At 32.4% G+C, this 144179-nt stretch overlaps 13 protein-coding genes and 1 long non-coding RNA gene across 24 annotated transcripts in view; 7 read left to right on the top strand and 7 right to left on the bottom strand.

Moving 5' to 3' along the window:
* Positions 1–9623, bottom strand: part of LOC131846518 (CCR4-NOT transcription complex subunit 2) — a 10333-nt gene extending 710 nt beyond the window's left edge. Inside the window, exons 1-9 of one of the 3 annotated variants that reach the window (XM_059195843.1) lie at positions 9210–9623; positions 8525–8662; positions 6986–7261; positions 6085–6268; positions 4385–4711; positions 3410–3442; positions 2044–2248; positions 936–1100; positions 300–435 (exon numbers count right to left, since the gene is read on the bottom strand). In XM_059195843.1, coding sequence (XP_059051826.1) covers positions 300–435; positions 936–1100; positions 2044–2248; positions 3410–3442; positions 4385–4711; positions 6085–6268; positions 6986–7258 — 1323 coding nt within the window. In that variant the 5' untranslated portion in view covers positions 7259–7261; positions 8525–8662; positions 9210–9623. Of the gene's footprint in view, positions 1–299; positions 436–935; positions 1101–2043; positions 2249–3409; positions 3443–4384; positions 4712–6084; positions 6269–6985; positions 7262–7549; positions 7601–8524; positions 8663–9209 lie in introns of those variants that run through there. The other 2 variants (XM_059195842.1, XM_059195844.1) reach the window with 2 other exon arrangements.
* Positions 9624–11682: 2059 nt separating this feature from the next.
* Positions 11683–16483, top strand: LOC131846394 (V-type proton ATPase subunit E). The gene is made up of 5 exons (XM_059195672.1): positions 11683–11843; positions 12024–12199; positions 14320–14488; positions 14811–15005; positions 15451–16483. Exons 1-5 carry the CDS (start codon positions 11811–11813, stop codon positions 15556–15558), a joined length of 681 nt encoding a protein of 226 aa, XP_059051655.1. The 5' UTR covers positions 11683–11810; the 3' UTR covers positions 15559–16483.
* Positions 16484–16652: 169 nt separating this feature from the next.
* LOC131846631 (glutamate [NMDA] receptor subunit 1) lies at positions 16653–28099 on the bottom strand. Of its 2 annotated transcripts, none has more exons than XM_059195984.1 (16): positions 27920–28099; positions 27254–27376; positions 26537–26808; positions 25999–26151; positions 24937–25110; positions 24364–24625; positions 24004–24105; positions 23456–23570; positions 22844–23011; positions 22341–22465; positions 21846–22080; positions 21393–21541; positions 20677–20834; positions 19984–20156; positions 18523–18776; positions 16653–17749 (listed from the first exon to the last, which is right to left on the bottom strand). In XM_059195984.1, the coding sequence occupies exons 1-16, from the start codon at positions 28076–28078 to the stop codon at positions 17570–17572; spliced, it is 2802 nt and encodes a 933-aa protein (XP_059051967.1). In that variant the 5' UTR covers positions 28079–28099; the 3' UTR covers positions 16653–17569. The 2 variants fall into 2 exon arrangements, with proteins under 2 accessions (XP_059051967.1, XP_059051968.1); XM_059195985.1 differs by having other exon boundaries at positions 16653–17746.
* LOC131846632 (uncharacterized) lies at positions 22036–22933 on the top strand. Its single transcript, XR_009357681.1, has 3 exons — positions 22036–22157; positions 22353–22474; positions 22871–22933. It is a non-coding gene; the product is annotated as an uncharacterized LOC131846632 (long non-coding RNA).
* A 1402-nt stretch (positions 28100–29501) lies between the features above and the next one.
* Positions 29502–34073, bottom strand: LOC131846548 (uncharacterized abhydrolase domain-containing protein DDB_G0269086-like). Of its 2 annotated transcripts, none has more exons than XM_059195883.1 (6): positions 33909–34073; positions 32702–32862; positions 31971–32091; positions 31126–31303; positions 30286–30479; positions 29502–29861 (listed from the first exon to the last, which is right to left on the bottom strand). In XM_059195883.1, the coding sequence occupies exons 2-6, from the start codon at positions 32717–32719 to the stop codon at positions 29674–29676; spliced, it is 699 nt and encodes a 232-aa protein (XP_059051866.1). In that variant the 5' UTR covers positions 32720–32862; positions 33909–34073; the 3' UTR covers positions 29502–29673. The 2 variants fall into 2 exon arrangements, with proteins under 2 accessions (XP_059051866.1, XP_059051867.1); XM_059195884.1 differs by lacking the exon at positions 33909–34073 and adding an exon at positions 33035–33105.
* Positions 34074–34243: 170 nt separating this feature from the next.
* On the top strand, positions 34244–48300 carry LOC131846398 (mitochondrial glutamate carrier 1-like). Its single transcript, XM_059195677.1, has 8 exons — positions 34244–34404; positions 35070–35138; positions 37794–37928; positions 39490–39639; positions 41992–42125; positions 42477–42675; positions 43217–43357; positions 44290–48300. The coding sequence occupies exons 2-8, from the start codon at positions 35089–35091 to the stop codon at positions 44426–44428; spliced, it is 948 nt and encodes a 315-aa protein (XP_059051660.1). The 5' UTR covers positions 34244–34404; positions 35070–35088; the 3' UTR covers positions 44429–48300.
* A 1527-nt stretch (positions 48301–49827) lies between these two features.
* LOC131846499 (regucalcin-like) lies at positions 49828–57015 on the bottom strand. Of its 2 annotated transcripts, XM_059195821.1 has the most exons (7): positions 56780–57015; positions 55827–55907; positions 53565–53700; positions 51842–52045; positions 51043–51261; positions 50540–50652; positions 49828–50216 (listed from the first exon to the last, which is right to left on the bottom strand). In XM_059195821.1, exons 2-7 carry the CDS (start codon positions 55860–55862, stop codon positions 49968–49970), a joined length of 957 nt encoding a protein of 318 aa, XP_059051804.1. In that variant the 5' UTR covers positions 55863–55907; positions 56780–57015; the 3' UTR covers positions 49828–49967. The 2 variants fall into 2 exon arrangements, with proteins under 2 accessions (XP_059051804.1, XP_059051803.1); XM_059195820.1 differs by lacking the exons at positions 55827–55907; positions 56780–57015 and adding an exon at positions 54263–54446.
* Positions 57016–59045: 2030 nt separating this feature from the next.
* LOC131846470 (SWI/SNF complex subunit SMARCC2) lies at positions 59046–72359 on the top strand. The gene is made up of 20 exons (XM_059195785.1): positions 59046–59284; positions 59571–59690; positions 60617–60730; positions 62782–62947; positions 63214–63368; positions 63514–63657; positions 63771–63895; positions 64280–64386; positions 65101–65273; positions 65650–65831; positions 66264–66405; positions 67063–67171; positions 67604–67806; positions 68243–68432; positions 68864–69018; positions 69616–69733; positions 70276–70428; positions 70508–70717; positions 71103–71205; positions 71702–72359. The coding sequence occupies exons 1-20, from the start codon at positions 59168–59170 to the stop codon at positions 71820–71822; spliced, it is 2907 nt and encodes a 968-aa protein (XP_059051768.1). The 5' UTR covers positions 59046–59167; the 3' UTR covers positions 71823–72359.
* Positions 72360–75157: 2798 nt separating this feature from the next.
* Positions 75158–82411, top strand: LOC131846586 (regucalcin-like). The gene is made up of 8 exons (XM_059195923.1): positions 75158–75461; positions 76109–76224; positions 77330–77554; positions 80104–80278; positions 80694–80891; positions 81338–81553; positions 81714–81829; positions 82163–82411. The coding sequence occupies exons 1-8, from the start codon at positions 75158–75160 to the stop codon at positions 82409–82411; spliced, it is 1599 nt and encodes a 532-aa protein (XP_059051906.1).
* Positions 82412–87663: 5252 nt separating this feature from the next.
* On the bottom strand, positions 87664–103996 carry LOC131846411 (biotin--protein ligase). 2 transcript variants are annotated; one of them, XM_059195696.1, is made up of 15 exons: positions 103613–103996; positions 102835–103094; positions 102267–102420; positions 101125–101962; positions 100470–100665; positions 99676–99800; positions 98599–98731; positions 93403–93579; positions 90663–90851; positions 89991–90179; positions 89610–89716; positions 89325–89425; positions 88817–89033; positions 88265–88458; positions 87664–88181 (listed from the first exon to the last, which is right to left on the bottom strand). In XM_059195696.1, exons 1-14 carry the CDS (start codon positions 103746–103748, stop codon positions 88284–88286), a joined length of 2997 nt encoding a protein of 998 aa, XP_059051679.1. In that variant the 5' UTR covers positions 103749–103996; the 3' UTR covers positions 87664–88181; positions 88265–88283. The 2 variants fall into 2 exon arrangements, with proteins under 2 accessions (XP_059051679.1, XP_059051678.1); XM_059195695.1 differs by having other exon boundaries at positions 87664–88458.
* Positions 103997–105821: 1825 nt separating this feature from the next.
* LOC131846472 (uncharacterized) lies at positions 105822–117989 on the top strand. Its single transcript, XM_059195786.1, has 8 exons — positions 105822–106041; positions 107957–108012; positions 108133–108267; positions 108527–108665; positions 109557–109618; positions 109928–110062; positions 110836–110972; positions 116950–117989. Exons 1-7 carry the CDS (start codon positions 105957–105959, stop codon positions 110965–110967), a joined length of 744 nt encoding a protein of 247 aa, XP_059051769.1. The 5' UTR covers positions 105822–105956; the 3' UTR covers positions 110968–110972; positions 116950–117989.
* A 371-nt stretch (positions 117990–118360) lies between these two features.
* LOC131846617 (mediator of RNA polymerase II transcription subunit 29) lies at positions 118361–124614 on the bottom strand. Its single transcript, XM_059195958.1, has 5 exons — positions 124273–124614; positions 123509–123570; positions 123101–123185; positions 119716–119814; positions 118361–118561 (listed from the first exon to the last, which is right to left on the bottom strand). Exons 1-5 carry the CDS (start codon positions 124483–124485, stop codon positions 118445–118447), a joined length of 576 nt encoding a protein of 191 aa, XP_059051941.1. The 5' UTR covers positions 124486–124614; the 3' UTR covers positions 118361–118444.
* Positions 124615–124841: 227 nt separating this feature from the next.
* On the top strand, positions 124842–131078 carry LOC131846616 (DNA repair protein RAD51 homolog 3). Of its 2 annotated transcripts, none has more exons than XM_059195955.1 (7): positions 124842–125022; positions 125096–125226; positions 125918–126024; positions 126219–126385; positions 126780–126920; positions 129023–129211; positions 130660–131078. In XM_059195955.1, exons 1-7 carry the CDS (start codon positions 124978–124980, stop codon positions 130690–130692), a joined length of 813 nt encoding a protein of 270 aa, XP_059051938.1. In that variant the 5' UTR covers positions 124842–124977; the 3' UTR covers positions 130693–131078. The 2 variants fall into 2 exon arrangements, with proteins under 2 accessions (XP_059051938.1, XP_059051939.1); XM_059195956.1 differs by having other exon boundaries at positions 124848–125022; positions 126780–126908.
* LOC131846614 (annexin B9) lies at positions 130703–143735 on the bottom strand. 4 transcript variants are annotated; one of them, XM_059195951.1, is made up of 8 exons: positions 143628–143735; positions 143340–143379; positions 142333–142509; positions 137238–137442; positions 135739–135968; positions 134521–134617; positions 133006–133187; positions 130703–131907 (listed from the first exon to the last, which is right to left on the bottom strand). In XM_059195951.1, exons 2-8 carry the CDS (start codon positions 143367–143369, stop codon positions 131857–131859), a joined length of 972 nt encoding a protein of 323 aa, XP_059051934.1. In that variant the 5' UTR covers positions 143370–143379; positions 143628–143735; the 3' UTR covers positions 130703–131856. The 4 variants fall into 4 exon arrangements, with proteins under 4 accessions (XP_059051934.1, XP_059051935.1, XP_059051936.1 ...); XM_059195952.1 differs by having other exon boundaries at positions 130703–131493; XM_059195953.1 differs by having other exon boundaries at positions 130703–131127.
* Positions 143736–144179: the final 444 nt, after the last annotated feature.

Here is a 144179-nt window from a genome sequence, read left to right as displayed (position 1 = left end):
ACTTATATACATACTGACTCTAAAAAAATATCTAATATTATCTAATAATAAAGTAATCTGAGAAACTTGAATGGGAAATTTGAACAACAAATATTGCATTGATTTGTTTGTTAATTTTCTGTAGTTAATTTATTTTATTGGAAGACAGATGAAGACCAGCTGTGATCATTCGATCTATCACTGGTGACTCGCAAACATACACTGTTAGTGCAGGCGTAAGCATAAATCCGATTAATAATGTTTGACTGTCCAAACTGGTATAGCAGTGTGGAATGGATGTATATTAATTTTTGTATTACCTTGCGCCAATTATGCGCGTCAAAGAAGTAGTAGGTGCCGCGCTCGTAGGTGGACGTTTTCTCCACCATTGGCATACCGGGCGCTTGAGAGATCCACACCTTCTCCTCCATGTGATACCGCCACTCGCGGTTATATCTGAAACCAGAATTACATATTCCCTTAAATTGTTTACAACACTTATTTAGATACCATATCAAGATTGTTGATAAATATAGCATAGAAAGTTAGTTACTTTGAAGTACAAAACTGCCAATAGAATTAATGACTATATATAAATATTTTTGTTGATAATATTACAAGTATGCAATGTTTTTTATTATTTTTCCTTTCCTTGTATAGATGGAATGTGCTTGTTCCGTCAATCGGCCCTTACTATATTCTGCAGAAATGAATAGGAGTGGCAAAATACTCTGAATTCTACTATATTACCAAACTGATTAAAAAATATATACATATAAACTTTCCATCACCAGCTTAACTTTTTTTATTTACGTTTTTATTAGGTTGACATCCACTGGAACTTTGATATATTTATATAGAATATTATATCAAAAAAAATACAACAAGTGCATGCACCCCTGAGAGGCTAGGACGGATCGGTATCAATTGTGTATAGAATAAAACAGAATACTCACAATTCGGCTGCAGCAGCAATTTGTAATACGTCGCCCACAAAACAGTAGAACAAATAAAATAATAGATCTTCTTTATATCGATTTAGTCGTAGTGGTGCCAACTTTTCTCTAATAGAACCATTTATCAGGTACTCGGGAGGCACATGGTAGTCCAAGTCTTGTGGTCTGTTGTAACAAAAAGCAATATTGCAATACTATGTATACAATAACTTTATTGGTAGGACAGTTTTTCATTCAAACTCATTCATATATCTCGTATTTTTGTTGTGTATATAAATGAATGGTGCAACTGCCTGCGCTAACGGTACATGCTGGCAGGACATTAGTGAAGGATAAAACAGGTCAGTTAGCCCATATTAGCGAATTTTACAGAAATTAACCACAGTAGTTTTCAAGGGGACCACATGAAGGTTGTTATGACAAGATGTATCGCTAGCAATAAGGCCACTATTGCCTATTACTAACTACCCTTTGTATATAAAGATAATTTATTATTGTATTTTGTAACAGTATAATATTTTATTGTGATTTCAACATTCTTTAGTATTCATTTATTATTCCTATTATAGGTAAAATATAAGAGATTACCTAATCGGTCGAAATAAAGTAAACTAAAAACCCAGTGGATACAAATCATTAAATTAATTACTTTAGCCATTATTTTAATGTCATATCTAACAAAAACTAATATTAAATGTGCTGCCAGTTTTCTGGGTTGAACGGCGATATATGACAATAAAGTTCTATTATTGAGTTAGATATGACGTGAAGCTAATAGTTACATAAGTTTAACAACAACTACTACCTACCCTCAGGACCGTTGTTCCAGATGGGATAGTAACACATTCAGAATTCGACTCCTGACGTCCTACTTTGGTCGCCGAACAGCCAACACTAGGCCAAGCTACATCCGAACTTATTTAAAGTTCTATGATACATTGTTCAGAGGCAAAACACGTGTCACAATATGGGTATAGACTAAATAAAAGTCGAAATTTGATCACCAATAGGTCAGGTTTTCGCACTGAATATCTATGGTCTCACGCATGCTAAAGGTAGCAGAATTTCAGGAAATACGATAAATCAATGAAGTAATATAAATATTTACCTGCAGGGTGTATCCGCCCATGGTCCGGCGAACGTGAGATATAAATTATCCGGTGAATTTAAATTCAGTCCTAATGCCGTTAGATCCTGACCTAGCGCCAACGACACTAAACTGGGATCCGACTCGGCTGCCCGTATAAACGTCAACAGTCCTACAATACCAAACTGATTTGGTATCATCGTCTCTGGTATGTTCGTTACTGTACCTAAAAACAAGACAATATTACAATTGTTGTTTTTAAAACCCAATGTACTATTATGCTACTAATAATTAATTAATAAAAACTTATTTTTAATAATAATAATTATAACAACACAGTGCCATAAATCATAACATAGTACAAAGCAGGGCTTATGGTATGGGTAGTAGGTATAGTACACCTAAAAAATACTTTTCTTATATAAATGCATACATAATACACGTATAAAACACCCAGAGTATTACAAGTAATCATACTGAAGGATACAAATATGTATATTGTGCGAGAACTTTCGAAAGTATTTTAACGTATGGAAAGTCTTGCAAAGATTAACCACTCGGTGGAAGGAGGGCTATGAGTGGGTTTTTTACCGATTTAAAACCACACGGTATACCTCCGGTCTACCATTGGCGAAGACATGGGGTCACGTTAGCAATCTACCGCGTCTCAAGTGGAACAACAAGGCCCTAATAATGCGATGCTACTTGGTCACAGATTTCTAATGTCATCCAGATGCTTCAACATGTGTACAGTTTATTATGTACACAATTATAATGGACAATATATATATATATATATATCAACAACAAAGACCTCGTTGTCACAGGCAATAAAGCTTTATCAATGAGTGTACCTTATCATTAAAGGACATATAACTAAATGTAATTAGCATGTACGAAATAGTTCATACATAAAATATGAAATTACGCGTTTTTATGCTATATAGCTAATTAGGTTAAAAAATAAGACTGTGAGAAGTGAACTGGGATTTTCGTTTTGCGATTCAACTTTAGTCAGTAGTAATTACTTATTCAAAAGACAGAAATAGTATTTAATGAAAACGTGAATGCAATCCTCTAACAGAAGAATAAGGGTGCCATGTAACTATCAGAAGAGTAACAATAATGCAATAGGAATTCTAACTTCGTAAATAGGTCTGCATAGATCTTTTACACACAGCATATTTTATCCCATCGCTGAGTCACTAAACAAATTTCATTGAAATCCGCATAATATTGACGTAAAATGGTTGTTCTTTGTAATAAAATAAACTCATTGATTCATTCATAAATCTGAATGGCTTATTATTACGTAGTTACATCATAGAAACAAATTACTATTATAAAATTAAATATTATTAACAGTTTCTACATTTTCAATACACACCATATAATTCCGTATGTGCTCCTTGACTGACAACTTTTGGGGAGAAAAAGCAAAGATCAGATATACGTTTACATTAATGATAATTATGCATGCATTTAAATGCATACAGGTTCTGTTTTATGAAAACCAAAACATACTTTACATAAACACATTATATATTTAGCATAGGAATTTGCAATTACATATTACTTAATACATTAAAAAGATAAATTATTTTATTTTTCAAACCAAATTATTGAGAATAATATATGATATATTATCATTCATTGTTTTTATAGATATGTTCTGAAAAGATCTCATTGGACCGGATTGACCACTTTTTATTACCTCACAAATAAACATGTTTATAATGATTTAAGGCATTACACTGAATCAATTTTTTATGTAAACTACAACTATTAAATGACTAAACAGATATAAACAACTCGCAAATCGGTTGTTTACAATAATTTAAATCATTAAAAACAGGCACCCAATACACTACCATAACATCGTTTTAAGATTACGATAAATGTTAATAACTTCAAATATACTATTGACTATAGCTTCACCTATCTATACATATACAAAATTCTTGTATCACAGTGTTACTTGCCACTAACTACTGCTTGCTGCTTACTAGTGTACTTCTCCGAAACGGCTTAACCGATTTTGATAAAATTTTACATGTATACTCGGTAAGTTTGAAAATAAATTGTTATCTATTATTTATGTACCTAAGTGATAAGGGTAATGATTTATGTGCCTAATAAAATATTATTTTTATTTTTTGGACGTACAAAATATTTAGTCATATTTCTTTATAATGTGGTATGTAAAAATACATACGCTCCTATATTTTAACTGTTCTACAACCAACCCCTATATTTTATTAGCGATATTATAATAAAGTTTGCCATATCAACCAGTATAAAGTCGAGCATGGAAACTTTTTGAAATTTGTTTCTATAGTATATAATAAAAATCAATACTCACCATCAGGCGAGGTCTGTATCCCTTTTCTGGGTTTGTCCGTATTGTGGTTGGTGTAGTCTGCGGCGAGGGCGGCGTGTGAGGGGTGAGCGTGAGAGGCCGCGGGGGGCCCGGGCTGCGGCGCGGACACGCCCGCGGCCGCCACCGCCGCCGCCACCACCGAGCCCGCGCCCACGCCCGCCCCCGCCCCCGGCCCCGCGCCCGCGCCCGCGCCCGCTCCCGCGCCCGCCGCACTCGCGCCCGTCGTCGACGTGCCGGGTAGCGCCGGGAAGTCTTCTGACGACATCGTAAATTCCGACTGCTCGGATGTTGGCTGCTTCACCATACCCACTACAAAGAGCACACCAACATCGTCACTAATTGAATTTAGGCCAATTGCAAAGAGTATATTCAGCATTAGCTCCTGTTCCGAGATTCAATAGTCGCTACTTTATTCTACTATTGATTTATTCTTTCGTTTAAATTAATCAGTCAGTAGAGCGCGAACAGTATACACAATATAAGTGTTATATTTAGTTTTTAAGCAACCCCGGTTTCTATGTTAAAGTTGTCATTTCATTTAGTAGCCCTATACTTTCTAAATGAAATGGCAACTTCTTGTCGTATGCCTATACGACAATCAAACAACACAATTAACAATAGGGTTAATTTGGATTATGAATCACTAAAACAAATAATTATTAGGTAAAATGTATGCTATGTAGCATTATTTTCACCGAATAATTAACGACATAGTAACGTATTTATCTACAAATTTTACACAGAACTATCTAGACGCTATAAACAAAAACATATGCGTAATATATAAATTCGATAAATATCAGCTGATATCACAGATTAGTATGTGTATATAAATACACGCCCCTATGGCACAGACAGAGAATTTACTTACATTAAACATATTCGATATGATAATAAGATATGATATTGATTCCAGACTGTGTAAACAACATTAAATATGCATGCAAAATATTGATAATGATGTTAATTTTGTATCGTTATACAGACCAAATGAAAGGTTTGCATTTTTTTAGAAATTCAATCCCGAAAATATATGGACTGCCCGTATATATTTCATTAATATTACAGCATTTTTCAAATCGAAGTCATATTCTGAATAAATATAAAATATTTGTCAAATACTTCAAAGGACACTTAATACTGTTGTCGAATACACTAATCTCATCACCTTCATGTACATATACAACTTGAATTCTTCTCACAAGAGTGGTATGAACTCTGTTTTCCGCATTTAGCCTCACATTTGGTTTGTTGTGCGTATCACAAGAGTAGGAAGAATAATTTATTATTATTATGTACCCTGTGGTAACACTAATAAATAAAAGTCCTATCGACTCCAAAAAAATTTATCGAAATTTTTCAGTTTTGGCAAATATGAGAGTGAACGTAAATATAAAGTTTTGTAAATTATCCCGAATTGAGAATCATGTCCTATTGTGTAATTGGAAGATAAAAGAGCTAATAAAAACTACATTATTTGATTCACTACCTGGACATGCAAAGCGATCAAAATAAGAATGTACGTGTTTAAAATCAAGTCACTTGAGGCATTGTTTAGATTAAATTACAAGAAAAACTACTTAGGTGAAAGCACCTTTATAATTGGTTATATTTTTCTGAGAAGAAACCTTTCCTTATTTTAATTGCTTATATCAAATATTGTAATGTATGAATTTTGGTACCGTAAGGTTTAGAGCCAGGGGGAGGCGGCGCTGCGGCCGGCGCTTGGTCCCCGGCCCCGCGCGCCGTCAGCGATGGAAACTCGCTTAGATCTAATAGTGGTGGCGTTGATGTGTCCCCGCCTTCGCCGAACACAGAATGGTAATTGCTGCCGGCGTTAAACCGAGACAGGTTACCCATACTCGACTGTTGATTAAAAACATACATTTTATCATTATTAAATAATATTAATTTACTAAAAATGTGGACAATGCATGAAAAGTAGTCAACATGTATACTTTCTACAAATTTATCATCATAATTCAGTCAATAATAATGAACCTTACATGAAATTTCTATGCAGAAGGTACTCTTCGCATATTAATACAAAGATTATACAACTTTACTTAAAATAATTATTAATGATGAATGAATAGTTCTAAAAATTTATTCCAATAGTATTAGACCATGACATGTTACACACAATGCATTACAACAACAAAATTCAACAAAGGAAGTAGGTTACATATATATACTTGTTAGACAATTGCTAAATTCTAAGCTAGAATAATGACTGGCATATATTAATATAATTTTGAGGTTGAAAAATTAACACATCACAACATAATTGAAATTTTAAATACTTGAAGAATGGTAACATATCAGAACAGAATAAGTGCCATGCCATTACTGCAAAATATGAGCTTAATAGTTGTTAACTACAATGTTATCAAACTTTCATCCTGTTCTAAATTATTTTCTGCTATAAAACATAGTTTATGTCCATCCACATGATGCAATTTTTCTTCATATCCAATTTAATTAAGAAGGCGAGGATGTTTAGTAATGAAAAGGTAATAAACAGACAGACAGACATACTATCACTTTTGTAATACTAGTATGGAATAAAAGAACAGTCCTCACAATGGAATTAGAGTTGGGTTGCTGTGACAGTGTCGTCGGCATGGGTACCCTCCTGTCCGCGAACGCTCGCTGGCCGAAAAGGGTTGTTCTTGAGGCCATAGCAGCGGGGGCGCCACCTGGCATCGCCGTGGACCCCCGTCCAGGCGACAGGGCGCCCCCAAACGTCGGCGTCACATGTCCTGAGACTCCTCCGACTAGCCCAGAGCTTACGCGACCGCCCACCCCGCTGCTCGCTAGGCTTCTAGGCGCTTGCTGGAAATTCAAGTTTGCCATAACCTGGAAAATATATTATTTTACACTAAGTATTTATAAACACCAGAATGAAATATTGTTTTTATTGAGGTATTTGAACTATAACAATGTGTTTAGATCTATATCAATGTTCGATCAACATTTGAGTATTGTTAGGTGCTATGGTTTATATCTCTTCAGGATAATGTGTGTACTTTCCAAAGAAGATATTTTGTTTATGCATTAGTGGACTACAACTACATAGGATGCATAGTGGCATCAAATTTTATCAATTTGTTAATGAAATTAGTAGCATCATATTGTTTATTGTACCTGTTTTCATCACTCCACAATTCCTCTTAGACATTCAAAAGTTGCCTGAAAGTAATCCCTCTTTTGGAATAAGTCTGCCTTTGTATGCATATATTTTATAAATTAAAGGTGTTCTTTTATATAGTTTATATATAAGTATTACAAACAAACATTTTAATATACACATATTTATGGCAGTTTTATTAATGTATCTTATTTATTTATTTACTTTCTAATTCATTTGTTAACTCTAGTTCCAGTCATTTCATTACAATTTTGAATTTATAGTAATTGTAGAAATTACAAATTGTATTAATTACCATTTATATTAACAAAATTGGTTTATGTCATAATAAATGGTATTATGATAGACTAGAGATAAATGTCATATGAAAAATGCGATAAAGTATTGCAGTTTTATTAATAAATAGTAAATAGACAAATTAGTTTTTTTTTTTTAAAGTGAATAAATAATAAATATGTATTGAAAATGCCACAATTTGTCCTATGTCTGTTTCTACCTATATTCTCATAGTACTTGTCTAGTAATAATAATAATAATAATAAAACACCAGCAATGTTCAAACTTCAAAAATGTTCACTTTGGTAATGTAAATTTTAATCCATGTAGATTTATAGCAAAGCCATGATAATATTTTTTCTGCCTACCCACTGTTTGCAATATAATTATTTACTTGATTAGCATAGAAGTTCTACCTCTATTTATTTGTAATAATACTAATTATACACTAAATTATTACAGCTACAAACCTTTAACTACTTATAACTTGAATATTTATTATATCACATGATTGTAATTGTAACTACATATAAAATATTCATTGTATTTATTCTAGTAAAACTAGTAAAATAAAAATATTAATAACTTGAAACCTTTCAAATAATAATTTAATAGAATACCATCTAATCTAAATTACTTAAATTCCAAATAGGCATTATTTACAAATCTGGATAAGATGCTTTCCGAGTACTAACATTTCAAATAGCCAAACAATATATTTGTCCACTTTCACAACTTCAAATTTTATATTTAACAATTCTTCACTTTGTTGGTTGTACATGAGTATTTCACATTCAGTGCAGTAGGTCATGTACTCATACAATAAACAACTCCTGTTAGATAAATTTAAGGTCATATACATGTTACTGTTAAGGAAAAAAAACTATGTGTAAAGAATAATTACAGATATGAAAATACAGTAAGACTGTACTACACTACTGTTATATAGATATATGACTTTTAAATCAACACATCAAATAATAATAAGTTTAAAATTTCTTAACCTATAATAAGCACGTAACCTAAAGGTGAATCATTAAATCAATGAAAAAAACTTTATTACATTATAAAAACAACAGTGTAGCCTCATTTAGACACAATGAAAAGATTACAGAATAAAAGCTAGCATACGATATCAGTGAAACGTTCTAAAAGACAACTGTTTGTTGATAAAATCAGGTTACCGTGCATTCTAATATACACAATTAAACGAGTGTATAAACCACGTATTAATTAGGGGAATTAGATACTAATATAAACAAAATAAACAGATAAAGCAATAATAAAGATCATTATTTTGTGATGATTATTCGTTGGCTGTCAAACAATGGCGACTGCTTGTAAATTCACTAGCTTCTGAATAAAATACTCAACATTTACCTATTGTGTCGACGTCTATCCTTAATCCACTATTTCAAGACACGTATGGATGGTTCATAATAGAATATTATCTGAAGAAACAAACAAATTCACTGCAATGAAATAAACAAAAGTTTGTTGACTGTTCAATTTAGAAAACGATTATTAAGTGTCCAAAAATTTATACACGAAATAAAAATAAAGGTAAATCTGTCTCTGTCATTAAACACTGCTATAAAACATTGAAGACTTTATACATCTTTACGTCACATATAAATATTTTATTAATTTCACTCAGTTTTCTCGAACGCCACATTACCCTAAACAACTGGCGGCCATATTGTTAAAAACGGAAACATAGGTATCAAGATATATCAGTTATGATACTAATTATACCACTTGTCTTTATAAACATCAAAAGACAGATTATAAAGTCATATATTTTCTATGTTTATATTGTATTAAAATTGTAGATATTTGTTAATTTAATGAAGGAAAAACATTGTTCGGTTGCTCGATTGATTATAAATAATATTAAGTAATTAATGTCAAAAATAAATAAATTACCATTAACGAAAGTATTTTTTATTTTGTTTCTTTACCAAGGTTTATTCATTATTTGATAGATAAATTTTGAAGATATTTTGAGTATGACGACAACACTATCCAATAATAATTATTCATAGTTTAATCATATATAATATTTAAAAATATGTAAATTTTAGTCTGTCATATTTTAACCGAATACTTACCTTGCTTTGCGGTACCCGAATTTTGCAATTGAGAACTGAAAATAAATAGGGTACTGGCACCAGTAGTCAGCCTTTTAGTGGTAAGTCTGGGTTCAAACTTATATAAGAAAATATTAGAAAGAGTAAATTGAAAGTCTTTTGTATAATTTAACTTACTTATTTATTAAACTTTGTTACAAAATTAACAAAAATTACAAATTTATCCTTTAATAAAGTGAAAAATACTTTTTAACAAAATAAGGCACTTTTCAAGTATTACTCAGCCATATTGCCACCAGTGGTCAGCCTCTCTTAAGATCAATAGTTTCAAGCTTAAAGATTAAGAACATTAATAAATAATTAGTCCGGTCATAGAACCTAAAAGGACTTAACTGTGCCCTAACAATCACAACAATCAAATACCTATCTAACTTATATTTAAATCAGTCGGAAACTTCTTTAGTAACATCAGTATTTAAAAAGATTTCAAGTTTTCTAAAAGTCGCCGATTAACAATTTTTTTAGGAGCTTATCTTCCTTACAGAGGAGTTTCAGGATATAGAAGTATATTACTGAGAATTTTAATTTTATTTTGTTTTGATTTCCAATAAATCACTGCCTGTCTTTGTGCATTTTACGCTCAATATTAATTTTTCTTCTTTGTAGTCTCCTTCACTTTACTTTTGGTAGAATCTAGAGCTGCTTTTTTTCTTTTTTTGTATAAAAAACTATATAAAAAACAATTTAAATATGGACTTGAACACTGGGTCTACTCACCAGTACTCAGCCATGCAATAAACTAACTATTTAAGTGGCCGACTATTGGGTTTTTGACAAACAGCGTTAAAACCAGTAGTCAACCAGGGGTTTGAGTACTAGATAATGTATATAAAAATGGGACCCAGTAACTTCATTATTTAATAATTCTTAAGAAAAACATTTTTTCAAAAAACTATTAATTAATGTAAATTTTAATACAATGTGGCCTAAAATTAACAAAATAATGAAATAAATTACCGTTTCTGTGAACGCTTCTCACTAATAAAAAAATGGCGCGCACGCCGCATGTCGCCTCGTCAGCCGATGACGTCGAAATAGATTCATATTTAATGTACTTCGCAGCCACGTAGCTATTATGTTTGGATTTAATTATAGCAATGAGAAGTCATAGAAGCTATTTAAAATAATTTGATTAGGTATTTTCTATTATAGCGCTATTCCTATTGGTTTTAAACCGAAAAAGGCTGAGTACTGGTGCGGGGCCGACTACTAGTGCCAGTACCCTATACGCATGTAAGTATAAGTATAAGGTACTTAACTTCCATAACATAAGACAAATATTGAATCAATCAATATTAATATTTAAATATATAAAACTACAAGTACTTTTCTTGAATACTAACTAATGTTTTTAAAAGTATTTAAGAAATTTCAATATTGTGAGTTTACCATACATAACATATATACCTCAAAAGTTTTATGAAAATCTTTTCAAAATGAACGATGTAGGTAGTTCATACATTATATTGTATTTTATTTTAAGATTAAAAATTAATTCCTTGATAAACAATACGTACGAATTACAGCTATTATATACCTTCATATACAAATACGCATGTATATCCTATAGAAAATAAGGAAATAAAATTTTCTAGGACAAGTTTTGAACTAAAATTTGAACCTAGAATTTTTTGAAATTATAATAGACAATATCTCTATGGTTACTTTTGGAATCATAGAGTATAACTTTGGCAACACTGAAATCATATGATTGTTCAATGAAGGTGCACGTCTGATAGGCGTCGTCTTACTTCTTCAAGCCAGTTTTTAGTTTTCTGGCTCTATATCGGTTCTTTTACGTGTTAGTGGTGTTAAATTATAATTATCAGCCATGGCGCTAAGCGATGCAGATGTTCAAAAACAGGTATGTACGTTAATAAATCAATGGAATGTAGGAATCGCCACACTACATGATTTTGTCAGGATGATTGATCGAACTCCCTTTACACTTCATCTAGTTCCCAGTTTTCAATGTATAAATGTACGATGTTTTCCCAATATAGTAACTACTTTTTGCATAAAAATTGTATAATTTTTCCAACAGATCAAACACATGATGGCCTTCATCGAACAAGAGGCCAATGAGAAGGCTGAAGAAATCGATGCGAAGGCTGAGGAGGAGTTCAATATTGAGAAGGGCCGTCTGGTACAGCAGCAACGGCTTAAAATCATGGAGTATTATGAAAAGAAAGAGAAACAAGTTGAACTCCAGAAAAAGATGTAGGTCTCCTTTAGAAAGTACTTATACTGATAATCCTTCTAATATTATACAGTTTTACTATTTTATTCTTTATCTTAAATACAACAAAATCGTATTTACATCGTAAAAAAAACAACAAAATATTAGTCACATATCAAAATGATCTTGTGACTAACCTTGTCCAATCTTTCATGCTTGACATTCCATCTCATGATTTTACAGATTTTAGTACAAGTACTTATATTTTATACTTAGTGCAAATTACTATATACACATTTACATTGTACCAGTTTTTATATAATTTCATTCCATATAACACTTGTGTGCATTAGTGTTTGCACATTTTTTTAACAATATGCTTTTGTTTTTAGTACAGTCACAGAATTACTTAATCATTTTATTATATATTGCAGAATAATTAATCTTGAAATGAAAACATAATATTTAACTATGGCATTGGTGATAGATTGTAGTCACATGACAAAGTGTTAATTCTATGTACATATGTAATTCACACTATGTTATTGTTACTTTATCTTACAGATTATTTTAAAATTATCTTTTGCATTTTTGCTCATTTTAAAATAGGAATTATGTGGTAATAAATAGGTGGATATTAAAAACAGAGTAAGAACAGTGTGTGTAACATAATATTATATTATCTTACTCATACTGAATATAAATAACCCACAGTACAAAGCATATGCAACTGGAACCATACAGTTGTTCTCAATGAAATATCAAATATTTAATTTTATTACTGCCCTGTTTCTTGAATGACATGATAGGAGTGATTACATAATTGTTATCTTTAGATAACACTAAAGTTGTGCTTATCTTTAGTAAAAAATACTATGTTTTACACACTTTTTAAATATAATTTATATATCTTAAAATGTATTAAACAATATCTTTTGGATGATAATCTCCAATATATAATAGTCAGTTTCAGGTTGTTGTCAATTTGTTGATTCTTTCCATGAATATAACACTTAACTGCATGTTTTATTCAATACTTTAGCTGCCCTTATCAGTTTCTTACTGATCAAATAGGTGTCAGTCAAACACAATTAGGTCAGTCATAAAAATTTTGTACATAAAGTTTAACAACAACAGCAACTACAAAGAATGATATCTAAAACAATCTATTGTAGCATATGCAGACTGCATTCTATAATTATATGATGGTAATTAAATTACAGTCATGAAATTATACAAGTGTAGTATTCAGTCAATCAAGTCAATGTATATAATGCTGTTCATACTTATTCTGACTAGTCATTATCATGGTCTATGGATTCCCAAATATGTCATGATTGTAGACAATTGTATAGAATATATAAGTTAACTTAATAGTACCAAAATATCAGTTTCAACATTTATTTTCACTAATTTTCTCCTGAACTTTGAGATTTTTTTATAACTGTGGGAACATCGGTATACATAAACAGCACTATGGACAACACATCATCATGGTTACCCTTATGGTTATCCTTAATTTGTTGCTATTACTAAGTTGTAATACCTCGATACTCCATAAATAGAGTTTTGCTTGGGTTGTTTTCCATAAAGTCAGAGGAATGATTAAAAATTATTACATGCCAAAAGTGCGTTACATATGAATGTTGGTGGTAATAAGGGCAGAGAAAGGTGAAAAAGCGATGAATGGACTGAGTTAAAGATGATATGGTAAGAGTAAATAACGAAATGATTGCAAACAGGGATGAATGGAAGAGAATAACATATTACACCAATTCAAAATGAGATAAGAGAATGAAACAGATGATGATAACATTAAAATCGTGACTAAATTCCTTTAGCTATTAAGATTTATATTACACACTGACCATCACCAAATGCGAATAATGTTTGTTGGTGGTCAGTGGTACTATAAAACTTAATGTGTCTCTAAAACTGCATTTTTTTCATTGATAATGTGGGACAGTGTTATATTATCAACCTCTATGAGTCAATTCATTGTTATTAAAATAAAAACAATATTAAGCAAGTTTTAATAATTTCTATTTATTATTAATATAGCATCTCAGATTTTAACCCCATTACTATTCAGTAAATAATAATTTTTAAACTTCTAAAAACCTATCGTTCCATGTTCTAAATCAATAATTATTTCTAACAGTCAATCTTCGAACATGCTGAACCAAGCTCGTCTCAAGGTACTCAAAGTACGTGAAGATCACGTACGTAACGTGCTGGACGAGGCTCGCAAGCGCCTGGCTGAGGTGCCCAAGGACACCAAATTGTATTCAGATCTGCTGGTTACACTCATTGTACAAGCTCTGTTCCAGGTAATATTATTATTAGCTCTGTAAACTTGCATTAACTAAAAAAAGTTTTTGGAATTAAAGTTTTCGGACCATTAAAATAAAGCAGGCATTGTATTTTAATGTTTTCGGACAATTAAAATAAGGCATGGATTGTCCAAGCCAAAAGAAAATCATATTGTATTATTTCATTATAAAAAAAATGTACTTCCAAATTATCATTTCAATTCTATTGTTTTTGACTATCACGTGTAGACTAGGTCTTACAGGTCTTACATACTTCTTGAATAGAAGATTATCATAGCGGCAGACATAGTATGTATATATATAATATAATATTTTACAGTTGGTGGAACCTGCCGTGACAATCCGCGTGCGACAGGCGGACAAGTCTTTAGTAGAGTCGCTGCTTGGCCGTGCCCAGCAGGACTATAAGGCAAAGATCAAGAAGGATGTCCAGCTCAAAGTGGACTCCGAGGCATACCTGCCAGCGGACACCTGTGGCGGTGTTGAGCTCATTGCCGCCAGAGGACGTATAAAGGTAAGTTCAATAAAAATATTGTCATGCAGAATACAATTTGTTTCCTGTTGTTCGTTGATACGGATATAACTACTTCTGTACAATATTCAACCTATTTGAACTTGAAGGTCTGAACTAATTTTATTTGTGTATTTTAATCATTGTCACTTGTTAGTATTATTTCTAAAATAATGCTTTATTCCTCATGTGTTTTGAAAATCGATTGAAAAGTGATTCAATTCCAATAATTGAGTCTTAAATTATAAGATACAGTAAGTAATTAGCTGTCTAGATTATATGCGTATGAATAGTTTAGATAGACCTATTTAAAAAAAGCTCACCTTTTCTATATATCGGGTCTTAATGGCAGTAATATCTCAGAGAAATGTGTATATTTCTGTGGCGTTCAGTAGATTCGAAAATATTAGTACTGTTAGTATGATAATATTGTTCTGTTACATTCCAGATCAGCAACACCTTGGAGTCACGTCTGGACCTGATAGCCCAGCAGCTCCTGCCCGAAATACGTACAGCTCTGTTCGGTCGTAATCCTAACCGTAAATTCGCCGATTAAAGCGATAGCGGTGACTTTATATTCACACTTGTTATTACTAACAATTATTTAAATAAATCGTATAATCTATAGTTATAATAATAATATTATAATTAGTGTTTTCCTTTGCCTAATTAATTATATATTATAATAATGCGTACAATTTTATCGCTGTTTAGAATGTATACTACTGAATGGTCCCGCTAAGTCTCCAGAAAATGTATAATTAATTATGTGTGATCATGTTTCTGGTTTCTGGTTAATCAGTGTGAATATTAATGTGTTTTGTCCTACTCTAACTGTACGATAGTTTCGCCAACTATAACTTCCAACGTATTCGCAGATTAATGTTTTATTATTACAATTCATTCGTATAACACGCTGTTCTATGTATTTTAGAGGATGTAGTTTATAGGGTTTTGAAACGTTTAAAATAAGACAATGTTACCATTTTAATAGGTAATGAAATATATATTGGATAATTGATACTGTTAAGGGGTAAGACGTACTCCCAGCTTCGGTCGACTTGCAGTATTGTAACACAAACCACAACGGCACTATTTAATGGTTGGTTAATTTTATCTGTATGTAAAAATGTATAATGTACCTTCCTGTTATAAATGTTGTTATTTAATCTCGTTCGAGCATCATGTTATTCGCTACAAGGAAATTTTGGTGACCGTAAGATTCTGAGTTGATAGCAGCATCCCATGCTATGTTCACTTAAATCGATATGAAGATTTGACTGGTTGCAGTGTGGTATTAAGTTAGAATCTTTCAGTTGTCAAGATATTCCTACTTTGTTCCACCTTTTCTGGCAATTTAACGTTTAGATTTATGTTCTCAGGAGCACTATAGCTCTTAAATAGGATATTAATATAATTCGCATATGGCACTGTTCAAATTCTTATGTACATAAATATATAGATGTGTTGAAATTGGTCTTTCAATTATGTCACATTGTGTTATTAATATTAGGTAACCCACCTTGCAAGTATATTGTCATAAGACAATAACATTAAAACTACTACTATAAATAAAATAACTTTTTATTTTCTCAAACATAGAAACAAATATATTTCTGTTAAAAATTCAAATTGAATAACAATCGTAAACATCATAAATAGCTCCCTGCTTTATTTCTCTGTATTTTTATGACAATATCGATTCTTGTAATGCGTAATTATCTGAAGTTTCTTAAACACTTGCTGTAAATACAAGTAAATATAAAAATAATAGAATTAATTATTAAGGTAAGACAATAAATAAAGGAGTTAGAATAATATAATATAGTAAAAATAAAATAGTATAGTACAATTGCTGCATTATCCCACTAGGGGTTGTCACCCTTAGTGGGACCCTTTGAGCTGAGAAGACAAATTTAATAACTATTCCTATTTGTCTATCTAGTCAATTTAATTTTAATATAGTGCCTATACGATATAACGTATCGAATAAACTATTAATATTCTTAAATATATATCTGGTGTTCCATAACTTGGGGAATTCATTTTAATTGACGACTTTGAATATTAGCTCGTCAGAAACACATTACATGTTATTTTACAAACGTAATTATTCTGCAGTTGTGGTCAATACCACGCCAGCCACGTGGTAGAACACCAAAGCCAATACAGAATAATAAATATGATGTATTACTTCTTAAAGCCTTAGTGTAAGTTGGCCAAATTTATAGTGAACAATTTATTATATATCATGAGAGTGTATTATAAATTCTAGACTATAAACGACCTAAAAGTGTTTAGACAGATAAACGGACGGGCGCTGTCAGCGCAATATAAAATTATCCTTATTAATGTAATTCACAAAATAAACAACAGGAATAAACTACCGCCAAAATATACTATTCTCCATACACGTACAGAATAGAATGGAAACAATCGAATTCGATCTATTTTATATATCCTCCTATAGCGTTCTCTGAGTGTAAGTATATGGGTGGTACTTTGTTTTCTTTTAAAAACGCAGTAATGCATTTTCTATGTTTTTAGATGGTAACAAACAATATATATTAAACGACAAGGTGAGATACGTCAGGAGTATACGCTGGTAGATAGCGTGGTACCCTCGGCTCATCTCGACGCCTTGCGCCTCTGTCCACTGCCAGGCTGATGCTTCCTGCTTCCTTCACTCCGTTTGATTTAACGCGTCTCTGTGACGGCAACAAAGAAGCTCGCAACGATTTACGCTTCTGAAAAGAATAAGGTATTAGTATCCACCCTTTAAATGCGTTAATTGCATGAAACTAGATACATGCAGCTTGCTTGATGCAGGAGGGGAGCGAAGCGGTAATATATAAATAGGACGTTGCATGGCATTAAATCTTAATAAAAAAAATATTTTACTTCAAATATTATCTAAATTGAAATTAGTGTTTCGAGACGTAAGAAAATAGGTTGATTGTCTACTTTAGGTGAAATGCAGGTATTCTTTTATAGAAATCCGCTAAGCCTTTGGAATTCTGATTCTTCGAATCTTTATGTAAATATATGTGTTAATTCTACTTACTTTAATAATCTAGCTTCTAACTGTTCTTTATTTTTATACTATGCTGTTTAAAAGAAAGTAATAATGTTGTCACCTTTTACGTAAGTAGGTACTGTAGGATGACCGAAAGACTGTGCTGGGGGGACAAATTAGCAAAGCATTTCATTGGTTATGAGTGTAAAACATACTTATTATGTACAGTAGTTGTGAATACAACGTTTTACAACACAGAACTTGACACCGTCGAACAAAATCGACACTATATAGAAGCGGGGTGAAATTGTGATGAAAATTAACAATATACCTAATGAACATGAAAAGTGTTTATTTTTGATAAATATTTTGAATATAAAATATTGGTCTACAACAATACTTTCAGCCTACGATTATATGGGGACGAAGACAATTTTATATTTTGCTCTCTATCTGATGTTTGATGTTGGCGTAGTTATCCGCTATGGCCTCAGCTTTTTTTACCTCAACGCAGCCACGCCACCTATCGGCAGCGTGTCGTGCGATTTCCATCCTCTTCTGCTTCCGTATCTGGTGTCGTTTGTAGACCACCTCTATAACTATAAGCACTATCCCTCCGATAATGCCCGCCAATACGAGTATAAACACGCCCGCCATGTTTTTTAAACCTAAAGTGTTCGGCGTTTTCTCATTCTCCTCGCAATTCAGCATATTGTTTCTAAGAATCCACTTGTTATCCAGGCTCTCCATAACACCGCCTACAAATACATTTTACAGTTTTTACCATAACAGTATAGATACGAGCTACAAATACTCAATAGCGGTCACGTGCTCTTTAAAAAAAAGACACGTTGCATTTGTGTCATGCTAACTTGATGGTAAGTGGTAACCGTTACCTATATACTATGGACATCATGTTATACTGTGATACCAAGGATAAGTACCGATTACACGTTATTATTATAATTTCACTACCTTATTACACACCTTTCAACCGAGACACAGTTAACATTAACATATAAGCTGCTTGGCGACTGAAAAAGATGAGACTGCCTACAGTCTCATAAGATTTTGTCCTTTAATACGAGGACATTTTTAACCTTATACAAGTTTGTACGAGATGTGGTCTACAAAAATCTACAAGATATTCAGATTTCTGATTACGTGGTCAGTAAGTTTTAAGGTTGGTGGTAATTCTGGTGGTACCGTTGCTGTCTGTGAATCTATCTCAGTAAAATATACTATAGGTAATACTTATTCCACATGTTGTATATTATTTTTGTCCTGGAAACAACTTTTCATTCAAACATTTGTTTGTGTTGTTATTTAAAAAAAAAGATATCTAACAGTATGCTAACAATACGAACTGAATATTCGCTACACAATATATTGAATATATAAGTTCAGAAGCTAGTTAATAATAATAAATCAGTTAACTTTCTCATTCTGTTATATTCTCAGAAATACCCAAGATCATCAAACGCACAAATTAAATTATGTACTCTCAAATCAATTCTCTATCCAGAATAAATAAGTGTCTGTTTGTAATTTCAACTTAACGGCTTTTTACTAAATACATATGAAAGTGTACACGGTATTATCAAACAAAATATTTAAAAAAAAATCTGTCTGTCTGTTTGTTTCAGAGATTAACAATAATCTCTGAAACGGTTCTCGTAGATACCTAATGTGCTAATAAGTAATGTATATATGCCACATATCTATATTTTAGAAAAAATATTTATAATAAAAAGGAAAATCCTACGCGATAGAAGTCGCGGTTAAAGATAATCGTAGGTATAAGTATAATTTGTTGTAGTTAGCTGTATATAAGAACAGTTAGTTTGAAGACCGCTAGTAGTGAAATTGAAGCAAGTCCAATACAATATACATTGCAATATTGTATATTGTATTGCATTGTTGATGTTAGTGATCCTTAAAACTAAATAAATAAAGAATTCTTACTTTCATGGAAGTCCAGTATGGCTAAAGTGACCAAATCCGCCCACGGGGAGCCCTTTTGTAAGCCGACACCATAACCGGAACGACCGAATAATTCACCGGCTGTGACCAATTCACAATCTTGTGCAGCTTCGAATTCTAATCGCGATGAGTCCCAAATAAACGCCATTAGCTTGCTGGAACAATAATAACATCAGAAAAGACATTTAAAGTTTTATCAATTTACGTGTGTAATATGGCCTTAACATTTTACTGTACCTATTGGTAAATAAATTATGATACTACTGTATATATTGGTAAATAAATATTATTAAGATATGGGAAATAAATTAATGATGTTGAGGGACATTATTAATACACAGGAACCCAAAACAATGCTTTTTAAAATATTTGTCAGGGTATCTATGCGTTTGTGCAGGGTAATGTCAGAAACGGTTAGCCGAATTTTTTTCTAATGTTTTTTCTAGTAAGCTTTACATAAAATTTGGTATTGGATTTCTTGCAAAAGATAAAGGATAAATAAAAAAAGTACACGAAAATGTTGAAAATTGATATCACATATTTGTACGTATACCTACCGTAGTTATATATGTAGATATATATACATATATATAAATGAATAAGTATTAAAGAGAATAATCACTTTACTTTAACAAATAAACTCTCACTCTTTACACAGAGTACAGCAATATCTACCCGTTTTTCACATCTTCAATAGCTTGTTCGGCGTTATCGTAGTTATTAGCTTCCATTGTTCGATACATATTAGAAAGTTCCACTTGTCTTCGAAAATACATGTCTACTGCTGATCCTTTCACTGTGGCACAAGTGAGGTTCTCCATTGTATTACGTAACTGGAAACATACAACGCTGTTGTAATATAATAACAAGATATTTTTATAAATCAGGAAGTAGGCAAAGTACCCGCAAGATGTAGGTACTTATTTATGACTGTTTATTCTGTCCGATATTGTATGTATTTATAGTAAATAAACATAAGTAAAGTGTTTCCTATAAGTAAAGGGTTAACCAGGTCAGTTAACCCTTTTATTCTGCATGGACTTCCTCTCATCCACTAGTGCTACACCAGCTAAACCAACTTTTGGCAGGCGGGTGCAAATTAGCATATTTCATTAAATAAAATAAGTGAGCCTATATGATATAAGAGTCTGAACTTTATTATGTCTACAACAAAAAAAAATATTTTAAAAGCCTAACAACACCGAATGGATTTAAATGATATTTGGTTAACATGTATGTATATTTCTATTCTAATTCACGTATATACCTAGTTTTTACCTAGGTACTTAAGCTTAAGAAGTCTCTCCGGCTGCCCAAGATATGTAACAGCAACGCTTTAAGATCTTTAGATTTTATAAGAAGCCGTATTGGGTTATAGGAATAATACGTACTCTGGCATCGTTAATTCCTGTTAGTTTGGTTTTAGGCCGCTCCAGCACGAGGAAAGCAGCTAAATTGGCAGTATAAGAAGCTACGATAATCATCGCAAATCCTGCCCAAACCATTCCCAATACTCTTGCGGAAAAACTACGTGGTGTTCCTAAAAAAATTAAAAACAATATATTTAGGCGCCTATATAATCTCAAATTTTTAATTCAGGTATCTAATGTAATTCAAAGGAAGATAATCTCGTTGATTAATATTTTTAAAACACAGAAGGCAATCAAACATGGGCATTATTTGATCAAGTATAAGTATATAATATTATCATTATCCATAAGCAAAAAATATAGAAAACTGCACCCTGAAAACCTTTCACATCAGAGAGGGCTTGCATCATCCTTTTTAGATTACTTAAATACTCATTTAAAAAGTTAAACTAATAAATGTTAATAATCACTTACCTTCACCAATACCACTGTTTAAGAGCACGCCCCAGGCGAACCAAATTGCGCTGGAGAGATTCAAAGCGTCTTCTTCAGTGCCATCAATATTAGCAAGCTTAAACCTTCCGAAAGGTGAGAATCTGTCCAAAAGATATAACACCAGTGCTACCACGTGTACTGACACCATCACTAAAATCCAGAGCGTGTTCGAAAACGGTTGCAGAAAAGATACCAATGTAGATGAACGGGATGGCTGTTGAACAAGTTAATAGATTGGAATCGCTAAAATATTTTTAATTAAATAATTAGATATGCATCGAAACTATGAAGGTGAGAAAGCAATAACCTCTGATATTAATTTCATTATCAACTTCATCATTACCCTCTACAGCTCATTATACTACACGTATAAAACCCATAACAACCCTTCAACATATTCATAGATAATAATTATTGTCATGTAATTGTCATGGAGTTTTAGTTAAAACAAACAAAATTAAACAGAAGTAGTACCTTCTTTTCTAGAATGGTGATACCTTGATATTTAAATGGCTTACTAAACTCAATAAATTCTGCTCTCTCCGGATTTATTGTTAATGGAGCCACAATCATATCTGCGCGTTCGTAAACCAATTCCCCTGAAAACGGTAAATTTTTGTAATTATTATTTGTATAATTTAATTTGTAGTAATTATTTTTATTTGTGGATCTACAATGAGAGGCTATGATGGCGCACCAGATAAATAGGGATATAGAAAACTTTGTAAAAAGGATCTTATCACATTTCTAATCTGATAAAACTATAGATCTAATCATAAAGTTAAAAGAATCAGCCTGTACTTCCCGCTAATATGTTTAGGAACTTAATAGATCCATACATTTCAATACTGAACTTATTGTGATTTCATTCTACATCGCATTATAGGTTCGTCAATAATATGTGTTGGCTCCCAAGTTATTTTACTTAAAATAAAATATATATGTTTCAAGTATACAAATAAATTCAAAAGTCTTACCAATCAATCCCGTCCATTCTTTTTTAGCTCCTGGCATTGAGAAATTCCTTATTACGTAATTTCCAAACTGTCCATCCGGAGATAGAGCTAGTGAGTATGTAAAGTTTATCACTTTTGCTAAATTGTTTAACAGATCCATACAAAATCCTTTGCAGCAGTAAAGTTGGCCTACAAAATAACAATACTTTATAATGAAAACAATAATATGTTGCTCTAAAAGTCTGAAACTGAAAGTTAGGTGAAACAACGTACAATATATGTATGTTACGCAAAAGACTTTTTTTGTGAATTTGGGGCGACAGACAAGCTGACGGTACACCTGATGGTAAGCGGCTGCACATACATAAACGAGCCCACGGATATCACGTTATCATGTGGCGCCCGCGATTTCATTTGAGCTATATTCAGAAGACTAAGATATTATGCTTCCAAATAAAACATATACCTACAACAGTTATCCAAAAAACTTTGTACCAAAGAAGGGAAGGGGAAGGAATCATAAATTCTACATCTTTCCATAAAGCTTCTAGTTCTGGAAAATTTAGGTACAGGTAGGTACTACAAACAGACATTATGTGAATGTCAATGATAAATATAAAAATTTTAAAATACCCATGTCATCACTTGCGTTATAGTGAGGACAAAGAATTTCTTCTTCGGCAACACATTCAGTTTCAGACTCCACTCTTCGAGCGTACACAAACGGTTTCTCTTCGATCGTCAACACCTATAACAATTACAAGATCAAATGAAATGTGTAGGTATCTCTTTTCTCTTCTTCAATATTATTAAACAAGTTGTCAGCATTTCTGTTTTAACCACTCAACTGATTTTTATACTTATTTGTCATTGTAATTTAGATATCTATTGCAAAATTCTTTTCTACTATAAGTCAAGGAGATAAATATAATGAAAATACAGAATTGTGATGTTGTTGACACAAAAGTTAAACGTCTATCATCTTGCTACCGGAAAATATAACATTTTCTTAGATTATGGCATAATCTAAGAAAATATTAGATTTTCCGAAAATATTTAAACATATTTTACTATTTATAAGCTATCTTTACAATCTGTTGATTTCACAACCACGAAATTAATATTTTCAGAATTGGATACAATGATTGATAGTGTCTTGTTGATAACACTTATTAACGTACCTTCAAATGCGTGGGAATCATAAATCCTTCGGGTTTAGTTGGACTGCGACCCATCCATATAATCTCGTGTTCTTTTAGTTCTAGACGCATCTTTTTTGACTCCTGTATTTAAATCCAATAAAATTAAATAATACATAAAATAGGTACTACATTATTACATTTCTGCCATATTAACATTTTACACTACATGTTCTGTAATCTCGAATGCATACATATTTAATTTAGAAAATAAACAACTTCGTAAAGTACCTATATTAAGTGTATTTGAAATATTTGTTACTAAATTACAAAAATAATTTTCCTAATTGACATACCTACATAAAGCTTCACGCAGTTCATAAACTCACCAGATATACTCACCTTGGAGTAAAAATATTTCCCAACAGCTACGTGTTCCCCTTGTGCTCTCACATTGACCATATCATATTCAGCATGAACTCTGTCTCCGTGGTCATCAAAAGCCACGTGACCGGTGGCACCATTTTCCAAACTCTGCTTCCGTATGTAATCAAACAGAAGCCGTCCAGTCGTCCAAATAGATCCAGAGTTGTCGCAATCGGACGGTGGAGCACTGATTTCTTCGGTAGTATTCATATCTCTAATAGCAGATGCTAATACGTAACTGTTAGAATATAATAAAGTAAACTTAATGCTTATTGTACTATACATCCAGTTTATGCAAATTTCGCCGTAAATACCAGATATTCACAAAAATGGCATGTTATAAAACTTAGGAATTACTTGGTATAATAATGTGTACTGTAATATAATCTGAATTGATATTCACGATCTATTTGCTACACGCTTAACTTCTGAGATTATATACATCACACTTATTTTTACGGATTATTTCCCATTTTAATGTACCTACCTAGATAGACTGGTTAGTGCGGTCTTTTGAAATCAATTGATAATTTATACCAACAAACTTACATAGAGTCCTGAATATGAGCATGTTCGTTAGTAGCATTAACAAGACGCAATCCAAGAAGACCTTCAGGAGCATTAGCTGCATCCAAAGCCTGCTCGGTCACCATCCACACATAGCCAGCTGTTGTCATGTTTAAAAATGTTGCATCTCTAAATATTATTTCTGCGTCTGTTTTGCTGTTCAAAGTAGATAATAAATTAATATATAAGACACAATGTAAGTAACAGAGGTTTAATTTTAAAGTGATTAGGTATATTCAACGAAGTAAAGGCGGGCAGTGAATGGAGCTTGCAGTACAAGTTTAGAAGGTACATAAAGATTTGAAATATGTTGTATTATATGTATTTACATTAGTAAATTAATATGAAGATTTTAGAAAAGATCCAGAAAAGTGTGAGCGGCAGACAACTATGAGCTGGGAAAACGGATCTGAACTAGCTTCGTCTTCAAAATGCTTTTCATAAAATTTCAACTGTATGGAATTCTTAGACATAACGAACATCTCCCGTTGTTTTTTTTTGCCGTTATCTATTACATATTTGTTGTCATGTAATCAGTGTAATATCTAATGCCTTGGAGAGATTTTTACATGTACCTATACGTAATGTATTTCTTTCTAAGTATTCCACTGCTGAACATAGCCTTTTCCCATCGATTGCAACTTTCTGAGGGTACATGCATACGGGTCATCACTCTATCTTATAATAAACACTTTTTTATTTTATTTCAAGATAAACTTACGACCTTTAAATATTCTATAAGTTTCTATATAAAATTATTGTTATCACGGAAATAACTCCGATGATTTGAATTAAACTTTGCACTTTGCTAGTTTAGCTAGTTTTTAATATTGATACTGAACTTATGCTATTAGTTTAGGTATACAGTAATAGTCAATCTCAAACTTATTTATTTAACGGACCTTTTAGCCTCTTACGGAAGGCATACTTTTTTATCATTATCCCTACTGTACAGAGTAGGTTTTTTTTTAATATTTCTTAATAAAACATATTCAGGTATCTAAATATATCATTTCTATCATATTACTGCAGTACTTTTCTAACCTTGCATACATGAGAAATACTCTTGCTTGAGCTCCTTTGACGTCCATTAATTTATCACTGAAAGAATCCAACCCTGGTTCGAACTCGATGACCTGCTCTACCACTACTTTACGATCGACGTCATCGTGCATACTCTGCGATGTCGTTTGGAACCTACGAGAAAATTATATTTATTTATATTCATATTTACTTTATGTATTTATTATTATTTAAAAATATATTTTTTTAGTAGATGTATTATGATAATTCGTAAAAACGAAAAGAGCCGAAAATGTGGGCAGCTGTGCTGTGAGATTGTATCGCCTCAGTAGGAAGGGGATTGTTAGTAATGTGGATTAATAACCGTATTGCAGGTTATATACTATTTCAGATTAACCTCTACGCAGTTTTGCCTGCAAACTATCGCGATATATTCCTAATGAATGTTTCATGATAGACCAGAACTGACCAGACCTCATGCTCCAATAGTGCCAGCCAGCCAGCGTAAACCGTTAGCACAGGCTACCGCACCATTCCATTATTAACCACTAAAACTTACCGTCCCAAAATAGCGCGGCCATCAGTGTCTGAACTATGAATTACAATCACTTTCATATAATTAAAATGTTTCAGTACATCCACCCACACGTCAGCCTGGTGTGAGTAAGGTGGTACGGTACGCAAAAATGAAACGTGTATATTTTTGTCAGAAAATGCAGAATCTCTGGACGATATTCCTATAACGGGAATATGATAGAAGCCACTCGTATAAGATACTGCTGCCGGCGACAAATCACCAATAAGGGGATGAGATACGACCACGGCGTAAATCTGAAATATAAAAAAAAACAAATAAATACTATAAAATTTTAAAAACATCTGTGGTAGTAGAATCAAAATTGGGACTCTACCTACTTATATAAATAATTATGCATACATATGTATGCATAATTATTTATATAAATATAAACTTTTACGACTTTAATCTCAGATGGGATAGTCGGAGTCATTGTGGACTATCAATGTCATATTATCGAATTAGACACGCCTAAATTTCTCTGTGCGTATTTGAAGATAAGAGATTATACTGGAGCAAACTTACTGCTGTCATTCCGATTAATTTTATTTTGTTATCAGTATTGGAAACACCGATAACTCCAGATAAATAAGTCAGAAATAAATTACCACACGAAATTATTTAGTGTCGTCCAGATTCTCATTCATGACCTTTGTATTCCAAACAATGACTCGCAACGAAATAGATAACAAAACTTACACGATGTGCGATGAGGTCTTTGCAAACATTCAATGCTGTTTTTATAGGATTTGGATCCATTAGTATTGAATAATCGTGATAAGTAACTCCACGAGGCACATATTGATCTTTGAAGTTCAATTTCTGAAAGCATAAAAATATTTTTATTATAATAGACTATATAAGAATATACTATATACTTTATTAGAATAGTTGGTAATACCTATACATTTTATGATTAACTAATTCTGAAAGTATTCAGGCCTCTATGAAAAAGTCTCTGTTTGTTTCCGTTTTAAATGTTTCAATAAGACATACTGAAGATAATAAAACTTAACTAGGTATATGACTCAGTGAATGTGATCTATAGGATTTTATAAACAGATCCTCCGGGTTGGTACCAAAAGGAATATCATAAGGTCTATCTATCATTGACTTCATTTTATTTTTCACTCTCACAGTCTTTTTCTTGCCCGTTCTTTCCGGTTAAATATGCACACCGAATAACCGGTATAATAATAAATTGACTTATGGTGTACTGTATATATTTGAACATTTATCATCAAAGGTGCTTATACTAAATACATTTAAATAAAGATAATTTATATTATATTATTTCTTACGAACTAGTTTCATTGATTGAGCTGATCGACTAAGTAAACGGAAATTGTATCCGGATATACTTACAGAAATTGTATCTTTGAAGAAAGCGATTGATTCGTTGCTAGATAGAACTCCTCCTACATTGTAATATGTGGGGTTCGAAAATCTTCGTCTATCGATTTCAGCCAAAGTTAGTTGATTGCAACAGGAAATCACGAAGAGAATTATTGTATACGACAACATCTTGACTTCTGGCTTAATAATGTACCTGTTTGGTTAACATAAAAAAAATTAATGTACTTTAGAATATAATTTATTGTCTACAATACAAGAGATTTATACCGAGGTATATTTTATAAAATGTCGTCTACGTGGGTATATCTGTGTCATACATTCGTCTTAGCGGCAAAAATATGTGACAATGTGCATCGTTCTTATTAGGTCATGTGTGGCGTTAAAGGTGAGATATATCAGTGAAATTACACAATACTGTGATCTACAGCTTGGTCCTCAGGGTTGACAATGGCATGACGGCTAAAAAATAATTAGTTACCACATATGATCGAATAAGTAATATATTTTTTAAAACTTGTTTAGAAACATTAACGAAAATGTTGTAATGTATCAGATAAGTAATATGTATAAGGACAGATAATATATTATATAAAAATAAGGAGAGACATACTATTATTTGAACTAACACCGACTGTTTACAGTCTACCTTAAATTTTCATATAATCATTACTCTTAACAACTGAGTTCATACACGCGTTCAACTTTTGATTACAAATTAATATTTCAGTCACACCCTTGGACATTTCATTCTCATAAGGGCACGTTGGAAGCCATTTGGAACTGTCTCTAGAGTAATAAACTAATTGCGGTATCTTACCTTACGTTTTCAGCTTCATTTGGCTTACTAAATTGTTACTGTGACCATTGAAACGGATTTTTGTTAGAAATATAGATGTGCCATTTGAGAAACAGATGATTCGGGATGCTGTTGACCTGCGACAGATGGAGCCTTATCTCTTGGCAATGTAACCGCGCAGGCGTGAGTTACTAATCAATTGAAGCTAAAGCTTTCAGATATTCGTAAAATAAATTGTCTTATTTATTTTCAAGTTCCGAAATTAACTGTTATTATTTTATTATAATACTAAAGTAAAATAATAAATCTAATATTAATGTTAATAAAATTAAATAGATATGTAAAATGCAGATTATTTGTTACGTAATATATACTTAGATATTTATCTGATCTGTATTATCTTATACCCGTAGATAATATACCTACTTGACGTTGTAAGATAAGTCTTATTGGGTACCTCTACAAGTGTCAAGTTAATATTGAACCACGACGAATTGTAATTTCTGCTACCAATGTTGAACAAATATCATGTTAGTCTATCTCAAAAAAATTGTATGTGTGAAATAAAAATACTAAAATAATACTAAAATTGGCTACTTCCATTAAATAGTACATGTATTAACTAGGTACAAATAATTAGTAGCTAATTCTGTATTTCAGGATATCTAACTAGCTAGTCTAACATTTTTTAGGTAAAAACAATATCTGCTCAATTGTTAAAGAAAATACATTAGATCAGTATGTTCATATTTTATTCAAACATCAATAATTACATAGTTAATGTTGCAACAGGTACTTAGATCTACTAATTAAACAAAATGGTCAATTTATAATATCTAGATTAAAAACATATTCGAATTAAAATTACTATATTATATTACCTTCATAATAAAAACGAATTACTGTATGTAATAAGTAATATGGTAAAGTGAAAATATATAGAACAATAATGTTCGTTTGAAAGATTTTAAGGCCAATTCCAAGGTCCAGGGGATGGTGTCCATCCAGATGACCAGGGCTTGGGCCAAGTGGAGTCAGGAGTGAAGACCTGTGGACGGAGGGCGGCTGCGGCTGCTGTGGCTGCATGCTGAGCAGCGCCTGCGGCACCAGCAGCCCCTGAGCTCTGGATGACTGATAACTTCAGTGCTTCTATATCTGTATAATTGATAAATATAAGTACAAATGTCAAAATATATAAAAATGTCAATATATATTACGGTAGTCTAACTGTTTAGCACATCGCTTTCCGTTGCGTTCACCATGATGTCGAAATTGGATTATACCTCTGACTACCCAAACTGGGATTCTACTCGTGACCTAATATTCTATTACTTATTATTGTTATTCTAGACGTCCTCGATGGACTCGCAGTTTAATACACCGCATCAACATTCCTATAGTCGCGAGTTCTCTTTCTCGGACGATGCAAATATTCTTCATGAGTATGATTGTTTGTATCGGTCTGGGCGTTTTATATGTGTATTATGAGTGTATTTAAGTATTTGTATTTAAGCTCTGCTTACTTACTAAGGTGAAAACAAATATTAACTTATTATTGAATATGTATGTAATATATTACCAGCGTTCTGTAATCTCGCTGCTTGGTTATGAGCCGCACGTTGTATGGCCTTAGCAGCAGCTGCTTCACGCGCTGCAGCGATCTTTTGTGCGACTGCAGCCCGAGCCTTCGCTGCGGCCAACTGTGCCTGCGACTGTACTGCTGCCTGTGCTGCTTCGAGGGCATGAGCACGGGCCTGTCTCGCAGCTTCCTCACTGACAACATAATTATTTGTTTTTTTTTTAATTAATTGGAATGTCAATCAAGCTGCCGCTGATGGTAACCGGCAACCGTCGACTATATACATAAACAGCATGCATACTACGGACATCACTATCAGTATTATGTGACACCTGTGCGTGTAGCATTTACCACTCATGCGTTGTCATTCCAGAGGACTAAGATGTCACGCCGCTTGTCCCGTAAATTCACTGTCGAATCTGCATTCCGTTTTCAGGGTACAATCGGAACACTGGTTTCAAAACACGCTACTTGGCAGCTGAATTTGGTCGAAGAAGTTTGAAATTGTTTTACAATAAAAAGTTGATACTATCATATCGTCTGACAATACATTTTTTTGTAATGGATAAACTCAACAATATCTATATAGAAAGTTATATAAAGCAATAACATAATATCCACGCAGGCAGTGTTGTGGGATTCAACTAGCCTATACAAGTAAGATTTTATCTGGATTATGGATAGGGACATAATTTTTATAACACAATGGGAGCAAACGCCACGTTATGACAAACCGTTACCATAGCCTATAAAAATTGAAGTAAAATTTCTGATTTATTTCAGTTAAACTTTTGTGAAAACCCCCATATATATAGAAATCCTCTGCAAGTTCTGACATACCTCCTATGCGCCGCATGAGCAGCAGCGGCTTCCTTTGCGCTGGCGAATCCTTGCTGCTCTAAAGCTGCGTGTTTTGCTGCAGCCACCTCATGCTGTGCCGCCATGACAGCTGCAGCAGCCGCCTTCGCTGCCGCCACCGCACCAGCTACGTCCGAGTTGGTATCAGACGACCAGCCTCCTAAACAAAAACGGTTTTAGATTAGTCCTTTCAACCGTCTTCTAGATATTTTATGTGTGGTATTATGATATTTTTATACTATCTTTAATTTACTGCTCTCATATATGATTCTCATCATCATCTGCTTCTTCCTTATCCCATTTATTTGGGGTCGGCGTAATATGTTTTTCGCTTCCATTGTGATTCTCACATAGTTTCATATAAATTTCATTAAATTCTGTTATTTTTTTGTTATTCTTAATAATGCGATTATAGTTGGTTATTTCATTGGCCATTTAAAAATGAGCCGTATTCATATAGTGCGAGATTCTTAGCTTGCCATAACCATTATTTAAGTAGCACAGAAGGTAATGATTTTTAACTGTATACCCTTGAAATATAATATTTTGTTTTTATATAATTAATGTTTTTGTGGAGAAAATTATTATTTCATGGACTGAATACAGCATTATTTATATAATTGGAATGGCAGGTTTTTTAAATAAGAGTGTAACAACATATGTAATGTATGGTTAGGTACGTTAAATTTCAATGCGATAAAAAACAGACAAACATATTAAGCATTGATAATATCATGTATTATATTATATCTAAAGAGCATAGTAATAAAATCCTAATCGTGTTGATCATGATTTGGTTATATTACTAGTGAATATAATATACGCACCGTGTCCTTGCAGAGGCGGAACCCAGCCCACGGGTGGCCATGCAGGTGGTTCCCAACCTACACTTCTTTTCTCAGTTCGATTGCTAGCCGATATCGCCGCAACCAAGCTGATGATGACAACCTAAATAAAAAATAACACATATACGAAGTTAATAGGTTGGTATTATTTGTGGATAAGTTATTTAATGTCGAGAGTTACGTTATTTAATCTGAATGACGGCGCGGCGGTAGGCTCGCCTCTCCTCTGTATCTCTCGACATATGCATATAAGCCTCGCCTCTCCACGCGTCTCCTCTGCATATTGGATTCAAATCACAGATAAGGATTCAAAGGTCATAATAACGTCAACGATTGACAATCCCACAGACTACTCCATCTGATATGACAAGCGTGAAGATATATTATATTATTATAAACACATACCGTCACGACTATTGTCCCAGACGGAGTAGTCAGGGACTTCATATTTAACGTAAAACTGAACATGTCCACATTTCGTTGGATATATTTGAATCCAACGTGGCAGATGGCAAGCCAACCGCCGTCTTTCGAGATAATTATTGGTTTAATATCGGTGTTTCCTTTACCAGAGAGTCAGTCACAAATATGAATTGACACACAAAGTTTTATTTCGTGATTTTGATGGTACTCACGACCTTTTGAGCGTAATTCAGGATAGCCAACCACTATGCGACAAATAATATACATAATGTTATTAAAATAAAACTTACTGCGAGTTTAGTAGCCATTATTTTTCCGCTGATATTTGCACTTTACTGTTTGGTGCCAATAGAAATGTGATGATTTATAGAAGAAACCACTGCCATTTTATATACTTGAACACGGAAATTGTTATAGAAAGGGATTGCACTGATAGGCAGCATGTAGTTTTCTATGAACAAATGTTATTATCTTTATCTATCGCAAAAATATATGTACAGTACTAAATATATACCTACGAACTATCACTTTTGATCATTACATTATCTGTCCACAGTAGACACTTGCCATATACCAGCCATATTATTAGGGTTAGTAATGTTCATTGGTATACTTTGATTTACCTAGTACAGTATGGTGATCATATTCCACTGGTACCCCGTTAGCATTTATATAGATATATGCATCTATAAACCTAAAAAAATATATCAATAAATGTCATATATTAATATTTCATTATTTGTACGGAATACGGCTCGGGTATGGATTTCGATGATTGATACGGGTATTGATAATCACCTACCCAATTTATATCATATTTAATGTTCCAAATTTGTTGCTTTTTTAAGTAAATACATACATAGTACTTTAAAGTATGGTTGATATTTAATCGAATTATCTAGGTGTTATTTTGCGGAGAGTCCATTTCACTATTTGATGGATTCATATTATTTTGTATTTGATTGTTTTGTTTCTGATTACTTTTTTTTTTCGGATCTACAGATAATTTATACAAACCATTTCTAGACCGTGTGGAGGTCGACATCATATAGTAGATACATTGATAAATAATAAATCCACCAACAAAATGCTCTAACGGAATAGACTGTTGATGCCCAATGATGAATATTGATCATAGCAAATCTTGGCGAATTCACCAGGAATTAGCTAGTCAGTTTTTTTAGGCGGGACGAGGGTTTTTCAAATATGTTGTATTACGCAAAAATTTCAGAATAATTACAACGGGACTAGTGGCCTAATAGTTCTATGTATATCAAATTGAACTTCAGGAGCTGCCTTCTGGAAACGTTCATATTAATTTCTCGAGAATGCCCCATGATGGTCTAATTGACATGGATACATTAACATTTTATTATTTTCTACTGGTGCCTCGCTAACGTAGGTATATATACCCTTGGAGCTTACGACTGAACCATTGCATTTGCGCTGTATGAACAACCTACCCTCAGAACTCAATTTCGGAATAATAGTACCTACACTTAGTAGTTGTTGTGGCATGACCTTTGTTACACATGTTATTCTGAGTATTAAGAATAATTATTCAAAGATTTAATAAAATTCCATATACATATTCTTCTTCTTTATTTTAAATGGCCGCCACCAATTTTGATCGGTGATTTTGTTAAATAAGGAAATATAATTGGAAATGGTAAGTAATCGATCAAACTTCAACTGTCACCTGAACTGTCATCAAGCAATGTCACCCTAATGTCACCGGACAGCTTGACGTTACGTCATCCCCTCGCGCGTACTCACTCACTCAGAGTCACTCATTCATTTAATTTCATTTTCATTCTTTCAGTAGACGTCTTCTACAGCTGTGTGTTATCTATTATCATTATTGATCAGTTCATCGTACTGTAACCATCCCACTATATTCAATAGTTTTTAATTTCCTGCAACACTCAGTATGCCCAGTTTTTAAAATAGCACCAAATTTTTCCTTCAGTCACTACACTCTAACTTTAAAAATGTAAGTAAAAGCAATATTGTTACGTAAAGAAACCGCTTCTTATACTACAATTGCTGTATAGTAAATGCAATTAGACATTATTTTTATTTAGAAATACTTAAATATGTACAAACGTATGCAATTCATGATGTAGGTAGTAAAAATTATTCCAATACTTTATACTGTATTTGATTAAGGTAAAAAATGGTATTTTCGATTAACATAGGACTAATTCAATATTCCTGTTTAAGCTTCGTTTTTTGTCCTCTGTCTGTCATATGAGCTTTAATAACTGGTTCCTATTATTAGTGTTATGTTTGTTGGCAACTGAATTAATATATTATGTACCTAGCTGTCCAATTGGATGCCTTCCTGTATTAGTTTAATTGACATTGAACCCTTTTAAACTAAACTGAAGCTTTAACATCTATAGCTGTTTGTATCTATTTTATATATTACCTCATTATACTCCTCCTCAACTATTTTGTAACATTGCCAATTTTGCTAAAATAACATCTAAACAAAAATAGTGTCATAATTGTTTGTGGCAAATTTTATTTACAATGTTTCTGATGTTAAATTTTAATTATATGTCTTGATATGCTTTTAATAGAGATAACATTTATATAAAGAGTCATGGCAGCAATGTGTCAATATGATATTAATTTTTTAATTTTTACTCATAGCTCCGAATAAATCATTAACATGAGTTCATCAGGATCCAAGTCTCCTGCTCCACCTGCTCAACAATTTTCGTAAGTACATAATTATTCATACTATTTATATTTACATTATACTTTGAGTGAAATATATTTACCATTTACACTTGTTTCAAGAACATGTTATCTAGTTTTTAACATAGTATTAACAGCATAGCAATTTCATGATGAGGGTCACCAGTAATATGAATGATACCTATACATGAAATATATTTTTTGCCCAATATAAATAAAATAATATTACTAATAAGGAGAGTGAAAAAAAATTGGAACCGTTTAAGTACCACATAAATTCGGCTACTAAAAACTACTACATATTACATGCATTGTTCAAGTGACATCACACTAGTGACTAAATGAGTGGTATACTGAGGAAATTTATTTAATTAAGTTTCGATTATTTTACATTTAATTTACATTTAAATTACTTTTGATTAATATAGTAGTATTATAAAAATGAATATTATAATTGAATGACTATACAGACAACACTAAGCATTAAAGTCCAAATAAAACAAAAGGCTTGCAGTACAATATATTGTATCATAATGCTTGGAGTATAAAATTCCTGAGTTCTAGTGATTAGAATAAAATATAACTTTATTGACTTGTTTCACACAATAATGACATAAAAAATACATGCAATAACTTACACATTAAAAAACAGAGTTAATGTGGACCACAACTCAGCATAATGCTAGAAACATAGTTTCTGCTGATTTTCATTTATTGTTTCGCTCAATTAGCTTTCTATCCATACTAGACCCAGAAAACTAGCAAAATCTAGTAATTACATGATACTGTACACAATATATGCAGAGTGTGGGTTTGATGGTAGTCACAATTTTTCTGATGTAATACCTATATCTGTACCTATATCCTCATATAAACATGTTTTACCTTTTATGGCTAATTACAACATACACAGTACAGATCTAGGGTTTATGCCATACCAGTTATAAAACAAATTAAACAATGATTGTGTGAGCATAGGTGTGATGATATATAGATGAAATAAACAAAACTAGAACAATGTGCACTTTGATTAGCAATGTTAAATATGGTAACAATTCAGCACTGGAATTGTTCCAACTATGCTTGAAGCTTAGATGGATATTTAATAGTAGGTGTTACCAATCTTATTTTACTGCATATGCTTTTAAATGCCATTATTTTGGTAGAAATCCTATGTAAAGGAAGATGGACATACATTGAAGACACACCCACATCTACAAAATAATATCTATATAATGTAGAATATTTATTATTACCTACATATATAAATATAGATATACTGTCAATATATCAAGAATCATAAGTACATAATTAAATTCCATAACACACATTGACATAAATGAACTATTTAATCAGTACTTGGTTTCTTTGTTTTTTTATAATAATATTCATTATGACCTTCAGTCAAAATGTGCATATTATCATAAGTAGTGGATACTGATAAAGCATTGATTGACATAATCATACCACATTATTCTATCTCTATTGTTACGTAATCACATTTCCTTGAAATCTGTATAATGGAAATTAAAGTGTCATAATATGATTTAAAAATAGATGTTCTATTATTGTAATAATTTTCTATTTTTAGTTGCATTTTTTTTGGCGTCATTGTCTAATATTCTTGTACGAATTCCAGGAAATTTCTATTATTCTTTTTATTGATTGCCAACTTAATAAAAGAAATTCTATTCGAAATTCAAAACTTGTAGCTTTGGGTATCTTATTTAGACAGAGCGTTGATAGATAGAAATAGGGGTAAGCGTCGATGATACATATTAGCCGGTTAGCCGTAAAGGGTATAACTTCCAAGCCAAAGGCCAGGTGAATACAAATTAATCTAAACTACTTTTAACCAAGAATCTGAAACTAAATTTCAAATTATTTTCCTTATTTCCTGATTCTCAATTATTAAGAAATGGAGGACATGCATGTTCTATGGATTAATGCTATTATGGATTACCCATGATAGTCTCAAAATCCTTAAGACACCAAGCATACAGCCGATATTATGAGTAGAGAGAATAATCGATCGGCCCAGTTGATAACAATAATCACCGCCTATCTATAAGTACAGACATGGACAACACCATAGACAAACAATATACGAGTATATACTCGCTGGCCTATTTTAACTTTTATATATTTAACTCTAATAATTATTATTAAACATAAATATTATTCATTTTCAATCATTCGTTTTGAATAGACCAATATACTTATTGAATTATATTAATTCTAATAAACATGCGCCATAGCGTGAAAACTATCCATGTTTCAAAGCAGTGTCATTAATAGTTTCTTAGAATATAGCGCTGAGACATACAGACACATAATTTTATATATAAAACATGCAGGAAAATTAAAATCAGCTTTATTGAAATAATATTTACTTGTGATGTTACCTGTGGTTGTTCTGTTTTATAATATATATCTACCGGTTCTATCTATACAAATATTATAAAGAAAAAGAGCAGATTTTATTATGAGGAAAATAAACTCGGGAACCACTGCACCGATTTGAGAAATTCGTTCAGTTTGGAAGGTACTTTATTGTCGGTGTGCAATAGGCTATATGTTGATATAGGTAAAATTATGAGCACACGGGCGAATCTGGGGCGCTACTAGTGTACTATACTTTGAGAAGAAAAAATGAGTAATAATATTTTGTTTCAGATTACTGCCTAAAATAGTAAATGGCGGCATTGCTGGCATCGTGGGCGTGTCTGTGGTATTCCCACTGGATCTCGTGAAGACACGACTGCAGAATCAAAGCGTTGGGGCCAATGGAGAAAAACAATATAAAAACATGTATGTAGTATTTTTTTATGTAAATATGCTTTTCTAGTCTATATTCGAATAAACTTAATATAAGTAATTTTGATATATCATATTTTTTTATTCTACCGCTCATTCGAAGCACAAGCTCATCACAAGAATGAGCAAAATACTTACGTGTTGGTTAAATATAGAGTAATCATTCCCGTAGCAACTACGAGGACGTATTTTTGTATATTAAAGTAAGTCTGATAATTCACTAATTATCCGATAATTCGATCTTTAAATACCAATATATTTTCTAACAATCAATTATTTTATCAGATACAGTACACCTTCGTATCAAATTATATATTTTGTAAGCCTGACAATTACACCATACTTTAATTGCGCTCTTTTTAGGTGGTTATGGCTCAATATTTTTCCCTCTGGAAATTCGATCGAAAAGCAGATAATGTGAACTGCTAAATGAACCATTTTGTTTACTATGTTTTCCGTATTTTTTTTTATTTCTCACCTCATTTATCAGTATCTATCATATCTTAACTTATTGCCAATTAACGGCAATTAAAGTCAATAAATATAGATTAACTATTTAAAATATATGTAATCCAATAGTAACGGTTTCACACGAAACCGGTGATTATATGGATATCTTAGGAATATTATAAGCTATGGTATCGTTTTAATCTTTTGCCGCCTAATATTTCACTAAGAAACTCTATATACTAACTTGACTGATTTATATACATACGAGGAGGTAATCAAATGACTTGATTTAAATAAATAAATTGTGTTAACTTGCTTTATTTAGGCGCTCAATGAATAATAAATTTACCTAAGTGGACTATACAAAGTCATCTGTGTCTGTGTGGGTACCTATCAGTAGGTACCACCGCATACTTTAGCTCTGGTCGATATGAAGAGAGCGTTTTTTCGGTGAAATTACAGGCTACAGAGGCATGACACCTTAATTCTAGGGAATGACATCACAGATGTCACAACGTGATGTCCGGGATTCTGTTCATTTATATAGTCCACGTGTTACATAAAAGCAATATATAATTCAGTTGCTTATAATATCATAAGTATCTGACAGTCGCTCATAATTTTTTTTCTAAAGTCATGTTTGTCCCAAGATGCTTATCTATGTGAGTTTTTCAATCCATAATCATTGATATGTCCTTCTGATATCTGCTGAAGAACTAAAGTGACCAATATAAGAATGAAAAATGTCATTGTCAACTTACGAAGGGAAACGTAGTCCGGAAGGACTTCATATAGATACCTAATACTCGTCGAAGTCGTCTTTGTATGTAGATACATACTACATACAGAGACGACTTCGGATGTTATATAAGAGGGAGTCGAGGAATACAGGACCTTTAGAGCTATTACTTGTAATAGTCTACGAAATTACTTATTTCAGGGTTGGACTGTGATTGAAAATTATGATGTTTTCAATTGAATTGAGGAGAAGTCAAGCGTAGCGAAATACAATGTCATATTCGTGCCATTAGTAACTACCTATAATTTATAAGCGACAGAACCTTACAAAAAATATCAATTCTCATTTTGATGTTCTTTAAACCAGGTTGGATTGTTTCAAGAAGACGTACGCAGCAGAAGGATATTTCGGCATGTACAGAGGGTCGGCTGTCAACATTGTCCTTATAACACCGGAGAAAGCTATAAAACTAGCTGCCAATGATATGTTTAGACATTACCTCACGCATTCAGATGGGTAAGACATTCATTGCTATGTAATTTTAACACAACTACAATGAAATCAATCGTATCAGCCTCAGTGGAATAAAATGGTGACGAACATGTTTTTTTTTTTAAGAAAGATCGTTAACTGACTGTATCTAATGCATAGAACAGCACATAACAAAACAGAGCAAATGTTAGCTCTATTGTAATTAGTAACTCTTTGACCATGTCATTATTCATATTTTCTGGTATATCAACAGTGTTTGCTTTATGTCTGCTATTTAGTCAATATTTGAAACTATCATACTAAGTTTTTGTGTTTATATTGGTCAGAATTGAACCCATAAATTTTGTATCTAATATGAATGTTATAATAATATTATTTATAATTAAAAGTGTAAGGTACTTTTCCAAACAGCAAGTTAGTTCATATAATTATGCAGCTTATCTAATATATAAAAATGTCGTGTCCCAGTATTTGTTATCGAACTCCTCCGAAACGGCTTGATCGATTGTAGTGAAATTTTTGTTATATATTTCGTATGCCTGAGAGTAAATCGGATATTTTTATATCCCTAGGTGATAAGGGCCTTATCTGGAAATAATTTATATAACAAAACAATGTTTGCCGTATAATACTAATATGTCTATAAATAATTTCGCGTTAGATAAACTAGAAATCTATATTAGTTTATTCAACGTATTAGTTTCGACCCAAAATATGTTCAATATTTGCCTATTTCCGAGTATATAATAACTAATAACCATGCTCAACAATGACCAACCTTGAATTTTGCCTGAAGCGAGAAGGTTTCGAATCGATTGTTAGTGACATGTTCTTATACCACGGTGCTTACGATATTTATAGAGTAAAGTATTATGTAATATGCTTATGCATATGAATTATGTTTATTTTACAATGTTTTAATATCTTTCTGATGTGTATACTATCCTAAAGAGATTTTTACAAAGACTATAAGTAGGTTTCCTGTTTTAACTGTAGGTTGTGTATTTATTATCAATAAACAACAAAAATATAGGTACAATTATTTTTTGTAAGTGGACTGAAAATATATTTTTAATATTCTTAATTAAAACTCACTACGAAGTCAGAGGTTATGTATTATGTTGAAGAAAAAAAAACTTATGGGCCATACATAAATTCCCTCCCCGTCATGGCCAAAGCAAACATTTTTGACTCTCCCTTTCCTTATAGCGACATCATATATTTTGCAATTTTATTAAAATTTATAATGTGGAATATTGTTTTGATTATCTTAGATCAAATTTTAATTGGGGTAAAAATTTGATGTCACGAAATTTGATATTGATTTTTGATACCGTGTAACGCAATTTTTAGATAGATTAGCATAATTATTGTACCTCTAAAATATATATGTCTAAATATGGAGTAAATAATTGCAAAACGGAGTAAAAAACCATGTAAGTTGAGTAAAATTTCAACACTCCAAAATAAAATTGTATGTTTTATGTGTAAGAATATATTTGTGTAGCATACAAATTTTATCGTTGGATTCTTAAATACATAAAAATATTATAGAATTCCCTATGTACACAAATAAAATTTATTACGCGATGGAATTCTCCTTCTTTTGGAAGGTTGAAAACTACTGTTTAACATTGGATCGGCCTTATCTACACTACATGTCTAGATACGTTTATAAATTATGATATATGCTCCCACAAGCATATCGTCCTCATATATGCCTTGTGCCAACTTAATAATGTATGTAGCATTCCATATGTCAATTATTTTTATCTAGCAAGCAATTATAGCAAGCAAATATCTTAATAATATTATGAACGCGAAAGTTTCTAAGTATGGATGTTTTTTACTCTTTCAAGCAAAAACTACTGAACAGATTTACACTGACAGATTTTGATGAAACTTTACAGTAATATAGCTTATACATCAGAATAACACATAGGCTATATTTTATATTAAAATATAATGCGGCTGAAACCACTGGCACAGCTAGTATTATATAATAGTTCTTTATTTTAATAAAGTGCGTCCTCCGACTTATGTTGGCCTTGGTGGTTTACTACCCTCGACTTAATTAAAGTCTTAATCGGTCGATCAAAGGCGTGAGTTTAATTCTAACCGATAACAAAATTAAAATTGTGTTATAGACTTTCCGGTGATGGAATCACCGATAAACTAATCCGAGAGACATCGGTAGGAAATGTGGTCATATCAAGTTTTGTTTTCACCACAAGTTAAGTAGACAGTTGACTATCCCTTATAGCAATACAGTTGTGAATGTGTATTAATAATAATTACGTTTTGTTACTTCAGCGATTCTTAAATATAAAAATAAGAAATAATACATAAATTATACATTCAGCTATATATTTTCAGTTCATTGCCTGTGTTTCGACAAATGTTAGCTGGTGGAAGCGCAGGAGCCTGTCAGATCATAATCACGACGCCCATGGAGCTGCTTAAAATTCAGATGCAAGACGCTGGACGTATTGCAGCACAGGCCAAAGCCGGTTCGTGTTGTAAGCTTTGTAATATATACATTAGTTAAATAAATAAATAAATAGTCATTGTTATTATTAAGATGACACACAATCTTTTTGTATTTTTATTATGGTTGAATTTTGAAGACTAGTTACAGTAAACCAGCCTGTCTTTTTATAATTACAACTTTTTGCTAGTGTGTGTATAATTTTTTTTATTGTAATAATGATTTTTTCTAAGTACAATATAAAAAGTGTGCGGCACTTTATACTCCTTCGTTCGCACAATTTTCTTAAAAAGGTGTACAAACTTTTTGCTTCACGTATTAATATAATGATAATAATTAGTATTTAAACAACGGGATTTTTCTATTGTTGCAGAGGGTCGTACAGTTCAGCGGACGACTGCGTTGGAATTGACACGGAAGCTGTTGCGGGAGCGCGGCGTTTTCGGGCTTTACAAGGGCGTGACAGCCACGGCGGCGCGTGACGTGTCCTTCAGTGTGGTGTACTTCCCACTGTTCGCGACACTCAACGATCTCGGCCCGAAAGAGAAGCCCGGTGGCTCGACCGTCTTCTGGTATGTAACTATGTTATAAAGTAACCTTTTTTTTTGTTCAGTTTATCCCCACGTTGTGTAAGGAGGCATTCTATTATGTACATATTTGTAACAATAAAAAATATGTTAATTGTTTATTGCTCATAACACATGCTCTGCTTACCTTAGGAGTATGTGACGTTGTGATTGTCCAAGGGTATTATTATTACTATTTTTTTTTTAATTTCCATGGAATTTGTACAACATTGTGTGGCACCTTTGTCGCCTATTTCAGCCACAAAACAGCTTTGTAAGTTGTGTTTTGGTTGAAGCATGAGTCTCTATAATTTCAGTTCAGTTTTAGTCCTGCGGATTCTAAGTTGTATATAGATGACAGATACCACTTACCATTAGGTATGCCGTCAGTTTATTTGACATTCCATTATATAAATACAACTGAAATGGGAATCTACTCATTTTTGAAGTAGCTTAATATATTTTGTTAGTTAATAAGATAAGAACAAAAATAATAACAACATAATGTTTTACTTTATTAATTTCATATTATGTTGATGTTTTTTAGGTGGTCCTTCTTGTCTGGATGTTTGGCCGGGTCGACAGCGGCTCTGGCTGTAAACCCGATGGACGTAGTCAAGACACGCATGCAGACTCTCACTAAAGGCAGCGGCGAGAGACAGTATAGCTCTATCGTGGATTGTATCGTGTAAGTAATAATAGACTAAAGATTTATACACTATTTCATTCCTCTAAGATATTTTTTTTCTCGAATCATTACAACTATTAATTAGTGGTCCCCAGACGGTCGAAATTCGACCATAATTTATTTAAATTATAAGTTTGTTAATTTTTTAAGTTCTATTGTCAAAGACCTTTATTTGTGTGTGTGTGTGTCAAATACTTGGTATAGTGTTCTTTTATTGATTTGTGATGTATTGATCATAAGTAAGAAATTATAATTTAGCATTCTGTACTACTTCTCTATATTAACTATAAGAGTGCTAAATTTCATACTATGAAGGAGACCGCGCAATTTTCGTATAAAGGATACAAAGTTTCAAAGTTGCTTCACAATAATAATGCTGTTGACCGCAGCTGGCCTTTACAGCCTTACTGAACGAAAATAGGGACGAGTTCAAATGGCACTCCAAAGCTGCGATAGGACTTATGGAGCGGCTGAAGGTCAACTGCTGCCTGACGTCTATGACTTTACTCTTGACTGCGCCACTAGGAGTTCAATTCTCGGCTCAGGCTGTTGTAATTTTAATGCCCGTTTCAATGGGACAGGTGATAGGATTTATTTAACAACGTATAAACTGTATTTATAATTACCGGCGGCATCATGTGGCCAGCGATTATTTTGTAAAAGAAAGTTTTTCTCATTAAGATAATACCTATCTTAACAATTTTTTTTTGTGGGGACAACAGTTAAAGACACAAGATTTCAAGAGTAGCGCTGGCCACGAGGAAGAACCATAATCGGACGCCTAGACTTTTATATTCTGTAGTACAAAATTCCAGAATATGTGTTTAATATTCACCTGCTAAAACGTTTCACACAACAATTCTTTTAAATAATTTTAATTTTTAAATATATATATAATGATCTACAATGTACTTTATGTTTTGTTTCAACAGACAAACGATGAAATATGAAGGTCCCACGGCGTTCTTCAAGGGCGGCATGTGTCGTATGATTGTAATAGCACCTCTATTCGGCATCGCGCAAACTGTCTATTATCTGGGTATAGCCGAGCGGTTGTTAGGACTCAAGTAAATCAATCCCAGCCGCTATTTGACAACTATTATCATCGTGTTTTATAATTATCTCCTTACATTTTGTAGCAAATTGATTTAATCGTAATCATTGTTATGAACTTATTATTATGATAATTTGTGATAACACACACAAGTATTGAATATGAGAAGACTACTATCTTAAGGCCACAATGCCTGCTATATAATTTATAATACTACGCAAAAGTAGATCATAACATTTGATTTACAAATAGCGAATTTAAAGCACTGCTTATTCACTGAGAAATACGTGGAACTTATTAACTGTCTAAAATTGAGAACTAAAGCCCCGTAACTATGGAACATAATATTTAATTCTCTAATTTCAATCACAATGATGTGATGTATGCAGCCTTAGCCAATTTTTATAATGCCTTTAAAGTTGTCCCCATTGGTATATTCTTAACAAGTGAGAAGTTATTTATTAAATATGCCTCTAGTATCTATTATCCCCAAACTGCGTCACTGACTAAATATTAGTAACTTTCGCTTTTGGGTGGCAAGATAACTAATAGATAACTTATTATGAAGGACTTGCATAGTAAGAGCCTTAGCATAATTTCTTTTGAATATAAGTAGAGTGACCTATTTTATAAATCATTTTTATCTAATATATAGTCATTTTATTCTGTGACAATAATTTATTTTTATTTTAGTAAGGAATTTTATTTTTATTAAGTAAAAATGTTTTTATTATTAATTTTAATGTTATATTTTTCATGACATTTTACACAAAATCGCTAACTGTCGTCAGTGTTTATTGAAATAGAAAGTAACAGATATCAATTTAAAGCCAATCACGATTCTTCCCTAATTTATTTTTGCATTGTTCAGTATAATTATATGAATTAATAAATACAAAAATTCTTGCGATTAAATAATATGTTTACTTGATAAAATTTATTTATATTTTATAATTGATACTAGATATCTTAAAAATTATCGTGCATAGTCCGAGCCACTCTAATTTCGAAAACCAATGTGCAATTTTAGCTTCTAAAAATATTATGAAATAAATAAAGTCCAAGATAGAATTTTAAGTTTGCTTACTATCAAAATTATATTTTTATTTATTCAACTTTATACCTAAACTTTTATATCTCAAGTATTATACGAATATGTAATCTAATCTAGAGCAATTAATTTATATTTAATTTTTTACAAGTTGTAAAAAAATGATAACACTAAAATAATAGAATGATGGCTTATTATTCACCAATGAATAACTAATCGTAGTTATACTTAAAAGAAGATATAATTAATAGAAGATGTAACTGTCGTTGCTCTTAACTATTAATATTTTCTTTAACAATAAGTTTTTATCTGATTTATTAACAAACGCGTGTTCCATTCTAAATTAAATTTTAATTATTAATTACATAAGCGCTCTAGGTAGAGTAGTTATCATTCATTAAGTCTGCCATATATTATTTATTTCTGTATAAAGAAATATGAGTTATGTTTATATTGTGTAATAGATAAGTCGATTCATATATTCTACATTTATGGTATAGACTTTTTCTAATATTATGTAATTATTTTGTTATTGAAAACAGGCATCTCTTAACTGATACTCAACAATTGATTTAGCTCTGAGACAAAATGTAAATAAAAGAATACAAGCTAAATGAAGTGCTTTAAGCAATAATAACTGTATGTGTTACTTTGTCTCAATGCGAAATGACTTGTATAAATACCTACTTGATAAAACTTAAGTATACCGATTGCGATGGGAGAAGGCGAGGGGAGGGGGAATACATTAGCACATGATATGTAATATTTATATATTATAAGGATCAACATTTCCATTATCAATAACCCAAATTAAAATGTTGTAGCGCAATCATTATAAATGATTATCGTCAATGTGAGTATTCAAAGTGATATTATATACATACTGAATCTTGTTAGTAGATTTATACAAAATTTTGTTATTGCTTATTTGTTATATTTTTGCAATTATTAACGACATGTATGTATGTTACTGTTGGTATGCAGAAATAGTTGAAAGTGTGTACTATCTAGTCAAGTTTATTCGTGTGTGTGAGTGGTTGGTTGAAGTTGTTTTGAAGTAGAAGACTTTTAACAGGTTTTAAGGCGAAACAATTAAGCCAGTTAATTAAATTCCCATACATAATTATAAAATATTAGTGTAAAACTAAAAAATATATATGTAACCATAATATACTTTACTCTAAATTAGGCTAATCAGGCTATAATTGATACCACCGGATAAGCTGTTTCCCTATAATTATTCATGTAGCTTTTTAATCAGTATGTATCGGTCTTATTAGTATTTACATGTTTCTACCATTAACAGTAACATATATACTTGTTCAATGCACTGCGTCCATTATATAATTATTTTTATTGAAAAGACATTTATTACCTAAATTAAATAAAATTAACATTATTTTAATATTGTTTTTGCATAGAGCAAGCAAAATTGCCATTCTTTATAAGAACATAATGACAAATTTAAAACAATATACAATTACGCTTAGATTTTTTTTTATATTCTTATTTAGACATTCACAAGACTAGAGATACTATACTAATAAAATAGACTTTGTGACATGGAAAATTGCTCTTTATATATTAAATATTTATTTTTAATATTGTTTATGATATATATTTACATATAGTGTCAATTACTGTATTTTTATACTTGCAATATTTTGTTTATGACGTGTATCCTCCAGAACAATGTTTACATAAAAATAATAGGATAGTGGAAGTAAAATCATATGTTAGTACCGATTACAATCTCATTCTGTCTTCCTATAATACAACATATGCATTTATTATATGCAATGCATAATATACATTGTGTGTGCATGATATACAAAATATTGCTGAACTTCCATGACACAATGATGTTGGAACACTGCAAAAGGAACATTATTCCTCTTGCTCCTTATTTCGATATTAGATGTTTTAATGCAGACTTTGTAAAAAGTCATTTTAATTGGTACCACAGACTCGCCTATTACAAAACCGAAATATGACTTACTTTACGTACGAATAGAAAAAATCCCGTATGATCCCGTGATTTTTCCTCACCTTGAAAATCACGGGATCTTACCACGTTTTATTTATTTTTATCGCTATGATCACGGAAAAACTGTTTACCCGTACTCCGTACACGTACGTACCGGAACTCATTTAAAATTAATAAAACGTGGTATGATCCCGTGTTTATTCCTGATTGTAGATGCCTATACATCAAATTAATACAGTATGACTTGTTTTGTAAGGTGCATTTCGGTGGTAAGGTGAAAAAAGGTGTAGTCATTGGGAATGGCAACTCATGAGCCACTTAGGCGTCACAATATAACGTGATGTCCGTAGTGCTGTTTATATATATAAATATATGCGACGGTCATCACCATCAGGTAGCTGTCAGTTTGTTTGCCATTCCAATTACATAACAGTAGTATGTGTATAAAATGATTAATACTCAATACGTTTGTAACGTTGTTATTGTCTATAATGTGTATTCGATGTAAGGTTTATTTATTCAATTCATTATGGCATATACTGATGCATTCATTGTTACATTCTATGTTATTAATAATAGTGTAGGTAATAAAAAGAGGCGACATGATAAATCGCATGGTTACGCAGTGTGTATTGTTATATTAGGAGCTTATAGTGATGTGTAATTTTTGCCCGATTCAAGTATAATCCGATGGGAATAAAACACGTCGAATTGGGATGCTGGAAACTTGATTGAAACAATCGGCTTTATGAAATTACTAAAATGACAATAATTACGCAAAATATGAGATATAGTTATCATTGTAATTAAATGTTATCACTTACTGTAATAAATGTCAATTCAACGATCTCTGCGATCTGTTATTTTTTAGTTTTATTTTTAAATATTAGATGATAATACGTTTAAATTTATAACAGTAATATGTAGTGTGAGATACTTACACATTTACTACATAAATTTAACATAATAATCAAAGCTAGTTAGCTTATTAGTTAACAATTGCATAAATGTTAGCTTTATTTAACATTGGTTTCAACTATACTCAGCGAAAAGTATTATGTAATGGGGTGAGCGTGTCCTAAATTGATTTTGATTTGCTATAAGTATTTCCATCACTGGAGAGTCGATCATAAATCTAATTTGGTGCAAAAAGTATTGTTTTGGGTTGGTCAGATTCCAACTAATACCATTTGGATTGTAAGTTGGTTAATTAGACTACAACGTTCTGGTTACGTTCTGGTCCTATACGTATAGGCAGAGAGAACCATGTGTGTTAGCATATTCGACTTTCATTATACGTCCCCCATATACACGCGTTCTAAAGAGTTCTTCGTCGCCCCTAACGACCCCCCTTTCAACGGCTATACCTGTAAAGGCCAGCAATGGCCAACAACATTGGAATTAGTAGTATCCTCAGACGCCTAGAGAAAAGTCACGAAATTTTACAACTTTTAGACAGACTGTGGGAGTTATTTGGCTAACATACGTAGTAGGAAATACTGAAACATATTAAAACAATAATTACTTCATATCCGATGAATGAAACTCTTTTGTTACTTGTATCAATAAAATTGATTCAAATCCATTCTATAGCTGATATATTGATTTAACAAAATTTGCGTTGTTATAATGTTTGCCGTAGTATTAATGAATTGTTATTGAATTGTCATGTTTTTTGTCACCTTTTACATGACATTGACAATTGTATTAACCAAACGCGCCTCCAGATGAATAATAACCTTTTTACCTACCTATAGAAATAGTAGTTCGATTTTCAATTTTTTTTCACAGGTTTGTATTTTGTAAAATTTTAAGCATCATCAAATTAGACGGTACCAGTTTAGATATGGAATAAATCTTCAATCTTTATAAATTCCAGGTTGATACCTACCTCTGTTGTTTGTAGATAGAATAGTCAGGATTCAGTGAACTGTAGAACTACTGGTTACTAACATCCATCTTTTTAAGAGCTCCTGCAACATATACCTACTCAGAAGCAAAATATGTAATAAAAAGTACCTACACTAGGTATACTACTACTACACTCAAGGCTTAGATGAATTTACATGTAGTCAGTTGTTCTAGTACAAGTAGATATGTTTATATATTATTTCTTCTGACAATATAGCCTTAAATGGCTATTTGGGCTAAATATGTTTTAAAAGAAAAAGTGAAAGTAGGAATAAGTGTAGTTCTGACGGTTACGACTAGTGGTACTTAGAATGAACGCAAACAAATAAACACACAACCGAACTTTCTGTACCAGATGACTACTCATATATCAGAAAATAATTCCTTATATTAAATAAACGGTGTAAAAGATACACCATAAAATGTAAACTAAATTCAAATAAAATTGATGTTATAATAATGTCATATATTCAATTGTATAATGTTTAACCTCAATTACAAGTGTTTAAACAAGTGTACATGTACTGTCAGTTGTTGAAAGGTAAAATAAATAGGTACTTATTTAAATATCTACAATAACATGAACATGATAGAAATGTTCATAGAATCAATATTTATCTGCGTCTGCGAAAAGGTACTGGTTTTCGGGGAAACCACGGGATCCAGTTCCTTGTATAGCGAACAATGACCCAGCCTCCGGTTCTTGAGCCAACTGCGCCGGAGTTAGATCTCGTCGACTCGTTGTGACAAACAAAGTTGATAGTTCAGGCCCACCCCACATCACTGAAGACACTTGACTGGCTTCGATTTTATGCTGCTCTAGCAACTTGCCCGCTCTAGAATCAATCTTAATTACCTGCAAATGTAATGGTCTGTAATCAACTGTCGATCCATAACACAGAGCCATCTAGTCCCAAATTAAACAAAGCTTGGGCGTGTAATTAAACAACTAAGAAAGACTTAAATTAGATATTTTTTTGTAAATCCATTGGTTTATAATACACATAGAAAAGACTCAGACCAATACAAAATATCGTGTACTCAAGCCAACAAATATTTCTAACGTGTAAGAATAGAATTCGTAACAATTGAAGGTAAAGTGTTGGGCTAAACCACTAGACCATCAAGGCTGTGAAGATTATAATATTATATTAGTTTCTATTACAATAGTTTTTTTACCTTTCCACCCTTATAGCATGCCACCCATAAATTACCATCGGTATCAATGGTCATACCATCTGGCACTCCAGTCACATTGTTGGCGTTGAAACTGAACAATGTTCGCCTATTACCTGAAAATGTGTATTTTATGGTAAGTATTCTTTTAATACACATTTCAATATTCCTATACAGTAGATAACATTCTTAAAGAAAAATATATCATCTAAAATTCAAAATTAAGTTTCGTACCTACCTATTATCTCTTTAGTGCATAAAAAGGCGAACGTGTAAATGTCTTAATACTTAACATACTTAAGAACATTGTTATGTAATATAATCTGTTACAATTTTTATCTTTGTTTCTTGAAATATATTTTATAATCTATAAATAGGTAAAAAATACAATACACAAAATATCTTTGTCAGATATATTGTATATGCTACAGTACATTTAATTTAACTAGAATATATAGTAAAAGAATTCTATATAGGTATACGAGACAATATATAATTATCCTTACGTAAGTTTCCAGTATTCAGGTTAAAATCGAAGACGTCGACGTTTCTTGTAGGGGAGTCAATATAAAACATGTATTTATTATCTGAAGTCCAAGCGATACCGTTAGACACACTCACTGGTCGCACTTTATTCTCTGGGTTTGCGTAATTATGCTCATCCAACATGTATAGAGTCGCTTTATCTCGGTCTACTACGCCTGCTACCTCATTGCCAATAGTTCCTGAATAAAACAGTAGTTTATACTTGACATTCTTTTGAAATAGTCATAAACTATGGTACAGAAACTACAGTACAGAGGGGATTGTTAGTAATGCAAACTAATGGGCTATTACTATCAATATTTCATGCCACGACTTCCACGTGGTCGCCCTGAATGGAAATCACCATTATTAATTCCTGGTGATTTCATGAGATAATATTCGATTATAATTTATTAAAAAATACAACTACCAACGAACAAACAACCAAATATCAAAGATTGTGTTCATAACTTGGAATGGGTGAAACCAAAAATGCTTTGTATCTCGCTGATACAGTTTTCGACTAAGTATGGTTTAGTATCATATTAATTGCGTATTTATAATTAATAATAATAATATCTCAGAACAATTCACACAGCGCCATCGAGTTCCAAGCTAAGCAGAACTTTTATTTTGGGTAGGTACTAGACAACAGTTATAAATATGTACATAAAAATTTATTTTTGTAAATGTACATAAAAAGCACCCATATCTATACAAACCTATGTTGTCAAGATCCCTATTGCGGTTAAAAAAAAATGGATTTTACTAAAAACTTACCAAACCAAAGCCTTCCTTTAGCATCCACTTTACCATCATTTATTCTATTATTTGGAAGTCCTAAATCAACAACAGATAAAAGCCGTAATGACTGGTCTCCTGATTCAGAATCCCAAGGCAAGAAGTATAACTCCGATCTGGATGATACAAGTATCAATTTAGGATTATTTTTTACTGTTACGACGAGTGAAACCGGTCCATATCCTGAAAGATAAAATGTAAATAACATGACGCGCTGTATCCGTGCAGCAAAATTTCAAGTTTGTTACATTTACCCAGACTTCCCACATTTTTTTATTAAATAAAATAGAATATGCTCTATTCTCTATTTAGAACCTAATGTAATTTTATGAGAAAAGGAGGGATTGTTAGAAAATGAGGCAGTCCCCATTTACTGACAATCCCTTCTGTCCTGCTCCTGTTCTCCATTGCTATCATTAACCATGTCAGCTTGAAAACCAAGTGGTTCCTTTTTTGGAAAATATCGTAGTTAATTTCTATTGACTTGCTTATCTTATTAAAACTAGTGTCCTGGCAGCGTACCCATACCGTCGGTGCTGATACCGGGGCACAACCTAAGATATTATTATTAGGGCAAAGAGAATTCTTAGTAATGTCGATAAATAAGTCTAATTGTAATGTGCCATTTCAGGTTGACTTCCACTGGGTTCCACTGGAAACTGTCGCGACAATGTTCTAGTGAATTTGTCACGATGGACTAACTGATCTGACTTCATGCTCATCCTATCATCCTACACTGGTATTATCGCCAGCATAAACCGTGAACGTAGGCGAGTATTGTTCCATTCCATTATTGTCAATAAAAACATACCATAAAAGTTTTTTGTTAACATTTTCATTACAAATAAACAATCAAATCTATTTATTCATTTGTGCAATCATGTACATGAGAGATACATGTTTAGAGATCTTCCAATATTATTTATTTACGATTACAGTGTAACATTTTTTACTCTATATACTCGTAATGTTAATTTAGATCAAAATACCTACTCAACTGAGTAGTTTTTTTATGACAAGGTTAATGAACAATTTATTAACGAATTTTTATAGGACTATCTAATGACATTCGTCGAAGGGAGCATTGACTGACAACTATATGTACCTACAAAGACATTGCTATACATCAGACTACCCGTGACTTATTATTACGACGTATTTGAATCGTTCAGTTCATAATTTGTTCAGTGTGGTATTAGTTATTAAACATTAAATAATTCGCTTTATAAGACTTTACAATAAATATATAGTCGTCCAGACGGCAGGCAACCTTCGAAATTATTAACGCTGCGACACCAGCGAATTACGAGATTATTCCAATTGAAAAAAAGATTCTAATGGCACTAGATTTTTTTTCACGTGCATAAAATGAATTTGAGATATCGAAGTTAAGATGACTTGTAGTGTTGTCGGGTAGGAAATCACGATTTAACTCTCTCAACAGAACTAACATTTTGCAAGGCTTCGAAGTAAATACATCGAAATTAGGTATGGTGTGGCGGTCTACTGGTTATGTTGCAGTCAATACATCGTTCCACGCGAAACATGTTATAGCGCGCGGGTTTGCGTTCACAATTACATAAATGACTGTTGTTTAATATACAATTTTATGTTTGGCGAATATATATATATATAACAAAGAGATTATAATAAAATATATAATATAGTATAAGTGTGTTTCCTACAATGGTTTACTACTTACCTATGTACTTAGTAGTAATGTTGCCGGTCTGTCCATCCAGTCTATGCACCTTCTGCCCCGTGATGTCTACAAAATAGAGAGCATTTTCCTCTATTGACCAATGGGGACCCTCCAAGTGGCCATCACCACGAAATATCTAAAAAAAAATATTCTTAAAAAACATCATCAGCATCTTCCATGGCCATATGCGGCACCACAGAACAGAGGAGTAATTTACTTCTCTGTTCTGTGGGCGACACAATATATCAATATTATGAAATAAAATTTATATACACCTACCTATAGGTACCTACGCTACTTTAGTTTTGATAATTTTATTTAAAGTACTTTTAGTAAGTGTAAATAAAAATATGTAGGTACAAAACAAAATATGAAAATTTCATTTGTCACTTTTTATAAATACAATTTTTATTACTTTTGTAACATTTCAATGGTTTGCTATCTAAAATCTGTAAAAAATAACTACGACTAGATTATTATTACGGCTAAAAGGCAAAGATTAGTCAACTTGGATAATTGACCCAATGATCCACCCACACCAATACTTAATCCAATGACATTTTTTTTCTATTGACGTCTTATTTTAGTTTCAAGAGAAAGGGCTTAATCTACTACTCGATAGACTTTAAAATATTTGCCTAAGATATTTCGATAATCAAAAATTAAGGTAGTTTTATTCATAAAATACCAACACTTACGTTTTTTATAAGCGGAGCAGACGACCTGTATGCATTTGTATTAGTCAACACAGTCAATATCGCTAATAAAAAAATGACTTTCATTCTGTCTTTTTCATTAATTAACTTCTTTATATATCGAGTGTAACTGGTTTTGTGTTGACCCTATTACGTCCGCCGTAGAGTAATATCAAGGTACAAATGAAACAGAGATCGTAACAATCGTGTCACTATCAATAATACAGCCTTCGCTGATTTCGTCATCGCCATTGTTTATTTTTGCAAAAGTAATTATGTATTAGCATTAGCACACATTAGAGCAAACAATATCTTCATATAAATGTGATGTGACTGATGTGAAAATGTAAAATATATATACTGCCTACTTAATAATATTATTTATACGTAATTAGAAAGTGAGTTTGTTTTTAGCGTACGTCTTGGCACTTTCAACCCAATTCTAATAAATTTTAGTAAAGTCGTCCGCGTATTTCCGTGGTTATCTCTCTGTGTCCGTCTCACCAATTTCTGCCGCCAGCACCATATTGTGTAAGATATTACTTAAAAAGGCTTCGTATGTGAGAAATCACAGGCATCACAGGACGCAAACGAAGAAAAAAACAGAAAGAATCTTATGTATACCTATAAGATTCTTTCTGTTCTTTTCTTCGTAATAATCCGAAATTAGGCAACAAAATAGGTACCAAAAAGCACTTATAAGTTAATATTACATACTAAAGTAACGAAATCGAATAATTTACCCAACTGCAAATAAGTAGTAAAATGTTTCAATTCGACTATATTTTCGTGTTTAATATTATACGACCAGACATTGCTCTATTTCTGTTCCGATTTTTAGATTACCAAATTTTTTTTTAATCGAGTGTAAGGATAATAAAAAACAGTATTTCCAAAATTATTATGACAACCGCATAATTCACTGTAGAAAAGTCTTCATAAACAGTTTTAGTTTTATTCTTATCGTTATCTATAATATATAGCTTCACATGCACAAGTAAAGCCTGTTTACGGTTCAACGCGCCACAAAGCGGAAACATAAACTTTATCAAGGTTTCTAATTGTCGAGCATTAGGAATTAAGTCCCAATACTTTAGGCTGTTCTTCATTATTTGTCTGTTATACCAACTGTACTATTATTTTATTTTCTAAAGACCTATTTAGTATGATAACTTAGTCAAGAATATTCACGAAACTCAATTTACAAGCTGTATTAACTGTACCTACCTATTATTAAATATGTATGTATAATATCTATTAGTTCTACTTCATATGTTTTTGATACGATTTATAATCATGACCGGAACGATAGACACATCATTTATTTATTAAAGGAGAACCATGATAGTCTACAACAATCACCGACATGAATACGGGTGAATACTGTACGATATCTTGTATGAACTTGTTGGCCCGACTAAATAGTAACTATGGCCTCCAGTGCCGATTTGTTAGGTACCGATCTCCAAGCCCGCGGAAGAACATATAGAGCGCATAAAGCCAACTTCTGTCGGACAGTTGACTTCGGTTTGAAAACAACGCTACGTTTCAAAGGTTGGCTAATAACCTTAATCCCCTTCAGGAATGGAGCAGTGACAGGCATAGATCGGAAGATGTTGTAGTCCGTCCACCTCCATGCAGATCCGACCTGGAAATAACGTCAGTTAATTGGTGAATTCGTCACGACGGGCAGGACTAACTTCATCCTGCATCATCCTTCACTGGTGCCAGCGTTAGCACGGGCTGGTGCACCAATCCATTGTCATTTACATGTTATCTATCTTGTTCCCAAGCATTTGTGTATGAAATATTATGGTTTGCTAGACTTCGTGTTAGCTGTTGTAGTTGGTTGGATATAGCTTAGGATTGGATATAATTTTGTTAATGTAGAATTACTGACCTATTATATTTGTCTAAGTTTCCCTTTAGGCAAAAATAACTATTTTTATCTACTATCTAGTGTATCGTCATCATATGTAATATTATATATATCTATTAAAGTTTTTAATGTTTATCTTACCTGATAACCTTCAATAGATGTTTAAAATGAGGTTATAGTCTACATACTGACTTTACCTGCATAACATAGGTAGGTAGTAGGCAACTAATACCCTCTAATTATATCTACTCACATCTATATTACCAAGGTGTGTATCTTACCTTGGTCAATGGAAGTAAATTTATCACAGATAATATCCATAAAAAATACATTACCTGCTCCTCACTTTTAAAATATTAATAACGAAATATTTTTCGTGGTCAATTTGAGCAACAGCGTACTACTTTATGAATAGTAAGTATTTAAATTTCTTAAGTAAGTAAATTAATTTAAGTTAAAAAACAAATAGGAGGAAATGGAGGGTAATAATTTTGCCTTTTGTGATTCAGTCGACTCTACAAAGGATAAAAAAATGAAATATGAATTTATCGACAAATTTTTGAGAATTTCCTGACTAATTAGTAAGGTAGGTAACTTTTCTATATACGTAATAATTTCATCTATGAGTTAATTATACTTACTAGATAAATAGTTATAATAGTTAAGATTTTTTATAGTATAAGTGTATTTTTAGACCCCTTGACTATAGGGTTAATATTGGGCAGTACAGCACACACAAACCCAATATATAGGTATATATAATAATAGATATTGAATTATAATTAGGTTCGTAGATAGGGCATCAATAAAAGAGGAAAGTAAAATATGTTACATTCACAGTTATATTTCACGATATAGTCTAAATTTACAATCTTTATTTTCTATTGTTCTAACGATGACAAGAAATGTACAATTTTCAAATTTATATTTTCTTTATATAAACTAAAGAGTTATTAACAAGGGTTATATGTATATATCGAACTAATATATCAACCCAGAAATTTATGTGATTCTAATCATGCACCTAATATATCAGAAATATTGACTATTGTTTTTCATATATGGGCTAATATATCAGAAATATTAATACCTATCCATAGATATAATTTGTATTTGTATAGTTATAAAAGTACTTATTGTTTTTCATATATCTGGGTTCAAACTTATATAAGAAAATATTAGAAAGAGTAAATTGAAAGTCATAATTTAACTTACTCATTTATTAAACTTTGTTACAAAATTAACAAAAAATACAAATATCCTTTAATAAAGTGAAAAATACTTTTTAACAAAATAAGGCACTTTTCACCAGTGCTCAGCCGCCAAAAACTAGCTCAAATGCCACCAGTGGTCAGCCTCTCTTAAGATCCATAGTTTCAATAAAGATTAAGAACATTAATAAACAATTAGTCCGGTCAAGGAACCTAAAAGGACTTAACTGTGCCCTAACAATCACAACAATCAAATACCTATCTAACTTATATTTAAATCAGTCGGAAATTTCTTTAGTAACATCAGTATTTGAAAAGATTTCAAGTTCTTCTTCTTTGTAAAAGTCGCCGATTAACAATTTTTTTAGGAGCTTATCTTCCTTACAGGTTTCTGTGTCAGGAGTTTCAGGATATAGAAGTATATTACTGAGAATTTTAATTTTATTTTGTTTTGATTTCCACTAAATCACAGTCTGTCTTTGTGCATTTTACGCTCAATTCCTTATCATAATCATAATTTTTCTTCTTTGTAGTCTCCTTCACTTTACTTTTGGTAGAATCTAGATCTGCTTTTTTTTTTTTTTTGTATAAAAAACTGTATAAAAAAACAATTTAAATATGACGGTTGAACTCTGGGTCTACTGTCACCAGTACTCATACCATGTAACAAACTCTAACTATTTAAGTGGCCGACTATTAGACAAACAGCGTTAAAACCAGTAGTCAGCCAGGGGTTTGAGTACTAGATAATGTATATAAAAATGGGACCCTGTATAGTTTAATAATTCTTAAGAAAAACATGATACTTTTCATTGATTACAATGCCAAAAGTCTTAATTAATGTAAATTTTAATACAAAGTGGCCTAAAATTTATTTTTTTCTGTGAGATAGATGCAAATTAACTGTCTGACGGGGACTGGTGAATGATAATATAATAAGGATTAAGCCGACCAACGTCGCCGGAATGGCGATAGAAGCTATTTAAAATAATTTGATTAGGTATTTTCTGTTATAGCGCTATTCCTATTGGTTTTAAACCGAAAAAGGCTGAATACTGGTGCTACTAGTGCTAGCGCGAACTCGCGACTTCGGCAATTGCGATCATTAGTGCATCGTGTGGTCTTTAGTGGGTAAAAATCTCACACAGAAGCTCGTCATGTCTCCGACGAGGGGACGACTTTTAAAGGTCTTTCCATATGATGAATAAATAAGGCCTCCTTTTCCTAGCTGGGACGGTCGTCCTTCCTGCTAAGCGCGCACTTAAAGCACGCTCTTGCGGTGACTCTGGCATTGCAGGGACACGTGCGAAAAGTGAGCGCTATTTGTGTTTTGTTATATATTTATTTTTGACATACCCAATGTCTAGCATAATTTTTCGAACCCCTAATTGTTAATTATAAGGATTCTTCACCTTATTGCTAGTAATGATCATATCGACCTCCACGAGGAAACTTTTGTAGTTAATTTCAATTCCTTACAATAGGCTAAACTAGAATGACTGCAGTCTGATAATATTTTCTTACCCTGCCGTTCTACCTATATACATCGTTAGCTCAGAGGGTTTTATATTTGATTTAAAACGGATAGTATCTGAAGCTGTGACAGCGATAAAAAAATAAAACTGACAGACTGACAGATCACGTTGTCATTAGTTGACAGTAAAAACTTGAAATGTCAAGTCAAAAAGTAGACGCCGCCGCTTTCGTTTGGTGTTTGGTGTTTTTACATTCCTTTTTCTGAGTCTAATAGTTTTGAGTCATTTTATCTTGAATTTGACGAAAAATTATAGATATTCAATTAAGTTGTGATTATTCAATATGAGTAATATATGTCCTAAGAAGGATGGAGGGCCAAATGTAGATTATTTCCAGGCGCCGGAATCATTAGCCCAATTCGATCAAATTCGTGTTTGGCTACAAAAAAATTGCAAAAAGGTAGTTTAAAATACAAATTATCTTATTTATATGATGTGCATACTTTGTTAAAATGTATTTTTTTATGTAATGAACACTGATTAAACAACTTATTAAGTAACCTTTTAGCATTTTGTAAATATATGCATAATAAGGTACTAATTTTGTTACCTACTGTTAAGTAAAAGCAACATATATCCTATTCCTATAAACTTGATGTTGATATTGTGGTGAACATAACACTTAATATAATCTCATTATCAAAAAATATTACAAGTATAATTCAAGTTATATTATTCTCTTACAGCATGTTCAGACTGATCCACCAACAAAAGAGGGCTTGGCCCAACTTGTCATACAACTAATACAGTACCAGGAGAATAAACTTGGGAAAAATGCATCAGATCCACCATTCATACGGCTTCCAGTAAGTAGAATAATATAATTAATCTACTTGTTATGAACAAAATACTTGTTTATAAAAGCTGTACTACAAAACTTTTTGTCTTTATGTAAAATTTTATTCATATCATATTCATAATGACTTGTATATGATATGAATAAAATCAACAAAACATCACATTAATGGAAGTAGCTGAACATTCTTATTTTAGCTGTTTCTCTTTCTCTGTTTTGTTCTTTACTTTTGCATATTAACTTGTTAACGAGGGAATTACTTTTTTAATTGTGCAGCATATAACAGGCTCTGACTCTGGCTAGGATGTTTCACTATGTCACACACAACATAATTTCATATAATATATTTTTAATTGGTACGAAACTATATATGCCACCTTTTCCAGGTTCCAGGGCGCAACATAAATTTAAAAAATTTATCTATTCATATGTCCCACACATACACACAAGTATTTACGTTTGACATATTTATGTGTCCCACTCGGTTAACAGTTTAATAATTAACAGTCTCACTCATCTTCTGTTATATCATCTCAAAATCCTCCATCACTTAACCAACCCGCATTGTAAACTTTTCTTTCCTATTCTGTTGTGTTGCCAATACATTACTGATGCAAACAGTTTAGATTGCAATGTTATGAAAGCAATATCCTCTGCTACTTGGTGACTCTCATGTTATCTGTGATGATCTGCTCTGGCTTTTTTATTGCAATAACAATAGTGAAAACTGGTTGCTCTATTGACTTTGTCACCTTTTTTGAGATAAAAAATAGGTTGTCTATCTATACAATATTATCTATCTTCACATAAAATTTCTTCATGATTTGTTCAGTTATTTACACATGAAAGGCAACAAACAGGCAAATAGACAGGACACATTTACGAGTTTATAATAATAGCATGAATAATGTATTTGATTAATTTTAATATTTATAGATGAAAGTGTTCATGGACATGAAGCCAGGCGGGACCCTGTGTACGGTGCTCGCCACCATGTTCCGCTTTAAATCGGAGCAACGGTGGCGCAAGTTCGACTTCCAGGTCGGTAAGGTATGCACTCCCCCCCCGCACCCCGCTACGCTCACGCCCGACCCTGCCAGATCTCGCCAGATCCCGCACCGCGCGGCTCTAACAATGCATCATTTGACATGCTTGTAACATTTTCTATTGTAAAACATATTATTATTAGGATTTTAATAAAAAAAATCTTAGTTGAAAAATACTAAACAAATTGCTAATTAAATTAAAAAGATGAGAGAGAGAAGAAAGATTATGTTGCATTCATGTATGTTTTCCAATGGCACAATGTTTTAAGGGTATGATATTAATAATTAATAATGCACACTACACTATATGACATGATTAACTATACAATTTAAATTAAATGTTGAGATATCTACACAGTTTTGTTTAAAACATATGTCACAAGGTTATGTAAATATATATTTAAATTTTTGTGTGAATAGCACTAGTTTCTTATTCACATTTCTTAATTCAATACCTTTTGATTTTTTTATTTTATTCTATATGTGCACTTTAATATTCAGAAGTGATCTGTAACAATTACTTACTTTAAAATTTACTATTACTTTACAATTTTTATTTGATACTTAAGGACCCATGCATAAATTTTGGAATAATATAAAATAAATATAAATACTCCTAAGTATGTTCTAAAGGCTTTTTTTTTTAAAATCATTTTCAAGTGCTTCAGATATTGGAGAAGTTCATATTTTTTCTTACAAAACAACCCAGTTTTATTGTCTTATTCTGATGTACTGATTTTTTTAAATTATAAATAACTTAACAAAATTAGTATGTTTTTGTTATTCCTCTAGTTTCTTATATATTATGGCAATGTAGTATGCAGGTTTGCTGCACTTGCATAATGTGATAACTTTCATACATACTTAATATACTCATATAATTTTTTTTCCTCTACTAATTGAATCTGTAATTGTCACAAAAATTATTTTATGCATTCTTTTATTCTTAATGAGTACAACTTATCTTATTTGCTCTGGAAACTCAGTAACGAGTTCTTAAGTATTAAATACTATTTCTTTATTATGGTGTCTATCAAGGAATTGTATGCTTAAAAGGAATTCCAAGTTTTCCCCATCATTATTTTCATTTCATGCAATCCATATATTCCCCCTATGTGTTTGTTTTGGGAGTTCAAATGGTTATGTTATGTGTAAATAATAATTGTCTGGGACACTTCAAGTTGCATTGTGTGTTTTTTAATTAATCAATGACCTTATGTGACTAATACTTTTATTTATGTTTGCATGCATTCTTTTATTATTACATTTCTTTTTTACCTTTTTATCTTTAATAATGATAAACTACTGAAATTGTAATAAGATTTTATAAGGGTGTGAAATATGTTTAATATACATGTGTATGAATAATACAGTGGCAAGTATTGCCAGTTTTTGTTGTCTGTTCATTTGTAAATGGATAAATAGATTGTTCAAGTTTTTTTACAAGTATAGTTGAAACTATAGTAAAATGTATAACATTATTTGATCTGATATTTCCTCAATGTACCATATACTATTTTTGTTAACATATTAAGAATGTCATCGTGTTCTCACAAGTTATGTGTGTAGACCATGATTGTTTACTTCACAATGTCTTTACAAATAATTTGTTAAGACTAATGTTAACTTTTTATTCCACAACTCCACTAATTTAACTACTTGACCAGAATCTGGTCATTATAGCAACTAATGTTAAAAGGCAAAAACTTGAATTTGAAACATTGAGACTTGAACTTTGACTTCCACCGGTTTCAATATATTTTTGGAAATTATTGTAAGGCACATAAAAAAATATTCTTATCAATATAGTCTTGAACTCATTGCTGATAGTTTCGTATATTATAATTAAAACATAAATTGAACAAACATAAATTTACAAAATGAAGTTTCAAAGGACTAAAGTCTTTAATTACTAGATGGTTTCGTCCTATTTAGGAGCTATTAAGTTAAAGTAAATAAAATTCCTAATAATACATTTAAATATTCGATTAATATTACGTGTGACTAACATTCAATCCTCTCGTCCCGTCCCGTCCCCCCTACGACCATTTCCAGAATCCGTCTCGCAAGGACCTTAATGTGCAAATGATGATGGAGATTGAGTCCTCGCTTAGTACTGCTGAGGTGATCCGCACGCCTTGTGTCTACATACGACCGGACGTGGATAAGGCTACAGCTAATAAGATAAAAGAGATTGTGGGACATCATGGTGATATTTGCGGTTAGTACTAAATTAATTTATAGTTTTGAGCAATAGTTAATATAGGTTTTTCTGGTTGTCACAAGGAAATACTTTGTTTTTTAATTAGCATTTCTAACTGACTGTCCAATGAATGAAACACCGATAACAAAGCTAAAAATTAGTTTAGCATGTCAAGTATTGAGTTTACTATGTCTCTAGTATAGCAACCATTTGTTGTTTGTGGTGACTTTTATCATGCTGGTCCTCATGTATTCGGAGTTTTTGAACTTATTTTATGTATGCAGAGGACGAAGAAGAGGCGACGCACATAATATACCCGACAGTGGATCCGCTTGAGGAGGAGTACGCGCGGCCAATAATACGCCGTGGCAACCATGTGCTGGTGCACTGGTACTACTTACCCGACAGTCACGACACGTGGTCGCAGGCAGACTTGCCGGTAATATATTATAATTTCAGTCATGTATTATATATAGCGAAATTTTTCTTATGTTATATGATAAATACTCATCTTAACTCTAGGCTCCATATCATATTCTTTATTTGCCTATATACTTGTTGTTTAATCTGCGAAAATCATGTAGGTGGACGTTCCGGAGACAGCTAATTGGGAATGCAACCGCGCAGAGCCATGGCGCGTGTCGGCATCTTGGGTACTCGATCTTCCACAGTACAATGAGTGGATGAACGAGGAGGACTATGAAGTTGACGTGAATGGAAAGAAAAAGGTATGAACTTTTTGAATAAATGAGTAAAATTGGTATTATTTTTGTTTACTGGTTGCAAAGTTTGAAATATTTGAAAAGATGAGTTATTTATAAACGATGTTTTATGTTACAAGGTTCACAAGCTACGTTTGTCGGTCGATGATCTGTTGCCTGGCGCAGAACCGTCTAACAAAGGTAAGAAAGGCAAAAGGAAGCGGTCCCCATCGCCACCACCGCAGAAACACGGCAAGAGGAAGAGGTAATTTTTTTTTTACTTGTATAGTATTCAAATAGTAGTAGTATTCAAGTAATAATTCAAGAAAGTACATACTATTTTGACATATTTATTTACTGGTGCTACCCAGTAAATAAAAATAATGAATATATGCTAATATATGAGAACATCATTTATTGTTACACAAAGGATATATCAAACCAAAAGCCCAGTAGGATAAATATTAAACTAAACCATAAAGTGGAAAACAAAAAATGAATGAATTAGAATAAAAGTGATTAATTTAAAAAGAAAGGAATGGAAGTTTATTTTAATGTTTTAAAAACTTTCTTACCACTTTGTTTCTTTGGCTTGGTATGCATTTTTCAATAATCTTTGTATTTTTTTTTAATTATTATTGTTTATCAGCCGCTCGGCTAAGCGTCGCGACAATGACGCCGACGACGAGGAAGATAATGCATCCAGGGACAATACTGACGCGGCACCCACACCGGACAGCGAAAGGGCTACTGAATGTAAGTTTTTTTAATACTTAGACGGTAATAGAACTTTTAAAATTAATAATAATTTACACTTTATTTTTATTTCATTTTACTGTATACATATATTGAAAAAAAAAGATAATTTTTGATTTTAGTTATCTCTTGACATATTTTAGATAATAATCTAGCAGGAATCAGTGTTTCCTATGATTAGTTGCTATACTAGAAATTATAATCTGCATATTATATAGTGTTGAGCACACTGCAATAATTATATCATAGCTTGTTCAGGCACTTGGAGTTTCCTTAAAGGGTTATTAAGTACTATAAAATCAAAAATTACAAATAAATGTAAATATATACATAGAGATTGTCACACCTTTTCAAACCATGCACGCAATGTTTGTCAATCACGTTTGTCCTTTTAATGATGGTCACTACATTTTTCGCAGTTTTTCTTTAGATGTTACTAATAAATTATATCATTAAGTTCAAAAGAAAAACAGAATCAACAAAACAAATATATATGCATAATTATACAGTTAAGCCAGGGCTTATGCTCTATAATTGCAGTATTTACTAGTGACCACACGACGCATACATATCCTCGGAACGGTGGGGTCGTTCCGTGAATAGAGTCCAACTTACAATACAGTACAACTTAGAATCCGTTATTCGACAACATTAAAGTGCTGTAAGCGATATTGGCTACTGAGATTACTAAGGAAGAGAATAATGTGTACACAGCCGCAGCGGCGACCCCGGCCCCCGCGTCCGAGGCGGCGACGGCGGCGGCGGCGGCGGCGGCGGCGGCGGCGGCGTCGCAGGCCGGCGACGCGCCCGCCACGCCCGCGCCGCCCCCCGACGCCCACGACGCGCACGACGACTCGCAGGGCAAGCACTCCGACTCCAACACGCAGGTGCTTCTACTCATTACATACCATACCTTCTTGACAGACGCTCGTGGTCGTTATATAGATCAGACATAAGATTATTAGGGTGAAGTTTTATATACGAATGGTCTAATCCTAGATTAATTTATAGTATTTTTATCTCAATTGACGAAAATATTGCAACTTTCATTTGGTACAAAATAAACGATAATTACTACTGTTAGTAATTAATTTATTCAATTAATGCAATAAACTTTAGGTCATACTAATTACGCAAAATGGAAATTATCTTTATTCAAATAAACTTGATACATGTATGTAAGCACTTTTATATAGTAATTTATTTTAACTAAAGTTAATTTCTTATTATATAATTTATTTATTTTCAAAACTGTCTATAAAGGAAATGCTAATAAAAGAAGAACTAGAAGACAATGTGACCGATCAGACGCATCATATCGTAGTGCCATCGTATTCAGCATGGTTCGACTACAACTCTATACACACGATTGAGAAACGCGCAATGCCAGAATTCTTCAACGGCAAAAACAAATCCAAGACACCTGAAATATATCTTGCATACAGGTTAGTATATACACATACCTGTTATACAGTACTGTTGACTAGAAATCTTGATTGTATTTTTGTTTATAATAATTTGCTAGTAACGTTATACACTTATAAATAATTCAAGTGCTATTGAAACTACTAAAAAAAATTAAACAGACGAACATTTGCAATTTTTAGTTCTACCAAATGTACAGTAAAAAATTAATGACAATTGAAAATGATTAGATCAAATATATACATTCTTGAATAGATTTTGTACGATTTAAATATGGTGTATCGATTAAATCTGTGGCATATTGCTGCATGGATGTAAAAAAAATATGGAAAGTCTGAGTAAAATATTTGCATAAAAGGAGAGTAAACACAGAAAATACGGCCAATTGGGATAAATTGAAGAAGATGACATAAGGCACTGATGAAGATGATATTAATGTTGTGAATTTACAGGAACTTTATGATCGACACATATCGACTGAATCCGACGGAATATCTGACAAGTACTGCTTGTCGTCGGAATCTGGCCGGCGACGTGTGCGCCATCATGCGTGTACACGGCTTCCTCGAGCAGTGGGGACTCGTCAACTACCAGGTCCTACCATCCACTTATACACGTACTCATCCATTCGCTTGCAGGTGTAACTATGTGTAGGTCTACTCTCTATACGTGAATAAAAAAGTGAATCTCTTTTGATAATATATGTACATATGAGTGAATGATATTGTTAAATGCAGGTTTTCTTATTGTACTATTCTAAAGCTATTAGCCGTATCTGGCCTTTACAGCTTCACGGGACGAAAAGGGGTTATGTTTTGCAACTCGCACCTGTGGTTAAATGGTAATAAATACAATGAGATATTTTATTTACTGATAGGTTGTTCTAACTCTAATTGTTGATTCTATAGACTACTGTGTATTTAATTATTGGGGAAATGAGAAACTAATGTTTTAATAAAATTGTTTCCAGTTATTATATATTAACAAAGAGTTCTTTTATTACTAGTACTTAGTTTTTTTATTACTATGAAGACATAGTAATAAAAAAAGTAAATACAAATTATTCAAATATATCTTTCCCAGTAAATAACGGCATATTAATTTTATTCTGTTTACGTATTTTTGTAATAAAATTAAGTCAGAGATTCTAATTTCGAGAAATGTTAGCATTCACTTATCAAAATGTGCCTTATTTTTCTTGACTTGCTTTTTGCTTTGTATAAATGAAACATTTCTATTGTGTACGAACAGTTAGAGGCAGAGTCCCGACCGACCGCAATGGGACCGCCGCCTACGTCACACTTCCACGTGTTGTCCGACACGCCGTCCGGTCTACAGCCGCTTGTCGCACGACGCCCCGGTGAGTATATACCTTCCATATTATTGCAGAAATATCAAACAATATGACAGTACTAAGGTATATAATACTGTTGTATTGAATACTATTCTAGCTCAGGGAGCTAAACTCAGTTCGGTGATTGAATATATAGTAAGTGCAACCATTTAAAAAATGTACTGAACAATCTACTCAGGGGTAGGTTGAGTTTTTTTTGTTATCCTATGTCATCCTGTCGTTAAATTCGTTGACAAAAGTAACTACATATTAGTTATGCAATATATATATTTTTTATTAGCATTAAAAAAAATGTGCGTTATTTACACCATATTGTATGCAAAAAGTAATTAATGTATTACGTGTTAATCGTGAAATCGCATTACATGTGTCGTAAGCACATGTTCCGGGATAAGTATTTTAAGAGAAGGGCAATATTATGCGTAACGTCCGTTTCAGCGGAGAACGCGGCCGTACCGAAGGTGGAGGCGGGGCTCCCCAACGGGACGGACGCGGGCGCCGCGGGCGCTGCGGGCCCCGCCGCGCTCGCGGCCGGCCCGGGGGCGCCGCCCGCCGCCGCCGCCGCCGCCGCCGCCGCCGCCGCCGTCAAGCCCGAGCCCGCCCTCGAGCTCGGCACCGCGCCGGGACTCAAGCTCGACCAGGTATATCAACTACGATACTATATAACTGTGCATCCTACTCGAGAAGAAAAGTTGAGATAGTACTGGTCTGTATTCCATACAAAAAGTAAAGTTTAAAAAAACTTGCGATCTGATTTTGTATCTCTGTTTCAGTGCAAAGTACATAGATAAATACGGATCGGAAAATATTTTTTGTCCGCATACATTAGATACGCCCTAAAAATAGTAGTACAAAATGAATGTTCTCACTGTAAAATTATGTAACTATTTGTACAGAAATATAATCATTGATATAAACCTTTTTATGTCTTCTTATAAGGCTGAACGTGAGGAGCTATTATTTACCGTTTTCACTTCAAACGGTTATTTAACCGTTGATAACGATTTCGTTTAGGCACAGGAATCTTACATTCATACAATGTTGAGTACATAATAATATAATGTATGGTATACACAGTACCGCGGCGGCGCCCGCGGGCGCGAGTGGACGGAGCAGGAGACGCTGCTGCTGCTGGAGGCGCTGGAGCTGCACCGCGACGACTGGAACCGCGTGGCCGCGCACGTGGGCACGCGCACACACGACGAGTGCATCCTGCACTTCCTGCGGCTGCCCATCGAGGAGCCCTACCTGCACGACTCCGCCGCCGGTCTGTACCTCCCCGATCCACACTCTACACTAGCCCCTCTGCTGTTTATGGTCGACATTATGGAGAGCGTAGTGGTTTCACACTGTGCACGTTACTGTCCATGTCAACAACAGTAAGAAGTGCCTGTTAAATATATAAGATATATTTATATGTAAATATATGAATATCAACTCAGAGGCTTTTACATCAACCTCCTAAAGTCCATCGACTACTGTCTACACAGTACAGTATTGCTTTTTTGCTAGTTTTTTCCGCCAAGTTGTTTATATGTGTGTAAGTTAATGGGCTTCTAGTTTTAATAATATAATGTAAAATTAGATTTTATTATAAACTTTTTAAAATAAATGTATTTTGTTACATTTTAATGTAACAAAATTTAGCCAAAGATTGAATATTGCAATTGTTGAGGATGTATCTCTGGTATTATACAGGCGGAGTTCTGGGTCCACTGGCATACCAGCCGATACCATTCAGCAAACAAGGAAATCCTGTTATGAGTACAGTAGCGTTCCTCGCGTCGGTCGTCGATCCACGCATTGCTTCTAAAGCTACCAGAGCAGCCATGGACGAGTTCGCTGCTATTAAGGTTTGACTAACATAAATGTTATACAATTTAGAATGTGAGTACTGTCTCAAAAAGCGGTGATTTGAAACTCTCAAATATTCAATAAAATAATTTACTATTTCCATTTAGTATGTGCTTATGTAATAATTTTTGATATTAAATGTTTATTTACATTTCCTGTAAGTCCTATTGAAACAGCATAATATCATAATTGTGAATGTTTCTAATTGTTTGTGACGGTTTGACCGGGTAAACCAATCATAACTTTTTCCCATAATAAATCTACTACGGGCTTGGGGAACTGATGGCAAGCTATAAAAAATCATAGCATTTGAGCTAAAGAACGGTATTTTTTCCCCGTCAATCATAGTCACTCTGACGAAGTCGAGGGGAGAAACACCATCATAAAATGTTTCAGTTTTTCATAAAATTACATATACAGCGATTGATATGCGTCACAACAATTTGAGCTGAAGAACAAGGCATTTCTTGCCTGTCAATCATACTCACTGACGAAGTCACAGGGAGAAACTACCTTCATAAAATGTTTCTGTTTTTAATGAATGCGTGTGTTTATGAGGTGTGAGATGTGTGAAGAGGACGTATGTTGTTGTGCAGGACGAGGTGCCGGCGGCGATGATGGAGGTGCACGTGAAGGCGGCCGGAGCTCACGGGCCCGCCGCCGCGCTCGCAGCCACAGGCATCGCCGGCACTGCGCCCGAGCCAGATCCCAACGGTATCCTTACATGCTATTTCTATATATAACTTATTTTGGACTAATTATAAACGATATTTGCAAGTAATATATATATAGTAATAAATATTTAGTTACTGAGTGCTAAAAAGTAGGAAAGCTTTAGGGTCACTTTGTTATTCTATGTAAAGATATGATAATTTTAACATAGTATAAAACAAGGTCGCACTTCGATTGTTATGGCTAGATATTCTAATGGTAATTTCAAGTAAATATGATACTCCAGCGTACCATCACCTAATTAGAAGTAGTTTTTGCCATGTATAGTGTTTTTACACTACCTTGACTAGTCTGTTTTCGACAATATTTAAAAAGAACAAGGAACAAGAAACTAAAATTTGTAGCAACATTAGAAAAGCCTGGACATACATATCTTTTTAAATTTTTTTTATATCAATAAATGTAAAATATAATAGTTTTTTTGGACGCAACATACATCGAAAATTTTTACAATGCTTATTGTATTTGAACGCTAGAACAATAAGGCTGAAGTATTCATGTTAAATTTGTATTCAATTTAACAGCAGAGAAAAAAGAAAGTTCATCTGATGTGAAAGCTGAACCTATGGAAGTAGAAGAAGGAGGCGAACAAAAAATTAAAGATGAGCCAAGCGAAGCGGCGGCCGCCGAAGATAGCAAGGATAGCAGTAGCAAAGATCCACCCTCGCCACAACCAGGTACATATGTATAAATTTAAAAATAACCCGACGCTTAACTGCAAAAAACTGTGTTTCTTAAACATTTCTATGTTAACAGAGGGACCGGCAACAGTTGACGCTAAACTGCAATCGGCGGCGGCAGCAGCACTCGCTGCGGCTGCTGTCAAGGCTAAACATCTCGCTGGCGTGGAGGAACGGAAGATTAAGTCGTTGGTCGCGCTGCTTGTTGAGACACAGATGAAGAAGTTGGAGATCAAACTGCGACACTTCGACGAGCTCGAGGCCACCATGGAGCGGGAGAGAGAAGGTAATGTGCTTATGAACATATGTTTAATTGTTTAAGTGAAGTCAAAATGATTGAATTTTCGGCCACTTATATATGAAGTGTTTCGTGGCAAAGAATTGTTCTCAAACTGAGATCTAAGTTACGCATTTGTTGGGCCAGATTAGAAAAATAAAAATTATGTGGGGTGTTCTGAAGAACACTGTACTTTATGTTTTTTTCACATTAACCTGAGGACGAAAAGAAATATAGTAGCGATCGTTTCTGAATTTATGTACTGTATTTAATGTATTGTAATAATTTATGTGTCTATGGGCAATGTTGTTAGCAGTATAAAGTATATTTTGTAATACTAGGTTAGTCACCTTATATCAATTGGAAGTACAAAGAACTACTAACATGTCCCCAGGTTTGGAATACCAACGTCAACAGCTGATTCAAGAACGTCAACAGTTCCATCTTGAGCAGTTAAAGGCAGCAGAGTTTAGAGCGAGGCATCAGGCCCATCAGAGGTAAAGTTATATGCTGCTAGCTTGTCAAAATAGGAGAGAAGAGTAATGTTTTATGTAATTTGAAAAGTAAATTAAGTAAAATCTCATATTTTTATTTATATAAATAAAATATAGATAGATAGATAGATAGATAGATATATCGTTTATTTGTTTGTTACTAGTCACACACATAACATGTTCATAAGAATATAAAAATACATAATACAACATAAGATTTATAAAATTGTGTTTTATGTGTGATCTGTAGCAATACAAAAAGGTCGAAGCTCAGCGTGGAACATTGTTCAAACAAAACACTGATTTTCAGCTAACCCATTTGAGGGTACGTGAAAATAATAATTAAAATAAATAAAAAATAAAAAGGAGCAATATTATTATTATAATAAAAATAATGTAAATAGTTCAGAGTATAATTTCATATAATTTTAACTGAGTGGTAAGGATCAACAAAAAGAAAAAAAAAAAAAAAAATATGTATGTATGGTGTCTGTGTTAGGCTGCAAGCGGAAAGCGGAGCGACACCAGTGCCGGCCGCGGCAGCGGTAGCGGGACCCGCGCCCGCCGCCACAGAACAACCTCCTACTGAGGTTCCTCAGCCGCAACCACAGCACGCATAAAACGACCGCGTCGAACTGGCGACTCAGACGGCCTGTGCCACGAGCGGGGGCGACGGCGTGAGTGCCCGCAGTGCGTCGCTGGTTGTTGCGCTTAGGCGATTCCAGGAGTTGTAAACAGTTGACAACTACCATCTAAACTAGATATTAGGTTTAGAATTGCTGGGCGGTTTTAATTATTTTTCCTCACGATCGACATCAACATGTGTTTTACTAACATATAGATTTCCGAAATCAGGACAAAAATCTTCTTCAAAATAAAGCATTTCCGAATCTAAATAGATTTTTTTAAAACCGGCTGGAATATTTAAACTAAGCTATTATGTTTAATAAATTTTTGAGGATGTGTGAACGTTAAAAATTTACTCGATTGTATATTGAAATAATTCCTTATAATTTCAATAGATCTGTCTGATTGTTGAATGTAGTGTGTGTAACGAAGTATATAATTTCTAATAGTTTTAAGTACTTAGCAGTTATTGTATGATTATATTTATAGGAGATAAATTACACATAATGACAAGTTATGAAATAAATGTATAAAATACTACCACTGTTTTATTTATGACTATTTTTTGTATGTCTTTTCGCAAATATAAATCGCATAAAAACGTTTTATACCAAATTGGTACATTTTATGTAATTAACGTTAGTAATATAATTTTATCACCCTTAAATCGTTAAATATGTATTATATTAAGTTGACTGTATACATAATATAAAATAACAATGACATTAGCATTACCTATTCAGATATAACAATAGTAAAACTTCATGCATGATAAACTTACATATGTATAAACTTTTTGTATTTGTTCCCAAATTAACGCTAAATTAGTGTTTATACATTTACCGTTGTAAAAGTGGAGTGGATGTGGGCACTTTATATTTTTTTGTATACACAAAATATACACACTGGTGTATTATTAGTTTAGTTTACTTACATTTTTAAATTTACTGTAGAAAGCGTATACATGAAATTTTAATGCCTTCCCTAAATTATTCCGTCAAAGCATGAAATAAAGAATCTCGTAACTTATATAAATTACCAACTCGTTGTTTATAACTTAATATTATGAACGTGAAAGTTTGTGAGTATGGATGTTTGTTGTCTTGCTCTTTCACGCAAAAACTAATGAAAGGATTTTGGTGCATATGCTATATTTTATATTTAAATTTATACATTGAATTTTAATGCGGGTGAAACCGCGGGCACAATTAGTGAATTTATAATTTCATGTTTTAACGTTGTCGTACAAGGTAAATGGGCATTATTAAAAAAAGAGCGTGTTCTTTGAAATACACTTTTATTACGTACCAATGTCTTTATCAGCTATTATTCAGGTGTTATCATTCTTTTTCGTTTTTTATTTGCTATTAGCTACTTTATTTTTTATTGTACTATTTGATTATTGGAACATTGTTGGAATGGTAACGATTTTAGTTATCCATTAATATTGTCGGCAAACTACGCTCCAATGTCGGAGTACGAAATAGACATATATGTACGTTGTAGACATTAGGCGTATGTCTCACTTAGCGATACAAAATAATGTTAAACTTATTATTTTTATTATTCACCTTCAGTCAGATTAGTGATGTTAAAACCGATGATTCGAAAAAATATTACAAAATATCAATGGTAAGTTATCTGGGAATACAATAGCATCTGTATAGATACCTATATACGATTAAAGTACTTATTTGTAATTTAAAATTAACAGCTTTTCACTTAGGTACCTAATGCATATGAAAGTATATACGGTACTTTCATCAAATAATGAATAAAGACAATTTTGTCTTTATATCTGTTCTTATTAATCACTGAAACAGCAGGACTTATTTTGATGTGACTTACACTTTTAGATATTTAATGTTGAAAGGAGTAAAGTATGCTACTTTTATTGTAGAAATTATTATTTTATTAAAAAAAGTTAATTTCCACGGGTACAAAGTCGCGGGTAACGCAGCAAACTCCAATTAAATATGAATTTAATACATATTTATTTGGAATGTCTATCAAGCCGACGGCACACCATATAAAAATAGTAAAAGTTCTTTATATACATGAACAGAATTACGGGCATCATTAAATTTCGCTACAACAGTTGAATCTCATGCGTTGACATTTGTAAACACTTGAGTTGTTGGAATTAGATGAGATAGATACGCCTACGCAGATTTTATCTACAAAATCTCTGTTTTAAATTTATTTCATACTGATTATTCTGCTATATGCAATTAAAACAAAAATTCGAAATATTTTACAATTAAATAGTAAAATCTACATACCTATGTACTTGTATACTGCTACCACATATAACGTGTACTATATTGACAGGTATCTTCAAACGACAATCCTGAAAAGCCAGCATTGTACAATCATGCAGAGAGTCCGGTATGGGACCCGCTCTCGCAAAGCCTGTATTTCGTGGACGTGCCTAATCAGAACGTGCACCGGCTTGATTATGTTTCCGGCAAAATTTACACTAAACACATAGGTTAGTGTTAAAATAACTATCGTCTGCCACATGTTAGCTCGTTCGAAGTTCAAAAGCGAAGTTCAGTACAAGAGCGTTTTTTTCTTTAATGGCATCATCCAAATTCATTCAACCATTTCAAATGTAACCACCATTAAGTCAACTCTATGGAAGGCCATAGTCTAAATATATTCTTCGTGTTGTTCCTTTGACGTATCAATTTCTTGTCATACGTTGCCGGTATTTCAATCCATACCAATTTTAATAATGAAAATATGTTTATCTGTATGTTTCCTTTTCACCATTTATATAAAATACTCTACATATTATATTTTACTCTATATATTATCATAAAATTACTCCTAATATATTCTGATGTTCTTAGGATATGGTCCAGTCAACGTAGTGTCACTGGTGTCAGGCTCTCGGCGACTACTAGTGGCGGTGAGGTCCGCTTTGTACCTACTTGACTGGGAAGTAACAGGCGACGAAGCAATCCGACTTATCACCACCCTGGATCAGGGACTACCAGATAACGTCATAAATGAAGGGAAATCCGACGTTGAGGGAAGATTTTGGGTCGGTACGTTTCAAGATTGAATATATTCAGATCACAAACTGAACTGAATCTTGCCGGGGACACGCTTCATCGTCACCCTCGAGAAAGTATTATATTATGTATATTAAGTATTATATTAACATGAAATAAAAACACGACTGCATCTCCAGATGGGGTAGAGACCTTGACAATTATGGGTATGAACGCAATATTTTCCGTATAATCCCTTCCGATCGGAGGACGACCGGTGGTACTGATGTGGACCGCCCGGGAGCCTCGTGGCGGCCGCATGATTTATCATGACTGTGTGGATTGGGCTGTGCTGGCATGGCGGCGAGTTCGGTGTTTTGTATATACCTACTTATAAAGAAAATATTTTTGTAGGTACAAAAGGCTACCAAACACACGATGACGTACTTTCTGATAAAGCTACACTATATAGCATTGACCAGAACAATTTTAGAAATCCAGTAGTTCAGCTTCGGCCGGTTTCAATATCCAATGGATTAGTTTGGGCGCTCAATAACTCAGTGATGTACTACATCGACTCGCTCACTATGAAAGTGGAGGCGTTTGACTTCGACGTTCAGCAAGGAGATATAAGTATCGAAAACAATTGGCGAAATTATAAAGTAAAAGGTTACTTTATTTGATCTGGAGAATTTTGTTGAAAAATAAATTATTTATTAATTTATTATACTCGCCCACTATGAAAGTGGAGGCGTTTGACTTCGACGTTCAGCAAGGAGATATAAGTATGTATTTATTTCTATTTCTATCTATTGTTACATGTTTTTAATAACGAAAATTATAAATATTACGTAGACAAAACAATTGGCGAAATTAAAAAGTAAAAGGTTACTTTATTTGATCTGGAGAACAAATTTTGTTGAAAAATAAATTATTTATTAATTTATTATTCATATTCTCGTACATATTCCGAACTATATAATAATAATCCGAACCTAAAAAAAAGTTTCATCATAATTAATAATACTTTAATAATTTAATAAAAAAACAATCGTGATTTTTATTTTGTGTCATAATTGGTACCACTGGATTTCGTAGATGGCGCCAAAAAAGATTACACCTGAGCAGATGGGGCAAGCTAAGCAGTCAGACAGGGAGAAGATTGCTACGTTACACTATATAATAAAATATCGGCCTTAATAATACTTTAATAATTTAATAATAATTTTTAACAATAAAAGAATAATCTAATAAAAGAATAATGTTTCACTACTCGGTAGGTGGACGACGAACGATTATAGATATATCGGACTATGGATATGAAGACGCAATACCGGATGGTATGACCATCGATGACCAAGGTCACTTATGGGTGGCGCTTATGTTTGGTGGCACAGTAAGATATTAGCCCATTTCTTTTTTTTTAATTCAGCATTATTTAAATTTGGTTCCGTGAAAGACTGGATCCTTAACCTCCTGCATTTGTAATTAAATTCTATTATTTAAGTATATTTATGAGATGGAACCATAGAAGTATAAAATGTCCCAGCATGACACGCCACTATAGAGAACTCAAAGGTAACTACAAGATAATGATAGTGCAGAAGAAAATGAAGAAAGAGCTATACTTAACCAGTTTAGACGACGCAAAAGCTGTAGATCGACACAAAGAGGAAGAATAACAAAAGAAATCCGTATAGGTTCCATGCCGAGTTCTATTGAAAGTGATACAGAATCCGACAATAAACCTATTAGTCACCTAAAAGTATCATCTAAGCCTGTCTTTAAAACTGGACAGTTCGTTATAGTAAAATACGAAGAAGAATACTTCCCTGGTAAAATAGAAGCTATTGATGCAAATCAATATGAAATTAGCACCATGATATTGTCAATGGGAAATTCTTTTCGGTGGCCGGATAAACCGGATAAAATATGGTACAATATAACTTCTATTGTGGAATCTATTAGTGACCCTTTGCCTTTAAATAAGAGAGGATTTTTCAAAATTAACGCTATCTAAGGAAAAAATAAAAGAAAAAAGTAACGTATATTGTTACTTCAGATGATACAGATTTAGAAATACCCTATGCTGAAAGTGACAGTTACAATAGACCTTGGATTAACTAGGATACTGATACATAGTAAGTAAGCCAATTTTCAAATAATAGAGATCTCATATAAACAAAGTTAAATTTTATTGTTTTAGATTAAATTGTTTATTAGTCTTAGCTTCTAACTACAACTTACAAAAATTTTAAATAAAAAGAATGCGAATAGTTTGCCAGAACTATCTACTTTCATAACTTGTCTCGTATACATATCATTTGTAGTGTTTGATCACAACAGAGTATTTAGATCTTTTCGAGAAAGTAAACTAAAGCTTGTTGGGCCTAATGCTGGCGTGTGCACTATATTTTAAAAACTTTAATTTGTTTATCCTACCTTCACAGAGTAAACTAGGATCAATTTATGTGAATAAATAGTATAATGCTTTCTTATAGGTACTACATGTAGACCCAGATACCAAGGAAATAATCTACAGCTACAAATTACCAACCTCAAGAGTAACTTCTGTCGCTTGGGGCGGGCCCAATTTAGATGAGCTCTTCATCACAACAGGTCAAGACAAAGTAGAATTAAATGCAGAGCCATTACAGGGAGCCATATTTACAATCAGAGGGACAGGCAGACGTGGCGTTCCACCTAACTACTTCCGTTTTGATAATGCAAATACGTATTAATATATCATTTTAACATTATCTACAGTTGTTTATTTTTTTTAATATCACAATTATTTATAATATAATTGTGTATTGTCCTAATTTGTTAATTCCAAAGACCATATTATTAATTTAAGGATTTTGTATTTAGATATCAAATACCTAAATATAATTACAATGAATAAAATAAGTAGCAGGTAACAGTGGTTTAGCGTGGTCTTTCAATGCTTGAGACTAACCGGAAATTCGTTGCTCGCTGTATCAACTTTCATTAATAATATAAAAAATTACCTTACATTAAAAAAAACCTTTTCAAAATAAGTTTTTCGGAATAAAAATTGACAAAGAGTCGACGTCGATCGTGCCACTGTCTCTTCGCTAAGATCTTTTAAACTACTATGTATTTAGCAATTGATAGTGATTCAAGAGTACGGTTTCACCCATGCGAAACCGGGCGGGTAGCTAAACAATATATCGATTTCATTATTTAATACTGCTTATATTTTATTGACATAATAACTGTACTTATATCTGTTTCTCGTAATCGTCTTAAATAATTAAAGTATTAGAATAAAATGACCTAAAATCACGGCACGTTTTGCAATGCAACACAAAACGCGTAATAGTAATCACAACGTGATGTATAAGATATATTATATTCACGTAGTGATAAATATTAATGTAATTACTATTTATTCATACTACTTACTACTTATTTATAATATCACAAGTGAACTAGTGAAAATTACAACCACCCAGTGCTATTTTTCTAAGGGTATTGAACACGCGACGCTGTTGCGTTTTCTCTAGCAAAGGTAAAAAGTTAATAATATATAATTCATTAATTAAATAACACTGTTTTCTTTTTATGACTATATTATACTATAGACTATACTACTTGTGTATTTTAAAAAGATTATATAGGTACAAGTTTCTTTAAAAGATAGTATAATAAATTTTACTATAATTCTTTGCGGTATGTATAACTATAGATACTAATGTTGATTATAATAACAAGTTAGGCGTTATGTAAGAAATAAATAGCTATATTGTATTAATTCTATAGAACATTAGTATTTTTTCAAGCGATGGGTAAGTAATTGTGGTCTCTACCTCTCTAATTAACGATTAAAATGCTAACGTGAACGGCCTACACACTACAATAAATAGAGGAAATGTGGGAGTAGTAGGGAGTGTCTTGGGTCATTTAGATGGTCTCGTGTGTAGCGAAATAAGATTATTTCGCTACACACGACACATGTCTCGGTGGGTACACTGTGTACTCCACAGTGTGCCCACCGAGACTATTTTGGCCTTACCTAGAATGGTGTCCCCGCATGCACTAACGGCGTACGCTAATTTACACTGGCGTACGTACCACCAATGAAGGATGATAAGATGAGCATAAGATCAGGTCAGTTAGACCATCATTGTAAATTTACCAGGAATTTATTACGATGGTTTCGTGGGAACCGCGTGGCAGTGAACAGGACATGACACGTTATTAGCAATGTGGTTAAGAATCCACATTACTGACAATCCCCCTTTCCTCCACTGCTTCAATATTGGCACTGATTTTAGTGTCGTGTGTAGACTGCTGTATCGTCGTGGTCTAAATCAAAATTAGTCTCACCTTTCCACAGTTACTAATTAAGACTAATTACACCTACATGCCACGTTATAAACAACATAAACTTACAGGTTTCAGCAAATATACGAATCCTCATTTTGATGCTAAGGTTTCGATGCGTCACCAACTTGTGAAATGGTAATGTTTCATCGAACAATCGCTATATTAATAATATCAGCATTTTATATCAAATGTGGTATATGTAAAGTAAGTACCAGTAACTACTATTAAATATAAATATTAATAAATAGGATTCAATAGAGCTGAGGTGTTTATGGTCATTTAATGTATCCTACATGTAATAAATATGTAACTGATTGCAGAAACATGAGAAAAAAGTTTTGGTTAACGTATAGAACCCAGACCTATTATGGCTTTATTTTTTTTTTATTTTTACTTATCTGTGTGCCTTAATGATGGAAACATCTTTAGCGATTTCGGTGCGAATTTAACTGATGTGTTGTGATGACCTATACTTTAAATTATCTGTATCACTTCAGATCACTTTGTCACTTCAAAGTGTCTGTTTTTATTCCAGAGGGTATAGACCCTCTAGGTAAGACAACTTTTGTTATTTCGAATGGCACAATACACCGATACGAAGTTGTGGGTTTAGCTAGGGGCCATCATTAAATGACGTCACTTGTGAAAGGGGCGGTGGCGGTAAAAATTACGTATTTATGCCCCCTAGGTATACCTGTATCTATCACCCACATATTTTCTTATACATTATCATTTATTTACTATAGAGTTTCATTTCTCTTATCAGTAGTACCCAAACTAGGTCCGATCTTGGGGGATCCGACACCGGTTAACAAGTTTTATGCTTATTATACAATTCAAATGTAAGAATTAGTGATTCAATTTGTATTACTAAATGCTACATATATCTGCATTTTTAAACCTGTTCTTTGTTTCTGTGCAGAAACAGTTTAAGGATATCAGCTACAACGTGTTTGCATATACCAACCTAACGTTCACACACGCTGAAAGTCCCGTGTGGGACTCGGAGACAAACAAACTCTACTGGGTGGACGTGCTCAATCAAAATGTGCACGAATTGGACTATTTTACATGGCGTCACAACTACAAACATATTGGTAAAAATACAATAATATCCAGTTGTATTTCTAACTAACTGTTAGCCGCATAGTAATCCGTGGAATAACCTTTTCAATAGGTTACTCATTATAAGAGTGAAATTCCCGTCAAAACTGGTGCACCTGTTTCATAGAATAGTAACAACTAACAAACAGATAGACAAACTTAAACTATTTTATATGTATATACTGTATATACTTTCATATAAATTTAATGAAAATCTGTTAATTTCAAATTACAGACTACAATTTTATTTAATTGTATACTAGAAGCCTAATTAACATGCAATATTATCAGAAGCTTAATTCTAATAATAGTTTAGTTGTTTAGTCGTAAAAAAGTAATGAACAGATAGACAAACTTTTGGTATTTATATTAGTTTGGATTATGACGAAGACATTCATTATTCAACAGGTTATGGTGAAGTAAATGTGGTGGTGCCAGTAATGAATAGTAATCGGCTTTTAGTCGGCGTCCGGGCGGAACTGTATCTGTTAGATTGGAGTAAAAGCGGTGATGCTGCGATCAGACTACTCGCGGCCCTGGACCAAGGCAAACCGGACAATGTCGTCAACGAGGGGAAAGCGGATCCTATGGGAAGGTTTTGGGGCGGTCAGACTTTTTTTTATATATTTTTGATATTAGGTGATTGGACCTGTTGCACTGCGACCTACATAGATTTATCGTGCTCGCTCTACCTAGAAGTTGAAATAAATAATAAAATCTAATGTACAAATTGTAACAATGCCCAGGACAAGCACCCTAGTATAGGTAAAATAACTGAAATGGACGGTAGAAACAGTGATAAAAAATTATAACATGAATTAGGGGCCGAAAGTGTCCTGTTTGAGGATAAAATTATTTTGACTTCTTATGTAACAACATGGAATCTGATGAAATCCGAGCGTATATACATATACATAATATTATCAGGTTACATATCCCGTTTTTATATAGTACCATTATAAAGAACCGTGAACGAAGATAAAAACAATAAAATAGTCTTCATGTATTACTGCGTGCGTCAACTTTAATACATTTATTGCTTGATTTCATAGGTACCAAAGGACCGCAACGGGGTGATAAAGTAGCTCATGACGAAGCGGCTTTGTACAGCTTAGAAGGTCCGTGGTACTCCGCCAGAGTGAAATTAAAGCCGGTCAGCATCTCCAACGGACTGGTTTGGTCCCTTAACGACACCATTATGTATTACATTGACTCCACGACCAGAAAAATTGAGGCATTTGACTTTGAAGTTAGAACTGGACATATAAGTAAGTAAATAATGAATAACCATAACAGACACACTGTCGTTACTGGTTCAGAATCACTAACTTACCCATAACTTATCTTTTTTAGGTTTATCTTTTAAGACATTAATGAACTTTTAAAAAGAGGAGATTCTTAATTTATAACAGTATTCTTATTGTACAGGTAACCGCCGCACGATCTTAAACATAAGAGATTATGGATATGATAAAGCCATCCCCGACGGTATGACGATCGATGCTGACGGCCTATTGTGGGTCGCCCTCATGTTTGATGGATCGGTAAGCATTAAATATACTTGTAAGGCGAAATGTGAATATGTCAAGTTGTGTTCACCAGGCCATTAACAATTGATAATTATTCTGACTATCCCAGTTGCATTAGCAGTCGTGAAGGTATATGCATAATGTATATATGATAATCTAATGATTGACTACCCTGACATGCAAACAAGCGCAGGTTAAGTTTAGGAGAAAGCTACATTAGACTCAAGATAAGTTCGAATATGGCGAACACCATATACTTTTTAATTTGTATTTCTAACTAGTGAGGACTTCGTGACTAGATGGCGCTGTGTGTATCACCCATGGTTATTATTATTATTATTATTATAGATTATCCGTATCGACCCAGACTCAAGGACTATAGTAGAGAAGTACAAACTGCCGGTGTCTCGGACGACGTCGGTGACGTGGGCGGGCCCGCAACTGGACCACTTGATCGTGACCACGTCCAGACGCAACATTACACCTGACGAACTGGCCCGGGAACCGCTATCAGGCGCTATATTTATATTACAACAAACTGGTACACGCGGAGTACCCGCGTATAAGTTCGTTTTTGAAAATGCTGATCTGTACTAAAAGATATTATTAAGACTGATTGGCGTGTCGTATTATGTAGTTACAATAAATAAAACTTATTTTTCGTACATAAACTATTGTTACAACCTTACAAAGTTTACCTCTTCACAAATGTTATTCGTCTGGCCACCCACTGAAGACGAGGTTGAAATAGTGATTGATACCGCCATTCTTTTATTGTGTAGGACTAGGACATGTTATTTTGTTATGCATGATAGTTTTAATAAATAAATCTTAATTTCTTGTTAATAAATTAGTCTTCGCTGAGTATGAACTTATTATATTATATTGTGAATTGAAATGTAATAAAGTCTACAGACCATAAGAAGGTAGGTGGCAACCATCGCCTATATACATACATGAACAGCATCACGAACGTTACGGCATCAAGTCCGATATCCAATGTTTGTGGTACTTTTCATGATATTCACGTTACATCAACCCTTCAACCGAAATGAAACTTTAAAGCTGCTTGTCTGTTGAAATATTTAAGACAGGTATAAACGCATACAACTTGTACAAAATATACCTCAGTAGAAAGATAAAATAACAAGTAAATAAAAACAGAATACGTCATGTTATTGTGATTTATTAGACGACATAGATACAACAAGAGCAATGTAACAAGAGTATGTATAACATTTTAGACTCCATTATGAAATAACAAAACTTCACACGACAACAGCGAGACAATAATCCTTGCGAATAATACGAAAACAATCTTTTTACCCCCCCCCCCCCCCCCTATCCTCCACCACCTACTTCTCTCCACCATTACCACAATTCCTTCACCAAACATTTACTTATTAAATTTTAATATTCGACGTAACGATAAGAACTGTCTAGAATAAATTGTAAAATTTACTATATTTCAATAATTATATCTGAGTAGAATATTATGATTTATAATAATTTAATGTTCAATATAAATATTATAATATCCTACTTAAAATAATTAATGAAATTATTAACATTACAATTAAATGTATTAAAGTGCATCAACACATTTTAGGCACATTTTTCTTATACAATAAATATCAAGAATATAAACGAGTACATAAACAATGAAAAGAAGCAAATTTTATGATAACATTCGCGTATATTTTAATAACATCACTTACGTTTATTAGTATTACGCATAATTGCTAAACGTGATAACTATTAAATTGCATTATTCACTCACTACACAAGTAGGTACATTTTATTTCTATTAATGAGGCCAACATTATTATGTAATGTGTCAATACTAAAACAGCCTACACACGATACTAAAATCAGAGGCAATATGAGCAATGATAGGGAGCGCCATGCATTGCCCTTTCGATCGATCCCCCGTCCAATTCAAACGGGTATCCAAATTACGACGGCCTAAGGCTCGAACCCCTATCGGTGCCCTCTGACTAAAGTCATATTCGTCAGACAAGAGTTGGCCTTCAACCGCTTCATTAATAGTCTACCCCAGGGTTTGGAATGACATCTGCACTCGCTGCCTATACTACGGTGAAACTGTAAAGACCATTTGCGGCCATTAGTATTTTAGTAGCATTAGATTTCTCCGAAAAAAACCATCTGCAGTGCTTTCTAGATTGCCTCGCGTGTAGCGAAATCTGGGCCGATTTCTTCTGTGGCCGACGATCCAAAATCGGCTCGGCGACTCCCACGTTGCTACGTTATTGTCTCTGATCATAATGGCGTGTGTGGGTCGCCTAACAACATGTTATCATAAACATCTAAAATTATATAATATAATTTTACCTACTGCACTTATTTCTCCTGAACCATTACAGAATTGCAGGGAACATAATTCACTCCTACCCATATACTTAAAAGCTAATCGATTTTAGGAATGTCATGTTTTATTTTATAGTAGTATTTGTTGTCAATATTTCATTACTTGTTGATAGATACATAATAATGTTGATTTGTATAAACTAAAATAAACTTATATACTACATGTAATAAAGTAAGTAAAAAAAAAAATAGGAACAGAATTCAGGTTAACCTATAAGTATATGCCAGTGTTAGTTTTATATATATATGCTAGACAATTGTACTTAAGTTTTAAGAGAGCAATCTAGTTTACATTAAATTAATATTTTTAAATCTTTAATTATTTGTTTCTATCACTGGGTGTTGCACCATGTGCCTGTGTTGTTTTGATGTATTAAAACAACACCGGCATCTTACCAGAAATGTGCGGCAAGAGTAGCGACTTATCTCCGAATATGCCCTAATGTCATTCTATTTGAACTTTACTTGCATTCTGACAACCTAACGACCGACAGACTATCAGCAATCTTATTTTGAAAACAGAGGTAGTATAAAATACTAATAAGAACATTTAAGATGTTTAATGAATCGCTTTTATAACACAATTGACATTATAGACAATATTACTGAAACATGAAATCCCTATCCCTAGTATGCTAATCTGTTACCACGTCATATAACGGGGTAATATTAGTTAAAACTACCTCTAACCTTTGAGTTTAAAATACCTCAAAGCCTCTAATTTTTATATAACATGTCGATATACCCGGACAGATATTTAACGTTGAATCTAACGATATTCGATATAAGAGCACTGGCAGTGTCGTCGCTGAGTAATCTACATGATATAGTTTATAACATCTACGTACAACCTTCACTAAGAACCACCCTGGTTATTCGCTTTACTTTTGTAAAGCTTCGTTCTTTTTAATTAGTGTACTACGATCATGTTTTTAATATTTTTATTACTAATTATGTAATGCTTATTTCATTTTATTCTCACCCTTATATATGTTTCCTGCGCCATTAAATTTTGCGGTCTATTAGGTCCGCTGTAATATAATATCGGCTTAAGATATTAAGCATTATTTTACTTGTATTATTATAAACCTGCCCTTTATTAAATATAGGGCATGTTGAGAAGAGGACTGCCAAAACTAAGGCCTTGTGATTTGTGGATAGTAATAGCATTATATGTTCTCTATCAACATATACATCATTTAATATCTGAAACTTCGTATTGACACGTTATAGTTCGTAAAGACGATTATGTAACAAATTGACTGTTATCTATTGAATTCTCAAGAAAACAATTTGTTACCAATGAGTTCTCATTCTCGAAACTATACATTCCTACTTATAACTATACTAAAATTTTTATTAATTTTTGGTTTAAACTATTGTCTATACCATACGTTAAAATAATGTAATAATAATATAACAGATTGAATAAATCGCAGGTTAGATCAGAAACAAAACATTACAATTAGCTCGGTTGAACATTCAATTATTACATTTAATAATTATTTATAAAAATAATGATTTTACACTATCGATGGAAATATTGAAATAATAATTAATACACGAATAACATAATAAATACGAAATTCGAATACTTAAGTATATATTTTAGACAGAATCTAAATTATAGCATCAATGCAATATTTGAATCTATAATATATTAAATTGGTAATGATCAAGTGTACAAGATGAAATTTTTCGCCACAATGTCAATCTTCGACGTTTTCAGCTAAAACGTCAATTAAAAAAAATTGTTTGATAATCGCGCGGTTTGATAATCTGTTTATTGAATTTGTAAATAATTAAAATAAGTTTATTCAACGATGGACGTACATAGTCAGTCGGTCAGTGATAAAAATGACGATTTTTTGGACATCGTAAATAACCGTTTGATATATGTTTATGAAATTTTAACACATATCAGAATAATTTAAATCATTATTCATTTAGACAAAACGCAGTAGGCGTTTCATGTATGATTTTTATAAAGATTTTATTATTGCAAATTACTTATAAAAGTTTATAATCGCGCGTTATACGTTTATTGAATCTGTAAATAATTAAAATAAGTTTATTCAACGATGGACGTACATAGTCATAACTTTTCAAAAAACGCCATATATGATCAAATTACTTATACGGATTATATTAATTAAAAAAAAAATTAAGTTTAAAATTAATACATTTGAAATCCATACTTTAGTATGGATTTTTTAGAAGTCATTTGTGTGATTTCTAAAAAATCCATATTATATATCCATCTATATTCATACTATCGCTGAATAATTAAGTGTTAGTAGTTATTATATATTATAATATCCAATATGTAATGCCAATTCCATTAGTCATCAATAATATTATTGCCCAGTCTATATAATTTTGTTTTAGCAATAGATAATGATTTGTATTAATATTATGAAAATGTGTCTAGTAAAATAAAATCCTTAATTTACCAATAACTTTAGCAAGTTTTGAGAGTTGATTAATATTTTCAAATATGAATATAATAAGATAACTTAATATTAAATTTTCTTAATAGTGAATGCACGACATTTAGTATATTTCAATACACTTTGACACTTCTATAATATAATGCTGTGAAAGTAAAAATAATAACTAAGCAATGAAATATCTAGAAAAGACTAGATAAAAGATCTATCTTTTTAGAATAGACATTTCAAATGTTTGTTTCACTCTTATCCTAACTTCGCGTAGTTCAAATAATATGAAAATTATATGAAATCAATCAATGAGTCGTCTTATTTATCTAGCAGACAACAAATATTTGTAAAAAAAATACTATATGCATAAACTCTACGATATATTAAACAACTACTACGTTAATTGAGATTTGGTGTTCAAGTTTTAAATGTTACATAAAGAATATTCATAATTAAGTTAAGAATATTTCGTTTAAAAATGGCACAGTGATTGAGAACGTATATAATATATATAGACTATGTAGATACATTCGTCAATAAAAAACTTCCTAAAGAACAAAGTTTTACCTATAAAATAATGGTTATTGCAACGAATTATACAGTCAGTTCGTTTTTTTAAGTAAACAGGAAGTATTTTGTTCTCGGTATCTATAACAGTGAGTTAACAAAATAATTATATGATAACGATAATACAATTATTATTTGGCTATAGTTCCACCGCAACATCGCCAGTATTCATAGGATTTATGCTTAAACTACTTTATTTTCTAAAATCCGTTTCAAACTTACTACAATTGTAACGGCTATTACTCGTAACAAAAATAATTTAATTCTTTTAATATAAATAAAATCTTCTGCTAATGCCAGGGATTTGCCGTGACATTACTTTGAAATCACAGATATACATACAATGTATTTATAATGATATAATTAAAATAGTTTCTACATATAATGTGAATGTAAAATAAATTAAAAATTAAATATGTATATATATAAGTATCACAACGAAATTTTAAAGTGTATATCACTCTAATAACACTATTATGACTACATGTTGAAGAGTTAATACTCTAGAACATATTGCACAGCACACTACCACTTAATAAAATCGGTATTATTTATTATTGTGGAAAATTATTCCCATTTATCTCCAGTATATAAAGTTAACAAATATGTCGGAACTCTACTTACTTCATATTATCATATGAGATCCAGAATAACTTATAAATCGCCTTTCTGTGATAGTTTTAAATAACCTTATACCACAAACCAGGTTGGAATATTTCACCTGGGGTAAAAATATTTCATTTTAGAGAAATATGTTAGAGTAGTTCTATTTTTTAAGTTTCACTCCACTTGGCATGCAACACAGAACCTGGTATTTACAGTTTTTTTTAAATATTTATAATCTACAACACATTGCAAAAAAATCCGTCAAAGTTGTGCAAAATAATGTTACATTATCAACAGTCAATGTGAGAGAGTAAGAATGTATTGCGTAACTACTGCTTTGTATCTCCAAATTGCCGGTTTTGAACCTTTCAAATCAATATAGAGCATGATATTCATTGTTTTCGTTTGCAAAAACGATATTGTAATGGAACAGAATCTAAATTATTACCTAGTGACAATCAAATCCATTACAACTTGGGTGCGATGAGTCCGCTCATGATGTCGAATGTGTTGCCATCGGGCGCGACCCGCAGTTCGCCGGTGGGCGTGTTAACTAATAGCCAGCCGGCCTCGTCCACGCCTGAGATGCAGCCTGTCACTGGCGTCGATGTGCCTTCTCTCTGCAGGCGGATCTCTTCACCACTGTTAATAAGCCAAGCTAATATTAATAATGCGGGCGGAAAGGGAATTGTTAACAAATTGGACTGATGACGATGGGGTCTATGATGATATAGGGTGATAGCAATGCTGCTAGCAATGTAGGGTACGTTGCTATCTGGTTGACCTCCATACGGTTCGCCCTGGAAATCAGGACAAATTCCTGGTGAATTTGTCACGATGGGCTAACTGAACTGACCTCTCTTACCACAGTCATCTTAATCACTCATCTTATCATCCTCCACTGGTACCCCGCCAACGTATACCGTTAGCGCAAGAAAGTGCACCATTCCATTATCATCCCTTAAAAAACCTGAACTTTCGTTTTCTGGATGTAACTTACGTGTGTAGCCAATACTGGTAGTACTGTTCGATGAAGGCCTTGATTCCACGGGGACTGGCCATCTCCTCTAGTATGATCTCCAGTTGAGAGCAGTACCGGGCGAGGAAACTCTCCACTGTGAACGGAGCGAGTGAGGCGTCATGCCGCTTGTTGTACTCCGAGATTATGTCGTTCAAGCACGTTGTTGGCACGCTGTTAGAGATATTGACGCCGGTTCCTGTATATGAAAAATAAATTATTTAATATAGTAACATATATAAACACATATATTACACAAAATCATTATTTATATGGTACTAATGTGAAAATTAATTCTATTAAACAATTCAATATTTTTGAGATACATATAGTTTCGTAACAGATATCCCATAACATATTTATACCTATATAAAAAAAATGTGTTATTGTTATACCATAAGAATTTCTATTTCGATTGAATGATATTGTTGGTTAATGTTAAAAGTAATTCAATGTAATTCTAATTCTGCAAAAAACAAATGATACATACCTATATTGACAATAACATCGTCTCCAATACAATTGGCCGTGGTGATTGTTCCTCCGATTTTAACTTCGCGCCCGTAATATACGTCGTTCGGCCATTTTATCCTATTTAAGTATACGTATCAATTAAAAATAAAATAAATATACATTTATAAGTCAGTTATATCCTTAACATAATTATTTTACACCATGCTGGTATAGCGGTACACCGCATAATTTCCGATGGTCACGGGTTCAATTCCTAGTACGTTGCAACATTTGTATTCATGATTACTATTCTTTGTATCACCTAATGTTGAGGTGCTCGTAAGCTGGTCGAGAGCGAATCGCGCGAACTGCGGCCATTGCGGCAGCGTGCTGCAGCAGCGGCAGCGACGGGGACATCTTCTGCCACACCTGTCAATATTATACACGGCTGTGATAAAATGTTTGTAGACGATAGGACTATTTTTGATAGGGATCCCTGGTCAGACGGACGGACGGTGTGGAATGAAAGGCTGTTTTTGTTGTATTGCATAAATTAGGACAACCTATCGAGTCGCCGCCTGGGCAATGACTGCGGACGAAAACATAGTTTGCCGAGACAGCTAGTTATAATATAAGTAGATAAAGCACCTGCAGCGAGATAACGGTCTATATGGCAAATTATAATATAAACAGAGTAGGGCACCTGCAGCGAGATGGCGGCCTGCCCGGGCGGCGAGAGCCACTTGTTCTGCACGCGGCCCTGCGCGGCGGCCTGGCGCCGGGCCACCGCCGCCACGCCCGGCGCCAGCGCGGCGCCGCCCACCACGCGCGTCGTGCTCCCCACCACGTCCGAGTACACCACCAGCCGCCCCATGTGCGACGACGTCAGGTTCTGCGACACCACGTTCACTGTAGCTCACCGCGTGCCACGCATTGTTAGGAATGGGAACTTTACAGGTAAACCTACATGTCCCTATGCGTCCTGCTCTGGAAACCGACGTCGTTAATTCTTAAAAATTTCGCCATCATCCGTTAACTGATCCGATTTAATATTCATCCCATCATATTCAACTGGTATTCCGTCAGCGTAAACCGTTAAAAAAAATTATATCCCGCGGAAGTTTCTGGATGAATTCAGATAATAAACACTATACTATACAAGTATGTACCACTTGCATCATTGTTCAGTAGTTTTTGAGTCTTTCACTCAGTAACAAACATCAATCCTTAAATCATCACCATCACATTTATAATTACAAAATCCTGTCTCAAGGTATAATATTAGGTTTAGTATATTATTTAATTCTCATCACATTCACATACATTTTAAATAACTCATCAATCAACAACAAATAAACACATTAGTATTTCTTACATCAAAATATTCGACGGTAGAGAAGTGTTCCGGGCACTCGTACACGTAAACCGGCAGAAAATTCTCAGAAGGCGCCTCTACGGGAGTCTCGCCTCGCAAACACCATTGTATAGTCAAGTCACCAAGTTTCTGCAAGCGTTTGCCTTCAGACGTAGGCGTACACCACTGCTCTACAAGTGACAACTTATGCTGCAAAATAATAATCTACTTGGAACCATTCCTTAATGTCTTAAGAACAATGTTGTTTTATAACTATATTACTAATACACAATATCTAAACAGTACATTCGTTGGCAATGCATCATCAATTACCCTTTTTACTTAAATTAAAAAAGGCACAGATATTAACAGAATAAGCGTTGTTTTTTATTTGATAGTTGGTTTAAATAGTTAATAATAGATATAAATACTACCAACGAAATAATAGAAAATAATAATATATGATATATGTAAATATTTATAAAACCAAATTTAAGAAGTTTTAGCAAGTTTATAACTTTTTCTTAAAAGAAAAGTTTAGGGAACAATAAATATTTAAGAAATGTGTACATAAAAATTATCGTTCTAAAGTGTTAGAAAAAATATTGCACTTTGTTATTTTTTTCGCCTAAACAAAACCTGTTTATAATGTTACACTTAGTACAGAATAGACTTTTTTATTAATGTACAAAACACTAGATTTCAATAAGTAAAATCTTAATTTAATAAATATAATTTAAATGAGGGGCAATTAGTCGCAAAACTACTAGTAGGATTAGTCATACTACTGTGAAACAAGGTAGCAAATATTAGTTACTCAGATAAACGATAGTTATATATAGACAAAAACGAAATCTCACTATAGGAACGCCTACTAGTCATTGTGTAGAGTAGAGAGTATATCTGGCATAGATAAGTATAGCTTGCTTATGTATAGGCTAGGACTAGAATACATCAGAAAGTAAGCAAATACCAAAGCATTATATAAAGAAATACGCAAAAAATATGTTAAACAGTGCAGCATAAAGTAATAGAGGATCCAAAGTACGTACTAAAACTGCATTGTTATATACATTATAGCAATAATACAGAAAGTGTTAGAACACCAAACACCATTTCAATAATGAGTAGTTATTAAAATTACAACAAATGATTTTACACATTCACCTGTGTAAATGTGTAAAATCATATTATGTTCTAGTAAATAAAGGAACATATTATTCATATATTTAGAATATTGAGAATAAGAATTAAGAATATTGAAACGGCTCATTATTGAAATACTAGGCCGGCATAAACTGAAGTAGGTAAGTAGAATATACGAGAAAAACGTTAATAGCATGAAGCCAGGTGCGTCTCACCGAGGATCACACCGTCACGTGGCCAGGGCCCGCGACCGCCGACGACGGCCACGCCGCCTAGCGGACAATATCCTATACGTGACTCATAGTACTATACAATATGGATGAATTTAAAATGACACAGCACTATGTGTTCTGTTCCATTAAATAATAACAGAGTAAGGATTTATCACTTATCCTGTAAACATAGAGATAAACCTTAACTTATTACGTTTCATTGTTTCGTTAAATATATATTTTTAACATCACCTATTTGGTTAAAAATGTTCAATAAAAAAATATTATAAATATATGTATGTAATGTATGTGTATAATTAGTTTACTAGTCCAAGTAAAAACTTTATTCATATTTTCTTACAATTATTTCTTATGACGTATTTTTTTCATTGTTTTATTCTTACATAATTCCTGTTATAATAAACTGTTTAATGAATATTAAAGCATAAATTGTATGTATTAATTACATGATGTGTAGTTGCGTTCTATTGAACTAAATTAATGTGTATGTGTGTATAGAAACAACGTGTCTAGAGAATACATAGTGCTATTATTTTAGAATGTGAAATATGATATATGAATTTTAACAAAATATCGATACAAATGGTGAAACCAAATGACGGCGTTTCTAAGAAGCTCGGCTACATTATCAATTCATAGTCTGACCAAAGGCACGTAAACAATTCTATTTCATAAAATAAAAATAGTCGATTGATTTTCACCATATATTAAGGAATATATTCTCTAATATAAGGTTTGTATTGTAGTAAGTAACAATAATGCCTGGTCAGACTATTAGTATGTCTCTTTCATTTGCCAATTCAATAAGTCGTACTTCTAAATATGCATATTTCATATCACAGAAATCCTATAATTTAGTACCTAATAGTTATCGTATTTACAATGATTTTTATATTTCAAAAAGTAATACCAACATTGTAATAAAACATTTGCATAAAATTTTGTCTCTTTTAGATTCCAAAATTTTCTTAATTATAGCAATTCCATTATATAGATTGCATCCTATTTGTTTTTTAATAGTGCATTAGCCCTGTTTGTCGAAGTAGTTTGATTCTGATGAAATAGTAAGTAGTAATCCTGTAATATCTGTACTCGTTACGTATCAATGGGCATCTTTGTTGAGTCAGTGAAGATACCTGGAAGCTACGGTTCTTTTAGGCGGAATTTGGGAAGCAAATTTCGATAATATCGAAAATGACATACATTTTACATTTACAATAAACACAAACATTCGTACAATACAGAACTTTTGTAGAATTATTTAAAATATTGTATAGAGAAATTTTACACAAATATTGAAATATAAAAATCAATGTTCAGCAATCACTACTGTAATGGAGATGCGAAAATAATATAATTATATTCTTATATATATAACTTACCACATGGTTGCCAAGAAAAAAACCCTTTGTATATTCGACCGGAGCGATCTCCCGAGGATTCACAACATGAAGTCCAAGAATGTCACCCAAGATCTTGTGAATAATTTCCAATCGCGCCTCATTGCTTTTAATACCCTCTTCACCTAGATAGTCACTTGGATCGGCTTCTAGATGAATCTAAAAATTGATAATTTTATCATTTATAATATATTACTGGATATTTATGAGGACTATTGCTATTTTGTGATCTCTATATTTTGTAGCTAATACATGTTCTGTTAGAGCTGTACTTAGGGTATCAAACTGATATATATATATATATATATATATATATATATATATATATATATATATAAATATCCCCTTGGGCACTTTGTGGCTCAGACGTGCCGTATAGGTAGTTTTTTGTTGATCCTTTTTCACTTGTTGATCCGGAGGCCTTTTGTTGATCTAATGCCAGATGACCATATGTAAATGTTGCTCCGTTTTGAGCCACAACTGTCACGACGAGTAATAATAATAATTAAGCGATTTATACACGATTTTATACAAATCCACCTTTTTGGCATACGACCACTTCTTGATCCAATTCAAACGGGCCAATCAGGGTGCAGCATTTGCCAAGGGCTTCCTCATTGGCACGTTTGGGCTACTACATTATGGCTACCATAACTTAATAATGTCTAGCTAGTATTTCAAGAATAATAGTCTATCTAATCTAAATATTTATAGAAATCAGTCTGGAGTAACGTGACTCCAGATCAAACCTCAATACTTGTTATTTTTTGGACGGGAATCTTTTCTTTTGTAACAACGTTACTGAGCGAATGAAGAGAAGACGTAACGGCGGATCCAGGGGGTAGCGTCATGGAGGTCTTGGGAGTCATGGGGGGTCATAACTCTCCTCCCCATTAGGATTTAATAGACTACTAATTGAACTAAAAAATAATGAAACAGCTAAATTTTTTGCACGATCGGAGTGTTGGTGCAGTGGTATTAAAGTACTATAACACTAAAAGCAAAATAAGTATTTTCAAAATACCTTTACAAAAAAAAATTACTTTTTGAGTTTTTGTCCAAACCTCAGATATTTTATTTATTTTAGGTATATCAATCATTACATAGTATAGTATAGTATAAAACAAAGTCGCTGTCGCATCTAACAAGTACATAAATAAAGAAAGAAGACTTTTTGGCTCTGAATATATTTCAAAAATCAATTACTTTTGTTAATCAATTTATATACTCGTTCTTATTTCATAGTACTTGTTTTGATCCGAATATATACAGATACCGTAATGGTCTATTAATTATGAATTTATTATACCTAACCTAGATATTTTATTTTGACGAAACTCCGTGTAGTATCCGATAAGGGTATGCGAACCCTAAGTATTATTTCAAAATGGCCAGTAATTTCGAAGAAATAAGCCTTTGAATTTCAAATCAACTTACCAAACGGACGCTCAAGGTTCGATTCCCGCCATAGAATTTTTTTTATTATTTTTTTTTGTTTTGACTTTATTTTATATTTTAAATTAACTATTTTAATAATTAAATGAATTTAATCGAACAAAAAGTTGTCAAGTATTAAATAAATTTTAATTTACATTAACTATTATACTTTCTAAATTGTAAAGCAGCTAACAATTATAGTAAGATCTTATAAATAATTAACACAACAACATTTCAAATGTATTTTCTTTATTATTACAAAATATTGTTTGTGCATGCTATAATAGTTAATGTCACTTAAAATTTATTTAATATTTAACAACTTATTTTTATCGATTAAATTCATTTAATTATTAAAATAGTTATTTTTAAATATTACTTTAAAAAAAAAACAAAAAAAAGTCAATGGTGGGAATCGAACCCGGGGTGTCTGTGTGGTAAGTTGGTACACAGGTACACTCCTAACTAGTAAAATTAATTTAATACTTAACTACGTTTTTCTCGTATAAATTAATTTAATTATTAAAATATTAAATTAAAAATAAACAAAAAGAAGTAAATAACAATAGTCAATGGTGGGAATCGAACCCGGGATGTCTGTGTAGTAAGTTGGTACACAGGTACACTCCTAACTAGTAAAATTAATTTAATACTTAACTACGTTTTTCTCGTATAAATTAATTTAATTATTAAAATATTAAATTAAAAAAAAACAAAAAGAAGTAAATAACAATAGTCAATGGTGGGAATCGAACCCGGGGTGTCTGTGTGGTAAGTTGGTACACAGGTACACTCCTAACTAGTCAAATTAATTTAATACTTAACTACGTTTTTATTACAAATTAATAATCGTATAAATTAAATTAATTATTAAAATATTAAATTAAAAAAAAAACAAAAAAATAAATAATAAAAAAAAAGTGTAGGATTGGAACTCAGAGTATCTGTGTGGTAAATTGGTACACAGGTACACTACTAACTAGGCCATATTGGTGTTGTTTGTTATGGTGAAAAAACTAGTATATATATAAGTTACACGTACAATTTCAAAGACTTATTTCTTCAAAACTACTGGCTATTCTGAAATAAAACTTTAGGGTTTGTATATGTAATGTTTGCATATAAAATATGATTAAAGGTTACCAGTGTATTTACACTTTTACTGAACAAACAGAGTTGTTTAGTACTTATTGTTGGAAATCAATTACTTTCAGTGCACTTATAGCTTTGATCTTTTCCTAATTATTATTATTAAGTTTTAAAGTGGTTGAATTTTGCGTAGTGTTTTTATACGTTATTTCTAATTTACCATTTATTTTAAGTTTTTTAAACTCTATTCATCGAGACCAATCTAATGAGTCCAAACACGATATTTCTGCTGTAAGTTTTCGAAGAGTATGTTCATCATCTGATAATACTGGTGCCAGTATGAAGTCAAGGTTAACAGATAACTAATTACTCTTATTTCGTCAAAATCTTTAGATTACGTATAATAAATTCATAATATCGCTACCTATTCGAATCAATATAAATTCATCAACACACAAGTAAATGATTTTTTAAATATATTCAGAGCCAAAAAGTTTTTGTGCATTTAAAAAATTTTGCTGATACGGATCACTAATGCAGGAAATTGTTGAAAACATATATATCGAGTACAGGTACTATCGACGAATACTTTATCTAGGGAACACGCGGGAACGCGGAACGGCAACATGTTGCCGTTCCGCCACGATACCGTTATAGTGGTAGAAAGAGAGAGACAGTGGAGTCAGCAAATGTATCTACGGGTCGTGGCTGGATCAACATAAATGTGCAAAAAAGTGCGCGTATATATATATATATACACTTGTCTTTAATTCAAAGGAAATATAAATAATGAACGCATCACATTTAAAACAGTAATAAGTACGTAATATTATCACATTATCAAACAGTAAGTACGTAATATTATCACATGGTAACAGCACGTATTATGGCAAAAATAAACATCGGCTGATTTGAAAAGATTTATTATAGTAATAATAGTAATCTCAGCACAATTCACACAGCTTCATCTAGACCCAAGTTAAGCTAGCTGAACATTGTGTTATGGGTACCAGACAACTGATACAAATACAAAGATTTTTTTCGTAAATACATATTATCTATACATAGACAACACCCAGACCGTTACAAACAATCATACTCATGAATACAAATGTTTGCAGCGTGCGAGGAATCGAACCCTCGACCACCAAGCAGGAATCAAAGCGGTGTGCTAGCTAAATCGCTAGACTACCGACAACTAGCTGTACACGCGACTTCGTTCGCGTGGAATGTAACTTCTTATATTTTAGAAAAATAAAGTTAAATTCCACACGAACTAAATCCCGTGTACAGCTACTATCAATAAAAAAAACACGTAGGTATCTCTAATATATTATACACTAGCTGTTCCCGCGACTTCGTCCTCGTGTTTTTAACTTTATTTTTCTAAAATAAAAGTAGCCTAAGTTACTCCTTATTACATCAGCTACCTGCCAAAAAAAGTCCCGTCAAAATCGGTCCAGCCATTTCAGAGATTAGCCGGAACAAACAGACAGACAGACAGACAAAAATTGTATAAAAATAAATTTTAGTATATGTACCGTATTTATATTCATATGCTCGTAGACAAAAACTATTATTTCAATATTAAGAACAACAGGCTTCAACATTCTCAAGTACCACAAAAAAGATGTTTTTTCTATCGAATAAACCGTTTTTATTAAAAACAAGCTGTTCCCGCGACTTCGTCCGCGTGGAATTTAACTTTATTTTTCTAAAATAAAAGTAGGCTAAGTTACTCCTTATAAATCAGCTACCTGCCAAAAAAAGTACCGTCAAAATCGGTCCAGCCATTTCAGATATTAGCCGGAACAAACAGACCGACAGACAGACAGACAAAAATTATAAAAATTGTTAATTTGGTATATGTACCTTATATATATTCATATGCATGTAGTAAAAATCGGTTATTTCAATATTACAAACAGACACTCCAATTTAATTTATATGTATAGATTTAAAAAAAGTAACAGTCATAAGGCTAGTCGTATGCCTAATATGATTTATTTATTTATTTATTCATCCAAAATAATACAAATTGTGTAGGATAATGTAATAGTAACATTACAGTAAAATTTTGTCAACAACATAATAGTAACTTAATCATCTCGGTCTATAGATTAGCTGGCCCCAGCGACTTTGTCCGCGTGAAATTTTATTTTATTTTTCTAAAATAACAGTAGCGTAAGTTACTCCTTATTACATTAGCTACTTGCCAAAAAAAGTCCCGTCAAAATCGGTCCAGCTATTTCAGAGATTAGCCGGAACCTGTTTGTTCCGGCTAATCTCTGAAATATTTGATCGCAGTAAGGACGAGTATATAAAGTGATCAACATAATTAATTGATTTTTGGAATATATTCAGAGCCAAAAAGTCTTTGTGTATACCAAAAATTTAGCCGTTCGGATTCAGTCACGAATTATTAGTAAAAAAAGTGTCGAGTATATCGTACTATCGACGAATATATATGAATAAAATAGAATGCGACGTTGCCATACCGCCTGAGATATACGCGATAGGAGTCAAGTTATTCAGTGCAAAAGGTGGAATCAGCAAGTGTGTAGGTTGTGGCGTGATCAACAAAGTGCCCAAAGAGGTATATATATATATATATATATATACTGATATATTAAATTTCACGTAAAATGTCACCTGTGAAAAAATAGCAATTCCGTTGTTCGTGAGGTCGGTGGCCTGTAACAGCGATGGTGTTCGCCATGTCTCCTCGGACGCAAGTACCTGGATGTCGAGCTCATGTCCTGGATGTCCTGTATACTTGGACGGCCTAAAGCGTAAAAACAAAATACAAATAAATAAAAAAAACAAAAACAGTCAAGTTCTATTAACGATGCCTTCTGTTTTAATACTAAAGGATTATAAAAACTATTGATATACAAATATGAGTTAATATTTATAATAATTAAATAATGTTTTCTTTTTACAATTATGTTATATAGTATGTATACACATGCAAAACTAAAAGCGTGTTCATAGCGACAGAAACTAAAAAATCAAACACTGAATAGGCAATCATTGTGAAACTTGGACCAACATTAGGAACTACACCAGCACAAGCAACTAGATTTCTAGCAATTTGTGCTTTGTTACGCTTTAACGACATTCTGAATTCCTGAGGATAATCAGTAGGTAAATAGGAAGACATTGCATTCTTACGGCGTCACTATTTCTTGATAATGTAGGACGAATCTGTACCACGGATGTAGTATACAAAAATAGTAAAATAAAAAAATAAACATTAACATTTCTAATTATTTAAATTTTCAGAAATTAATATATTATTACAAATTAAATGATGCATCTATTTTGCAACATGCAGGAATGAGGGGTTTAATTGTAGATGTTGCAAAACATATTTGTAAGTATAATAAAATGTTCACGCGCAAAATTGTGACTTTGTTGACTTGTTTTTATTGATAAGATCAGAATTATTTTCAAAATATTGTTTCTACTGAACAAAATCGCGCGTGTACTATAATATTAGCATAAACAATTATTTTAAGCATTATGATAAATCAAAATGCAACATAGAAAACTTTAATAAATTTATTATTGATATAGTATTAAGATTTTGCATACCAGCAAATATTATTATCCTGACTTGCTCTGAAAATTTAAACTTCGTTGCATTATTAGTTACATTATATTATAAAGCCTACAATAACATGGTTAGTTTAGTTATTATGTACGTACAAACAAAAAGGTACTTACTGTCTGTCACTTTCAGTTGAAAATTGTTTTTTAGCTGGTGATGCTTGGTAACAAAATATGTGATGTTTCATCTTCACAGACTTCCACTTGTCGTACGAAAACTGCACAATTTCATTCTCACGAACCTAAAATAAAAAAAAAATACTACATGTATGTATTAGACAATAAACTATTTTAGAATTTCAATTGTTTTCCTTTTTTTCAATGTATTAAGTATAAAACATGGGACAAAAGGCGAGAAATCATTACGCATGTTTCAGTTAAAGTGGGAGATTAGGCTGAAGCTTAATCTCGCTCATCTTAAAATTCAATACCATTTATGGTATTGGATTTTCAGGTACCACGGTTGTTACGTCATGACGTCATGTACGTATGTATAGGCGACAGTTACTACTAACAATAAAGTAAGTGGTAATCGTTAAGTCATTTGCATTTATTAATAATAATGGCATACCATTATTAATAAATAATAATAACTAACCTGGACCCTGTTCACACTGCACCATCAACTGTCTCGGTCATCAGAGCTTGTTTTATGGGTACTAGAAAACTCATTTCAATAAAAACATTTTTTTTAAATACATAGATAACATACGAAGAAAACACCCAGACCGATACAAACAATCATACTCATGAATACAAACGTTTGCATCGTGCGAGGAACGAACCCGTGACCATTGGATGTAAAGCGGAGTGCTAAACCGCTAGACCATCGAGGCCGTCAAACTTTAAAAAAAAATACAACATACAAAATCTTCGTAAAATATATGAATATAGTAGCGGCGGTCGTGTACCTCTGCTGTCTTGTAATAGGGCAGCACTGCGTGCAGTAGGTCTGAGCAGAGCGCGAGCAGGCGGCCGCCGTCGAGCAGGTGCGCGAGCAGCAGGGGGCCGGCGCGACCCACGCACCCCGCGGCCGCCACCAGCGCCGCCCGCCCGCGCCACGCGCCCGCCTCCAGCGCCGCGCGGGACACCGCGTACACGGTGTACCTGCACACATCCCGCCTCGCTATACTACGGCCTTGGAGGGTTACTTTTATTATACCACGATGGTGGCAAAGTATATCCACATTGTGGTAAACGGTTACCGTAGCACCGTAACCGTTACTAAAAATAAGTTAATTTAGGTAACCACTCTAAGAAGGCGTTAACCTTGACGCCCAAGTCGATACCGGGACCGAGATCCAAGCTATTAAGACCTGTGTAATAATAATACTTATAACTAGTGCTCCATAACATTCCGTAATTATCCATTAAAAAATAATTCCAAAATATGAAGGACAGTGCTATCCTTAATTCTAAAAAAAAATCGCAAGTTGAGGTGCAAGAGAAATGAATAATAATGTAATAACTTTGGCAAAATTTTTGGTAAATTTCATAACAAATATCAATTATTTATATATAAATATGTTGCTTTATATATATTAAATTATTTCTAAGTTTACGAACCTGTCACAATCCAAAACTTTCCTAAGGGATGCCTCCAAATTATCTCTAGCGGCTACACTATCCGAATAAATCAACACATTTGGTGATTTAGTATTTATTAATGGACGGGAACATTTAGTAGATTTTGGTGTACACTGTTGAGATGTAGAAGCCTTTGTACAATCTTTGATTTGTGGACTTGATGCTATAGGTGGTTGTGATTTTCTCGGACCTGTTGTACTAACTACTCTCTTATGTGTTGTCACTGATTTGATTTGACTTGATATATTGAGCAAAGATGTTGATAACTGACTAGTACCCTTCTTCAAATCTAGTTTTAAGCTCGATTTCTTTGGAGTTATGTTGTGTTGGATTTCAACAGTTACATTTTCAAGCACTAATTCACTATCACTAGGTTGTTGCTGTGCTTTCACAATTTTCCTTTCTGGCGATTTTTCTATAGTCTTCTCAAGAACTCTTTCTATAGTGTGTTCTATGGTTTTTTCAGAGGTTTTCTGTGGTGGTTCTATACTGTTTATTTTGATTTCTGCAGGTTTATCAACTTCATCCTCAGCATTAAGAGATTTGGATGTGTTCACACTAACATCAGCTAATGTTATATTTTTTCTGTTGATAGTCATTGTGTCAATTATCATTTCACTACTTCCATTCATTTCTACAAATGTATTTTTTGTATCAGACTTAATATCTACTACTTTTGACAATTTTCTTAATAGAGCAGCATGAACTGGCCACCTAAATTCATCATACGGTACTCTAAGACTATGTTGTATTTCACTACGTAAAGTCCTCATTGAGGAGTCTGTGGCTTTATTTGGTTCCCCTGATAACTGCACAGCTGAAATATATAGTTATTAATTATTGTTGTGACACAAAATATACATGCATTTTACATCATATAAACCTATTAGCATCCCACTAGTACTATTTATTAATACTAATACCAATAGTTTTACCATTACTCATTGCACATGAGAATGAGTTAGCAATTATCATGTCAGTTAGATGGATTGGTTTAGTTTCCTACAGTTTCCATCAATTCATTTGTATTGAAATGTTGTGGTAACACTTTATACTCTATCTCTGTAAGCACATATATTATCTGCTTAATATGTATTAAGAAAAAATTAAATGTTACTAACTTTGTACCCTGACCACAGGTAATTTATGATCTATAACAAATTCTCCACCAACAAAGTTGAAGCCAATGACACTAAGGTTCTCCATATTTGTTTTTAATATTATGGCGAGATGAGAGCCTGCTTTCCATGCTACTGGCTGACCCATAGTGTCCAGCTATAAATAAAGAAAAAAATATGTAATTGCTTATATAACTGTGTAATCAGTGTTATTTGCATTGGAGTCATAAATGGTCAAATTAGAAATATTTTATAGGATATTTCTTGTCCAGTGTAACAAATATGGCTTGGGCCCTGTTTGCATTAAATTTTATGTACACTATCAGAATTACTATATCATATTCCATATTATATTCTTATAAACACAGAATTAAAATTTATTCCTTTTGTCTATGAACCTGTCATTCTTAACTTTAATAAATTTTTAAACTAAGCTAACATATTACTATTATTCCTCAAAAAAAGCAGTATTATTATGAGATGAAATAAATAATGAAAAATATGAGTATGCAGGCAAATTAAATGTTATATTATAAAACATGATTGTATTTAGTATAACAAAGAAATATACATGCGCAATATTCTGGTAGGAGCTAGCTTCATTCGGCTCCATCTCACATTCAAATAGCACATCCACATCCAAGTCTATAACAGGAGACAGTTCACTAGACCCCAGCGGCAGTCCGCCCGCACATGCAACCCAGTCACTGATCTCTATACACTGAGTTGGTTTCATGCTGCAGATTCTGGTAGCGTTTGTATAATCCAGCAAGTCACAGAGATAAGCATTCTTTGGGTTCGTACACAGTTTTGAACTTAAGGTTGGAGTTTCTGGAAAATAATATAAACAAATAGTTTTCTCTTAATGTATAGTTCATAAAAAAAATTATATAATTATAAAATACAAGCATCTATACAAAGTAATCTCTTTGTTTAATATATTTTTCTATACTAATAGTATACATTTAAGTGTTTAGATGTTATGTTATATACTTAATCATTTTTAAACAGATTTTAAACATATTTGGTGCATAGATAGGCCATATTCAAATTTAATATAGAAAAGTTTTATGAAACATTTTTATAGATTATTAATATTAAATAATTAAACTGTAGCAATACATATAGAATAATAAATAATACAATACAAAAAAATATTAAAACAACATAATTTGCAAATTATGCAATTATTTTTATATATAAACATGTTATCCGTATAAATAAATATTAATAATAAATTAAATATAGATCAAATGAAGGTGAGATTGTCAGTGAAGGCTCAAACATATTTTGCACCTATTTAATGCGAATAAACCGCCGGTTTATATCTACGACATTTTAAAGTTTACCTGCGGCATTTTCGGGCACTTTGCAAAAAGCAACACTTGTGTTACCATTCAAGAATTCGAGCAGTCGAGCTCTGAAGGACCGAATTCTCCAAGTTTTTATGAAAGTCATTGCAATATAAATTGGTGTGAATAGCATTATAACTACCCCTCGTATAACATACACAACACAAATTACTTAGCGCATAACTATATATGGACGAAAAACGCAATAAACTAAACTGGGCTAAATATCGATTCTAAAGTCCACTGTAAGATCGATGTAAGTATTAACTATTTCGTATTTTAACGAAAACAGATAATTTATTTATAGTACATAGTGAGTCACTAGACCCTAAAACATATAAAATGACACAAAAATATAAAGCTATTATTTTCTAAAGAATAATTTTAAATATTTGGTGGACAAAATATATCTACAAATCATTAAAATTTCAATCAAACAACAGTACAATTGTCAATAGATCTGTCATGCCAAGATAAAGAGCTGTCATTCATTGCTTTCAGAGATTTTTTTTTTTCCTATATTCGTACATTTGCTTTCAGAGATCTCGGCAACAAAAGTGCTATGTATCTGGGAAAAGGAGATGGACGAATATGGAAAAAAAAAAGCTATGTATCTGGAAGATGCACGTATTAGGGTGTAGTTATGTACAAAAAATAGTAACATACATAGAATTGTGAATCATTACGTTTGTGCAATTTTATTACAAATTCGACGTAAAGATAATTTATATCACGAGGACGGACATATGCATTCTTTTATGTCAAAATAATTGAAAGTTGTCCACTACAAAAAGATCATCAAAATCGGTTCAATGATAGTGAAAATATTCTGTAACATTACCAATGTAATGTTACAGAATATCTTCATTATCATTGAACCGATTTTGATACAGACAAACAGAAACACGCAGAACAATGCAGGTCAATCTGCTGAAGAATTTTAGCTAGCGTATTCATTAGTCCACGTTACTAAGAACCTTCTCCCCCATTCCTTAAAAATGGCTGTTAATGTTTAATAAAATTCTGTTCAAACCGGATGTCACAAATCCAGCTGCTTAATGGTAGAAATAGACAGAGCTGGATAAAGATGCCTTGAATATTCAATAGGTTTACCTAGGTAAAATAATAATTTTAACTTTATAGATAGACTAGCTAACGCGCGCAACTTCGTCTGCGTCGTATTTCCACTGTTTGAAAATGTAGCAAACGTTTTCATTGCAGCTCTGCTCCTGTAGATCGTAGCGTGATGCTACATATATCATGTAGCCTTCCTCGATAAATGGGCAATCCAACACTAAAATATTTTTCAAAATCGTTAATTAGATCCAGAGATTACCCCTACAACCTCACAGACTCCAAAATTATTCTTAATCTTACTCTTTATAATATTAGTAGCAATATATTTCGAGCATAACATACGTTTCTAAAATATTTTTTATCATTTATTCCACATATTCTTCAATATTTTGAACAAATAGCAACATTTCTGGTGCGGCTCTATACCAGCGTCTGCCCGTGGTTCTGGGCGTCACAGTACAATTTTATGTCTACCTATATATATGTAGTAACACCGGTAATCCGTTATATGGGTTACAATTTTAATAAAAAAAATGTTTAAGTTGTTATAAACATATTATATAATTTTAGTAAATATACTGCCCTATATTATAACTAGATAAGTAGGTAAATACAATATAAATACACATCATATAACTAAATAATTAATTTTCTACCCTACACCAGAGTTGGCAGATGTCCTGATTTTTAGAGCATAATTAAATATACCGCGCTGGATAGCTCTGTCTGAGATGTTTAGAGCTCTGATGATCTCCTATTTAATACTGGTGATTTTATGTATGCCCTAAAAATAAATTCCTCCCGCGAACGTTTGCTAAATTCCGCTTTGCCTGAAAAAAACCTGGAAAACGTTACACGCAATCACACTTGCCCTATCCTTAAAACCTCGAAAACGGGTAGTAAGTAGATATTGATGTATCAGTAGATGGTAGATGCCAAACTTTCAATAGTATGTTATATAGTAAATCAATGTGTAAATAATTCTGATCAACAGTACTGTTAGTTTCATTTAATTTCTACACTGATAAGCACCTGTGCCATATGAACAATAATTAAACACTACAGAAATTTAACATTATCTAATGTTGTTTACTATATAGCTGGGATCTCATTCAATTTGATAAAACTACAAATTGTTGTTTGCTCTGCTGTAGTCAACCGTAGCACAGCGAAGTGAGTGCTTGGTTTAATGCGGACTGTATAAAATCGTGTATAAATAAATATATTCCGTTCTACGAGTGAATTTATATTTTATTTATTAAAAATGGAGTTAAACTTTGTAACGACTTTACTAAAACACGATGTAAATCACAATGTGAAACAGTGCTTTAAATCTAAGAAACCCTTCGGTAAATATTTATTTATCTGATATATTTTATTGAATGTTATCAAATATTATAATTATATTATATTTATTGTTACAAAATATTATATATTTTTTGTTATTGTTATTTCATGTGCTAGTGTATAATATACTGGTAGAAGTTGTCACCAAGTCGTATATTGGTATTGCTATTAATTAGTATCCAATAAAAATACAAATACGCTAACTATTATTTAAATATTAACAATATTAAAATTGTTCTGCCAGTGCGTATGAGCAAGCGCCTAAGTAGTTGACGCTAAAATTATAAATTTATACTATTTCTCATAATCCACATTAATATTATAAAGGTAGGCCGTACCCTACCTTGTAATCTTCTTCACGTTAAATTTAATTAAGATTCGTTCAGTCGTTTAGTCGTAAGAAGTTAGGTATCTCATAATTAGACAGACACACATGCGCATTTACAATATTAATGGATACATAATTATGGATGTCATTCTGGTGTAATTTCAAACTGTGAAAGTATTTCTGAAGTCGTTGCAGTGACACCGGAGTTTACCTACTTGATAATATTGTAAACATCTCTTTCTAAAAGAAATAGTAGGTACCTAGTATTTTAAATATACAGTCATCCAACAGTGAAAAATGTTCTTACATAGTATTGGTTCCGGAGTTTATTTATAATATCTCAAACATAATCCTCTTTAGCTCTTATAAAATTAGATAATGTAGAAAATGTGTTGGTATAGAGTGTAGAAATGCGAAATATATATGCGAAAACAATGTACATGTTTATTAATTTATGTAAATCGTTTGTTGTGATAGATATGATTTGTATTGTTTTCCTAATAACTAAAAAAGGGTCAGGTTTCTGTCAAATTACCTAAATATTTATTACGTATGGTTATAAATTAACCTAATAATAAATAAGAGGTATCTATTTATATATCTAACAACATACTTGTCTGAAAACAAAAAGTATCAATAAAACAATTAGAAGTCGTAATATATATAGATAATATAATCATAACATATATACATTGTATACTAATTAGGATGATAGACACTTTGTTAGTCTAAATAGACACTACTGAATAATTAGCAATTTATGCAACACTGCTACGTATACCTAGCTTTGATAAAACGCATTCCTAGCCTACACCAATAAACGACTTATTAAAGCTCAACGAACTCTAGAATTTGTATCTATTTCGTCGTGTTTATGCATCATTATTATCAGTGTGCATCAAATTACCCAATTAATAAGTTCAAATTATTTGTTGTTATATACGAGTATACGTGACATTTGGCATATATATATTAAACGGTATTTACTTAATATTTTGTTGTATCGTGAATGAATAAATAAATAACCTGGACAAAATGCTATCTAATGCACAAAGTGTTATCTAATGCCAAACTAATACAAATTATGTTCTATGAATAGTTACTATATAAATATCTGTTTGAAATGCTTATTCTCTTTTTATAAAACATAATATAACTATGCATATGAAAAAACAGAAAAAGACAATCAGGTAAATCGACTCCAATTGTTTATTGCATAGAAGATTAAACCTGTGACTACTAGAACGCTCAAATAAAAAAATAACCAAAATTAAACACACACATTTACACAGACAAGAGAAACTTATAAAACCATTCTTTTGCCTATGGGAATTGAAAATAAATCGTATAAAGATAAAGCTAACGAGAAAAAAATTTAAATATCCTTTTCAAGTGATCTTATATCTATACCCAGAGCAAAAATGTCATTTACATGCTGAGCTTTTCAGTGTTTATGTCACCGGCGAGTAAGTGAGAAATATTAATTTTTGTACCATCGCTCAGATTCAACCTCACGATTTTTCTTCATAAGGCTACAATCATTAGCCAAAGTACCTATATATAGCTAATTTAATTTTAATTCTTTTCAGTTAGCAGAAAAGAAGAAGTAATGGCTATCAAAAGTAAATTTCCAACAAAAATTCCTGTAAGTAAAATCAGAAAGTGTAGCATTTACATTTGAAAAGAAAGATGCTTTTTAATTTCCTCCTCGTTTTTGAAGTCTATGGTGTTCCTCCAGTATTGAAAATAAAATTTTTATCCACAGCTTATAGTAGAAAGGTATCATAAGGAAAGAAATTTGCCAACATTGGACAAAACAAAATTCTTAGTTCCCGAAGACATCACTATGTCGCAATTCCTTGTAATAATTCGGAATAGAATAAGAATAAAAGCAAACCAAGTAAGTAATTTTTCATCTAATTATTTAGATACCTATGGCAAACAGTATTTCTTTATTGTACATGAGTAAACATAAAACTCAGAAGAAACCTTTAATTTACTTTAAAGTCAGTAAACATTAGGTACTCCCATAAAGTCGATTTCGCAAAAATATCTCATAACTAGCGACTCTAATTGACGAAAATATTTCATTTCACACGTGTATTGAAATAGTAAATGTAATGAAATATAACAAAATAGTTATTTCTTCCATTCAACAGGCACTATATCTAATAATCAATAACAGATCTATGCTAAGCATGAGTCTGACAATGGCACAGGCATACGAAAACTATGGAGATGAAGACGGGTTTCTCTACATAACCTATGCCTCACAAGAAGTTTTCGGATACAAAGATGGTAAGTAGGTATTCAATATTTATTATATTCAATATCCACATTTAATTTGAACCCCTAGTATTTTTAAGAAGAAATTTAAATATTTTCTTTTTTATATTTTTATATAAGATAAACAAATTCAGATAATTATGAGTAGGTAGGTATGTGAATATTTTCATCTACCTTATATTATAAAAAATAATCCTAGTATTTTTCTTAAACGATGCAATTATTTGTATATATGTAGGTACATTTTAGAAGTTAGAGCATTCGTCAATTTAATTGTTTGCAAACAAATAAAATATCATAATTGGGTAGTAAGGTTAGTGGAAGTGACCTTGGAAAATAATATTTAAGTATATTATTTCATTACCAATTACTTTTGTTTATCTTTATAAGTAGGCATGCTTAGAAGTGTAGTTAAATAAATATTCCCAGCTGTACAACACAATCGGTGTCGGTGTGTTACAATCGGTATGTAATATTATAGTATATATATTATAGTAGCTTTTATATTATATTAAGCTATTATATTTAACTTAAAATAAAAACAAAATATGTAGTTTGTGAAGAAAAAATACTATTCAATTATTTTGCACGTTGGTATAATTTTTATCTTATTTGCTTTGTAATCTGTAAATATATAAATGTCATCTTAAACAGATAGGCAACAAAATTGTTTATCCGTATGTAATTCACACAGTTTTCTAACGTACCTATATAAAAAAGACTATACGACATGTTTGAATTCTTGGTTTCTTCATAAGTTAGAAAGTTGGCACAGAATTTGTTTTTTAATTTTATTGTTTGCCAATTCTAGTTTTATATCTTAAGTAGGTATATTACAATTACTTATTATTTCGTATTATTATTGTTTAGTAATTAAAGTTAACCTTTTTGTCATTGTTACAGATATGCAGGGCTCAAATAAGGAAGTTCAAGCTATACGAGATAGGTTTCCAAACAAAGTGCCAGTAAGTACTAACCTATTTCACATATACTCGTAAATTGCAAGATATCACACATCATCATCATCATCATGTCTTTCCATTTGGTAGTCCTAACAAAGTGCATATTGTGTGTACTTTTACTCTGTAAATTACTATATCATAATTGTGTAATGCAACTAATTAAATAAATAAATAAATAATATGTTTTTTGACCTATTATTGTAATAACAGAATAACCAGAATATAGGAAGCTTCGTTGACAAGAACCCTCATTATATCCATAGTATTTGAATATCTCTGTGTATTCTTTATCATATAGATATTTTGTTTCAGTTGTACGTGGAAAGATATGAACGCGAGAGAGAAGTTCCAGCATTAGGAAGGCGTAAATTCCTCGTACCTCAAGAGCTAACCATGTCCCAGTTTTTGTATATAATTAGATCGAAAATAAAATTGAAGGAATCTCAGGTTGGTTCTAGTAATATATTGTAATCTAGTAATATATTCTGCGTTATTTTGTTTTATTGGATAGGCAAAGCAATTGTCGGCTCATCTGACGGTAAATGAATCATTAACAGCAGCATAAACATGAACAGCATCACGCATACGCCTGTGTGAAAAGACTTGTATGGACTTGTATTTGCTTGACATTACTTATTTCAACCGCCAAAAAGGTTTCTTTGTAAACTGTGTGTGTAAGAAGAAAACCTCTTCTTTGGCTTCTTTCACATGGGGTAAACGACTCTTTCCCCTTAAAAATAGTTAAAAAATGTAACATGTAGGTAATATTACGAAAAAATATTGGTAAACAACTAGGTTCATAAATATATCTAGCATATGAATGAGGGACATCTTGGGAGTTTTTCGTGAGCAAGAGTCTCACAGTACCCGTTTGCCTCCCTGGGGCGGGCTCCATGAGGATTTATTTATTTTCATTTAAATTTTTTTTTTGTCGTTGAGGCTTGCCATTTTCCATCAATCTATTTTAGTTATTGATAAGACATGACTCCAACTTTTTGCTTGAGATAACTTTGACTTGTTCTTCCCCTTCGATAATATTATTCATACGTTCATCGTATCGTATCAAGTGCCCCAATATTTTTTCCTGCCTATTCCCAATAATATCTGCCTTTTTACTTTAACCCTTTGTAGTACTTCTTCGTTTCTTTTTTATCTATCTATAAGTTAAAAAAAAAGGTTCGTAAATATATTGTTAATATAGAGATATGTATTGTTAACAGGCTTTGTATTTGCTAGTAAACGACAAAGTGTTGGTCAGTCACAGCATGACGATGGCGCAGGCGTACGAGCAGTTTCGCGGACACGACGGATACTTACATATCACTTACGCAGCCCAGCAAGTCTTCGGATGAACATTGTGAGTCATAATTTTTTTACATACCATACAATACAGATTTCAGTCTATGATTACAGTATTGTTTATGATCAAGTTTGTCTGTAACGTTTGTGGTAAATGGTTATAACGTATTCTTTGTAATTTACAGTAGGAGACGATAAAGTGAAAAGGCAAGAACCGCCAAAATAAATGTATAATGTGAGCATACTGTTTATTGAAATTAATATTTAAGTACAGTACAACCTTGGTATATAATAAAATTGTAATAGGCCGATGTCTATACGTTATTGATATTTCTTAATGCAACAGAAGTCATACCACAACTGCATGAAATAGAATTTCAGTTTTCTCCGATAATTCTATTTTAAAGGTGTAATTCAAAACATGGGCTCCATTTTACCGCAGGATTTTTTTTATTATTTGCGAAACAAGGCCGGGTCGCTAGTAGGTATATCATCATACTCCAACCAGCTTTATTCAGTATATTTTGTATAGTTTGTGAGCATAAAGGTTTTGTACCGAATTTTATCCTCAAATAGATACTTCCTGTCTAAAATTTAAACTTTTTCTTAGTAATGCCTTCTGACTATTTTTTGTCCTATAGCAAACAAACTCGCGGTATTTTTTAGTATCTACTGAATGACCACATATATCTCTCCATTTGTAAATACAACATTATTGAAACTAGTAAATATTATTTAATAGTATACTTACGTACACTTTTAGATAATTTGATTAACTGGTAGGTAATTAATTTCTTTACTATCAGCCGGTATTGTCATTGAATGGGTCCTTTGATTTATATTCACGCTTGTTGTTTGCTGTTACTTTTATCACTTTGCAGAGCACAGTACATTGTATGTATGGTAGGCACTTACAAACTCATATTTTCGAGTTCCGTATGTTTGTTGAACAGTACATGAAAAACCCTTACGTATTCTGTATTTATGTGTAGGTCTGTCTGTATTATTCTGTATATATTTCAGTAACTCTTAATACATTAGATTTTTATCATTTTTAATTTCCGATTATGCAACCTCAGTGATCACTAAATATTTTTTAACATGTGTTAAAATGTTTTTCACAATTTTTTGTGACCTATCAAAGGCATTTGATTGCGTGGATCATAAAACACTTTTGTACAAGCTCGAACATTATGGTATAAAAGATAATGATCTAAAATAATTAATGAAAACTTATTTAGAGGATAGGGTCCAAACTGTAGATATTGACGGTATAAAATCTAAGGGAGCTAATATTGGGATGGGCGTTCCACAAGGGTCAATCTTAGGCCCCTTTCTCTTTTTAATTTACATAAATGACCTTCCCTTTATGGTAGAGAAAATTGCAGATATAGTGCTGTTTGCGGATGATACTTCGTTAGTGTTTAAAATTGGACGTCAAACTAATCAATTAGACGATGTAAATTGTGCTATGTCTGCTATATTAAATTGGTTTACATGTAATAACCTATTATTAAATTCCAGCAAAACAAAGTGTATAAAATTTACACTTCCTAATGTAAGACCAATAAATACACAGTTATTGCTTAATGACGAAATAGTAAATTTTGTTAATGATACAGTTTTTTTAGGTATAACAGTGGACTCGAAATTACAATGGGGGCCCCATATTTCAAAATTGGCCAATAGACTCAGTTCAGCTGCATATGCAATTAGAAGAATTAGGCAATTAACAGACGTGGCGACGGCTAAACTTGTATACTTTAGTTATTTCCATAGCATTATGTCATATGGTATACTACTGTGGGGTAAAGCAGCCGATATAAATACTATATTTATTTTACAAAAGAGAGCCATACGTTCTATTTATGGTATGGGTTCAAGAGAGTCATTACGTCAGTGTTTTAAAGTTTCAAATATCCTCACCGTTACTTCACAATACATTTATGAGAATATCATGTATAGACGGAAGAATTTAGACCGTTTTAGAAAACTTAAAGACTGTACAAATAGAAACTTACGCAATAAAAATAAGCTAATTTTACCTAAATGCCACCTGCACAAAGTCAGTAATTCATTCTATGGTAATTGCGTAAGATTTTATAATAAACTGCCAGAATCTGCACTAAATCTGACAGAGAGGCAATTCAAATCTTATATTAAACAATTTTTGTGTAAGAAAAGAAGCCTATTATAGGATAGACGAATTCATAGACGACAACATATCAAGTAAATAACTAGTTTATTAGCATACAACGTTATAATTTAATTTTCTCATTGCTTTCTTGATTTAATTGATTGATTTTAGAAATATGAAAGCGTAGCGGTTTTTGTATTGATTGCCGCATGCATTCTTATGTAAAATGTGAATACTATAACTATCAGATAGCAATTGTAAGTAGCTTTGACGTAGTCTAGTGTTTTGAGTAGTCATGCTCACTAAAATGTCCAGACTTGTGGCGGCGTGGTGGGCCGGGTCATTGGGCTCCCTAAAATATCCGTCATACTCGTGAACGGGTGCTGCTTGTAGGGACTGGTCTGCTCTAATCACTATGACTGATTTCCTCTTATTAATTGTTTAACCAGTTGGTTATATATTCAATATTATTTCTATTTGAGTATTTAATAGAATTAGTGCTAATTGGTGGTTTGTATTCACACACTTAAACTTAAAAATGTAAAGTAATAATAAATTATTTAAAAGAGCAACACGCAAGTTTCTTGCTCGTTCTTCTTGTGATGAGACAGCTTTCCGAACAAGCGGTAGATTAAAAAATGTAATGACTATTCAAAAGTGCTTCAATGTAAGTTTATTTGAATAAATGATTTTCTATTCTATTCTATTCTAATGTAATATATCGAGTTCCGTATGTTTGTTGAACAGTACATGAAAAACCCTTACGTATTCTGTATTTATGTGTAGGTCTGTCTGTATTATTCTGTATATATTTCAGTAACTCTTAATACATTAGATTTTTATAATTTTTATTTTCCGATTATGCAACCTCAGTGATCACGAAATATTTTTTAACATGTTAAAATGTTATATATCATAAGAATATTTATTTAAATTATTTACAATTCATATACTGCTTCGGTTTAGGTTAGGTTATAATATAAAAAAAGGGAAAAAGCTATTAAATTAAATACTATTTATTACCTTTGCCCTATTTTATATCATTATTTATGAAATACTGCATATATATCTACTGGTAAACTCGTAGCATTTATAACAACAACCTTTCAATAAAGTTTCACAATCACAGTAATGAATAGGTTTCATAGGTAGTCAGCCAGTAATAAGATAAATAAATATCTACTATAAAACAGAACCCTCGCTGAACGTTGTTTCGCACTCGACCGTTACTTTTTTTATTATCAGCCGTCAATTTATGATATCAATGAATAAAAAACACAGTAATATTTTACAATTGCAATTAATAATATATAATATGATCTTATTACCACTATTAAAACATTTAATAAAACAAGTACTTATTAACTATATCCATACTTATATACTAATATCACACATAATGTTGTAATTGCAAAAGTATATCTGTTTGTCCTGTCTGATTGTATCCTTTTCACTAAACGGCCGAACGGATCATAATGAAATTTGCTCTGAAAATATAGTATATTAATAGCATGACCTTAATCTTTTATCTTAAAAATAATCTGGGAGGGGTGAATTAAGTGATGAAAGTGTGAACAGACATGGTCGTAGATAAGGTGCCGGTTATCAGATCAGCTATTACATAAGTATACGAATATTTTTATTAGTAAGACGGCAGAAGTTCTTCGAAATTCTCGTGTTTAGAACTATCCGGGTGAGGTCAGGAGGGTGGTAGGGGGGGGGGGGGTTAAACTACTATTATATAAATTTCTACTGTAGATATTGAACTCACCACCAACCTTACACCACACCAATATACGGTTTGCACTGTCTAAAAACGGATTAGACTATAAAATAAATAATTGAATGAATTTAAATCAAATTAATAAGTCTTTATTCATGGCAAATTTGAAACAACACGGATAAGATGAGGACTACCGATTTGGCAAATATAGGACATATCAAACGTATATACATATAGGACTATTATTTACAATTGAAAATATCTTAATTTTTGAAGTCGGGTAAAAACAGATGGGGCATAAGCTTGTTTGCCACCACCGTAGTATAAAAAGTAAACAGTCCTTTGGATAATGATTTGGAAAATACTATAATCGTACTTGTAATTGATACCATTTAATGACTAGCTGTACCGGCGAATTTGCCCGCGTGGAACATAACTTTATTTGACTAAAATAAAGAATGTTTCTAAAATAAAAGTAGCCTAAGTTACTCCTTATTACATCAGCTACCTGCCAAAAAAAGTCCCGTCAAAATCAGTCCTGCCATTTCAGAGATTAGCCGGAACAAACAGACAGACAAAAATGATAAAAAACGTTATTTTGGTGTATGTACCGTATTTATATTCATATGCATGTAGTAAAAACCGGTTATTTCAATATTACAAACAGGCATTCCAATTTTATTTATATGTATAAATGTATAGGTAGATGATAAAACTAATATTATCATAGTGTTGCTATGTGCGGACAGTGTAGTTAGGCTTTTAATAGATTGGAGCAGCCATATCGATATCCACATTTAAAAATGTATAAATAGATCAGTCATTATAAAATGTACCAGAGACCATTATCACCACTCTTCCTGTTTATCAATAAAAATATGTTAAATTAACTTTGTAAAAATGTTATCTTGTTGCTACTTACATATATATAAAGCATAGAAAAAGTCAGGTAAAATGATCGTAAAATAGAAACAGTTTCACTAAAAAACAGTGATTTTTTTTGTTTTGGTCGTATAAATGTTATTTACTTGTAAAATAGAATCAGTATAATATCTCTAATATATTTTTTTGTGTATTCATACCTAATTGTATAAGGTTATTCACTATTTTTAATTGGAAACCGTATCGAAATAAATTAAGCCTTTTCTGATAGTAGCGTTCATAAACGCACAGACAAATACAATCATTGTTTTGGGATTTATTACGTTATATAAAGTACCCAATAATAGTTTTTTATTATATATCTTCCAAGTACAGACAGCGATTAGTTACATTTTTATTACATGGGTATATAAATACTCAGTATTTACATAGAACTATCTAGAAAGTGTTTTATTTTGTTATATACAAGAATCGATACAGAGACCTGTATTATTCCACACCAGTTCATTCTCGCGACGTTATTTATGTCATAATAATAAGTTTATCAAGGGTCGATACAGCACAAACATACGTTATAAGCGAGGACTGTATTCCTCTCAGATAAGTAAGAGTTATGATCCTTTTTATTGCTATCAGCGACACCCCCAAAGGCTGTTGTTGAGAGAATATTTCTATTTTTAATATTAACTTAATGCTTTTTAAGGCCTCTTTTGATGGTCTAGTGGTTTACACACCACACACTGTCTTACTTCCGATGGTCGCGGGTTCGATTCCTCGCACGGTATAAAGGGTGGATGTTTTCTATGTATAAGATGGGTGTTTTCTGTGTATAATATGTATGTATTTACGAGAAAAAAAATAGTCCATGTATTTGTATCAGTTATATAGTACCCATATCCAGTATGTGTATCCAGTGGCGTAATTTCTCGGAAATAAAATAATAAAATCTTGTGATAAAAAATTTTGAAATTCTTTACGATCCTCCTCCGCTGGTGCCCCGCCACTACATACCGTTTACGGCAGTCGAGTGCATTATTATATATGTATCTATCAAAGCAAAGCAAATCAAATCAAAAATCATTTATTCATGTAAGACAATTTAGCCCCTTATGAACGTTTTTTTTTTCGTAGTGTCGGAAGGATAGGAAGGATAGCATAGTTTGACTTGTAGGTATGTAACCCTATGTTTGTAATTATATGTCATGGGAACATATTTATAACGGTAATATAGAAATAATTCGCTACAAAAGTATATATGAAATTTTCAACATAACGATATGATTTTTGTTCCAGGTACACATTGGATTGGCGTGATATCTGATGTTCCTGAAAATTGTCTTCTTATTTAAAGACTGATAGTATTTTATTTTTCAATTTTGTGATAGTTACGGTGAGAATCAAGTTTTCAGGCACCAAAGGCGCATTAACTGTTTTAATAAGGGCTGGTCCTTTCAAATATGTATAAAATTCCTACTAAAACATATATGGCCCGATTATTTGAGATAATTATGTCATTTTATATATGTATTTGATTCACGTAGTTACCTACTATAGGTCGGTGTCGGTGTTCATGGTGGTTGCACCCTAGCATATTTTATCAACCTCTAAAACAAACTTGCAAACTTTGTCATGCTTCAACGACGATACTCGTAGACGGAGATGTAGATATAGCATATTATAAATTTAAATTAATACCCCTACGAATGGCTTGAAGGAAGTGATTGACATTAATTAAGCCTATCTGTCGATTAAAATTTTTCATATGAAGAAACCAAAGAATTAACATTTTTTGTTTATTTTATTGCCATAAGTCGTAACCTCTCGTGGAAAGTTTTTAAGTTTAATTCTAGTTAACGTTATTTCGGTTAAATCTTTTCTATTAAATGGAGTTACAGCTTGAATCGAGTAAGAAATGATGTAGTTGTAATGATTTAGTTTGCTATTATTATCCATCGATCCATTTATAAATATTGATTTTTAAGAATGACAAAAGAAAATTTATCCATTTTTAACAACGCGATTTTGCCGTAACTTCTAGGAGTATTGTGCCTTATAGTAACAAAAACTTAATTTGTATTGGTCTAAAAAATATATTTTTTAAACCGGCAATGTTTTAGGAATAGTAACTATCAAATGATGTTTCTATTAAAAATTTATATTTAATTCTCAAAAGTTGATACATATAATGAAATTAAAATGTGCAATATTAATTTGGTTATGTGAATACAGTTATACATGATCTCATAGAATCGAAAGAGTGGTGTTTTTTTTTTAAATATATATTTTGTGTTTGCATTATACTGTAATACAACAATTATACTTATGAAGATATAGTGAAATTTGTTTTATTTATATAAAACATAATACAAGGTGGAAGGGGATGGGTAAAATGACGACTCTCCGATTAATTTTATGTATAAGATGACGTATTTGACGGTATATGAATGGATAATACTGTCAAAATTGGGATTTTTAGTGAAAATGATGAATAGCCTCTAATTAAAACCTGTACAAAATGTGAGCAACGTGTAGGTATATTCACTTCTAATAATATTCTAACATTTTCTTCTAATCCACCGGTCTTCTCTAAATTTTGTTTTAGGAGGGAAGACTGGTGCATTAATTATTCCATGAAATTAAAATTTCAATTCAATATTGTTCGATTTTCAATTTGCATCGATAAGAGAATAAAATGAAATTCGTTTTGATTAAAATTTATTTCAACATAGATACTAGCAGTACTAGCTTATCAGTTAAATTACAATAAATTATATACATGTACTAACTATCACTCCGTCGGCGATATATTTTGGGCAGCGGCAACCAGTGTGTCGTGTATATCCTTAGCATAAGCTATTTGAAGTCTCACCGTATTCAGATATTGTGGATAACTTAGAGTAGTTTCCTGAAAAAAAAAAAATAGATTCATGAGTACCTAATACTAATACTATACTTTAAAAGGAGTTTAACAAATATATATGTTAACGATAAAAAAGATAATAATAAATTCATAATTATATTATAAATGCGAAAATGTATATTTTATGTGGTGGTCAATTAAATAGAAAAAAGAACATTTCTATATAACTATCAAACAGATATTAACAAAATGTGATGTGAATACAGATCGTATCACGACGACAGACACGTCTTATCTCAAAGAAGTAGACAAAATCGAGGGTAACACCGAATGTTCTACGTGCATAGGTGTATGACTATTTATGACTTTTTTACGACCAAACGCCTAAATGTACGTATAACGAGAACAAACATAGGCTATCTTTTATAAAAGTAGAACTAAAGAGATATCATCATTGCTTTGTTGTTATCATTATTTACAGGTTGGCGTAGTATGTCATTCTCTTCCCTTCTTTCATTTTTATATGCTATAGGCAGTCCTATCTGACCTTACTCTTTTAGCACATCGTCTTCACGCGGTCTATTTTTTATCCTCTTTCTTTACACGACGTCGATCAGTTATAAACTATATATAAATAGCAAATTATAGTAATTATAGTGACAAAATGATAATGATATCATGGCACGCGACTTGTTTTTGTTTTTATATCTTTACTTGTTGGGTCAAAAACTTGACATTATTATACCTACAGCTTTCAATGTAACGAACAGTAGGTACTAAATAATTACTAATTCATTGATTGAATAGAACCAATTCAATGAAACTATTTTAATATGTTGTTGTATATCTCGGTAGGCAGGCATTTGAGTCACGGATGTTCTATTTTTTTTATTGCCGATAATGGAATTGTGTTAATTGCACCAGTGGAGAATCATAATATGAGGCATGAAGTCAGGTTAAATGACCTGACTTCATGCCTCATATTATCATCCCTTCATGCCTCATAATATCATCCATATATCCATTCGTCCATCGGGAGAAATTCATCAGAAATTTATTATTAAGATTTCCAGAGGGAACCACGTGGAAGTGAATCTGACATGGTACATTGCTAGCTATGTAGTTATTTGCTTACATTTCTAACAATATCCTTTGATAACTCTTATAAAGATAATATTATTAGAACATAAATTACTCACCTGTGTGGTGGGACCCGAGTCAAGTCTAGACGGTATTACGGTGAGTGGTAAATAGTGAGCTGCTGATTGTGCCTGCTGTATACAAGTTATAGCTGTCCGCTAGAACAATAACAAAATATAATATTAATATTACTCATGCCTAATTAACATAATTTATCTAAACATACTATTTTTTAGCATAGTATACGACACCAATATTTCTATCTCTCTGTGGTTTTAGTCAAATCTATATTCTCTTGAATACATTCAAATCTATATATTTTTACATATACCTACACATTCAAATTTTATATTCTTGAGTTAGTAACAAAACATTTATGGAAGCTATGACCGCGACTTCGTTCAAAAACATATATTTTTTTATTTATATAAAAAAATATATGCGTATAAGCCGTGTCTATACACGGCTTATACGCGATTATTTTATTTATTTATATGATACAAAATACATGAATATGTTTCAAAATACAATGTTGACCTTATCCTACTGGAATTAGATTCCTTCCAGATGTATCAATAGGATAGGAATGCATACGTATGATATGAAACACTAGGTATTTATTATTATTTATTGACATTGGCCTGAACTATGGTGAACGAGTTGTGGAAGTGATAAGCGTCTGTAGATCACAATAATGTTTATTATGGACACATCACGGTATGTTATCAAAATGTTTTTACATAGTATTTATGTTAAGATTACGAAGCTTAGTGAGCGTCGTGACCTAGTGATCTACTAGCTACTAAGTCTACACGGACTTAAGACCTCAAAGCTCGTGAGATTCAATAAAAAATACTTTTTCGACTATCCTTCAGGTTATAGAAAATATCGATACCGGAAGTTGGGAGTATCAGTCGTTGCTATGTTGGATACAAATAGTTTCAGTGAAATGTGGGCATGCCACTTGTTACACATAACATCAAAACTTGTCAAAGCCTCTGACTACGCCTATTTGTTATTATAGTCGTGAAAATATTAGATACAATTACGATATGTGGTCTGGTTTCTTACTACTTATTTCTTCCCATATTCGTTTCTTAATACGTATAATGTTACATCAGCTGTTACAATTATATTTTATGTATTTATTTATAAATACTTGCAATAATTAGAGTAAATTTAATTATACATTTGAAAAAGAACGTGTCCCTTGTGGTTCTGTACATTTGTTACTTTTCAATATCAATGTAGGTAGTAGAATGATATAAAGTGACAGTTTTAGGTTCAAGGAAGGAATAATATTTTTACTTATTAATTAAGATAATACAAAGTAGGTAATAATAAAGCTCAATAATATTTTGGCAATTTTGTGATAAAGTTATCGATCGACGTAATGAAACATTTCCACTGGACAAAACCTCGGATATAATCTAGTTATACTTATAAATATTGTTTGTTTTTGTACCTTAACTCTAGAATTATTTAAAGACGAGAAAACAAGATATGATTTATGGGTCACATATTTAATATCTGATAGGTCTGCTCTACAAACAAATTATAAAATAATTCCAATCCAATGATATTGAACTATATACGGTACTCTATTTTGCTTCTACTTTACTCTTAAATTATAATTCAAAATGACTACAAAATATAGAATTAATATGTTGCTAGTGTATACACAGTAATTGAGTAATTCAAACTGAACCTGACATCATTAAGCTAGCATAGGCTTAATGACGTCAGGTTCAGGCGTCATCGGAAAATTGATTAAAATTGTAATTTTAAAGGACTCCTACATGATCCATAAACTTTGCTGGAGAATCATAAAATAATCAACAGTTCTCATATTAACTGTTAGTGGCAAAGCAATTCTATCCTTCTATTATTTTTGAGTTCTATTTTTCAGTTAAAACAACGTTTTCGTTAACTATTCATTATAATAGTACAAGGGACTAAATTCATCCTAGTCCTGATTTCATCCTTATTATTTTATCTATCACTGCTGTCCCTACCAGCGCAACAGTATTATCATCCATAACACAGTATAGTTTAAAATAATTAAATATACTTAGCGTCACAACGATTATACCAGGTAGAGGTAGCCAGAGACAATGACAATTGCTTACGTCACAGTAAACACTCGACATTCCCACATTGTGTATATTTGTATACTTATTTGTAATCCAACGTGACATTATTCGCATCTACCAACGTTAATTCTCGGATTCATTTTTTGTTTGTTTTCTGTGTTTCCTTCACAGCAGATTCAGGGAGAAAAATTGACACAGAAAAGTTTTCTTTTGTATCGGGTAGATATGAACCACCGTGAGGATTTAGGATAATAAACCACTAGGCAACGACGCTATCCAAAAGTAAAAGTATTCGTATTTAATGGATATTATAATGGTGTAACAGTATCCTACTGAAAGTGACACCGGGAGTTAGAAGTATATACCAGTTGGCAACTAGTGATAACAAGTCACATATGAACATCTGTAATTAACAACGTACATAGCATAGTACAGTGATTAGTGATGGTTACTAAGTCGATAAGTTAATAGCACTTATTTAGCATTTCGTTTTGTTTGTTAATAATGTACAGACTGTGTCGGAAATGACCCTTAGTAATAAACTACAACTTTTGCTGAAACCGCACAATTTTTCCACCAAATTTGGGTTCAAAGTTGTTATATAAAAATTCAATAACAAAAGACAGCCCTAACATCAGCTGTCATAAGCCCTATCGTAAAAGTAAGACATGTAAGGACATTGATAGTTTTTACGAATGGACATCGATGCAAGTTTTTTTTTGTTATGCTACTACTGCTGCTACTGCTCTACTTCAATTCCACTATGCGAGAACGTTAGCTGATTTTGATTGAATACCAAGGAATAGGGTTGCCAATCTTTGCAATAAATAACAATGTTTGTAAGAAAAAAATTGTAGAATTAATGTTACGCGGGATTAATTAGTTACTAGTAAAGTTAGCTAGCGGCTTGGTATACTCTTTCCGACTAACCCTGTTTATTTTTATTTTTTAAACTAGACATTATTAGGTTCCAGTCCTACTAACCATTGGCGCATCTCCAAAGAGTTGTACGTAGTCAAATGTCTTCGTCGGCACGAATCGTGCGACTATCGCCGAAAATGTGGCATGTGGCAAATTAGCAATTCTATGATTCGCCCAGTAGTCGTAGCAGCAAATATCGAAAAATTTTTTTATTACTAAATCCAAAATATTAAACGTTTAAAATTAATTAAAATCTAAAACAATATGAATCAAGAAAACATTCTCACCCGAATTTGTTAGTCATGGTTGTGATGAATGAAAATATAAAGGTACAATCAGATAACACAGTCCATTAATCAACTTCAAAAAGAATGATTATACCTTAATCCTTTCCTTATATTTAAGAACCAAGAATTCATAATAAACTTACCAGGTGTAATTCCATTTGATCACAAAGTGAAAAAAAGTCTTCTAAGTTTTTATCAAATCTTGGCACAGGGTTATCAATTCCTTTCCTAAAAAAAAAACAATAAACTAAGCATGAACAACATGAAAGCATAACAAATAAACACTTACTCCAAAACCAAACTATCCTGATAAGTTATTCCACTAGACTAATATAATGAACAGATATTTGGACAGACAATGTTTGCAATAACAATAATCTTATAATAAATAATAACATAAATTGCTACATTGAAGCTAGAATGGGAAGTAATAATAAAATACCATCTATATTCAATGTTTCACATTTATTTGTGTATAATTATATTGTCTTTTAAGATTCAATATGTCATTCAGTGACAGTCAATATCTACTACCAGGAACAACTACTTACTGCGAATTTGAATCCATATTGTGATTTTGGTGCAATACTTGGGCTGCTGATTTTAGTGTCATCTGTAAATAAAACAGAATAAATGTAAATTGAAGTTGAAAACAGACTTATTCTAGAGAATGCACTAAAGACAAATCTATGCATATATACAATATTTTATACAAGTCTTCGAGTATGAATATCAAAGTGTTCAAACCTGAATATATAAATATATTAATAAATAAATCTTATTATTATTATAAATGTGAAAGTTTGTCAGTATGGATGGATAGTCAACAATGTGGCAAATTGGCGCTTGTGTCAATGAGGGCAACATTTACTGGATATATTTGAATTGAATGTGGCAGGATGTCAGGTTACAATCTCTCCAATTAACTTTTGGGTTTGTTATCAGTGTTTCATTCAGCAGAGAGTCAGTGAGAAATATAAATTGACAGTTTTTTATGTTAACCAAATTTGAAATTGTAACCTCATGTGTGTGAGTGGAGAAGTAAGTAACTAAGCTATGATACTCCCTGAATATGTAATGTTTGGTGTATAAAATATTTAAATGCTTATTGAGAACCCATAGGCATAAATGAATAATTGTTCTAAATTTAGCTTATTGTGCATTCTTTTGTTTATCTGAATACTGAAAGTGCTAATATACAGTGACAATGGGATCAACATTCTTTGAGAGTGAGACTACTTTTAATAATACTTCTACAAATGATTGATATGAAATTATTCATATCAATACAACAAGTAAATCTTAATATACTCACAGGGATAGAGTCTCGAAGAGATCCCATTAAAGTTTTAACTTTAGATATGTTGTCCATTTTATCTTGAGATGTCTGTTGGGGTATAGCTGGTGGCATTTGTTGTGGAGACGGCTGTTGCATAATGGGACCTGGAACTTGCATCTGCATCCCAACATTGGGTGCAGCTCCAACAGGATTCATGGGAACATGCATATTCATTTGGTTGTGGTTCATATTTATTCAATAATGAAAACTTTTAGTTGATGTCGATGTGTGGTATAAATTGAAGTAGTTCTGCAAATATTATGATTTAACTAAGACGTTTCTAATTAGAAACGATTCCATTAAAACGAAAAATTTCAAATATATAAGTAAATATAATAATATATGAATCAGTATGAATATACGAATTCTATACAGAGTAATAAAACAATAACAAGAAATGCTATATAGTTTGTGAAATAATCATAGAAATCAGGGGCTGAAGTCAGTTAGACTGTCAGTTAAATTGAGAAACCACAGACTATTTATGAGAATAGCCGTAAGAGCAGTTAAGCTGTCAGTTTTTCGGAGGTCTCAATATTATTTTCCCTCATATTTTTAAACCATTTATACATATTTTTACTTTTTAAGTAATAAAATAGTAACTTCTTCATTTTAAACTGTCTCCTCTATACAGAGGAAAAAATGTATTATAAATGTAATGTAAATGATACCAGAAAATAGATGAATTCATCATTTAAAATATATAATTGTGTCGAACTGTGGCATGTAAGTATCAAAAATATAAGACATGGAAGTAATTGTGATAGTAAGGAATTAAATAATATATATTTTTTGATAGCGTGAGACCAGTCTTCCGTCTATACCTACTTTCAGTCAAAGCCTGGACAAGATATTGGGGCATGATGGCGTTCAGCTATGTACAGTTACTGAATTATTAGGTTTACCTGGCTCAGGTAAAACTCAGATATGGTGCGTAGACATATAATTTATCATATGTTTCATTAATATTTGTATTATTGTCATAATAAGCGGTTTGGGCATGGTGTTTTATAGCTCAATAAGACTGCAGACACTTTGAAGGACTATGCTGTGAGATTTTAGTAGAAAGTAATTTTCACAAAACAATTATAAGAAACTTAAATTGAACACCTGAATAAAAACATTATAGCAATATTAATGTGTATGACATACATGTGTGTCAATATATATTCATTGAAGTTACTGTTCATGTTTATATGTAATATTAGCCACTGGCTGCAGTAAGCTTGCTATACAAGTCTGTAGATAATAATTGCCTCTTGCTGTCTGAGTTACCTAAATTATCATTCTTGTAATCCATACATATAAATAAAATTGGACTGTCTGTAATTTTAAAATAACCAATTTTTACTATATGCATAAATACAGTATGTATACCAAAAAACACTTTTTACAATTTCTGTCTGTTTGTTCGGGCTTAATTTCTGAAATGGCTGGACCGATTTTGACATGACTTTGGACATTGGCAGGTTGCTGATGTAATAAGGAGTAACTTAGGCTACTTTTATTTTAGAAAAATAAAGTTAAATTCCATGCATATGAAGTTGCGGGAACAGTTAGTCTATGATATAAATGCAAGTATTTACAGATATTTATTGATAATAACAAATTATATTTTTAGTATTCAACTATGTGCATCTGTTCAAATTCCAAACTCTCTTGGCGGTTTAGAAGCTGAAGCATTATATATAGACACCAACACACATTTTACACCATGTAGATTTAAAGGTATGTTTTGATTTCTGATTGATATTGAAGATTTTTTCAAAGGAATTCAGTGACTGTAATATATAATACACATGGTAACAAATGAAATAACTTTTTTCATGAAAAGTAACTTCTACAATGATTGCATCTTTATAATTCATATAAATTTAATAAATAATTCATTAGTAAATAAAATAAAATATTTATTTTTACAGATATAGTGGTTGCCAGTTTGCTTAAATGTCAATCTGTCCTGAGTTTTCCAACAGTAATAAATGAAGAGGATGCACTAAAAAAATTGCATTATGTCAATGCATTTGGTATTGAAAAGTTCTGTGCTTTTATTTATGGCCTTAGAAGATTTGTAGAGGAGCATTCTAATGTAATCTATTTACTATATTTTCAACTTATTTTAAGTCTGTTTAGTAGAATAAGGCTAACAAACATTAATTGTCAGGTAGGATGTATAATGAAGAGCCAATAAACACTTGTAACACTACAACCATCACTTGCGCGATTGGAGTCTGGAATTTGATATCAAATTGGAATCTAGAATTCTAACACTGACTCATAGTACTGCTACATTTCAACCATCAATCCAGAATATAGCATGCTAATAATCTGCTTAGCGACATTGAATAACCCCAGTGAATACCCATTGAGATAACATTTAATAGAAAACCTTGACATTTTTGAAATATTTCTTCACTCGACAAAAAAAATATGATTAATATTTATAATTGCTTAAAAGTGAAAATTTGATTTATCTGTTCCAGATACGACTGATAGTGATAGATTCAATAGCCTTTCCATTCAAAGAAGGTATATCACCTGGACAAAGAACAGGTTTATTGTTCAGACTAATGGCTGATTTGCAGAGGTTGGCCATGGAAAAACAAATAGCTGTAAGTAAACAGGTAGAAGAAAATGGTTTTTGTTTTTACAGAAGATACTCTGGATTATAATGCATTGTGTTCACAAAAAATATTTTATACTAGTAACTAATTGTAAATAGACATTACTACAGATGGTATATTACAACTTTTTCATATATTTGGAATGGCAAATGAGCTGACGGCCCAGTAAGCGACAACCATGGCCTATTGACATGAACAGCATCACAGTTATGATATGATTTCCGTGATACCATTCATGCTTTGCAATTCCCATGGACTGAGATGTCATGATTCTTATTTTGTAATTTTACTGCCTAAGCAACTGCCTACAATCGAAACAGCCACAAAGCAAGCCCCTTCGCTATTGAAATAAGCGACGGAGATGGAGTAACGAGAATTTGTTAGTAATCCTCCTTACAGGCTTGTATTTATTACTCATAATTGAAAAAAAAAGGCTTTTTAATAATTTTGATCTGCAAATAAAAATATTATTTCATAATTATTTATGACCCAGTCAACGCAGCGGTAGGCGATCCACAAGTCACATATCTATCACCACTCATATGGACTCTATCACCACTTATATGGTTAAGCAGAATTATTTTGCCGTAACTGGATTTTTGCGGTTTAAAGTATTGATGGCATATGACATATGGCAGTAAATATATAGTGTACCTATTATGGTTCAAGTTATTCATACAAAATGCCCGTGGCGAGTCACGCGTTTTGATAGATATGTGACTTGTGGATCGCCTACCGCTGCGTTGACTGGGTCATAAATAATTATGAAATAATATTTTTATTACATAAGGAAATTTACATCTGTTATCCCCTTAAATTGCAGCGCTAACTACTAAAAACATAGATAAAAGCTATGAATGTTTGCGGAAAATATCTTTATAATGATAAAAAGGGATTTTCATCAAACAAGGCAGCATATAGAAAAGACATAACACTAAGTGTCACTTTGAATATCATCTGCACGAAGAGACATGTACAACTCACAGCGCCTCCGGGTTTCTATAGAAATAGAACGCTATTTCGATAGAAATAAATAATAAATACAATGGTGTGAACGCACACCATTGTAATACCTTCCCCTTAGACTGACCCGCCCGCCCCATTTAAGAGTTCTAAATTACGAAGGCCTAGGCCGTGATTCGAACCCTTAGTGGTAGTTTCAGACTGAAGTTGTATCCATCATGTTCTTCCGCCCGCATATTGGTCGGTGAAGGCTGTAAAGGTTAGCTGCAGATAACAGTATTAGTATAGTTAAAAAAAGTAATTTTTTTTTTCAGGATAATTCACACAGCGTGAATTTTCCTGAATCATGAAAAAATCTAGTCCAACGCTAAGCAGAGCTTGTGTTATGGTTAATAGACCAGTTGTCTGTTGTCTATAAATACATATATATTTTTTTCTTTGTAAATATATTCTTAATATATATCGGAAACACCCAGATCGATACGAACAATTATTCTCATGAATACAAATGTTTGTACCGTGCCAGGAATCGAATCCGCGTCCATCGAACGTAAAGCGGTATGTCATATATTATATATTGTCTATTTATATATTATATACTGACTTCTCATTCGGCTTCCTTCTAATAAACATTATAATCTTGCGTCTGATTGATTCACACTGCCCACTCTCAACATTTATTAAGACACTCACCACATACTGACTGACCGCAAACTGATCTTGGATATTAAACACTTGCCCTCTGCATTCGATCTCTCGCCCCATTCCATATTACGGTCGATATTTCGAACCTTGGTACATGCCTTCAGAATAAATATGCATACGTTAAATAGGAGTTGACCTTCAGTCGCTCTACAACAAATGTTCTTCGCGGGTTTGGAGTGCCCTCCGTACTCACCTTTATTATCAACCGGCAAATAAAGCCGAGTCAACATCTCTATAATTATTCCAAAACTATTCACTCCTAAAAGTAGCGACCGTATACTGACAGTGTAACCGCTGTATTGAATATAATGTAATAATAATAGTTCTAAAGTAAGATTGTATACATATTTTTCCACCAACTTCATGATGTAAACAAAATAATGCAAAAACCACGTAATCTCAATCATGGCACTTTTGCTTGTATCATTTGACAGGTAGTGTTAACGAATGAAATGAGTACAAGAGTGGGCCTATCGACGGGGTCCGTCGTGGGTTCTTTAGGTGATGCTTGGGCGCATCGCTGCAACAAGCGCGTGCTTCTTTCAGTGGCTAGTCACTCGAGTGAGCGACTGGCGTTGTCACTCAAAAGTAATACTGCTTATAACAATGTGGCAAGATTTAAGGTAAATATATTTATAGATAACTTCTTCGGCTTTTTTTACATAAAAAATAGCATATTACGGAAATATGCTATTTTTTATGTACGAGGACGGCCTCGTGATGCATACTATCTTCGCGTCAAATGTAATTAAGATCCGTTCACCTATTTAATCGAGAATAGGTTACAGACAAACAGACAGCCACAATTTGATATTATATTATATTTTTTAAGGTTTTTAATTTTAGGTTCTTTATTGTATAATTAAGTTGTATGTATATCATTTAATATAAAATGTGACTTAAAGCTTTTTTCGAATAATAATATTAAATACGTTTACGGCAAGTGTACATGATCATATCAAATACAGGACAGTTAAATAAAATATGATCTTTAGAATATAAGTATGGTTCAATATTAATTTTTCTATCATTCAGATGACTGATAGATGATAAGCGCTGGCATGTGGTATTTGGACAAGGAATACTAATAATAGAAATCATTGGTGGTAGTTGGAGGAGCTATATGTTGAGAGATATACCTATGTTTACTAACAAGCATAGGCTTGTTAGTAAACAGATATAGATATATGCAGCAGATAATGTACAATATTACATTAAAGGCTTTTTAATATTCCTTGTAGGTACAAGTTACCAATGAATAATTGGAGGAAAAGAATGTTATTTATGTGGTAAATAGGATGTTATGCCGATATATGCCGATCTACATAATTATAAGCTATATTTAACTATATCATGTCATTCATTGTTATTTGTATAATACATGTTATTTAACCGGAGTGATTGACTTATTGGACCAATGCCAAATTTATATGGGATATTCCTAGTATTATGGTAGTATGCATGTAAAAATATTTTGGTTCCCTGCCAGTTGATTGACAAACTAAACTACAATACATTTTTCAATATGATTTGTTTTAGCTTTTTCTATCTACAACTATTCCTACTTTGTTGTGCACGTTAGTAACTGAATTATATACATATAAAGATTTATAATTTATTTAATGGTTCGATGTTTTATAATATAAAGTATGACTGTTTTGTTATTTTATAATACGAAACAACGTCGAAAGAGTTATAATATCTAAAATAAGTTTACAAGACTGTATTTTTATGAAGAAATTTAGCCTGAAGTATGCACCAGGAAGTCTATTCTGGAGTAATAGATTTCAATGGAAATGTAAATAAGATTAAACCAAAAAATCGATGCTTACTCCTTTCTATTAATTACGAAATTCAAGTGAATAAAAAGAAGCATAAATCGCAATACACTGTCATTGGATCTGAATTAGTTTCCAGATTAAACCGGCTGTTTGGGATTATTTTATTATCTACACAAAAATACTCGTTGCACAAAAAAATTACTCATGTTGAATACCAATTAATTAAACACTTACCTGCTCCTTATTTACTGAACCACCTGTATATGTAATCATTAATTCTTAATTTCCAGATAACGCAAGAAGGGATTAGGGACGTGGAATGAAACAAACGTAAACATTTAATCGTACATAGTTTAATTTGTAGTTAATGTGTATATTATATAAACAAAACTACAGCACCAATAAATATATCATTTTCACAAATATCAAGCTTCATTTCTATATCTCAACAATCATAAAATTTAAAGGCAGTTTCCGGTCGGAACTGAGTGCTTAGTGCTTTTAACAACAAGGCGAACATTCACAAATTCTTTATAGTATTATTATGCTATTTCTTACGAAACGATAGTGAGTAACACGCGTTTGTAGTCCCCCTTTGTATCATCCTGCAAAATATTACACTGTACTTCGCAACATGGTTCTAAGTTATAAATATATCATGCAAATGCAAAGCTAACGACTACTTAATAAATGTTTATTTTGCAGGATTAAGCACATAGTGTGACTAACACATTCCTGAAGTCACCAGTTAGGTCTTCCTGTAACCAATATTGAAAACCAATACTGAACAAACGTTAGCGTACAAAAGTAAAAAGAAACTGGCCCATATATTACTTAAGACTCACACACGTGCATTCGAGGTAAGCATTCGATAAGAATATAATCAATACACTATATTTAAGTAGCTTAAAAAGTAGATAGAATAAAAAAATAAATGTCTTTAAATGGAAAATGCAATATTAAGTGACATTATACTCGTTTACAAAAATATATTACTTTAAACACTAGAAAGGTGCACAGCGAAATGGCGCTCGTAATACTGAGTGTTATTTAACTCTGTATGTAGTAGGTATTTAGTAACACATTGTCGAGAGTAGTTGGCCGATCGGACCTCCTATGTCCTCCTGAAAAATCGCAACAACTACTTGTAAAACTAAAACAAAAACAAGTGAATGCAGCTCGACCATGTCCTCATGCACGAAAATATGTTAGCTACTGTGCAACGAAAGTTACATGAACGTGATTAGAAAGCAAAATATACAGATCGATTGAGACATTTACAACTTATAATTGGGTAACCTACGGTAAGGGTGCACTGAAGGCAAAACTATGTATATAGCAGATTTGTTGAGACTCAAAATGGCTTGTCTTCAGTGCGGCCCTAGCAGATCTCTTAACATCCTAACAATTGACGGATAATGAACTTAAATAATCAGATAGGTGGTTATGGCAAACGATGCGGTCCTGATCAAGTCCAGCCCGTTAATTTATTCGACAAGGGTCAATAAAGCCTTCTTGTAATCTCCGGACGTGTCATCCTGTAATCAAAATGTATGACGATTCTGTACCTGTCTTTCGATATTTCTTTATTTCCAAAGCGATCCAAATTTTGTTTTAATTCGTTGCTCAAACTTGCGGTTAGCAACACCTTTGTTCCGTAAAGGATTAACATATATTTTTTGTTATCAACGTTAAAAACGTCACAATTTTAAGCAAAACCGTTCATTATCACATGATCACACCGGTCCCTATTTTTTGTATACATAAATAGATCTGTATAAAGATACCGTTAGTGTTATATTTTTAATATGACAATGAAAAGAATAGATGAACGGAGTATCAACTATTTTTTCATGCTGATTATTTTCTATTTAAATGCGTAATTATGGGTCAGTTTCTTGATCTAATGCTTGAAGTGTTTTAGGGATATCCATGCGATGATATATATGCTCATTATTGATATATATTGTACATTAAATAGGTATATGTGGTGTATATACATTTAAATATGATTTAAAACTGGGGTACGTTAATAGTGCTAGTGAGATGCTAACATTATTAATCTTCAGCTTTGGAAAATGTTTTTGCTGAAGGCAGTAGTAGAGATAAGGCAGTGAAATTATATCTTTTAACATGAGGCATGACATCTTAATCTTCCGGAATGGCAACGCATGAATGGTATCATGTGATGATGCGATATGCGTAGTGCTGTTTGTATATGTATAGATGACGATGTTACCGCTTACCATCTGGCGGATCATCAGCCTGTTTGCTATTCCCATTACATTAAATGTATTGTGATTATGTATATGTGATATTTTCAGCAAATCGCAAAGATACTCATCTCACTGGCTTAATTTTTCAATAATGAAATGAGAGGGGATAAGACTTTGATAATTCAGAGGTACTGCTCACATTATGATTATAAAAGCCACAAATAAAACAAACAATAAATAATTAGTTGATTTGGTTACATGTGTTAGCATAATACATAAATATATAAACACTATGGAAGTATCTGATATAGTGTACCATGGAATTCAGAACATAACTAATATGAGTGCAAATTTGTATTTATATTAAGTAAAGCTTTCTAAAAAGAAAATCGAACCAGTTTTTAAATGAAAAGTACTTACAGCAATCCAGGTCTCCAGGGGCTTGCCGTATTTATCAAGGAAAGCCTGTTTAATGTCACCGAGGTCGATTTCAGAACGGCTCACGATGATTCTTATGAGGGTCTTGTCGTTTGTTCCTAGACCTTTCATGGAGTAGTAAAGACGCTCAGCAAAGAAGCCCACTTTGCTTTTCACACACTTGACTAAAAACAAACATATTATAATGTTAGCCGACAAATGTATGAGATTTGAATATATGAAGAGTTTACCCTCGTCTACGAATATTTTAACAGTAGTCGGGTTAAATTAAAATTATGATAATTAATAAAAAAATATAATTAACATTTTGATATAGGTCAAATTGTTATAGGGTATGTTCTGGTATAGTAATTAATTCAATTCTACTATGAAAATAGCCAACCGGACTGGACTTTGTATTTTAGACAAGTAAAAAGCAATGGAGATTAATATTATTATAGGCTGTATTACATAATGTTAGGTAAGTACCGAATCCTGAACTGTACTGCAAATGAGTAAGCATTGTCAATTGTCGACGCCACTTATCGTGGTAACCTTAACACTATGAAATACAGGTATCTATATTTGAATCCAACGCTGGAATTGAGCAAGCCTGTAGGTAACTCTCCCCCGAATTAAAGTTACGTTTTCCTGTTTGCTTCAAATAAATATACATGTTTTGTATACAAATACATAGTGTTAACTAGATTTAAAGTCACAATCTTTTGGTCGAGTAATAAATTACTTAGTCACTACGCTTACACATTTTGTATTTAAAATATGTAGGTATATCATAATTCAAAATTTGATTTAAATACTTTTGAAAGTGCTACAATTTTTGTTATTATTTTATGTCTACTACTGAATTGGGAAGGTTGGAGATAAACAAACAATACCAGATTTGTGTCAAATAATTATGAAACTCGTGACAAAATGTTACAATGGCTAGACAAAAAAGTTGAACGCTCGTGGCGAGGTCGCGTCACGACTTCCTGTTTGAAACAGATTAGATCCACGACCTTGCTGTAAACAACAGTCATCATACCCTTAAATTGTTATTATAATGTTTATTATTAGTTCCGATATATTATCCTAAAATAACAAAGTAATTATCGTACTACTCATATATATTGGCCAGTTACGTCAGCAACCTTATTCCATCAAAAATACTACCTTCACTATATAGGTAGAATTACATATTCATTCTGTTTGCTTACTACGCTATTCATGGTCATTTCCGTACGAAATAAAATATGATTACAACTTTAATATTAACGAAATAATACAAAGGTACGATCTTAAAAAATATGCCATATTATCTTCACGGAAAAGCGTTGACGTGGTAGAGAGTACACAGTGCTGAGTCGCTTACAATAAACAGATCGAAACGCAGAAATCTAATATTTAGATACCTCATTAATAAGATTAGAACCTAAGTTGGTACTTGATAGTAATACTTAAAATGGTCGGCATAGATGTGATTAGTACATCGCGTCATACAACATCATTTTAACTTACCAATAGCCAACATGCCTTTCTCGACACTTCCAGAGAATTCTTTCTTAATAGATTCCTCGATGTCCGTTCCAGTGAGCGCTTCGAACTCGGCGAAGATCTGTAACCATTGACCCATCATTTAAATACATGACAGGCACACAAACCATGAATAATTAATGCAGGAGTCGGACTTTACTGTGCACTTTAAATGAAACAAGTCATTGAGTTTGATGAGTCACAATTATGTGTTTATAATTACAATTCAGCACTATGAATTTTTTGCCTTTAGTACCAACGTATCTATTAACATGAGTAGGTACCCTCAGTGAACAGTCTGTTAAGACTTCATTGAATTAGCAAGGTCAAAACAATAGCTAACTTTTCGAATGTTTTTAGCTAGGAGTATTAGTAGTAGTAGCTAGGAATACATTTACATTGGATTGTAAGACATTCTAGGGCCTAGAAATCTCATTAAATGGTTAAAAAAAGTAGAACCCTAATTTCATTCAAAAATAAAAATCAATTGCGTCACAACGGATGCATAACTGCCATTAACATTTTGCTTTAACTATGCGCAATGACATACTTTAATCATTAATTACCAATGGCAGCAGTGAATCACCCGAGATGTTTGTAATTCTACTGCAAAAACTACAGGACGGATTGTAATGAAACACAGATAGATGACATTCTATATTAACACATGTGATATTTTTAACTAGAACACATACAGGCCACGCCGCGGAATACAAGTAGTGGACTATTAAGTAGCTACAGTTTATTTTAGATCCATCAACGCGGTGTTTATCTGGACACGGTACACCAATAAATCAGTTGCAATTAACAGATTTTATGAAAAACGTGATAATTAAAATTCTAGGAAGTTCAGTCACGCGAAAAGTACTCAGTTTAACACTGCTGCTTTTCAATCTACATTTTTAAACATAAATGTTTCAAAAATGTAAGTAGATTTAAAAGCAATGAATGAATTCCTTTGTTGGTAAAACCTACATATAATAAAATACATACAGTTATTAAACAATTTGTTACGCTGTACCAAAATTTCTAACTTCAATCGATATTTTTTCTGTATAATCCATAAAACAATTGGTAAACTGATTGGGGTAAGTCTTTTTGGTTATTTATAATTGTTTATAAATTTTATTACATTTTTAGATTATATTAAATGTTTTAAGAACAATTAACATTGCTAATGTAGGTACGTGAGTATGTCCTTACCTGTCTTAATTGTTGGTAGGACCGTGTAATGAGAATGGAATTGAAGACCGACTCATCGGTGCCCCATTGGCCTTCGCCAGCGGCCGCTAATGCTTCCGCATCCGACTTTGCGGCCGCTTCATCCACACCTTGGTTCTCATCACGGTTGGCCATGCACAGCGATACGCATAATCTCTTGAAATGTCCTGAGGTGTCGCCTTTCAGATCAGATTCTAGGCTCTTGTTGTACACTGAAAATAAAGTATTGAGGGAATTAAATTTAATATCCACTAGAAAACTAAACGTCGGGGGGAAGGGGTCGTTCAAGGACGCAATTGACGCAACATTAAAAAACCGTAAGCTTTATTGACCAATTTTTTTTTCACAGTAATGTAAATTAATTTAGCAGAGTAACTAATATTCAAAAGAAAAGAGTTTCGAATAAATATTGCGAGTGATCGAAAGGTTTTAGAATTAATATTTTAAAACTTGCAGGTTTAATTAAAACCATTCTTGAGTCGTGACCCAATTGTCTATATTTTACCCCACTCAGGTGCTCCATTAATACAAGTACTTATTAGATATATGCGTATAGATAGAGTAAATAATCTATGCCTATTTACTACAATTAACAATGTTATTTACAGCAATAGTGATTTCATCTATTCGCATGTTCTAAAGTTGCCAACCTATAAGTACACTCACGCACAATCGCGTCGAAATAGAAAGCATACCAATGTAGGTACTACTATTGAAAACAATCGATTTTACACTAAATATCAGAGAATCGTAAGTAAATAATATATCTATACAGGCTATTAGCGAGTTATTTATAAAAAAGATTCTACTAGAAACTTATTAAGTGTTCTTTGAAATCCACCGTTCATGTTGTAGTTTTAATTGCTTATTATGAATCTATACAAACAGACGTCGATTAATTTCATACATTTGAAATTTAGAACATTTTAGTGTTTCGAGCAGGACACTCGATGGCGAAAGATATTATCTAAAATGCTATAACATACTAAACATTATGGAATTTATAATCGCATTTAATATTTTTTTAGATTATTTTTGGGGTTTGTCTGATAACTCAAAAATTACTTAATTTTATTAAATTTTGTATAAAACACCATTTTTAGAGTAACTTATAAGAATAGGGTAAACCAACGTTTGCAGAATCTGCTAGTATAGAAATAATGTAAAACCACAAATATGACCGCAAGTAGAACATTAATAGAATAAATCGCATTGACACGAGGCTTTCTTTGATAAATAATCGTGGTGATAGATACCTAACTACATATAAATTGCAAAATAAAGACTATATTCATTTTACATGATTACATTAAGTAAGGTATTCGTTCGTTTCACCAAATAGTATAAACAAAGTCATTATCCACGTCTGTTTGTCTACTTAAGTATTTTTACGTAACCTTAGTATAAATTTTTTTATGTAACGTAAATACGTTTGCACCTGTGGAAATCTGCGATTTTTATAAAGTAGTGAATTTACTCACATTGTTCATAGAAAGCCGAAATAGTTCTGATGCCGTAGTTGGACAGTGTGCACAGGATCTCGATGATAGCTTCCTCATCGGTTCCAACCCCCGCGACCGCATCATGCAACTCCTTAGCATAGAAGTGCGGTAGAGGAGTCATGAGCGCAATGATCACATTCTCCAAGTTACCGCCCAGCTCGCTCTTCAGTTCGCTGATCAGATCCTAGACAAGATAAATAAACATCTTGTTAAAAAATAAATATACTTTTACCTTCATATATACTGTAACTACCGCATGGGATAGTCAGAACTATTGTAAACTCAAGTGTGTTTGGCGTGGTGAAGGTAACATTAATATAATAATAATTACGGACTGAGAAGTTAAAGGAAGGTAAAAATAATAAGATAACCCCGGACAACTCACACTGTGGGTATCTAGTCCCAAACCACAGATAACATTATATGTATTACATATAACCCAAGTTTGTAGTGGACATAATAAAAAAAAAAATAGAATTACCTACGTTTTTAGATTAATATTTTTTGTTACTTACATACCTACACAATATACAATAAAAATCAAACCAATTAAATATATTTCGAATGCATATCTACTATTTTATTGCACACATAAATACATTATGTAACACCTATACGTATACCCTCTAATACTAATAGTCTCCATATAATCGTAGAACTTAACATTTTAATATGTTTTAAATGGAAATTGTTATCAATTATATTACATAATTAAGACCCTGGTAAATTGTACAGACGGATTATATCATAATATGCATATATGATTTTAACAGATGTTTAGACCATGTGTGTAAACACAGGACGTGTTAGAATTATCTGTGTCAAGTTGAGACAAATAAAATGTCATGCTTTGATGTATAATTTAACAGATAAAATAAATAATGTTCTAAATTAATATGACCGGAATTGAATCAGACAATAATAAAGTCATAGTAGAGTTTCCTATGACTTTCCTAATGTTATATTTTTATGAAGTGTGAAGACATGATTTTTATTGGATGGCTATGGAATGGTGCATTGCGCTAACGATACGAGTATATGTTTATATATACGTTAACGGATTGAAGATGATTACGAAATCAGGTGAGTTTGGACACCTGTTTTTCATCAGGAATTAAATACGATTATCTCCAGGGAGGACTGCATGGAATTTAATTGACTGAAAGGAAAAGAATTTACAAGTAATAATTCTACCAGTGGGGCCACTGCTAATTATCCACTCCCCCAATATAGAATGTAATGTTGTATGTGTAAGTATGATGAGATTGCTAGCATAGTCTACATTACTCAGGTCAAACCGACCTTCACATGTTCCTCCCTAGAGACAGTAATTATTAATTTAAGTGAAATTGCCTTAATGCAATCAGCATAAGCAGTAGCTTCAATAAAACTGCAATAGGTTTAGAGTATTAAATTACTTGTAACTTGTATTTTTGCACAATTTAATTAAATAAACCTAAATAACGTCAATTCTAGTGGTGCGTCGGTATAACATCGATATCTCTGGTAACATTGGCAGCTTTTAAAAAGTAAATAGCTTTGAATATGAGTGCCAATGACTAACATCGTCATTGTTCTAGTTTCCGATTCTGAGTAAGCGATCTGGCAATTAACCTAGCAGTTTACGTCACCAAATACCTATATCACACACGATTATACCTTTACATAGGTAATGTAATAAATAATATTCATCGTGCATAATACGTTCATGATATTTACATTTCATGGACTTGTATAAACGAAATTGAATTGCTTCAGACATTCTGTATGAAGTCGTCTCTTACGGTGTTGACAACAATTTATTATTAACGTTCTTATTGTGTATATATTTTACATATTGGTTACCGAGATCCCTCTGGTTAAAATTACTAGCGTATTTCTCTGACAAGCAACTAGTTCATTTAATTTTACCATTATAAATTGAATGTTTACAATAATCATTTTCTTTAATTAACGGTTTTGATAAAATACACATTTTTCCCTGTTTGGTATGTTGTTGCATTCAATAGTCAAGTTAATTATAATTTATTAGTATAGAGCGAATAAATTATTGTTATACCAACATATGGGCATATTGGCTCAATGAGTTGCTGAGGCAAATAATAATCCTACTTAATATGAAGGTCAAAGTAAGTTTGTTTGTTGTGATTTCTAATTGCTGAATCTAATGTAATAAATTTCATTTATTGACTGTGTATGACACTCAAATATGTATGTAATGACTACTCCCACTGAACAGACTTCTCTGTACTGTACTGTAACTTCTCTAGTATATAGTAGTAGTAGTAGTAGTAGTAGTACTAGATATCCTTATAATTTTCTTGTTACCTCCATGTAGGTATATAGGTACTCAGAATATTAGGTTTCTCTGTCAAAATATCTAAATGTTTCTAAATGTTATGTATCTTCATTGTTATGGTAATATTATTAAGTTATTTTACGTATTAAATATAAGAATTGTTTATGCTAGACGCTGTCACAGAAGCAACAGCAAAAAATACTGCTGAATATGGCGGACAGATTCTAGGTAAGTAATGATAATCAAACACTTAATCATCAACAACCTTCAACGTACTGTTATAACTCGTGTGATGAAACAGAGTTCCTCTTTGAGCTTGATGTAGTAAACGCTGTGAATCAACGATGACTAAGAACCTGTAAGGTTATAATCAAGGTCATCGCCGTGAGAGAATTTGGCCCATTCGCTGATGTTATCAACTCAAGGTTTAAAGTATCTACCAGTAGCGGTGATTTAACAAAAATAGATTAAAAAATATTATATACTATGCTGTAATAGTATGCACGTCTGGAGAATAAAAATATTATGGTATCTATCGGCAGCCATTTTTGTTGTTGGTAGGTATTTCTCATCCATCTAATAAGTAACGGTCATTCAAAATCGTGAACGAATTTTTCATATCCTCCAGTGACATATAAATCAGACTCACACTGACTCTTTTCAAAGTAGTCTAGTATAGGCATCACGCGCCCGTTGTTTCACTAAAAACGTGATACCTATTGGTTTTTTAGATCTCAATTAAATAGGTATAATAGGAAATCCGTTTTATAAAGAAAATTTAACTTTGAATGCAAGCCTAAAACAAAATACATTTATTATATTTAATTATAACAAATTAAAACATGTTAATAATTACGAACAGTAAACGACCTGCCCGACTGTGCTGAAAATGGGACTATTTTCGCCTCCGAATAAGTTTGGAGACTAACTATATGGTCACTTATGGATGCAATTTTACGTTTTCCTGATTAAGATTGTAAAGATGTCCTCGTTTGATTGTCAAGCTGAAGACGTTTATTTGAATTGAAGGCTAGTCTATTCTGTCTAACGCAACAGGAATTGTATGCAATTGAATGCCATTTCTGTTCAATTGTAAGGAAAAAATAACTAAAGGTGTATGATTGGTTGGTGTCTTCCATTCTAATATTTTCTCTAATGTCATATGTGCTACATATTTATTATTAGAATCTTATACGATATGCGACTGTTTGCCTTAAGTTATCATTACATAGTATAAAACAAAGTCGCTGTCGCTGTCTGTCCGTCCCTATGTATGCTTAAATCATTAAAACTACGCAACGGATTTTGAAGCGGTTTTTTTAATAGACAGAGTGATTCAAGGGGAAAGTTTATATGTATAATACATGTACATTCGTGCGAAGCCGGGGTGGGTAGCTAGTAAACGTATAATTCATACATGTTGATACTATCCCTATAAATGAATCATAACTATGAATATGATTCATTTATTTATGTAGTCGATTTATAGGGATAGTACCTACATTATAAGTATAATTTTTTTAATGACTTGACTCATTGAAAAACATTGTTAAAATCATTCACGGAAAATATTCATTGCTATATTTCAACATTTTTATCTTATATTCTAACAGCTTGGCCATACAAGCTGGACATAGTACGCCTCTAGTTACATTGTACATTTCTGAGATCCAAATTATACATACTAATTACGATGGCATATGTATTGTAATCTATACAACATCTTCAAAATAATAAAAGCATTACTTGTATGATCTGAAGGCAGTGTTTCCCAACGTGGAGCCCACGCCCCATAGAGGGCAATTTGAAAATGGACTTTATTTCTCAACATTTCTCATTTTACCTCAACTTTTCTTTCATATACTTGCTTACAATGTACATGTAATATATAATATATACAGGGAATATAAAGAGGGCGAGGGTGACACACCCCTTATAGGGTGTGTAGTACTATTACAATGTTAGCGTGGCATCACCTTGACCGCCTCAATGGTCGTGGTTAATTCGTACGTTAATTTACCACGATTAGTTAACTGACCCGATTTCATGCTCATTCTATAATCCTCCACTGGAAGGCACCAGCCACAGTATATACCATTAGTCATAATTAAAACGTTATACTTAAAACTGAAAACCACCTATTTCATTCCTAATACTCGTGTGCGCCGATAACAGTATCGCTTTATTATAAAGTTATAAAAACATGAACATAAAAATGAAAAAAAACCGTACTCTATCCGAACTTTCACTGCAATGCTATGGGAACTCCCATCTATTTTTAATGAGTGTAGATAATAAATTTATTTTTATGGTCGTACAATATACTAAAAACGTATACGAAGTAATTCCAAAGAAGTTAATAAACAAGCAGTAAGTTATATACACAGTTATAGTACAATAGTTAATAAACAATATCAATCAACTTGAAGAGTATTTATAGGTAGTTACTTAACACGCTTTCTCACATTCCAATGACACTTATGGGTTCGATGGCAGCACAATATAAATATTGTTTTTTTCATGATGATGTTTGATTCATTTTGATTAAAAGTAGTTAAGTATTTACAGTTGTAAAGTAGATATCTATGATAATATCTACGAGCTCTGCTTATCTGTGGTTTGGGATTAAATGGCGTTGTGTGATATTTCTATTTGTATTTATTAATTTAATGCCTTTGTAAATGTACTGTAAAAACCGTGTTTTTGGGTGTAGATTAAATGATATAGTATCTAATCCGATATTGCGTTCCGATATAAATTAAAAAGTAAGCTGACCTTTCCATAGCTCGTCTTAAAAGTTTCCGCAATTTCCAATCTCTGGACGATACCACGGCGACAGAGGACATCAATGATGGCTTTCTCATCAGTGCCAAATCCTTTCATAGCCTTACGGAGGGTTTCCGCATCTGCCGCAGGCTCGAACGGCTCCGCGGGGTACACGGTAGGGGTGCACTGAAAAAATAATAACACCGTAATGATACTGAATGTGGACAACTTTCATATTTGTTTAATTAGATGTCATATTTCCACACAAACATAGTGTATAACAATTAAAGTACCTACCTACCTACTAATAAAAAATGTACCGTTGTTTTAACATGTTTCTTTGACGTCGCTATATACATACAATCTAAAATTAGAGGGGTATGAAACTTAAAATTTTGGATGTAGGTTCATTTTGTAACCACTAATAAGGAATTTCCTGAAGTAACCACGCTAACGGAAGATGACGAGTTAACGCTTGCGAGTACACAATAATGTTGGTAGGTAAAATTATATTTTATGCATTTGTAATTTTATAATTACATACAAGCAAATGATATAACAACGTCTATGATTTTTAATAAAACCATAGACGTAGACTATGAGTTGTTAGATTGAGAGTATACCATGAGTGTACAAAAGATTTGTTAGGTGCAGGAATAATAAATGCTAAGATTATATTATTTATAGGCAGGTACATTATTAGTAAGTAGTAAACGAAATTAGAAATCATTCAAATACAATTTTAATAGTTTTCACAGAATTTGATTGTTACTTATTTATTACGTGTTTTTTACATTAGGTAGGTAGGTGCCTACCTACACTATTCTTTCCATTGACATTTTTCAGTTAATATGTTTTAGTTAGCTTTGTTCTGCTGTATTTTACAGGAAGGTACGAACATACTTGTGTATAGGTACTTATCAAGTTAGCCTAGCCTCGAAAAGATGACATCATCTCGTGAGAATCAATATGTTTCGTTTTACTGAGGTGGGTAGGTATGTAGGAGGAAAACTTACCTTGTAGGGGTAGTACTGTTGTCCACTCATGTTGAGATTCCTGGAAACAACCAAATTTTGTAGTAAACAACAATTTGATGGTAGAACACAAACGCTTTCGTAGGTATATCTAAAAATAAGATTTTATTCCACCGGCTTTTACATGCACCGACGCGGCATACCGGTATTATGTTGCGTAAAGTACACGTATCCTGACCAGTTATATTTTAAGTTGTGACTGGATTTGCGACTACTATTTATAGTAATATTATTTATTAAATTTAACGAAATATGAATAATAACACCTACTTGTTTTATACAGCGACACGCCCAACAGAACCAGTATGGCGCAAACTCCGAAATTATCAACGCACTAGAATGAAACTTCGTGCGGCGGCCGGTCGCTGTGGTTTTGTTCTCCCTCTCTCGACCTTAGCGATCATCAACCTTCGGTGTATCTATTCATATGACGAATACATTTTAATTAAGAATAATATTTTAAAATGAAAAACATTTTTTGTGTTACACTATTCTTATGATTTATTTAAATATATATTTATCGTAACAGCTTAAAAAAATTCGCAAATAGGGCGACTACGGCTTAATGAAATATATACAGGAAAATATTATATTTCTGGTTGTCAAAAAATATTATAGTGTAAATTATTTTATTTTGACAGAACAAATTCTAATAACCGTCAAAATGATGAAATATTCTTAGGCTTAATATTGTAGTTTTCAACCTACCTACTTACTTACCTGTAAATTAAAACTTCTCGTGGGTTAAAGGTAAGTACTGATTACTAATAATATTAATATAATTTGGACCATAAAAAAACAAAAAATATATAAATGCCATTA

The sequence above is a fragment of the Achroia grisella genome, unplaced genomic scaffold, assembly GCF_030625045.1.
Source record: "Achroia grisella isolate CSIRO2021 unplaced genomic scaffold, CSIRO_AGI_Agris_v1 utg511, whole genome shotgun sequence".
Classification (NCBI taxonomy): Eukaryota; Metazoa; Arthropoda; class Insecta; order Lepidoptera; family Pyralidae; genus Achroia; species Achroia grisella.
Note: the sequence above shows the minus strand (reverse complement) of the source record. Positions and strands in the feature narration are given on the sequence as shown.

What these genes read in the sequence shown, in the direction of transcription:
- LOC131846394 (XM_059195672.1), top strand. Translation starts at nt 11,811, where the DNA reads ATGGCGCTAAGCGATGCAGATGTTCAAAAACAG. An exon ending in GTTGAACTCCAGAAAAAGAT is followed by an intron (nt 12,200 to 14,319) that starts GTAGGTCTCCTT and finishes TATTTCTAACAG; the next exon opens with TCAATCTTCGAACATGCTGA. An exon ending in CCGCCAGAGGACGTATAAAG is followed by an intron (nt 15,006 to 15,450) that starts GTAAGTTCAATA and finishes GTTACATTCCAG; the next exon opens with ATCAGCAACACCTTGGAGTC.
- LOC131846631 (XM_059195984.1), bottom strand. Translation starts at nt 28,078, where the DNA reads ATGTTGTCGTATACAATAATTCTCTTCGTGATTTCCTGTTGCAATCAA. An exon ending in AGAATGGACGGGATTGATTG is followed by an intron (nt 22,466 to 22,843) that starts GTAAGACTTTTG and finishes TACCGTTTTCAG; the next exon opens with GGGAATTGGTTTACGAACGC. An exon ending in CATACTGGACTTCCATGAAA is followed by an intron (nt 18,777 to 19,983) that starts GTAAGAATTCTT and finishes ATGTATTTGTAG; the next exon opens with GCGGTGTTATGGAGAGCCTG.
- LOC131846548 (XM_059195883.1), bottom strand. An exon ending in GCTCATGCGGCGCATAGGAG is followed by an intron (nt 30,480 to 31,125) that starts GTATGTCAGAAC and finishes TTATGTTGTCAG; the next exon opens with TGAGGAAGCTGCGAGACAGG. An exon ending in AGCGAGATTACAGAACGCTG is followed by an intron (nt 29,862 to 30,285) that starts GTAATATATTAC and finishes TCAATTATACAG; the next exon opens with ATATAGAAGCACTGAAGTTA.
- LOC131846398 (XM_059195677.1), top strand. Translation starts at nt 35,089, where the DNA reads ATGAGTTCATCAGGATCCAAGTCTCCTGCTCCACCTGCTCAACAATTT. An exon ending in TACCTCACGCATTCAGATGG is followed by an intron (nt 39,640 to 41,991) that starts GTAAGACATTCA and finishes ATATATTTTCAG; the next exon opens with TTCATTGCCTGTGTTTCGAC. An exon ending in TGCAGCACAGGCCAAAGCCG is followed by an intron (nt 42,126 to 42,476) that starts GTTCGTGTTGTA and finishes CTATTGTTGCAG; the next exon opens with AGGGTCGTACAGTTCAGCGG.
- LOC131846499 (XM_059195820.1), bottom strand. Translation starts at nt 54,346, where the DNA reads ATGAAAGTCATTTTTTTATTAGCGATATTGACTGTGTTGACTAATACA. An exon ending in CCTGAATACTGGAAACTTAC is followed by an intron (nt 50,653 to 51,042) that starts GTAAGGATAATT and finishes ACACATTTTCAG; the next exon opens with GTAATAGGCGAACATTGTTC. An exon ending in CATGCTATAAGGGTGGAAAG is followed by an intron (nt 50,217 to 50,539) that starts GTAAAAAAACTA and finishes TTACATTTGCAG; the next exon opens with GTAATTAAGATTGATTCTAG.
- LOC131846470 (XM_059195785.1), top strand. Translation starts at nt 59,168, where the DNA reads ATGAGTAATATATGTCCTAAGAAGGATGGAGGGCCAAATGTAGATTAT. An exon ending in CCTGCACGACTCCGCCGCCG is followed by an intron (nt 68,433 to 68,863) that starts GTCTGTACCTCC and finishes GGTATTATACAG; the next exon opens with GCGGAGTTCTGGGTCCACTG. An exon ending in TCCACCCTCGCCACAACCAG is followed by an intron (nt 70,429 to 70,507) that starts GTACATATGTAT and finishes CTATGTTAACAG; the next exon opens with AGGGACCGGCAACAGTTGAC.
- LOC131846586 (XM_059195923.1), top strand. Translation starts at nt 75,158, where the DNA reads ATGACTGTGTGGATTGGGCTGTGCTGGCATGGCGGCGAGTTCGGTGTT. An exon ending in CGTTCAGCAAGGAGATATAA is followed by an intron (nt 75,462 to 76,108) that starts GTATCGAAAACA and finishes ACTACTCGGTAG; the next exon opens with GTGGACGACGAACGATTATA. An exon ending in AGTTAGAACTGGACATATAA is followed by an intron (nt 81,554 to 81,713) that starts GTAAGTAAATAA and finishes CTTATTGTACAG; the next exon opens with GTAACCGCCGCACGATCTTA.
- LOC131846411 (XM_059195695.1), bottom strand. Translation starts at nt 103,748, where the DNA reads ATGCTATTCACACCAATTTATATTGCAATGACTTTCATAAAAACTTGG. An exon ending in AAAGTTTTGGATTGTGACAG is followed by an intron (nt 100,666 to 101,124) that starts GTTCGTAAACTT and finishes GGATGTGTGCAG; the next exon opens with GTACACCGTGTACGCGGTGT. An exon ending in CCTATTACAAGACAGCAGAG is followed by an intron (nt 99,801 to 100,469) that starts GTACACGACCGC and finishes TTTTTATTTTAG; the next exon opens with GTTCGTGAGAATGAAATTGT.
- LOC131846472 (XM_059195786.1), top strand. Translation starts at nt 105,957, where the DNA reads ATGGAGTTAAACTTTGTAACGACTTTACTAAAACACGATGTAAATCAC. An exon ending in TAAGAATAAAAGCAAACCAA is followed by an intron (nt 108,268 to 108,526) that starts GTAAGTAATTTT and finishes TCCATTCAACAG; the next exon opens with GCACTATATCTAATAATCAA. An exon ending in TAAAATTGAAGGAATCTCAG is followed by an intron (nt 110,063 to 110,835) that starts GTTGGTTCTAGT and finishes TATTGTTAACAG; the next exon opens with GCTTTGTATTTGCTAGTAAA.
- LOC131846617 (XM_059195958.1), bottom strand. Translation starts at nt 124,485, where the DNA reads ATGAACCACAACCAAATGAATATGCATGTTCCCATGAATCCTGTTGGA. An exon ending in AATATGGATTCAAATTCGCA is followed by an intron (nt 123,186 to 123,508) that starts GTAAGTAGTTGT and finishes TTTTTTTTTTAG; the next exon opens with GAAAGGAATTGATAACCCTG. An exon ending in ATCAAATGGAATTACACCTG is followed by an intron (nt 119,815 to 123,100) that starts GTAAGTTTATTA and finishes TTATTGTTCTAG; the next exon opens with CGGACAGCTATAACTTGTAT.
- LOC131846616 (XM_059195955.1), top strand. Translation starts at nt 124,978, where the DNA reads ATGAATTCATCATTTAAAATATATAATTGTGTCGAACTGTGGCAT. An exon ending in ATTGTGTCGAACTGTGGCAT is followed by an intron (nt 125,023 to 125,095) that starts GTAAGTATCAAA and finishes ATTTTTTGATAG; the next exon opens with CGTGAGACCAGTCTTCCGTC. An exon ending in AAATAGCTGTAAGTAAACAG is followed by an intron (nt 126,921 to 129,022) that starts GTAGAAGAAAAT and finishes ATCATTTGACAG; the next exon opens with GTAGTGTTAACGAATGAAAT.
- LOC131846614 (XM_059195951.1), bottom strand. Translation starts at nt 143,369, where the DNA reads ATGAGTGGACAACAGTACTACCCCTACAAG. An exon ending in CCTACCAACAATTAAGACAG is followed by an intron (nt 134,618 to 135,738) that starts GTAAGGACATAC and finishes CAATGGTTACAG; the next exon opens with ATCTTCGCCGAGTTCGAAGC. An exon ending in CCCTGGAGACCTGGATTGCT is followed by an intron (nt 131,908 to 133,005) that starts GTAAGTACTTTT and finishes TTTTGATTACAG; the next exon opens with GATGACACGTCCGGAGATTA.